At 41.0% G+C, this 144,179-nt stretch overlaps 1 protein-coding gene across 4 annotated transcripts; it reads right to left on the reverse strand.

Annotated features, from left to right (window-relative positions):
- Positions 1–9,646: 9,646 nt before the first annotated feature.
- On the reverse strand, positions 9,647–116,554 carry LOC127634070 (uncharacterized). 4 transcript variants are annotated; one of them, XM_052113496.1, is made up of 3 exons: positions 113,479–116,554; positions 77,087–77,158; positions 9,647–13,924 (listed from the first exon to the last, which is right to left on the reverse strand). In XM_052113496.1, the coding sequence occupies exons 1-3, from the start codon at positions 116,517–116,519 to the stop codon at positions 13,744–13,746; spliced, it is 3,294 nt and encodes a 1,097-aa protein (XP_051969456.1). In that variant the 5' UTR covers positions 116,520–116,554; the 3' UTR covers positions 9,647–13,743. The 4 variants fall into 4 exon arrangements, with proteins under 4 accessions (XP_051969456.1, XP_051969447.1, XP_051969462.1 ...); XM_052113487.1 differs by having other exon boundaries at positions 77,087–77,161; XM_052113502.1 differs by lacking the exon at positions 9,647–13,924 and adding an exon at positions 30,163–30,198 and having other exon boundaries at positions 77,087–77,161.
- Between the last annotated feature and the right edge of the window lie 27,625 nt (positions 116,555–144,179).

Below are 144,179 nucleotides of genomic sequence, written 5' to 3' on the forward strand. Positions count from 1 at the left end.
ACAATAAATGTAATATGAAAAATGTGATACATTTTTATTCTCATTATTTACCCTCCTGTCAAAGCTAACTCTAGGCTTTTACTTTTTGGTGGAATACAAACTGAGAATTTAAGAAGAATGCTCAAGATGCCTTTTTTCCATCCAATGTCCATACTGACCATGTGTGCGAAATTCATAGAAAAATGTAGTTAGCTACATTACAGTTAGCCATTTAAGGAAAAAAATCTGTCAGATTTTAATTCTGCAATCAGGATTTCTATAAATATAATTATATTGGTTTTAGTCCATAAAGGTGTAGTTATATGAACTATAAAATAGATTATTATATACAACAGCTAGTTCCGGTCCTTAAATCTGATTGGACGAGAGATGTTCCATGATCACTGATGACAGCATAAGCACTCCGACGCTTCACTGTGTGTCACTCCGCTTGTGTTCGTGCTGTTTTAAACTAAAGTGTAAGAGCAGTGCAGATCTGTTAAGAGCTATGGTTTGTCTTTTTTTACATGACATATGTTAGCCAGCAGGTGGTGGCAAAAGATAATTTTTGTGTGTAATATGAGCCATTTGGTGACGTGAAGTGAATCCGTTAGTCATTGTTTACATAGAACTGTGCTCCATGATAGCTCATATCACTACTACACTACTAAAGCTAGGAAATAGCTTTAAACAGCTTTAAACGAACAACTTCAGCATTAAGGCTCATCAAAGCTGAGAGACACAACAGACTGATTGATTACATAACTCAAGGTGCTTACCTATTACCGGAGATTCCACCTTGGATACATACTGATTAAAATGGCGGAGGACATTGCGGTTTATATAGTGAATGACTCTACCGTGAAACAGAGAGGAATACTCCCGCTTGGATGGCTATTTTACCACTGAGAAAGCTGATCTTCAGAAAGCTGACAGCATCTCTTCTTTGGTGTGGCAACAGGTGATCACACATGCTCAGTGTCTCTCTCTCTCTCTCTCTCTCTCTCTCTCTCTTTCACACACAGCACACACACACACACACACACACACACACACACACACACACACACACATCCATCCTTGTTTATCCAATAACAGCACAAGCCGTGATACTATTTCTGAAGTGATATTTTTGAATTACTAACGAAGGTTTGGATGCATCATTTGTTTTGAACCAGCAACGGCTGATTCTGATCGGTCGCGTAAGAAAGTAGTTCCATTTACAAATGCGTTTTTATGACCGTACGCAGTTTTTCCTAATTTTTAAAAATGTACTTGTTCATTGAACTGTTGTATATAAGCAATATCACACTCTCAATCGTGCTATATGGCCCTATATCAGCACTGCTGTAATTACCTGCGGCCAAATCACAGCAGTGCTGATGTTGGGCCATATATCACTCTTGCTCATGTGATATTGCTTCATCTTAATATCATCTTAAATATAGATAGAGATATTTATTTTATTTAATATATTTAAAAATGATTTTTATTGCCTTTTTTACTGCATAAATACTGTTCTGATTCTGAGAACATTATACATATAGTTACACTAAATACAACTAATAAAACTTAAAAACACTCGAGTCGACATAGTGATAAACAGTAGCAATTAAATGAATATTTTACTTTACACAAGTAAATACTGTTCATTGTTAATTCATGAGACCTTATGCATTAACGTTAATGAACCTTTGTGTAAACCTGTAAAAAGAAAAATGAAAATTAACTTGCCAATGGGGTAAGAAAAATAAACTTGTTTTCCCTTTGAATTAACTTTATTTTGGATTGATGTACTTAACAGCAATTAATCTAGATACCCACAAGTCTAAACGTATTTTCCAGTTTGTTTTCTGAATTATATCTGTGAAATAATCACTATTTATTACCTTTGGATGAAAAGAAATTCTAATTATAAAGTCGACATACAGTACATTCCCACTATTTAAGTAAATCATTGCACTGTAAATCATTCATTTTCATTTTGAGTGGTATACAAACCCTATAAGTCCAACATGTCTTTCTTTTCTCATTCTTTCTATTTTTATTCCCTGTGTCTGTTTGCTTTTGTGTGTGTTTAAATGTTGTAGGTAGGGCTGTAGTGGTTCAGGGGGCTTATATCTGCTGCCCGTTCACCTTGTCAGAACCTATCTGTTTGTTTCTGCTGTTATTGCTCGAGGCATGAATTAATTCAAAATGCTGCATGCTTCTTCTCTACCGTAATTTCTTCTCTCAGTGGCTTGAACACAGAATCCATTCTCTTGTAAGCTATGATAATGTTAAAAACAGAACTCTTGTGCTCTCGGTAGGTTGTGTCTACACAGGTGAGTTAAAACTATCTTTTGAGTTCCCCATATCTCCAGCAGGAGTCCTAGATGAGACATACAGCGTTTCTCTCTGATCTCACTCATCAACCAGTTAGAGACTCCTGAGCAGTGCATGAATAGTTTCAGGGTTCTTTTTGATTCAGAGAAATCTTTTTTTTTTTATACAAGTGGTTTGCAGTGGAAAGCATTACTGTTACGACTGCTTTATCGCCTAGTGGACACTCTTGTCCTTCGGATGAGACGTTAAACTGAGGTCCTGACTCTCTGTGGTCATTAAAAATCCTAGAGCACTTCTCGTAAAAGAGTAAGGGTGTAACACCGGTGTCCTGGCTAAAATCCCCCCATTGGACCTTCTCAATCATGGCCTCCTAACAATCCCCTTCCAATAATTGGCTCTATAACTCCACTCTCTCCTCTCCACCAATAGCTTCTGAAGACATTGATTTAACCACTGGAGTCTTATGGATTACTTATATTCTGACTTATGTGATTTTCAAAATTTTGGCACCCATTCACTTGCATTGTATGGACCAAATGTGTGGAGAAATTCTTCTAAAAATCTTCATTTGTGTTCAGCAGATGAAAGAAAGCCATTAACTTTTTAGGTGAATTATTCCTTTAATGTCGCTTGGCCCCAATTGAGAAGTTAGCCACTTTTGTCTCTTTGATTTGTGGAGATCCTCAAAGATTGTAAGGGCACAGAAGCTCTGTCCCAGGCGTTGGGCTTTGGCTTTGGTTCTCTGTGTGATTTTCCAGGGAAGCTCAGGGCAATGCTTCTCCTTCCAGAGCAGAAAACAGTAGTCATGGCTGAAAGCCGCCTCAGGGTGTGCCAGTTCATTCAACACATCCACTGCTATTCTGCTCCTTTCCTTTGGACATCATATCCTATTGGTGTCAGATGATCTGTCTTTCCTTTTGAACGCATATTGTAGAGCACATTTTACATGCCTGCTGAGTTTCTCTTTGTGACTCAACAAAGAGTACTACTGGCAAGATGGCTTTGAACCCATTCAAAATGTCAAGTAGTTGATTTCCCAACAAGCAAACGGAGACTTCTGAGGTTTTTATAACAACATGTCTGTTAAGTCTGACATTTGACAGTGACTGCAATTGACTGACAATGAGGGGGAAGAGAAACTGACAACCTGTTCTCTTCATCTCACTTTTAGGTTAGTCTCGAAAAGCCAGACTTTTGACCAGGGCCGTAGCTAGTGGAGTGAAAATGGGGCCAAAATGTCCAGGGGGCCCACAACAAATTAGAAACTGTATCATTTTAATAGGAAAGGGGCCCATAATAATACATTGTCTGGAGGCCCAGAATTCCCTTCTACAGCCTTGTTTTTTACTCTTGAAATTATGTATCTTGATCATTTCTACTATGCAATAGAACTTTAATGTCTCCATCAGGTATGTAATAATTAGGGCTGTCAATTGATGTTTTTCAACCATTCTATTCACATTTGAACTTTCTGCAACATGCTGCTTAAAATAGATTTAGATGAAGTCTTGACAATGCCTGAAATTTTATGTCAACTACTAAAACAATGTGAAAATCGGCGACACTAGGGGTCTTTCTTGAAGGTCTCGGTTACCTCTGAACTTGAGAAAAGGCCAATGAGAAATTGGCAGACAGAATTTGCATGTCCCTCCCCCAGACATACGGGTATAAAAGGAGGGAATTGTGCATCTGTCCATTCAGGTTTTGCACTGAGGAGCCGAGATTGAGGTTCGGACTTTACAGTGGCTCGGTACAGCGTCATGGCCGGGGGGACACATTGTCTCGTTCCCTCCATCAGGGAACGGAGGTTACAATACCCTCTCTACTCTGGGCATCACAGGAATTGTGCTTGACTGGTTTAATTCCTATCTCTCAGGTAGGCCCTTCAAGGTAGCCTGGAGAGGTGAGGTGTCCAAGCCACATCAGCTTCCTACTGGGGTACCTCAGGGCTCAGTGCTTGGGCCACTTCTCTTCTCTATATACACAAAACATCACTGGGACCCATCATTCAGGCACATGGTTTCTCTTATCACTGCTACACCTACGACACAGTACAGAATAGTCACTGGGTCTGCTCCAGCATACTTAAAATAATTCCTGCAGAGCTACATTCCCACCAGAAGCCTGCGGTTGGCTATTTTGCCTTATTGTATTTTGCCTTATTGTACTAAAAATGCATAAGGTTTTATTTTATTGGGTATTAAGGGTTAATACAATAAAAGTCTATGCTTTGTCTTTATTTAGAGAGCTAAACATTGTTCCAAACAAGGGGAAAACCTCTGAAATATCTCACACCAGCCAACAGTCCCCATGAGGAAAATGGCTTAATATAATGTCTAAATGGAAATCTAAAATAGTTGTTTGAGGGAAGGGAATGGAAAATGTAATTAACTCATTATAAAAACAAAAGTTAATGGAAAGTCCCCACAATGACAACAACAACAACAACAACAACAAATGTGTCTGTGTTTGTTTACCTCTGTATATATTGTTGAAGTTTTGTTTTAAGTATTTGCCATTTATTGGGTTTAAGCTAAAAAATATAAGTGATTCCAGAAAAGTGCAGACTAAACCCAATGTCAGCATTCTTATAATTGCAAGTTCTATGAAAAACAGCTTATTTTTATGACTTAAAAGATTTAGAGGATACTGCAGTGTTGACAAAATCTTTGTATAGTGCCACGCAGTTGTCATGTATTTTTGCATACAGTTTTCTTAAATTCTTACATTATGAAAATGTGTCAGGTGCTTACCAGTGCAGAACTCGCTGCCATGATTCTAGGGTGTTGTGGGTGGGTGCCATGGCGTTGCTATGCAGTTTAGGAGCTTGATTATATGTAAAATTGTGTGCACAAACAATGACACATTAAAAACAGCAATAGTCATTGTTTGAAAAGAAGCTAGTTACTGAAAAATATACTTAAGTTAGTAGCGTGTTTAGTTACTTCCCAACACTGCATTCAATTAAGTCTCTTAAGTCAAATACAGGACCTATAATTATACACTATTCATACATGACTCCTAAAACGTAACAAGTTTTTCATTCGTTGATGTGTAAACTGCAGGATTCTTTCAAATTCTGGGATTTTTGGTGCCAGAGATCGGATTCCATTTTAATGGAAGTCCAGCTTTTATTGCTGATTTTTTAGATGTCTACAAAAACACACAATATTGGCAAAGCCAATATAAATTAATAGACGTCTGTGATCATGCGATAATTAGTAATACACACTACTATAAAACAAGTTCCAAGTCAACATAAAATCAACATGTAAAATAAGCTCATATACCTGTACATGTTCCTGGTCTTATGTGTACAACTGAACAATGCATGTTATTCCAAATGTGTACAAATGTGCTTGACATTTTTCAACAAAACTTAATAACTTTTTATAGTTGAAAATCATATTTAAAAATATATATATTCCTGATGTATAAAAACAAGTCCCACCTTACATTTATTGTTGTTGTATATCTTGTTTAACACAGGAATATATCAGATTACATACAGTAAGTAGTGAAAATTACTTTAAGAAATATGCTCTGGTCAAGTTACTTATTATACCTTGATTACTTTTACCCAGTGGCAAGAAAAGTAACCAAATCGAAATACAGAGCTAAAGTTAGCCATTGTTCACTCAAGAACTTGCTTACCAGAGGTCATTGAGTCATCTTTTCACATCTTTGATTTCTTTCATTTTATCAAACAGCACTAAATGTATTAGAGTGTGACAAACAACCTTTTACAACAAAACCTCACACAATTTCTCAAATCCAATGCTAATACTTACTAGTGTTTGTGCTGTTTATCTTGTGTTTATCCTACTAAGTTTATGTAACTTCCTGGAAGATCAGTCATTAAGAATCTGGCTATTTTTAAAGGGATAGCTCCCCCAAAAACTAAAATGATCTCATCATTTACTGGCCCTCATGATATCCCAGGTGTGTATAATTTTCTTTAGAAAATAGAAAAATATCTCAGCTCAGTAGGTCCTTAAAATACAAGTGGATGGTGATCAGACCTTTGAAGCTCCAAAAATCACAGACAGTCAGCATAGACATAATCGATAAGACTCTATGAAATTAATATCTTCTAAAGCAACATGATCAATTTTTGTGTGAAAAAAGATCAAAGTACTTTTTTATACTTTTTTAATATTCGCTTCCGGTCAGCAGCAGTACACGCGTGCGATATAATCATTTGGCTTGTTTACACGAGAACTGACACATGTGTGACACGCTGTTTACAAGTGAGTAGGAGGAAAACTGAACACAGTTAAAAAATACTTATATATTGATCTTTTTGGCACCAAAAGCATTCATATCACTTTAAAATATATTAATTTAACCACTGGAGTTGTATGTAAGATGTTTATGCTGACTGTCTGTGATTTTTGGAGCTTGAAATGTCTGATCACCATCCACTTGCATTTTAAAGACCTACTCACGCGCCCCCATCAGACTGATTGGTGACTTGGCGTGCATTGTTCCATCCAGGTCCCACCCTCCTCCACTCTACACTCCTCCCGGCATTGCCTTAGGCTGGGGAGCCCCCGGCATGAGGGGGGTTGCCTTGTGCCCCGTCACCGGTTCTCTGATGCACTGTCGCGTGGTCCCTGATCACTCCTCCACCCTCTCAGACAGACGGCGGCCGCTCCTTCCCGGGCGGACCAGAGTCAGACCGACCCCCAGCGGACAGAACGCCCACCCGCGTTCTCGGCAACCTGTGAGGACTCTCCTCCACCCCTGGCAACGGCCCTACCGCTCCAGGCGGTCAGGGAGGCCTTGCGGACGGCGGCCCTCTCGACTCCTCCACGTTTCTGGGGGAAGGCAGGGCACTCCTCCACCCCTTGCAGCAGCTCCTTCGCAACAGGCGGTCAGGGAGTCAGTCCCCACTCGCCTTGCCAGGCTACTCAGTCCCCCGGCGGATGGCAATGGCACTCCCCTGGGTGGACGGCAGTGTCAAGGACTCCGCGACGGCCATCCCTCCTTCTTCCCGGGTTTCGGCACAAATATAACTGGGGTTAATGGAAAGGAGGAGGCGAGAACTGGCTTGACAATATAAATAATAGTTTAATGAAGATATAAACGAAAACCACACAAACATAAACACAGAACAGCTGCCTGTAATTCTCTCTCGACGTTGTGTCGAAGAGGAGGAGACATACATACGCCCCCAGACATATGGGTATAAAGGCAGGGAAATGCGTCTGTTTCATTCAGAAATTTTCTTCGGAGCCGATGGTCGTGTATGCAGCGAGCTACGAGTCACACACCTGTTCCTCTACCTCTGAGCGACACTGCTGTTGGATCTACGGCGCCCACTTGCCTCGCGGACAGCGGCCGTTCTCCACGTCCGGGTGGCTGGGCTACTCAGTCCCCGGCGGATGGCAGAGGCACTCCCTTGGGTGGACGGCAGTGTCGAGGACTCCGCAACGGCCATCCCTCCTTCTTCCCGGGTTTCGGCACCAATATAACGGCGGTTAATGGAAAGGAGGAGGCAAGAACCGGCTTGACAATATAAATAATAGTTTAATGAAGAAATAAACGAAAACCACACAAACATAAACACACAGAGCAGCTGCCTGTAATTCTGTCTCTCTTGAACCGCCATCAGGCGGATTGGGGACCGGGTGTGCGTTGTTCCAGCCCAGCCCCGCTCTCCTCCGCTCTACAGGGATTTTATTAATTTGTGATTCTTGTAGCCTCTATGTCTGTGACTGTTATTGTAAAGAAAGGCTAAGAATTTTCTTTTTTTACATTCTATTAATCGATTTTATAAATGAATCAGCTGATAAATCAGTTTTCTGCTTTTTCCACCTCCATTGTTATTGGTTTGGGCAAAATCCACTATTGTTCGACGTCTACTTAAAATTCACCCCTATGTTTACTTATGATATTGTGTTCGAAACATAACTAATATAATTTCCATTATTAATAACTGTAAGTTAAATAGTTTAGTCAATCTATTAAGACATACTGTTTATGATGGGGATAAGAAATTATACTGCTTAGAATGAATGACCAAGGCAAAATTGTTCTGTGATCAGTATTAGATCCGTAGTCAAAGACGACTGCAACTTTATCAAGCACTCTGTTATCACTGCACTCCATGTGAGATGCAGAGCTGATTTTATATAACAATGCGTTATCAGTTTACAAGGGAAATGGTGAAGAAAATGAGCAAGAGAGGCTAGAGGAGAGGACTTTGTTCAGTGTTGTAGCTTCATACATGGCAGAAGCATTTCTACTCAATCCCCGTGGAGCTCACCAGCATAAAGAGTTCAGCTGAAGAGTGTTTCTCAGCCTCAGGCCAGTATTGAACTGAATTTAGCTGGAGTTCATGAGGGGGAAGTTGGCTGCGCTCACCTGTGCTCTACCAAAGAGCTTCTCTGAAGAACACCAGAGCTTTTTGAACTTAAAGAGCTTAACATATTCAACGGACAAAACTATTTAAAGTACCATGTTCAAATGGAGCCTGAGCCCATGAAAATGACGTGGTTCCTTACATGTATCACAGCCGATCCGAGGTGAAATGTACACTGAGTGGCGCTAAAAGAAAGTTTAATGTTCTCCCAAACAGATGAGGGATACTTCACTCCCTGTCATAAAAGCAATTATGAGATACAGTTGTAAATGTATTTTCTGAAGCAATCACGCCATTTTGTGGTTCTTCTATGACACTTTCAGCTCAAGAGTTAACTCACATACTCTTCAGGACTCCAGTCCTTTACATCCCAAGTGCAATGCTCAATCAGTTGAGCTACCATGCAATTTGATTATGCTCAAACAAGCTTGTAAATGTAGTTCATTATATAATGCTGGTGATGGCGGCGTAGTGGGCAAAACCACATAACTGTTAATCAGAAGGTCGCTGGTTCGATCCCACAGCCACCACCATTGTGTCCTTGAGCAAGGCACTTAACTCCAGGTTGCACCGGGGGGGTTGTCCCTGTAATAAGGGCTCTGCTTTGGATAAGAGCGTCTGCCAAATGCATAAATGTAATGTAAAATGTAAAAATATAATAATACAAATTTCCAGACCACATAGTATGCACTTAGCTGCATAGAAAAGCTATAGGATGTCCCTTTGATCCCTATTTAGTAAATGACTTAACCTGAAGTGTGCTGTCTGTCTGCACTGGTCTCAGAACAGTTGGGGTGGGATCATCTGTTTGTAAAATCAATGGAAGACAGTCCTGTTTTTTTCTCTCCTCAATGCAATTTTAAGAGTCTATGGGACTTTTCAGTGGTAATGGAAGCAACTGCAAATGTGTATGAAACATAACATTCAACTTTAAGGCATAAATAAACAGCACATCACAAAGTACTTGTGTAGTAAAATATTTTATTAAGCTTTTTAATGGATTCTGAGATTAGGCATTCACAAAGAATGAAACCGAAGTCGTCATTATCTCTGCTCTTAAATATCGTGATGTGTATAGTTGTTAGATCATCTACATAAAAGCATTAAGCACGTGGAATCACTGATTTCTTGAAATGTTTTCATCATATAAAAGCTGGTGGTTTAACCCTCATTGCTCCAAAAATGATGAATCAGCATTCTCACCTCCTTTTACTCATGTTTCCTCTGATTTTCTTGTCTCTTTCTCTCTTTAAATATCCTCCTTTGAAGTTCATCTCTCTTTAGGTAGTAAGAATTGATTAAAAGGGACACAATAACCAACAGGAAGCCTCTTTTCAGCCTCTTAAAGGGATAGTTCACCCAAAAATGAAATAGTTATCGTTTAGTCATCACCCTCATGTCGTTCCAAACCACTAAGCATTTATTTTTTTTTGTTTCAAAAATGTACATTTTTAAGAATCTTCATGCAGTTCTATACCATAATGCATTCACCGAAATTAACTTTGAATTTTGTCAGTTTTACTCAATACTACAATGTTCATATTACTAAATAAAACTCATTTAACCAAGGGAACTTAAATTAATTAAAAGTTGATTCAACTAAAAACTTTCCTTAATAAGGGATGTGCGAGACTAGTCGACTAAATGGTTCTGATGCTGCTAGTCTACACTGGAATATTCGGTGATTTTCAATTTTCCACATTAATCTTTTCAAGATTTGTACACATTTACATTTAGCTTTATATTTTAACAAAGGCTGCTCTTAAAATACTGTCATATTAATGTTAAAAATTGTACAAATATTATTTAAAAAATAGGATTCAATTCATCTCAGGCTTCGTGTGCTTCTTCCCTCTCACTCGCAGCACGAGCAGGAAAATATCCAAACTCAGTAAAGTAGCTATAGTAATCACTTCGGTGGTGGTGCGGGTACCGGATATCTGAAACGTTGGCTTGCATGTCGCTGTGGATGAATTCACATTTGAGTCTTCTTTAAATCTGTGTGTCTTGTAAGTTATTTTCCTGCTGAGCAGGCTTTTTCAAGTGCAGGATAGCCGCCTCAGGTGAGTCACGTCCTGTCTTTCACCGGACCATATTGACGAGTTAAAGTTGCTCATCAAAAAATGTATGCTCTTGAGTAAGTAGCCTAGAAAATGACTGTTTTAGGCAATCAATGCTGATTAAGAAGGCTGTTTTCAATGAGGTGCCGAGTGCTTAACGTGTTAAACTATCTTTTATTCTGTGAGCACACCATGCTTATAATACATTAGGTTTCATTGTGGGCTACATCACAGAACAATTTTTTCGGTCCTAGAGCTACACTTTACATAGTTTTACAACTGTTATTGGTTAACGTTCTTTACAGAACAGCTGTCATAATAGATCAATGGCTAATGCATGACTGCACGTAATGCAATCCATAATGTTATTGAACCTCAGACCTTAATGTTTAACAAAGAAAAAGTTAGTTTTGCCTTTCTCAAGGGGGTATATAATTGTGCACAATTATTAGGCAACTAAATCACAAAAATAATTTATCCCAACTCAATTGTTTATTCTCAATTTTTAGAGTAAGCGCAACAAATAAGTAACACAAAATGACAATTAAATAACATTTTTGGCCTTTCAAAAATATTCAGTGGCCAATATAGCCACCCTTCTTTTCAGTAAGTGCCATGAGCCTTCCATCCATGGAGTCCGTCAGTTTCTTGATCTGTTCATGATCAACTTTCGCTGCAACCACAGCCTCCCAAATGCTTTTCAAAGAGGTGTATTGCCTTCCCTCACTGTAAATCTCAAGTTTGAGGAGGGCCCACAAGTTCTCAATAGGATTTATGTCAGTTGAGGAATGGGGCCAAGTCATTATTTGGGCATATTTGAGGCCCTTACTGGTTAGCCAAGCAGTGGAGTACTTGGATGCATTTGATGGAGCATTGTCCTGCATAAAGATCACTGCCTTCTTGAATGCTGAGGACTACTTCTTGTACCACAGTTTGACAAAAGTACTTACCAGTAACTGGCTGTAGGTTTGGGAGTTGAGTTTCTGTCCATCTTCAACTCGAAAAGATCCAACTACCTCATCCTTAATTATAGCAGGCCATACCAGTACCCCTCCTCCACCTTGCTGGCGCCTGACTCGAAGTGGTGCCCTGTGTCCATTAGTGATCCAGCCATGGGCCCATCCATCTGGTCCATCAAGAGTCACTCTCATTTCATCTGTCCATAAAACCTTTGAAATATCTGTTTTCAGGTATTTCTTTGCCCAATCTTGACGCTTCAACTTGTGAATCTTATTCAGTGGTGGTCGTGTTTCAGTCTTCTTGACCTTGGCCATATCTCTGAGCACTTGGCACCTTGTGCTTCTGGACACTCCAGGTAGGTTGCAGTTCTGGAATATGGTGGTATTGGAGGATAACGGGTTCCTGGTAACTTCACGTTTATTTATTCGCAAGTCTTTTGTAGTTAATTTGCGCCTTTTCTTCTCCATTCATTTTTTGCGCCCCAGTCGACTATTCGCAACAAAACGTTAGATTGTCGTTCGGTGGTCACGCCTTAATAGTTTAGCTATTTCAAGAGTGTTGCATCCGTCTGAAAGACATTTTAAATTGTTTTACTTTTCAGTGCCAGTTAAATCTCTTTTTTGGCCCAATTTGGTAATGAAGGTAATGAAGATGCCTAATAATTATGCACACCTTGATATAAGGTGTTAGTCACTTTCGCCACACCCTCCCTCATTACACAAATATATATCCCGTGAAAATGATTGAATCCAATAAACATTCAATTTTATATGGTTTGGAGTTGGAAAATTTGCATGGATGATCAGAATCCTCACTTGACTAATAATTGTGCACGTGTGCATCCTTAAATGTAGCACACAAGTCATATGGACTACATGTACATGAGGATAAATGAGGATTCTTCCAAATTTCTCCTTTTGTGTTCCATGGAAAAATTACAGCATATGGGTTTGGTAAACAATAACTAGGTCTGTCAATCGATTACATTTTTAATGAGAAGCCTATCAATTAATCGAATTAATCACAATTAATCTAATATACAAATATTTGCTGAGAAAGGCCCTCAAATAACAATAATTTAATATATGATTAAATAATTCTAAATAGTTATATTTAAATCATAAATATAATATAGATTATAAATATAACAATTTATATCATTAAAATGCATTACATTACTGTGGCACACGAGTAAAGCATTGATCACACCATACAAAAAGTGGCTTTATAGGTCAATATTATTATTTATTTCCATATCGTTGAACATAAGCCTTGCATTGGCCAACAGTCTAAAGTAATCCAATTTGGTAATTGAAAACATAATTCTGTCTGAAATAGATTTATTATTAGGGCTTTTCTTAGGACACGTCAATGTACACCTGCATCAGATGGATGCTTTTGGAGCTCTCACTTGGTTGAGTCTTGTCATGAACAGTGTTTTTAGGTCGCTATGTCACGTTAAACATAGTTTGAAACTCAGGAAAATGCGTATCGAGACAAAGTATGCGCTTTGTCAAGCTGTGTTTGAATGTTAGAACACGTCCTCATCTTGTGCTGTCACTAGTGTCAAACAGGCCTGAGTGGTTTGATCTCTATTCAGCTGCACATTGCCTATACAGCTGGAGTTCAGCTTACTGCCCCCTGCTGAAAACAGATGGTACTTCAAGCTTGAGTTGCTCTGATATTAGGTAGGAATATTTCTTATTGTGGTAAGATAAATGCATTATCAAACTATTAAACATATTCAACAGCCCTAATAATAACAGAATTACAATTTTTGGGTGAATCATTCCTTTAAGGGAAGTTAATTCTTGCCATGGTCCATAAATCCGTAATATCAAAGCGAACAGCCACAACATTAATCTCGGTTTAAAAAATGAGCTTTCTGTGAAAATGACAGAAGACATAATGCTGACTTAATAATAAATAAAGGCTCCAAGTCAAGAGATGGACAGTGGAAAAGGTATCTCTAAAAGAGAAGAATTGGAGGACCTGAAGGGAAGAGACTTGGTATTGGTTGACAAATGATGTCACATCCTGCTAACAGAGAGTTCAGAGGAACCAGAAGCATTTCCTGCGGCTCTTCTTGATCGTCTGCAGGGCATGCGGCGAGTCCTGTTGACGCTGAGGAGGAAAGACGAGCTGAGGAGAACTCTGCTCTGATTCCTGCTGCTCCGGAACCTTCCACACCCGCGTCACCTGACCCTCCTGAAGACGGAAGTCATGCTCCACACTGAGAGAGAAAGACAGAGAGTGAAATACTGTTTATTATTGTGGCTGCAATAATACGTCACACACTGATGTTCACTGACACTTCAAATCAAACATAACAATTTAATACACTAAGTAACTAGGAAACTTAGTCAAGACACACTTTGATAACTGAAAGTTTAAAACAGCTTACAAGACTTGAAGTTTGAAGGTTATTTAGGTGTTTTGTCTCCCCACCCTTAGGTCACACCATTGGTTGAACACATCTGTTGCTGTCATTTTGAATGCACCACAATTTGCACTTTTCAGGAAAATAATAAAGGGCTTACTTATAGTTGTCTCTGCATATTATGGATGGGTGGAGTTTCTGGTTCTAATCCGCCCTAGTATAACTTTTTATCTTAATAAACCAAGATTACATCTATATATCAATGGACACATTTGTTTGCATTTTGCTACACAATTTAACTGGACAAGTGGAGTGAGTGGGGGCGCACTCACAACCAGCACTCATTATAACATTAAAGGAATAGTTCACCCAAAAATAAAAATTCTCTCATCATTTACTCACCCACCCAGATGTGTATGACTTTATTTCTTCTGCTAAACACAAATGAAGATTTTTCAGCTCTGCAGGTCCGTATAATGGAAGTAAATCCATATGTCCTGAAGTGATATGATAGATGTGGGTGACAAACAGTTCAATATTTAAGTCCTTTTTAACTATAAATCTCCACGTTTGACCAGCCCTGACCAGTAGGTGGACATAAGCATGAAGAATGTGAATCGCCAAAAAACAAAGGAAGAAGGATGCAGAAGTGAAAGTGGAGATTTATAGTTAAAAAATAATAAAATATTGATCTGATTCTCACCCACACCTATTATTGTCACAGTCTGGCCTCACTGTGCCTCCCCTGACTATCTGTTTGTCTAGTCTGAGTGTTTTCCCTGTATTTGCCTCGTCTCTTACGCCCTCTTGTGTCTTGCAGTGCCACGTTGAGTTTGCCAGCTCCGGTTGCCTTGACAATGATCATAACTCCAATCAGCTGATCATCCGTGGCACCTGCTCTCCCAAATACCTCTCCCTATATAAGCTCTCCTCATGTTGAGTCCTTTGTCAAATAATTTGTAACGTGGTGCTGTTTGTATCCAGTCGGTTTTGTCCTGTACCTGTTATTCACTGGGGTTGACTTTTTTTATCCAGATTGTCCAAGTCCCTGTGGTCACTCCCCAGTCTGTTCAGCCCACAGTGACCGTTTCCCCGATAGTCCTGTCCTCCACGGTCATCCCTGCCCTTCCTGTCAGTGCATTCCTTTCCAAGACTGAGACTTTCCCTATCCTTATCATATCTTGACCTCGGTCTGCCCACAGTTTTTGTTCCATAACCCTTTCCTGAACCTTAGGTCATCCATTCTATCCCCTGTAGTCTTCCTTCCCTGTCTGGATCAGCTTCCTTGTCTGCCCAGCCTGTTCCCTGCTTGTTACCTGACCCTACTTCATTCCTGGTCCTTCCTCCCTGGCCACCTGACCTCACTCCTTCCCTTACACCTTTTCCCTGGCCTCCTGACACTGCTTCTTCCCTAAATCCCTAGATCCCTCTCCCTTGCCTTTAGACCCCATTTCTTGGTCGGATCTGCTACACCACCCTGGTCCGTCCTAACGATTTCACTCTGGTCTGCCTTGGATACCTGGCAGTCCACCCATCTGCTCTGTCAGTCTTGGCTCCCTGTCTCATTCCTGAGGCCTCCTCCCAGGCCGCCAGACCCCTCACCTAGAGCCACATTTACGGTCCACCCCTAACCTAGAGCCACATTCGGATGTTCAGAGCATGGTGTCTCAATCATGGCTCTACTTTCTGGTTCGGTTTCAGTTCTGTTGTCGGGTTTCGGACACATGCTCCACGTCCTGTATTTCTTCCCTCACTCCCTCCCTCCCTGGTCCATTCTTTTTGTGGTGGTCTGTCTCTTGTGGATGCCAGGAAGTGTCCATCAAGGGAGGGGTACAGTCACAGCCTGGCCTGACTGTGCCTCCCCTGACTATCTGTTTATCTAGTCTGAGTGTTTTCCCTATGTTTGTCTTGTCTCTTACGCCATCTTGTGTTTGCAGGTGCCATGTTGAGATTGCCAGCTCCAGTTGCCTTGGCAACGATCATCTCTCCAATAAGCTGATCATCCCCAGCACCTGCTCTCCCAATTACCTCTCCTTATATAAGCTCTCCTCATGTTGAGAACTTTGTCAAATTGTTTGTATCGTGGTGCTGCTTGTATCCAGTTGTTTTTTTCCGTTTCCGTTTATTCTCTCGGTCGGTATCTGGTTTTTGTGAGTTTTTCTAGTTTGTCTTTCTGTTTCTCCCCTTCGCGGGAGTTTTGGTTGGTACTTTTGTTTTTGTAAATAAAGCCCTTATCCTTGCCTCTCTGGATTTGGGTCCTGCTTTTCTCTCTCTATTATCGTGACAATTATATCACCTCTGCACTGCATTGTATGGACCTACAGAGTTGCGATAATCTTCTAAAAATCTTTGTGTTCAGCAGATGAAAGGAAGTCATACACATCTGGGATGGCATGAAGGTGAGTAAATGATGAGAAAACATTCTTTTTTTGGGTGAACTATTCCTTTAAACATAATATTCCAGAGCCAGATCACTGCTGAAGAACTTGCATTCTGCGTAAGACATTTACCTGACGAAAGCTTTTTCAAAAAGTAGTAGGGAAGAAATTGGTCAAGGCAAAAGGTAGTATGGACATGTCCCACCTGTAAATGACACCTAGGGTTTTCCTCCAAAGAAAATGTAGACTTCTGAAAATACGCTCCATAACTGCATACTTTGGAAAATGCGTTAGGAAGCTCAAATTAGTTTCATGTGGATATGCTGTAAAGTTTGTGTAACAATATGCTTTCACTCTATGGAACTATAAGAGTAGTTCTTCAAAACATCAGCTTTTTGTGTTCAAATCCTGCTACAAAAACAGCTGAACCAGTTAGGCTGGCTGGTCTTGGCTGGTTTAGAGTTCAAAAAGTGGACAAAACCCCTCTTAAAGCAGCTAACTGACCAGGCTGGGCGACCAGCCAACAAGCTTAGGCTGGTTTTAGGTGTTTTTTGTTTCCAGAAGGGAGGGAAGAAAAAGGTAATATGGATTGGAACGAAATGAGGGCGAGTAACTGATGACAGAACTTTCACTCTTTTTTGTGAACTTTCTTTACAAAGTGCAAGAACAAGCCCTCAACAAAATATTGCCTTCAGAAAAATGCAGGCATATTTAAATGCATATGAATCTATGGCGTTGACATTTTGTCAGCATCATTGAGCTGACAGCTTGGATTGTTGCTGATGATGCAGTGGCCCAGATCGCTGGCAAACGCTGATGTGGACATGAAGCAGCTTTCCAAAAGACGGGATGGAGAGATGTAAAGAGCTTCTGAACAACACGGTCATAACTCTTTATGCTAAATGTGACTAATGAGATCATTGTTTCGTGCATATTTATTTATATGCACACTCACTTTATTGGAGAGAGAGAGAGAGTTATACCTGCACTGAGTGGTTTCTTGTGTCAAGGCTCTAATACACACACTCACACAAACTTCACCTAGAGTATTCCCTAGAGAACGGCAATGTCAGACAGGCAGGGAACACTGTGTGCTTGCTGCAACAATACCATTTTTAAAGCTCTTCAAAAATCCCTCTTCTAACCAATTACCTTGCAGTCTCTCTTTCTGCATCTGCTTAGAGACCAGAGGCCCATGTAGAATCCCCACACTTTGAGGATGTTCACCCAGCTTTTTTAACTTCTTTTTACTAAAAATGATGGGATCATCACCAAAACAAAAAAAAAATCATTAATTCTGATTAAATTAATTCATAAAAAAAAAACAATACTTTGTCGCTCCTCTGGCTTTTATGATGGCCTGAATTATTTGAGGCATGGACTTCACTAATGTAAAAAAATATATATAACTTTCTCGAATCACGGATGACAGATCAACTTTGTCGGATGGAGCCTTGTCATGGACCAATTTTTTCAATTTCCACCATAAATTTGCAATCATATTGAGATCCGGATTGTTTGCAGGCCATCCTCAAGAACAGATTTCACACACTTAGCACTGTGGCAAGATGCATTATCATCCTGAAAAATGACATCATCATCAACGAACCTATTTTCTATCGATGGAATGCGAGCGTCCAATATTTCAATGTACACCTGTGCATTGACTGTTGAGGTAATGATGGTCCTTTACCTGACACGGAACCCCATATCTTCAATGACTGGGGAAAAGTGATTGTTTTCTTCAGGCAGTCATCTTTATATTTCATTAGAATGGACCAGACAAAAGATCCAGCATCATCGCCTTGGCCAATGCAGATTCCTGATTCATCACTGAATATCACTTTCATCCAATCATCCACACTCCATGATTGCTTCTCTTTAGCCCAGTGTCCTTTTATAACCTTTCCATTTCATTTATACTTCCACCAAATATTAGACACAGCTGATTGGGAACAACCAACTGCTTTGCCGAAGAAGTTTTCTAATCCTTTCCATTGTTTCAATTGACAACTCTCTTCCAGAGTTCCAGGGTCATGTTTCCTCTCAATTAGCCAAGTCCAACAGCTCGTTAAGGTCTGTAAACACTCTTTTCACTGCAGACTAATTTGCATTTTTAGACTTGTGCCGGTATTTGTTTTAGAAATGCAAATTACAGGGTGATTCCATAATTTTTTCCTCTAATTGATCTGGAACAAAATATGCCATTAATTAATGTCATTTAATTTGTTTGGTTTTGTGCCATATATCTGTGATTTGTATATTATCTACAGAGTAAAAAGCGGGGTGAACATCCTCTAAATGTGGTGATTCCATAAGATTTTCCAGGGGTTGTACATGCATAACAAGAGATTTGTCATTTTTGACAAGTTTTCTGAAAGTCATTCAAATAGTGTCATTTCTAGAACATCTCAAATTCTTCTGTGCTGGAAATGATGCTGATAGAAATTAATATATATTTTTTTTTAAATAAAATTGATGCCTCCTTTGTTTCCCGAAGGCTAATTTCATAGCTAACATTAGATACACAACTAAATTATATTTTCAACTTTTTAAAAATTTGGCAAAATTACAGCTTGATTGTAAATGACACCCATTCAAAATGTTCTGCTTACAAGTGATATTCCATTGATTTGTCTTTGTTTTCTTTAAACATCACTAGTCTCATGTTTCATCTCAAGCATTGTTACGATCCCGTGTTGTCCGTAGTCTCAGCTCCGCCTTCTGAGCCTTCTACGCCATCGCCTCCCTCGGCTCCGCCTCCCGAGCCTCCCTCGGCTCCGCCTACGCCTTCCACGGGGCAGACAACAAGGAATCGTAACAAGCATGCTCTTTACTGACACTTTAGTCGACCTCATTAACAAGTACACTTACTTTAAAAATAAAAAGGTTTGGGTGCTGGAAATGACACCACAACTCTGGGACAGTCATAATAAAAAAATAAAAAAATGTAAAGAGATTTTCACAATGAATATTATTTTTTTTTAATTATTTTACTCTTTGTTTAGATGATTGTAGTTTCAAACAGATCTTTTAACCTACTTAAACGGCATTTGAAAAGTACCAAAAATAAATAACAATGGCCTGGTAAAATGTTTCCAAGTCCATTTTAATGTGACATTCATAAAACAAAAAGTTGACATTTGTTCTGTAATAAAAATCAACATGACTGGACCTAAAATTGCCTAAAGTTAAAGAAACACCCATATAAAAGAGAGTATCTTTAGTTATACAGTAGTAGGCTATAACATACTGTCAGAGAGCGAGGTGAAGTGACCCAAAAGCGGAGGAGCCGTTCAAAGGATTTATTTACAATAAATGATAACGTTAACGGTGCTAGCGAAACTGGAGATCCCAGCACCGGCTGCAGAAGAGGGAAGGAGTCTTGTGAAGAGTGTGATCATAGACGAGTGTGTGCAATGTGGAAGTAAGGAGCATATCTGTACGTATCCTCCGTAGAAGAGTAGTGAGGTGCAGAGAATAATGCCCAACAGATTTGAAGGAAATCACATTCCTGACACACAAGCAGAGACAGGCAACCAAACAGATACACGAGACAGGACAAACGAGGCAGAGACAGTGAGGTAAGTTACTTCACATAAACAATGATCTGGCAAAGATACTAAGAATACGAAGGGTTTAAGTAGGGAGTGAATTAGAGCAGAACCAGGTGTTGCTAGCATGCTAATTAGTGGCATGATCAGCATTCCCAAGGAAACACTGATCATGCATGCCAGCTTCACCGGCAAAACATGAGGAAGATAAAGTAACAAAACACAGAACAAACCGACAAACTCAACGGAGCTGTAACATATACCAATCAGCCACAACATTAAAACCACCTGCCTTTTATTGTGTAGGTCCCCCTCATGCCTCCAAAACTGCACCAACCCACACCTCAGATTAGCATTCTGAGATTATATTCTTCTCACCACAATTGTAAAGAGTGGATATCTGAGTTACCGTAGACTTTGTCATTTTGAATCAGTCTGGCCATTCTCTGTTGACCTCTCTCATCAACAAGGCGTTTCCATCCACAGAACTGATGCTCACTGGATGTTTTTTGTTTTTGGCACCATTTGTAATACATTTTAAAGACTCCCCATTTAGAGAGAATGGGGAAAAAATGTGATCTCTGTGATTTGGACCATGGCATGATTGTTGGTGCCAGACGGGCTGCTTTGAGTGCTTTGAGTATTTCTCAAGCCCCTAGAATTTATTCAGAATAGTGAGGGGCAGTTCTGCAGATGGAAATGCCTTGTTGATGAAAGAGGTCAACAGAGAATGGTAATAAGCTGGTTCGAACTGACAAAGTCTACGGTAATCCGGATAACCACTCTGTACAATTGTGGTGAGAAGAATATAATCTCAGAATGCTATTCTGAAATGTGAGTTGGCGCTGTTTTGGTGGCACGAGGTGGACCTATATAATATTAGGCAGGTGGTTTTAATGTTGTGGCTGATTGGTGTATATACACACAATTTACTGAGTTTGCATCCCCTTTTCAGGGTCGTAACTTTTTTTTTAATTTAATACTGCCCTTCAGAGGATCCTGGGTAGCTCAGCAAGTAAAGACACAGACTACCACAACTGGAGTTGCGAGTTTGAATCAAGGGCATGTTGAGTGACTCCAGTCAGGCTTCCTAAGTAACCAATTGGCACGGTTGCTAGGGAGGGTAAAGAACCCTTGGTTTTGGTTGGCTAATATTAGTTTGGAAGTATTTGTTGAGAAATGTTAACATTTCTGTGGAAATCTTACTTTTGATTGCAGACTTTGGTATCTTTGGACATTGTTGAGATTTCTTCTGAAACCAATTTGCCTACTAAATATAGGAAACTAAACCATGACCTCCAACGCCACGTAAAGCACAATCATTGTGCATCTCAATAACGTCAACAATGCAGTAAAGCCATTGGTTCCCCTCTCAGAGGTGTCATTCTAAACCATAGTTAAATCTCTCTCAGAGTCTGACAGCTTCACTACACCCATCCCCGTCTCATGGTGTTATCCACATTCCGTCTTCACAACATCAGCCAATTCTGCGAAGCTTTCTGCCATTCACAGCCAAATAAAATCTGCACTCCATCAGGTTCCAAGAACATCCCTTATTATCTGATCATACTCTCAGGAATCTTATCCAGTCATTATTTGTAACTCCCCCATTTGCACCTCTTACTGGTGGACCATCTCATTGTCCATGTTCGGAATGTAATACTAGCAACTGCACCTCTTTTGTTGCCATATAAGCTCACGGCATTGCATGTTTTTTCAGCAAATAAAATCTAGTTATCTCAAATATAACATATATAGGGAAATGTGTAATACATAATTAAAATGTCATATATTTTGGCAGTCCACTAAAATAATGATTCAAGGAGTTAAAGGGTGCCATCATTTCACACTAATGATAACATTTTTAGCATTACACTAATGAGATTTCAGAGGCAAATGTGCTTAATTTTCATGAAAATAGCATCACAATTAAAAAAATATCTTCTTGATAGTCCTAAAAGTTTGCCATATTTTCATTCATTACTTTTTTTACTGGTTTGAAATAAGACCTGAACATATAACCTGGTTCTTCACAGGTTTTCATGGGATTCACCCAAATATGCATGGAAGTTATTAAAAACTCTTCAGTCTTATGGACATCTATTCTGTGGACCCCTGATATTGAGATGTTTCATTCTCAGAGGAATGCTGTGCTTCTCCCACGGATGCTCATAATGCTCTAAATAAGGACAAATCTTGTTAATGCCTCTTTACCAAATCCAACCCACACATATTAGCCTTATACTCCCCCCTGGGTACAACTCCAACCCACACAGAGACGCATAATTTGTTGCACAGCCTCAAAAGACACTATGTTCTTAAAACCCTTAAAATAGAGGCTCTGATTCCAGCCCCATACTTACGTTTCTCAAAAAATAAAGTGCTTTATTCATGTAATATGGTGTGAAGAAAAGACGGTGGTGATAGAAGGGGTAGAGGAAGTAATCTTGCGTTCGGACACTGCTCCATCCATTCTCAGGGGCAAAGGAGAGGTAATGAGTACAGCTGGGAGGGACAGAACACTGCTCGGTTACTCAGCAGGTCTTTTTTCTAAAATGATTTATCTGGAGAGGGAGATGCTGAAACGGCAGAGGATTTGATTCTCTGAACTCACAGCCTCATGCATGAAACTTCACTTTGTTTTAATTTAAAAAGTCTGTGCATACATAAGAGGCAGAATCCAAATATGCACTAAAAGGTTTTAGGTTTGGAACTCGATAATTGGGTAGTTCTACCTTTAGAATATACTGTATATAGACATGCTATAGCCTACTATATGGAAGTAGTATGATAGTATAGTGGATAGTATTTGACTAACTGGGGCGCAGGTCAGGAAGCAGACAAACTGGTTAATCCGAACGTCTGCTAGATGCCTTGAGACGTCACACAGGTCATATAAACTACAACACATAGAGACTGTATCACCTAGATTTTAGAACTACCAAACACAAACCACTCACTAAATAATTTTAAAAAAAAATTGATTAAGCCTCTATGGTACGCAATATGAAGTCAGTGAGGAAATTTATTTTTCAGTTGTCGGCAAAGTGTAGATTGCGCTTGATAGCCTCCCAGCGATGCAAGGCCATGGTGTTTGCAACACAGTCAATCCTTGTTGCTGACTGCCAGTACATTAGGCAGATCTTGAAGTTACGGTAGATGGAGCTTTAATTGTTGGTGACTTCAGCATTCACATGACCCATTGGGATTAGCATTTATTGATATTCTCAACTCCATTTGAGTCAGACAAAATGTGACTAGACCAACTCATCGCCATAATCATACGCTAGATTTAATTCTGATATATTAAGTTGATATTGATACTATAGATACTTCTAGTGCTTTTAGATCTTAGTGCTGCCTTCGACAGGATAGTTCACAGCATCTTGAATAGGCTGGAGAATTATGTTGGCATTACTGGACTTGAATTAGGTCCTATTTATTAGACCTCTAACACTTTGTATGAGTAAATGAAGATTGTCAAGTCAAACAAGTATGGAGTACCACAGGGATCAGTTTTAGTGCCTCTGCTTTTCTCCTTATATATGCTTCCCCTGGGATATATTATCAGAGATCATAGAATAAGTTTATATTTATTCTAAACCCAATGAAATTTCACAATTCTCCAAATGAACAGAGTGTATCAATGAAATAAAAAATTGTATGGCCAGAAATGTCCTTCTACTCAATTCCAACAAAACAGAGGTACTAATTATTGGACCAAAAACTTCTAAAAATAAGCCACTAAAATATAGTTTGACTCTCGATGGATGTACTGTTACATCATATTATACAGCGAAGAAGTTAGTTGTTATATATGATGATACCAATCTGTCCTTTGAAAATCACATTTCCAATGTTTGTAGAACAGCATTCGTTACAACTCTGTTGCTGATGCCGAAAAAAGAATTCATGCATTCATGACCTCAAGACTAGATTATTGTAATGCATTACTGGGCGGCTGTACTGCAAGTTCAATAAATAAACTTCAATTGGTTTAAAATGCAGCTTCCAGACTGTTAACTAGAACCAAGAAATATGAAAATATTAGCCCCATTCTAAAATAATGGATAAATAGATAAATAAAATAATAAGAATATCTTATTTAAAAAAAAAAAAGGTAAAATCTTTTTTGCTTTTTTTTTTTGCTGGGTATCCGGAGGTTACAGTTAGATGACCTCATAATAGCTTGTAATGTAAAACAATGAGACTTTAAAATGACAGAGCTTATGTAAAAATACACTTAAATAACAGTTACCACTTTAAATATGAGAGATATACTTCAAATGCCTGTTATTTACATTTGATACTATCACGATTTCCTTGTTGTCTGCCCCGTGTTTCTCCTGTCACCTGTCATGTACTACATTTCCCATAGTTCCCTGCCCTCACCACCTGCCAGCACTCATTGTTTAGAACGATCGACAAGGAAAAGGAAAACAAACAGGGTTTAAATACACAAGGTAATGGAACTAAACGATAAACAGGTGAAAACAATGAGTGAGTGCTGGCAGGTGGTGAGGGCAGGGAACTATGGGAAATGTAGTGCATGACAGGTGACAGGAGAAACACGGGGCAGACAACAAGGAAATCGTGACAGATACATGTACATATACTGTATGTACAAACATGTGACTTTTTTAATATCAGCAAAAACTATATATGACAATATATCAGATTTCTGTATGAGTTGGCATGAATGCATTGTTTAGCCACAGTGTCTGATTAGCGCTAATCTCTCATTCTAATCTCTAAACTGCTAAACAGAACGCTTACACAGACATTAATCTATGGATTTATGATTGTATTTACAACGTAGCCTGAATCCAGGACAAGTGCCTGGCAGACAACATTTACACTATTTTCCGCTGATACCACCACTCGGGCAAACGACAAGCCAGAGTTTGATCAGCTCAGTCAAAATTGACTGATTCCAATTACGCTAAAGTAATGCTAGCAACGCCTCCTGTTTAACCACTCAAAGGCGCCTGTGGCCTCAAGGGTTTTGAATGAGTCATGTCCGTTTTGCATTGGTGGAGGTCATGTTGGCGGGTTATCTGGCCTTTGGATTTGTAAACGTAACAATCGCGCTGGAGAGCAGTTTACCAGGACAAACTTTGCCGCTTTGAAATGGAAATCTAAATCTGTTCCTGTCACTCTTATCTGATGGAAGGTAGCTTTCATTTGCACATGAAAGGGCTTTTTGATTTCAAGGTTGTAAACAGCGTGTGTGTGTGCGTGTGTGTGTGTGTGTGTGTGCGCGTGTGTGTGTGTGTGTGTGTGTGTGTGTGTGTGTGTGTGTGTGTGTGTGTGTGTGTGTGTGTGTGGTAAAGAGAATGGACAGAGGTGTGTGTCCACCGGGTTAGAAAAGGCAAAGCTGTAGAGCATGGAAACGCCAAGTGCACCCTTGGGGGACACCCCTGCACACACTCACTAAATCGCCTTTAGAAGATCAACCATTATTTTAGAGCTATCTTTATATACCAGCACACAACTGGGGCTTGTGAAATTGGCTTCCAAAATGTATAGTACGGTGTAGTAATCGGGATTGTGATTCATCCCAGTGACTCTTTATCTCTTTTGGTTCTATGGTCACAAAAAAATCATTCAGATTCATTCAGTGACTCTTTCTGTAGGTTATATCATTACAAGGGCTGTCAATTTAATGCACTAATTCAGTGCAATTAATCACTTTAAATGTTTTAATGTTTAGAAAACATTCAATCATGTCCCCAAACTGCAATAAGAGATATTCCCACCATTGGAGCCACCTGTTTTCAGTAGGGGGCAGTAAGCGACAATTTAATATTTAGATTTTTTATTTGATATAATCTAATCCTCTAAAGAATGTGACAGCGCTGAAACTCAACAATATCATAAATGTGGGTCTTTTAATGTAAAAAAGTCGCTGTTATGACAAAGTGTGCATATTATTCAGATAATTCCTTAACTTTCAGGAAAATTATTATTGTTAACATGAAGTGAAAATAAACCCTCTACTTTTCCCTGTGCCCGGATGCTTGACCTCTGGTCTACTTTCTACTTTTTGATGTTTGAATTTTAGAATATTGAATTCTATATTGAATTAAAAAAATTTGAATTTCTTCATCAGCTGTAATTTTATAATCTGAATATTTACAGATAATTTCATTACAAAAAAATTGAGAACACAAAATCTGCTGTTTAAAAATACAAATCGATAAAATAATAAAATAAAATACATTTGGTTAAATGTCACATGTTTAGAATTTACTATAAAATACATCATGGAAAATTCTATTGTGTTAAATTTAAATTCACAAAATTCAAATCTTTTTGTCTTTTATTTAGCTTCATAAAACTGCCGCTTGCACAAGAGTTCCATTCGTCCACAGGTGGTTATGTTTAGCAACATTTCAGCAACATAACAGCAACATTTATTGAGTGCTCTCGGCGTCTGTAGGTTGATGCGCTGGACTCTTGCACAAGCGGCAGTATTGAAGCCTTTGAAGTGAAAACAGGTTGTGACCCAGTGACCCAAAAAAGCGGTTTATGATGCGACGCAAACCGAGGATGAATGTGCACATTGACACATCCTTATAATAAATCTATCTCAGATAGATTGACAAATTCAATTGCAAATTGGATTACTGTAGACTGTAGCCCAATGGTAAGATTATGTTCATTAATATGAAAATAAATAATATATTTATATACAATAACCTATAAAGACACTTTGTGTATTGTCCATTCAATATTTTATTCAAATAAACTAAATATTTTAATATTTTAACATAACTATTTTATCATTAGATATTAAATTATTACTGTTATCTGAGGGCATTTTACAACAAATATTCATATAAGATTTGATTAATTAATCAGCATATCATGTAAATAATTAGATAAATAATTTGCAGCGCTTACTGTAGGTACGAACAGTTTTCCTAAAACTGTTTAAGGACGAAAACTGAAACACCTAACTCATTCGTTTAGGGTCTTTTTGTTATTTAGCAGTTGTCAGAATTGAGAAAAATCATACAGATTTGAAAAAATGACTTTCTTTCTTCAGCAGAACACATTTCATGAAAAATAGAAATATATCTCAGCTCAGTAGGTCCTTATAATGCAAGTGGATGGTGATCAAATATTTGAAGATTCACAAATCACAGACAGTCAGCATAAACATCATCCATACAACACCAGCGGTTAAATTCTTAAAATGCCTTCTAAAGTGACACAAACAAAATATTGAAGTACTTTTCAACTGTAAACCATTGCTTCCGGCCAGTAGTATGTGCATCTATGTCACAAGAATGCTGAGTTCACACGGTCTCTCGTTTGACGAATTCACGTTGGCATGTTACTGACGTAATCTCACGTTCTTCTCTTGGTTGAGACATCCAGGATAAGCACACAAATGCACTATAGTGAGTAAAGAAACAGATATAAATACAGATCTAAACCAAAACCAACAAAGCTTCTGTCTAGAATTCCTCCTACTCACTTGTAAACAGCACTGCTCTTCCATGTGTGTCGCACATGCCTCAGCTCTAGCGTGAACATGCCGATGCGATTATGTCACATGCGCATACTGCTGCAGACCGGAAGCGATTATTTAGTGTTAAAAAGTACTTTAATATTGATCTTTTCCACACCGAAAGTGATTGTATGACTTTAGAACACATTCATTTAACAGCTGGTGTTGTATGGTGATGTTTATGCTGACTGTCAGTGATTTTTTTTGAGCTTCAAAAGTTTGATCACCATCCACTTGCATTATAAGGACCTACTGAGCTGAGATATATTTATGTTTTTCTTATAATGTGTTCTACTTAAGAAAGAAAGTCATACACACCTGGGATATCATGAGGGTGAGTAAACGATGAGAGAATTTTCATTTTTGGGTGAACAGACCCTTTAAACACTATTTCTGTTTTAAAGTCAATTTGTAGGTAAACAAAATTTAAGATGAAGTGTGTAAATTCCAACCTGACCTTATGGAGTCACGTCACTATACCTACATTTCCGCAAAAGCATTTTTACGTGATTTGTTGTATGTACAGAGGCAGTTTCCTAGTGAAATACTACACCAATGACATTTATTCACTTTCACACAAATCACTTGTCTTTCAAGTGTGCATCCATTTAATTGATGTACGCTGTTTGCTCTCAGGATCGTCCCTGCACACTAAAGAACACTTTGGTCAGCGGGCACATCTTATGAGCTGTTTGTATGATCTTGCTTATATGAGGCAGCTTTTGTGCTGACAGCGTGAAACTCAATACAGTTTAATGAGATATGTAGGAAATATGGGAGTATAGGCTTGTAGTGTTATTGTTCATACTCATGTTTTTGTAATGACTGAAGCTCGAAGCACTCGCGGTATATGAGCCCTGGAGGAAAATCAAGAGCAAAGGAAGGAAGCAAAGATTTTGTCGGAGCCCAATGTGTTTCTCTAAACTGAAAGAAAATGTCAGCACTCATGGCAGTGATTATACTGAAACACTGTACAGGTATAGGTAGAACAGACCAGGGCTAGCTGTCACGCTGTCACACAACATTATATATATATATATATATATATATTTATCATAAATAATTTATGTGCAACTGTGATATTGCTTATATACAACAGTTCAATGAACAAGTACATTTTTAAAAATGAGGAAAAACTGAGTATGTTCATAAAAACGCATTTGTGCATGGAACTACTTTATTATGCGACGGATCAGAATCTGCTGTTGCTGGTTCAAACCAAATGATGCGTCCAAACCTCTGTTAGTAATTAAAAAATATCACTTCAGAAATAGTATCATGGCTTGTGCTGTTTCAAACAAGTTATTGGATAAACAATGATGGATGTGTGTGAGAGTGTGAGAGAGTGAGAGAGAGAGAGATATATATAGAGAGAGAGAGAGAGAGAGATGGAGTGTGTACAATCACCAGTTGCCACACCCAAGCAGAGATGCTGTCAGCTTTCTCAGTGGACAAATAACATCCAAGCGGGGGTATTTCTCCCTATTTCTGTGTAGCTGGTGTGCAAGAGTCGATCACTATAGAAAACGCAATGTCCTTCGCCATTTTAAACCGCACCCATTGTGTAATTAATCAATCTGTTTTGTCTCTGAGCTCTGATGAGCCGTAATGCTGAAGTTGTTTGTTTAAAGCTGTTTAAAGCTATTTCCTAGCTTTAGTAATGTAATAGTAATGCAAGCGATCACGAAGAGCTGTTATATGTAAACAATGACTAATGCGGATTCAACTGGCTCATATTACACACAAAAATGATCTTTTGTCACCACCTACTGGCTAATATATGTAATGTAACAAAAAAGACAAACAGTAGCTCTTAACACATCTGCACTGCTCTTACACTTTAGTTTAAAACAGCACGAACACATGCGAAGTGACACACACACAGTGAAACATCCAAGTGCTGATGCTGTCAGACCATCAGTGCTCATGGAGCGTCTCTCGTCCAATCAGACTTTCATGGTGCAGTATTTGTTCATATTAAAGGCTAATGACAGTTGGGGGAGGACGGGTTAAATGTGCTTAGTTGTCATGAAAATATTCTTAAAATGCAAAAAAAAAAAACATATTAAAAAAAGAAATAATTTATTTGCGGTTGAAATGTACCAGGACATGATCTCGACAGTTTTTGTTTCATCTGTCCAACAGAGGACGATTGTGAGATACACTCTTTGAGAAATAGTTTTCCAAACAAAAACAGAGCAAAATAATTACAGAGCAGCTGTTGTGATGGACATTTGGACTATTTGGACAAAAAAAAAAAAGATTGTATTATCTAAAATGTCTTTACAATTCAGTTCTATTAAATTTTCATTTTAAAGTAATTTATTGGCATGATTGTGTTCACATACATTATTGAAAAAGCATTAATACACAAAACAGATAATGACAAGAGAAAATATATTAATAAAACAGAAACAAAAAACAATAAAAATAGAATTAAAATAAGGTGCCAGGTAATGAATAAAATAAAACTATAATAACAATATACATTATACAATATAACATAAAATAAGCATTTAATACGACATTATGAACATAAAAATTAATTCTGTGACTGAATTACATTAAGGCAGTGATTGGTTTCTGAGGGTGTGCATTTAATAAATGAATTTTGCTGCAACTGATGCATGATTGTCCTCCCCCAGTAACACCTGCATTTGATCTGTTTATGCTGAACTGGAGAAAAAAAAAAGGGTTTGTCAAAGTAGTTCTCTCTCACCTCTGAACATTTCTCAAAGTTAAAGAGAAAGTGTGTCTCTGTCTCGACCTCACCAGAGTCACAGTGAGGTCGAGACAGAGACATACTCATACAATTATGCCTTAAACAGTATCATTAGCATGTCACCTTTTTCTATCAATTAGATTTAATTTAGTATACGCTTGAACATGTGTAAAAGAGCATTCTTATTAAAATGTAAAAACACTTTTAACTGAATACTTCCACAATTCAATCAGCTCCTAAGATGACCAATTAAAACACATAAGCGCTGAGACTTCATTACGCTGAGCTCGTGGAAGAGCTCCTGTGATTTTATTGGAAAATCCATATTTAAATAAAGCCATGTAGATGACTATCAAGACAGAATACATTGACCTACTTGGCAAACATGAGAGCTGCAATTTTCCTGCAATGTCTGTGGACCAAGCACCTCATTTTTCAATTCATTCACCTGTGATATGAAAACGCCCCCTGCGTTTATTGCAAGGGCATAGATTTGACTTGAACATGGGGGGGTTGCAGCGTGAAGCATTTGCTTGTTTCCGTTAATCATGGTATAAATATTGGGGGGAGTTGTACTTACTACTTTTGATTATTGTAGGGCTACCATCCCCCTGGAATCTATGCCCCTGGTTTGCTGTAATCTTCAGGCAGGGTGTGTGAAATTGACATCTGTCTGATAGCGATTAGAGATGCTAACTTACTTTAATGTCACTTTAAATCAAATTGATTTAATGTCACTTTAAATCAAAACCATTGTGCAAGGGACCATTTAATCAGATTGTAGTTAGTCTTAATGGGATAACGCTTATGTTTTTGTCAAGGATTCAGTATCTGAGGTGAATACTGAGTAACATGAATCCACAGGTGGATGCATAATTTAATTAAAGGAATACTTCGGGTTCAATATAAATGTGGCAGGGGGCGTGGTCGAGCATCCATTGAGGTAAAGAGAGAGAGAGAGTGGTAAGGGTGCATACACCTGAGCCAAATTATGACTAACACCTGTCTCTAATTGTTGTGAGATTGGGCAGAGCGGCATAAAAGAACCATGCCAGTGCCAGATCTAGAGAGAGATACTAGGTCGAGAACTTTACTATGAAGCTGATGAGATATTGTGAAGCTGTAAACCAGAGAAGTGGTCAATAAAAAGTTCCCTACCTGTGTTTGAAGAATTTAGATCCCGATGTCCTTCCTTGTTACATGTTAAGCTCAATCAACAGCATTTGTAGCATTGTATTGATTATCATAAATATTAATTTAGACTATCCCTCCTTTTCTTTGATAAAAGCAAAACTCCGGGCTACAGTGAAGCACTTACAATGTGAGTGAATGGGGCCAAATTTGGAACATTAAAATATGCATTGTTTCAAAAGTTTAGCCACAAACATAAACAATATGCGTGTAAAAATGATTTTAGTGTGATAAAATCACTTTCTAACCACGTTATAGCCAATTTAACCACTTCCTTACCACAACAAACCCTAAAATGACAACTTAACAGCTCAAATAATATGACTTTTAACAGAAGAATTCATTGAACCTGTCTGGGTTACAGTGGTGTAACTACAGGGAGAGCAAGGTGGGGATCTGCCCTAGGACCCTGGATATTTTTCCATTGTGACATTATTTTGATAACAATTAAGGACTCCTCTTCCCTTTATCACTTCCATAATGCCACAAAATGATGCTGTGACACGGTGGAGGGCGGGGCCGGGTGGTGATTATACACACCCGGTCCCTTATCAGGCTAATTAAGCCTCCGGGTGGGGTAAAGGCCGACTGCGGTAGGTGGTGCGAGGAGAGAGAGATCGTTTACGGTCAGCTGACCGTCATGTGTGTGTTTGTGTCTTTTGTTTAAGTTTCTCATTAAAGTATTATTTATATTGCCAAGCCGGTTCTTGCCTCCTCCTTGCCCGTTTAAATCCCTTTACAGATGCAAAAATTAAATAATATCATTTAAGTTAAAATATGTGTACTGTTCATCATGGTAATACTTTTGTACTAAAGCCAATTGAAATAAAACATCTTTGTATTGCTGTAATAAATTATTGCTGAAAAAAATGTCCAGGTGCATTATTTGACATTTTTTGTCTTTCTTTTGATCACCTTGATTGTTCTATTTTATATTTTAATTCGTAATTGAGTAGCAAGGAAATGGAAATTGTTCATAATCCACCGTTATGTGCTCCAGCGCAACTGTCATGGCAACAGTTTGAAGAGAATCTTACCCACCAAGATGTTAAAACTGTCAACATGTTTATAGCAAGCAACCTGAATGATAACAGACATTTGAAGGTAACTATAGCCCCCTTGAGTACTGAAGGTTCAAACCTGCATCCCTTTGTGCACAATGTCGTGAGCACATTGTGAACCCCCTGCACCACAGCCACAACCCCATACAGCATTAGATTATGAAGTAATAACATGACCCTGTTGTGTTGATGACTTTGACCAGAGGCGAAATGAAACCCATCTGTAACATCAGAGACACGCAAAAGCACACACATATCTGTGATGTGTTCCACTCTGTACTTTATGGTCCAAAAAATCTCTCTCCTCAAACGAGTGATTCGCCCTGAAGCGTGAAGATCACGGAGACATCACGTGTTCACAGGAAATCATGAAGTTTAGAGGCGAATTCACTAAACAGTTGTGTCACTTCTGCACAGTATTCAGTTATAAAAACCTGAGTCTAATACACTGTTAGTGTTGGGTAAGTTTGTCAAAACAAAAAAGCAATCCACTACTCATATTGCAATCACATTACTTTTCAAGGTGCACTCAGTAATATTTGTGTTTATGTTGCGCTGCCACCTAGCGGTGTAGATGCAGGATCAGCAAAAAGAGGAGTTCTCTGTTACAATGTCATTATAACAATGTGCCATTCCTGTTTTATTCCACAAGAGAAAGCGAGAGATTTTGGAGAAAACTAAACTAAAAACTAAAACTAAAAAAACACAGGCAATACTCAGCGGGTCATTTGATAATGCTGCTCATGAATGTGCATCCAGCACCATATGTAGAATAAAGCAGCTTTTTCACAAAGACTGATTTACTAAATCGTATTATTTGTGATCTACAAAACAAAATCATGTTTCACCTCTAAACTTGTTTTCTTTGCTTTCGGTTAATGTTATTCTCTAAGATGTGCACTCTACTAGATTACATTAGGGTGAAAGTGAATCAATCAAGTATGTTCAACAACATGGGCAAGGGGGTTTGTCGATCCTAGCATGCTTTGCATGAGTAAACATTTTCTAATGTAGTGTTATTTTGTGCACTTTTGAGCAAGCTGAGAACAGGTGGAGACTTAAAGGGATAGTTCAACCAAAAATGAAATTTACTCATCCTCATGCCATCCTAGAAGTGGGTGTCTTTCTTTCTTCTGCTGAACACAAATTAAGATTTTTAGAAGAATATTTCAGCTCTGTTGGTCCATACAATGCAAGTGATTGGTGCAAGCACTTGGAAGCTCCACAAAGCACATAAAGGCAGCATAAAAGTAATCCATAAGATTCAGTGGTTAAATCCTATATCTTTTTTTATATATAAATCTCCACCTTTGACCAGACCCCGATCAGTAGGTGGCGACATGCATGAAGTACGCTCACCACACACCAGCTATTGGTGGAGAGACGAGAGTAGAGTGATAGAGCCAATTAATTGATGGGGATTATAAGGAAGCCATGATTGATAAGGGCCAATGGGGGAATTTGGGGGGATTTTTAATGACCACAGAGAGTCAGGACCTCAGTTTAACGTCTCATCCGAAGGACGGGGCCTTTTTATAGTATAGTGTCCCCATTGCTATACTGGGGCATTAGGACCTACACAGTCCACAGGGTGAGCACCCCTTGCTGGACTTCCTCATACCTCTTCCAGCTGCTCACTGGTTTCCAGTGGAGTTTTTTTTTTCAGCAACCAACCGACCAATCAAAACTTCTCTTCTCATTACGTTTAGTCGACTATTAGGGGGCAGCCCTAGTACAAACAATAGTACGCAAGTATAAACACTATGGGACCATGCAGCTATCGTACTGATCAGGAAGGAGACACATTCTGTCTCCTAGAGATGAACGTAGTTTGGTGCGAAAAGTGCAAGTCAATCCCAGAACAACAGCGAAGAAACTTGTGAAGATGCTGGAGGAAAAAGGTAGACAAGTATCTATATCCACAGTAAAACAAGTCCGTTATTGACTTTACCTGAAAGGCTGCTCGGCAAGGAAGAAGCCACTGCTCTAAAACCACCTTAAAAAAAGCCAGACTACAGTTTGCAAGTGCACATGGGGACAAAAATCATACTTTTTGGAGAAATGTCCTCTGGTCTGATTAAACAAATATGTAACTGTTTGGCCATAATGACCATCATTATGTTTGGAGGAAAAAGGGTGAGACTTGCAAGCCGAAGATCACCATCCCAACCGTGAAGCACAGGGGTGGCAGTATCATGTTGTGGGGGTGCTTTGCTGCAGGAGGGACTGGTGTACTTCACAAAATAGATGACATCATGAGGAAGGACAATTATGTGGATATATTGAAGCAACATCTCAAGACATCAGCCAGGAAGTTAAAGCTCAGCTGCAAATGGGTCTTCCAAATGGACAATGACCCCAAGCATACCTTCAAAGTTGTGGCAAAGTGGCTTAAGGACAACAAAGTCAATGTATTGGAGTGGCCATCACAACGCCCTTACCTCAATCCGATAGAACATGTGTGGGCAGAACTGAAAAAGCACGTGTGAGCAAGGAGGCCTACAAACCTGACTCTGTTACACCAGTTCTGTCTGGAGGAATGGGGCAAAATTCCAGCAACTTATTGTGAGAAGATTGTGGAAGGATACCCAAAACGTTTGACCCAAGTTAAACAATTTAAAGGTAATGCTACCAAATACTAACAAAGTATTTGACTTCTGACTTCTAACTGTATTAACATGCACCACACATTTCTCTATTACAATGGTTCGTTAGGGGGCGCATGCATTTAAGATGTGTACACAAACAGACGTGCATGAAAACATTATTAACTTTGTAACTTTATCAAAACCCAATGCAATTTTAATATAACTGCATGCATCTAAAATGTAACATTGAACCCAATTTTTTAAATACAAATTACAATTAGAGTAACAGAATTTTATTGTCATTTTTTCAGTAAATATTGCAATAATACTGCCTGTGAATAGCAGATGGTAAACTAAATTTTATTGCAAAGAGATGTTAGTGTACATTTTCTATTAATCATGGCAGCTGCAATTCATCAAATGATGATCGAATGTTAGCAACGTGTTATAACCGGGAATACATACAGATTAGTATTGCAACCAAGCACACTTCCACCATTTTAAAGACAACTCCACAAACCATGTCTGAGTGCATCGCCTGTACATGCGCCTGGAGTTGAATGTACTAAAGAGAATCACAAAGAAAATATTGTACACATGGGTGGAATGTGTCCATATGGGCTCCCGGTGAACACAATATACTTTCAAAGCCTAAAGCACTTGAAAATGAGCAACACGTAAAGGCATACAGAAAAACGAAACAGTTCCAGAAAGCATTTCAGATTACGGTAGTATGCTGCATCCTCAACAACCAACCTCTCAGAACTGGCTTGCAAAATGGGGAATTGCATTGTGCAAATTTCTGCTCTTTCGGGAGTTTGCAGAGTTACCAGATTTGTATAATTACTTAAGTGCATTTGGTGACTTGGGTGCACTAAACTGCACAAAATTCTCTGCTTAGTCTTATTTCTGGACGCTCTTGGTTTCTCACCCTCCGATGTTTCCACATGTGCACACACAGCAGGTGTGGAGGTCTGAGATAGTGGATGTATGCAGTGGAGTGGAAGAGTAGGGTAGATGCATTCACCAGCTGTGTGAAAGAGACACTGATAAGAGGAATTGTTTGCAAGAGAATTGCGCTCCAAAAACCGCCTTTACATTAATTGGCGTCCCTCCCCTCTCTTTGAATTGAGTATAAATGTATGTTTGTATATTTTGTTTGTATTTGTGTTTGGTGTATGTTTGACAGCTTAGCTTTTGAAGCACACGCGTGTGTGTGTGTGTGTGTGTGTGTGTGTGTGTGTCTGGTGTGTGTGCTTTGGAGCAATGTGTATCAAGCCAGTGGACTTTAGAGAGTTATTGAGTGATGCCTGCTGGAGCAGAAGGGAGCAGTTGATGAATTTCTTCTAAAAGAAACTTCCAGAAAAGGGCCTGTTGGTTGCATGCATGCTCACACAGAGACGGATGCAAACCACACACACAAATAAACAGACACAAACATGCTAGCATTGAATGTGTTTTAGTCATTTCAGTCCTGGGCGAAACTTAAAATTGTTAGAGATAGCTCACCCAAAAATATGATATGATAGTGCATAGTTGCTGGGTTCATTGTGGACAATATGTTACAGGTCAGAGCAATCTAGTTTTGCTGCTTTGCATTCATTTTAACTGAAGTGATCTAGTTTTGTTGTGTCAAATTAATGTTCATTGGATGAATTGTTTTATTGCATTGACTTTAATCGGTGTGATTCAGTTTTGTTGCATTGCATTGTTATTAATTGAAGCAATCTAGTTCTCTTACGAGAGGTATTGCGTAAGCTAGCTTACGCTACGGGAAAGATTCATCTTTTCTGAGATATTGAAGCCAAAAAATTATCCTTAATTTTGTATCCATTGTCAACGCAGTGCAGCAGCTGCATACCTTGAGCGGGCTAGCTAGCGAGCTCATTGGTTGCTCTGCGGCAACTGCTGCAGCCTATAGACGAACTTGAGTGAACTCGTGTCCAATGAGAGGCGCCCACGCCGTCACTGTATCAAAGCCCGCCAGAATGGGCGTGTCTAGAGTGCATATAAGCGTAAGTTCGTAGGCTGGAACCCTGATTTTCATCTATTCAGCGAAGTTCTTCGCATCTCTGAACTGCAGAATCATGTACGCCTTTGAGGGGCATCTAGCAAGCTTGGACAGCTTCGAAGAAGCCGGCCGTCTTCGCCACCTTCAGCCATCCTGCGAGCTAAGCCATCAGGTGACGTATCCTTTTTAGAGCAAGCTAGTTCCTCAGCGAACTTCACAAAAAGAGCAACGAGCGTCTTTTTAAAGATGCCTCGCACCACCTAAGCCTCATGCCGCGCCCCTCTCAGCGCCGGAGACCGCCACCTCATCTGCGCTCTCTGCCTGGGACTGGAACATGCAGAGCTGCGCCCTGCTGACTGGCGGATGCGACCTCTGCGAGGAGCTTCGATGTCGACCCTGCGGGCTCGACTCGAAGCACTCAAGACCGAAGCCGCCGGCGCTTCCGTTCGCCAGCGCAGAAAGAAGCGCCGCTCCCAAAGGCTCCCGGAACCGGTGTTAGAAGCGACTACCTCGCCGGAGCCTCTCCCTCGAGCCTCGCTTTCACCCTCCCGCCCCCGGGACAGCGCAGTTGCCGCCGGCGGCCGCACTGCTGCCATCTCGGATGGCGAGGCGGAGGATAAGGGCTGCTGTTCCATCATGGCTTCGGACAGCGAGGAGTGGTCAGGCTCCCAAGCCTCCTCCTCGGCCCAGGAATCCAGCAGGACCCGCGCCGGAGTCGAAGAAGAACTAACGCGCCGCCTCACACAGGCGTCGACCGCCTCGGGCTCGAGTGGTCACCGCCCTCTGAGCAGGCTCCCAACAGACTCGACGGCTGCTTTCTTCAGAGCCGTCACCGCGTGGCGCCCGCGGCCCGGGCCGCTCGCTTCCTGCCGGAACTCCACGCCGAGCTCTCTAAATCGTGGAACGCGCCTCTCTCGGCCAGGAACCAATCCCATGTCTCCACCTCTCTCGCTTCGGTGGAAGGCGCCACCAAGAGGGGCTACTCTTCCATCCCCCTGGTCGAGGATTCGGTAGCAGCACACCTTTGCCCGCCCTCCGCGAGATGGCGGTCTAAGCCAGTGCTCCCGTCTAAGGCCTGCAGAACTACTTCCTCCTGTGTTGGCCGCGCCTATGCCGCCGCCGGCCAAGCCGCATCTGCTCTGCATTCCATGGCCGTCTTACAGATCCTCCAAGCGGACCTTCTTCGAGAGTGCGATGAGAAAGGCATGCACCCAGAGGCTGTTTCAGATCTAAGGAGTGCGACGGATCTCGCCCTTCGCGCCACCAAAGCTGCAGCTCAAGCCCTAGGGAAGTGCATGGCCGCGCTGACTGTGACCGAGAGACACCTATGGCTAACGCTAGCCGACATGGGAGAAGCTGAACGCTCCACGTTCCTCAACGCGCCGCTCTCTCCATCCGGTCTCTTCGGTTCCACTGTGAGTGGCATTGTTGACCGTTTCTCGGAAGTCCAGAAAGCCACCCAAGCCATGAATCTCTTCCTGCCTCGTCACGCTAGCTCCTCTGCAGGCCGCCCACGTGACCAGCCTCCTGCACGAGCCTCTTCACAGCGCCCAGCTCAGCAAAGCCAGACTTCTCAGCGTCGACAGGGCGGCCGCCCTAGATCGCGCTCAGACAGCCGCCGCAGACCGCCGCCCCCCCCCCGCGGGCCTCGGCCTAAGATTGCGCTGAAACCTTAGCAACCGAAGTCCTCCTAGCTTTGTTGAGGAAACGACGGCTCAGTCCCGCCGCGGCTGGACCACCGTCAAAGCTTCGCCCCCTGTCAGTCCCCTTCTCTCAGGCTACTGCAGTGGTGGATTCAGCAGCCATCATCACTTAACAGATGTGACTATTTCCCCATTCACCTCAATCGGGAAGTCACTCACAGAACAGCCTGTCCCTGCTGTCTGCGAGCAGTCATGCATAAGCACAGTAAGCGCGCTCACACATTCTGTTCAGCTCGCTGTGTGCGGCAATCAGGGCGACTTGGCCATTCACCCTCTAGCGTTACGCTTCAAAGTGTGGAAAGCTATCCCAGGGATATCCAAATGGGTGTTAAGCACAATAAAACAGGGCTATTTGCTACAGTTCGATCGCCGCCCTCCCGCTTCAGAGCTGGCTCGAAACTACTGTGAACACGGAAGCAGCCTGCATGCTTCGTTCAGAATTAGCAAACCTTCTGCGCAAAATGGCCATAGAGAGAGTGCCACCTTCTCTGAGCGAGTTGGGGTTTTACAGCCGTTATTTTCTTGTCCCCAAGAAAGACGGCGGCCTCAGACCAATATTAGATCTCAGGGTTTTGAACAAGGTGCTTGCAAAAAGACCGTTCAAAATGCTTACAATCAGGAAACTCCTCGCGCATGTGCACCAGGGGGACTGGTTTATTTCTCTCGATCTGAAAGATGCCTACTTTCAGATTCAGATAAATCCCGTCACAGGCCATTCTTGAGATTCAGCCGACGGCCAGGTTTATCAATACACCATCCTTCCGTTCGGCCTGTCTTTAGCACCCCGTACTTTCATGAAGTGCATGGATGCGGCGCTCGCACCCCTGCGGAGTCAGGGCTTGCGAATTCTGAACTATTTGTACGATTGGCTGATTTTGGCACAGTCACATACAGAGCTTCTGTCTCACAGGACAGTTCTCCTCAGTCATCTGAACAGTTTGGGTCTTGCAGTCAATTGGACCAAGAGCTCACTACAGCCCAGTCAGACAATTTCCTTCCTTGGAATAGAACTAGACTCCATGGCGATGACGGCTCGCTTATCTACACAGCGCGCGTGCCGTGTTCAGCGACTAGCCGCGTCCTTTCAGATGAACAGCCTCACGCCTCTGAAAAAATTTCAGAGAATGCTAGGTTACATGGCCTCAGCCGCAGCAGTACTTCAGCTGGGTTTACTGTGCATCGCCCGCTTCAGCATTGGCTAAACACCCGCGCGTCTCGCCGGGCTTGGGCCACGGGCCGCCAGCCGATTAGAGTGACTCAGACCTGTATCTCAGCTCTGCAGCCCTGGGCAGTGGCCGAATGGTATCAGCGGGGAGTGACGATGGGAGCTGTATCTCGCCGAAAAGTCATCTCGACATACGCGTCCAACACGGGTTGGGGCTTGGTCTGCGAGGGCTCTCCGGTTTTTGGCCTATGGTCAGTTCAGGAAAAGCTCCCTCACATAAATTGTCTGGAAATGATAGCGGTCGAGTACGCGCTCGTGCGCTTCCTCCCGGTCATTCAGGGTCACCACGTCCTGGTCCGTTCGGACAACAGATCTGTGGTATCCTATCTAAACCGTCAGGGCGGTGTCAGATCCAGGAACCTCTTCCATCTGACAAAACGCATACTGAGTTGGTCCCAGTGCCACCTGCGCTCGCTGAGGGCGACGCACGTGCCAGGCCACCTGAACGACGGCCCAGACAGACTGTCCAGAGACAATATTTCCCCAGGGGAATGGTCCCTGCATGCTCAAACAGTCCAGAAGTTATGGAGCATATTCGGCAGAGCAGAGATAGACCTCTTTAGCGTCAGAAGAGAACTCTCACTGCCCAGTATTTTTCTCGAAGCGAGGACGCGCTGGCCCAGGACTGGCCCAACCGCCCGCTTACGCCTTCCCTCCCGTCTCGCTATTGCCACAGGTAATGCAGAGGATCAGGAAACGCATCACTCGGTGCTCCTCATAGCCCAGCTGGGAGAATCAGACATGGTTCCTGGAGCTTACGCAGCTGTCACTGACAGCCCCGTGGCCCATTCCAGTGAGAGCAGATCTCCTCTCTCAAGCTCGCGGCACGATCTGGCATCCCCACCCAGAGCGCTGGGCGCTGCACGCGTGGGTGATCAACGACTACCCGTCGCTTTGCCAGAAGGAGTAATAAACACTATCATACTCGCTAGAGCCCCTTCCACGAGAAGACTCTATGCGTCCAAATGGTCTGTGTTTTCAAAATGGTGCACCGACAGAGACCTGGACCCACGGACATGTGGGGTGTCATCGCTGCTCGTGTTTTTACAAGAGCTGCTGGATAAGGGCAGATCCCCATCCACGCTCAAAGTGTACGTGGCGGCCGTCGCGGCGTTCGCTGAACCCCTGCATGGGAGCTAGAAGGATGAACCCCCCGTGCCCCCCATCGGTTCCTATCTGGGATCTTTCTGTAGTTCTCGAAGCTATGAAAGCCCCCCCTTTCGAACCGCTTCAATCCGTGGATTTGAAATACCTTTCACTCAAAACCGTTTTTCTAACTGCCCTGTCATCAGTTAAACGTGTGGGAGACCTTCACGCGCTGTCTGTCAGCGCTGGGTGTCTTGAGTTTGGACCAAGTGACTCCAAGGTCATTTTAAAGCCTAGACACGGCTATGTCCCCAAGGTGATCGGTACTCCTTTCAGAGCACAAATCATTTCCCTATCGGCGCTGCCAGCATCCGATAGCGAACGCGACGCCAATCTCCTTTGCCCAGTCAGAGCACTGAGATTGTATACTGCGCGCTCCACCTCTTTCTGACGCTCTGAGCAGCTTTTCGTTTAGTTCGGAGGGCGCACCAAAGGTTTCGCCGCCTCGAAACAGACACTGTCTAGATGGATAGTGGACGCTATTGCTGCCGCGTACGCGTCAAAAGACCTACCATGCCGTTAGGCATTAGGGCTCACTCCACTAGAGGCATGGCCTCCTCGTGGGCATGGTCCAGTGGGATTTCCATTCACGACATATGTGTGGCAGCGGGCTGGGCTTCCCCCTCCACCTTTGTCAGATTTTACAATCTGGAAGTGCCCGCCCTGCAGGCAAAACTACTAGCGGTTTAATACGCTACAGCTCCCCTGGTGAGCTGCACTGACGGGACACATTCCACACAGACCGGCACCGCCGCTCTGTCTTTCCCTTCCCACTATGTGCTTATGTATTACACACACACTGGCCAGCACTCTTGCCGGCCAAATATTATTCCCCCACTCACAAGGGCTCCCCCGGGTACCCCCACCCACCCCGGGGCTCATGCAGTGGATGCTTGGCGTGCACGGCGTTGACAATGGGTTCCCGTAGCGTAAGCTAGCTTACGCAATACGAGAGAACCTCTCGTAAGAGAACGAATCGGTTACCTAACGTAACCTCGGTTCTCTCTAGATGAGGGAACGAGTATTGCGTAGCCGGCCGTGCTCGCGCCACTAGCGACTTTCGCTTCATTCAATGAAAACCAGGGTTCCAGCCTACGAACTTACGCTTATATGCACTCTAGCCACGCCCATTCTGGCAGGATTTGATACAGTGACGGCGCGGGCGCCTCTCATTGGACGCGAGTTCACTCAAGTTCGTCTATAGGCTGCAGCAGTTGCCGCAGAGCAACCAATGAGCTCGCTAGCTAGCCCGCTCAAGGTATGCAGCTGCTGCACTGCGTTGACAATGGATACAAAATTAAGGATAATTTTTTGGCTTCAATATCTCAGAAAAGATGAATCTTTCCCGTAGCGTAAGCTAGCTTACGCAATACTCGTTCCCTCATCTAGAGAGAACCGAGGTTACGTTAGGTAACCGATTCGTTTTGTTGCGTTACATTTATTTTAACTGGAGAGATCTAGTTTTGTTGTGTCACATTGATTTTATTGCCGCAATCTAGTATTGTTGAGTTGCATTGCTTTTATTGCCGCAATCTAATTTTGTTTATTTGCATTGATTTTATTGCCGCAATCTAATTTTGTTTATTTGCATTGACTTTATTGCCGCAATCTAGTTTTGTTGAGTTGCACTGATTTTATTGCTGCAATCTAGTATTGTTGAGTTGCATTGGTTTTATTGCCGCAATCTAGTTTTGTTTAGTTGCATTGATTTTATTGCCACAATCTAATTTTGTTTAGTTGCACTGATTTTATTGCCGCAATCTAGTTTTGTTTAGTTGCACTGATTTTATTGCCGCAATCTAGTATTGTTGAGTTGCATTGATTTTATTGCCGCAATCTAGTATTGTTGAGTTGCATTGATTTTATTGCCGCAATCTAATATTGTTGAGTTGCATTGATTTTATTGCCGCAATCTAGTTTTGTTTAGTTGCACTGATTTTATTGCCGCAATCTAGTATTGTTGAGTTGCATTGATTTTATTGCCGCAATCTAGTATTGTTGAGTTGCATTGATTTTATTGCCGCAATCTAGTATTGTTGAGTTGCATTGATTTTATTGCTGCAATCTAATATTGTTGAGTTGCATTGGTTTTATTGCCGCAATCTAGTTTTGTTTATTTGCATTGATTTTATTGCCGCAATCTAGTTTTGTTTATTTGCATTGATTTTATTGCCGCAATCTAATTTTGTTTATTTTCATTGATTTTATTGCTGCAATCTAGTTTTGTTGAGTTGCATTGGTTTTATTGCGGCAATCTAGTTTTGTTGTGTCACATTAATTTATATAGGAGTGATTTTGTTTTGTGTTGCATTGTTATTATTGACGTTATATAGTTTTGTTGTGTTGCATGGTTTTACTAGGAACAATCTAGGTTTTTTGCATTGCATTGATTTTAATTTATCTACAGTAGTTTTGTTGCATTAGTGAATTAGTTTAGTCATGTTGCAATGCTAACTTTCAGCATATATTAAGCAAATTATCCTGTTTTTATATCTATAAAAAAAAAATGGTTGTTTCCTGTTCGATATTCTGATTCATTTTGCATTTATGCTCTTAGCAGACGCTTCCTTACCAAAGAAGCTTATAAGAAAGTATAATAATTACCAGGATATATAGCTGGAGCATAACTGAAGTTAAGCTGAGGTTAAGCCCACCAGAGCAAAGAAAACACCTTACAGATAGTTACGATACTGCAGAGAGAGCAAGATTACTTCAGTCTAATGAGAGGCTTATTTTGGAGAGGTTGTTTTCAGCATTTAAGACTGCCCAAACATGTGTGTCCTGAGGTGATGACACGCAATATGACTTACACCATCAGGACTTTCTCTCTCTCTCTATCATATGCACACACACACACACACACACACACACACACACACACACACACACACACACACACACACACACACACACACACACACACACACACACACACACACACACACACACACAAAAGATTCAAGCTTAGTGTTAGTCAGTTGTGGTAGAGGGATTAATTGAAGCTTTGCTGCAGCGTTTATGTTTGTGTGTACTGAATGTGCTGTGTGTGTGTGTGTGTGTGTGTGTGTGTGTGAGACACACTCCATCAGATTTGTTGGGATTTGGTACTGCTGACACCTATTTCGATCAGTCAGTGTAATCAGGATCAAAGTGTGATATGCCTTAAACCCCTCCTAGGGACAAACACGCTCTCAGCATACCGGTTCAGCTTGGTCGCCATGAATTGCAAAGCTAGATCGCTCTATTTTAATCAACATAGCTACATTAAAACTTTGTTGTTTATAAAAATAGCAACTTCATTTTGTTGCATTGCTTGCAGAGTTGGGAAGCTTCTTTGAAACTACATTGCTACATTTAAAACAGTAGACAGCTACACTCCAAGCTATCAAAGAGGCTATATAAATAAAATCTATTTAAAGAATATAATATTTTTTGATATAAAACAACTGGATGATATTATTAATTAAATAATATAATTTAAATTATATCACCTGATAGTTATATATTTAATTAGGGTGACATTACCTTAGTTAAACTAACCATGGTTTTACTACAGTAACCATAGTTTCACCATGGCATTTGTAGTAAAACCAAATTAACCACTAAATTAGCCTATTAGGTTACTAATGTCAGCTCAACGCAACTCGGCTCCATTGCCATGATCACAATACAATGTGACAAATGTAGCGTATAACGATACAGTGCTACTTGTTGAAAAATGTAGCTTGTTACTGGTAAAGCTACACTTTTGTAAAAATAGCTGAGTTACTGTCAGTCACACTAATTAAACATGTTAGTAGCATTGCTTCTTTTAGTTAACTACTCCCCAACACTTGTTGCTTGTACTTAAAATAGATAAAGGTGTTACCGTTTGGTTGCCCTATTGCTATAAGAGAGCGTAGTGATGAGACAAATTTGTTTGATCCAATTTTAATCAATGAAACTGTCTATATCACAAATCTTCGACAGCATACGTACGAACTTAGAAACAAATATTCCAATAAAATCGAATAAAATGTGATGGGTAATGCAGGGATTTCTGTGAATGCCGATTATTGTTTTTCACCGTCATTTTAGCGATAGTTTTCCTTAAAACGTACATGTATGTACAATATTTTAACACTAAATTGCTTGTATTGTCTTGTTCAATATACATATATATTTTTGACCATATAAGTTAAGGTAACTTACCCGTTAACCATTTAATGTTTTTTTTTTTTAAACTAATATTTGAACATTCTTGTACTGTTCAAATTACAGACATTTTTCACAGAGTAGATTGCTCGTCTTTTACTCAAAGAAGCTACGCTGCAACTTCGTTGTTTACAGTATAATGGAAGTGATTTTGTTTTCTGCATTGAATTGTTGTAAGCGAGTGTTTGCTAGCAAAACAAAACTAGTTTGCTAGCATTTAAAATGGTGCAAAGCTGGCTATCTATTTTTCTCATCTCTCATTTCTACACATCGTCTGTGCTAAAAAAAAAAGGTGCAACGTCACAACTTCGATGTTTATACTGGAAGTGATTATGTTTTGTTGTATTGCATCATTTCAGCTCAAAGTTGACTTTACAATCTACTTTTGAGCAAGATAAATGGGTCGCAACCAAACTCGATAGCTCCCATTACAGTCACCAAACCTGTATACGCTGGAAGAATGTGACGTCAAAACTTCAGTGTTTATAATGGACGACCAGCGAATTGCAACAAGCATTGCAAAGCGACAAGCAAAAGATGCAGCAGCGAAATCACAACTTTGTTGTTCATAATGGAAGTGATTTAGTTTTGTTGTAAAGCATTGTTAATGCTCAAAGTTGATTTTACCATCTATTTTTGTAACGCACACAAGTTGAGACAGTCACAATGTAAGTCAAAAACTGCGTTTATTTGCAGGCAGGCAAAAGTACATACAAGGGGCAAATCCAATGAAGAGTAGTCGTGGGAAGCGTAGGGTCAAGAGCCGGGGAATCAAAGAGATGAACAAGGGGGCAGATCTAGTGAGGGAGGTGAACGATAGCGGGGTCGAAGTGGGGAAAACAGTTAACAACTATGGACAAGACAAGACGGGAAAAGCGGGAGCGAAAGACAGGGAAACGAGAGGAATAGGGAGTTGGCAAGCTACGAGGGTAATCAAGAGTGGGGAAGTCAAAACTAGACGCGACTAGCGAGGGTCAAAACACGGGAATCTAAATACAATAACCAACGGGATTCAAACGGAGGGATAGTGTATTTATAGGGGCGAGTGCAGGTGTAGACAATGACAGGTGACGAGACGAGTGCAGGTGTACCTAATGTGTGGGGACAAGAAGCGCGTGAGTGCAGGTGTAAACAATGTGTGAAGATAGGAAGCGCGTGAGTGCAAGTGGTCATAATGTTCAGGCTGAAGAGCCGAGTGCGCCAGAGGGGAGATCGCTTACTGGCGAGAGCTCGTAAAAGCAAAACCGGGCGTGGAAGCCCGATGGAGGAAAAAGAGCGTTCAGCTCAGGGGGCGGAGCGAGGGAGCGGAAGCGAGCACGCCGCTGAGTGCCTGTGTGCGAGACGGGAGATAGTGCGCGTGTGTGAGGAAGCTGAGATGGGGCAGAGGAAAGGGGTTCGTGACAGTACTCCCCCCTCTGAAAAGGACGGCTCCTGACGGCCACGCTGGGTTGCGTGGAGCGCGATAGAACAGAACGAGCGTGTGAGCTCGGGGGAACAGAACGAGCGTGTGAGCTCGCGGGGAACAGAACGAGCGTGTGAGCTCGTGGGGAACAGAAACACACAAAACACACAAACCATATGGGGACAGAAGGCATAAAGGAAAAATGAAACAGTCCATGGGGGTCAAATGGGCAGTTCAATGCAAGGTCAAGGGGAACATAGTGGACAGGCGGGTGGTCGGGAGATCTGGGGGCAGCCTTAGGGCAGAGACTGGGTCAGGAGGTCTGGAAGGAGACTGGAGGACAGGGACTGGGTCCGGGGTCTGGAAGGTGACCACCGGACAGGAATAGGGTCCGGAGGCCAGGGAAGAGGCCACAGGACAGGTAGAGGAACGGTAACAAGGGGAGCAGGCAAGACCCAGTGAGGAAAGGTTTCAGGGGCGGAGCCGTGAAAGGCGGAGTCGTGGAGGACTTGGGAGACTGAGCCTTGGAAGGCGGAGCCGTGAGAGACTCGGCAGGCGGGGAATTGAGAGACCAAGAGGCGGCGCCGAGGGAGGCTCAGGAGACGGGGCCGAGGAAGGCTCAGGAGACGGAGCCGAGGGAGGTGGAGTCGCAGGAGGCCCCAGGGGCGAGGCCCTGGTGGGCTCTGGAGGTGGAGCCGAAGGAGGCTTTAGGGGCGAAGGCCTGGAAGGCTCCGGAGGTGGAGCCGAAGGAGGCTTTAGGGGCGAGGGCCTGGAAGGCTCTGGAGGTGGAGCCAAGGGGGGCTTTAGGGGCGAAGGCCTGGAAGGCTCTGGAAGTGGAGCCCATGGAGGTGGCGCCGTAGGAGGCTCCAGAGGTGAAGCCCTGGAAGGCTCTGGAGGCAGAGCCGAGGGAGGTGACGCCGTGGGTGGTGGCGCCGTAGAAGGCTCCAGGAGTGAAGCCCTGGTAGGCTCTGGAGGTGGAGCCAAGGGAGGCTTTAGAGGCGGAGCCAGCAGGAGGCTCCAGAGGCTGAATCTCTAGAAGGCTCTGGAGTCTTAGGGAGCAGAGCTGTAGGAGGCTCGGGTGGTGGAGCCGTGGAAGGCTCAAGAGGCGGAGCCTTAGGAAGCTCTGGAGTCTTTGGGAGCAGAGCCATGAGAGGCTCGGGAGGTGGAGCCGTAGGAGGCTCTGGAGGGGAGCCGTAGGAGGCTCGGGAGGCAGAGCCATAGGAGCCTCTAGTGGCCGAGCCCTGGGAGGCTCGGGAGGTGGAGCCGTAGGAGGCTCTGGAGGGGGAGCCGTAGGAGGCTCGGGAGGCAGAGCCATAGGAGCCTCTAGTGGCCGAGCCCTGGGAGGCTCGGGAGGTGGAGCCGTAGGAGGCTCTGGAGGGGAGCCCTGGGAGGCTCGAGAGGCTTGAGGGGGGGAGCCTTGAAAGACTCGAGAGACGAAGCCCTGAGAGGCTTGAGAGGAGGAGGAGCCCTGAAAGACTCGAGAGGGGGAGCCCTGAGAGGCTTGAGAGGGGGAGGAGCCCTGAGAGACTCGAGGGGCGGAGCCCTGAGAGGCGGAGGAGCCCTGAGAGACTCGAGAGGGGACGCCCTGAGAGGCGGAGGAGCAATGAGAGACTCGAGAGGCAGAGCCGTGAGAGGCTTGAGGGGTGGAGCCATGAAAGACTCTAGGGATGGAGCCCGGAGAGACTCGAGAGGCGAAGCCGTGAGAGGCTTGAGGGGTGGAGCCATGAAAGACTCGAGGGATGGAGCCTTGAGAGACTCGGGAGAGGCTGAAGCCGTGAGAGGCTTGAGGGGTGGAGCCATGAAAGACTCGAGGGATGGAGCCTTGAGAGACTCGAGAGGCGAAGCCAGTGAGAGGCTTGAGGGGTGGAGCCATGAAAGACTCGAGGGATGGAGCCTTGAGAGACTCGGGAGAGGCTGAGAGCCGTGAGAGGCTTGAAGGGTGGAGCCCTGAGGGACTTGAGAGGGGTAGAGCTCTGGGGAGGCTCTGAGGTGGAGGAGCCTGGGAGGCCTCGAGGGGAGCAGAGTCTGCAGAGCCGTGGGAGACTCTGAGGGCGAGCAGAGCTCGGCAGAGCCGTGGGAGACTCTGAGGGCGGAGCAGAGGTCTGCAGAGCCGTGGGAGACTCTGAGGGCGGAGCAGAGGTCTGCAGAGCCGTGGGAGACTCTGAGGGCGGAGCAGAGGTCTGCAGAGCCGTGGGAGACTCTGGAGGGCTGAGCAGCAGAGGTCTTGAGCACCAGACGAGACTGGGGAGAAAGGGCCCTCTTCCTTCTCTTACGCCTTCGGCCAACAGGGGACGTGGCCATGAGGGCGGTCGAGGCTACAGGCCCTGGCTCGCTGACCGCGGGCAGACATGGGCGCTGGCTCGCTGGCCGTGGGCGGGCATGGGCGCTGGCTCGTTGGCCGTGGCGGGCATGGGCGCTGGCTCGCTGGTCGTGGCGGGCATGGGCGCTGGCTCGCTGGCCGTGGCCGGGCTTCGAGGCTGGGGCCGTGACAGGCCTCGTGACTGGGGCCGTGTCAGGCTTAGGGACTGGGGCCGTGTCAGGCTTAGGGACTGGGGCCGTGTCAGGCTTCGAGACGGGGCCGTGGTCAGGCTTCGAGACGGGGTCTTGGTGTGGAGCGCTGGTTCAGTGTCTGCCTCCCCACAGTGAACGAGGAACCAGAGTACAGTAGGGCGAGGTCAATAAACTGAGCCAGGTTAAGGGGACAGCGACCACCAGGCATTAATGATGAGGTTGGCTCATTCAGACCACATTGAAAAATGGTCTTCAGAGCCACCTCATTAAATTTCACCTGGTACGCCAGGACACAAAAATCCATAATATAAGCCTCCACGGTTTGGCTCCCTGACGCAAACCCACGAGTTGGGCCGCTGGGTCCATAATGTCGCTGCCTTGCATAGAAACCCCTTGGTCTGCGTCGGAAGAGCCATAAAACCTCTCCGGGGTGGAGAGTTCACGGCGCTCAGACATGCATAAACGGGCTCAGGGGCAGACACAGGTGAAACCGGGTAAAAAAATCAGAAATAGCGCATACCTGCTGCCCCTGGGCCGTGAGTGCGTGGTCATCTCTCCACACTGTAGCTCCGCGCCGAATGTGACGTGCACTTCCGCTCTAGTGAGCTGCGCGACTCCTTAGCTGGGGCATTGTGACTGTCAACGGTGAGGTTGGTTATTTTGTAACGCACACAAGTTGAGACAGTCACAATGTAAGTCAAAAACTGCGTTTATTTGCAGGCAGGCAAAAGTACATACAAGGGGCAAATCCAATGAAGAGTAGTCGTGGAAGCGTAGGGTCAAGAGCCGGGGAATCAAAGAGATGAACAAGGGGGCAGATCTAGTGAGGGAGGTGAACGATAGCGGGGTCGAAGTGGGGAAAACAGTTAACAACTATGGACAAGACAAGACGGGAAAAGCGGAGCGAAAGACAGGGAAACGAGAGGAATAGGGAGTTGGCAAGCTACGAGGGTAATCAAGAGTGGGGAAGTCAAAACTAGACGCGACTAGCGAGGGTCAAAACACGGGTATCTAAATACAATAACCAACGGATTCAAACGGAGGGATAGTGTATTTATAGGGGCGAGTGCAGGTGTAGACAATGACAGGTGACGAGACGAGTGCAGGTGTACCTAATGTGTGGGGACAAGAAGCGCGTGAGTGCAGGTGTAAACAATGTGTGAAGATAGGAAGCGCGTGAGTGCAAGTGGTCATAATGTTCAGGCTGAAGAGCCGAGTGCGCCAGAGGGGAGATCGTTACTGAGCGAGAGCTCGTAAAAGCAAAACCGGGCGTGGAAGCCCGATGGAGGAAAAGAGCGTTCAGGCTCAGGGGGCGGAGCGAGGGAGCGGGAAGCGAGCACGCTCGCGGAGTGCCTGTGTGCGAGACGGGAGATAGTGCGCGTGTGTGAGGAAGCTGAGATGGGGCAGAGGAAAGGGGTTCGTGACAATTTTTGAGCAAGAGTAATACGCCGTTACAATCCTTCCCATTATAATCAACAAAGGGATCAACACTGTAAATGCACAACGTCACAACTTTATTGTTTAGGAAAACAAGCGAATTGCAAAAAAAAAAAAACTAGATTGCTTCCATTTTAATGAACAGAGCTGACTAGATTGCAAGTATGCAAAATCAAGATTTCATTGTTTATAATGGGAGTCATCTAGATTTGAAGAGTTGCGTCACTCATGCTCGAAGTACATAGATGGAGTGGCCCGGTTGCCCTGGATTAAGACAAGCAAGCATCCGTCACAACAAAACTAGATTGGTCCAATTATAGTCAATAATGCTGTTGACGCTGAAGGTGTACAACTTTGCAAAGTCATTGTCTGTAATGGGTTGCTCATACTCAAAGAAGACATTGTGGGGCTGCCCTAAATTGCAACCTACGTGCACGTCAGGATGTAAAGTATAGAGTGGTGGTCATCAATTAGCAGACTGCGGAACATATTAAAAGCACAACGATCATCTTTAAACATTCTCCATCCTAAGTCAACTAACATGAACAACGCAGTTTGGGCACATGTATGCAGTTTTATATTATACAATCAAATATATTAAGCAAATGATTTAGCCGCAAACCAAACTTCACACATACTGAAGAGTCGCAAGAGATGTAGAGGTCAAGGCAGAGTGACAGAGGAAAATGGGAGTACAAATGTAAAAACAGGTTCTCGTTGCCCTGATGATGCCCTCCAATAAAACTGAGTATGTTTCTAAATTGAGCACTAAAGAAGAACGTTTGTGGTTATTTTATGGCTCTGCTGTATACCTCAGGAGCACTCCAATTTCTACATCCTCTCTTTGAGGTTACCCTACTCGAAAGAGGGGGGAGATGGGACAGAGAAGTGGAATTCACCGGATGAATGTGCAGCATACGACAAACATCTATATGGCTGACCATGAGGCAAATGAAAATTGGAAGTAAAAGCAATGTTTTGAAGAAAAACATGGCAATGCAATATTTGGGCCCTACTGTGTTTGATAGTTGCAATACATACATTTTAAGAGGTATTTCTGAGGATATTTTAGTCTTATTGTACACAATTCATCAGTGCACAAAAAAAAATGTATTACCCCAATCTTTCATCAATAATAACTTGCTTCGCCACGGAAAAACTTCCCTTTATGGTTGACATCACTGTAAAGCAGTTACATGGAAAGGAGGCGAGAACCGGCTTGACGACATAAATAATATTTTAATGGGAAACTTAAACAAAAGACAAACACACATGACGGACATGTCCGTAAACGATCTTTCTCTCTTGTCGCACCACCGTCTGCAATTGGCCTTTATCCCTCTCGGAGGCTTGATTAGCCTGATAAGGGACCGGGTGTGTAGAATCACGACCCAGCCCCGCCCTCCGCCCTGCCACAATCACCAAGCCCTACAGGAAATGTTCAGCTAGACACAGTGTAACGTAACAGGTGCCTCATATTTGAATGACTACTTGACATACTTGAATGTTTCATTGTTTTATTGGACTTTCTCTTTATATTTCCCTGTGTGTTTGTCCTTATGCAGTAAGGGTAAGAGCCACCGGAGAACAAAACAACAGAGGAGCAAATGTCACTCAAGCATCTGCCCCCTCAGAAAAGCTCTTTAAAATACCACTGGTGTATTAGTCACCTTAAACTCTGAGGTGGAAACAGACAATCAGTTCACTGAATTTCAGCATCGCTGGCCTTCACCTTCATGCACGCACACACACGAACACATCTCATTGCACACGTCAACTGGAACAGCGTAATTGCTGCACACCTACACACCTATTATCTCTTCCGATCATATTCCGATATCAGCGCCAGATGGGTGTCTGATGCTGATTAAATCTATTTTTGATGAGGAAAGTATTGTTTGATATTTAAATAATGATGTCACATTAGATACAACGCATGACTGTTGTATGAGTTAATGACTCAGTAAGGCTGCAGGGATGGTGTTGATAGAGGAAATGTTTTTGATACTCAATACTGCAAAGTCACACCACATACAGGTCCGTAGCCAGCATATTGAAAGGGGGGGTTCTTTTTTTCAAAAAGTGGACCTTTTTGCAGTTTATCTCCTCCTTTTGTATTTAATTATGAGGTTCAAATACTTCATTTTGGTGACCTTTTATGCACTAACTAGATGTCTGTATAGTCCTTTACATAAATATTTATTTAGGGCTGTGAAATTCTTAATAAATAAAAGTTTTTGTTTTTTAAAATAATATCTGTCCTTGAAGTAATCCAAAAGTAATCATATTGTGGTACTTGGATTACGTTACTGAATAATTTTTTTATGAAGTAATTTGTAACTGTAACGGAATACATTTTTAAAGTAACCCTCCCAAGCTTATGTATAACAACCTTACCCTGTTTGCCAGTTTTTTTGAACATATGTTCAATATTCTGCGACAATGACGCTGCTGCCTGCTTTCTCTTCCGTCTCTCCTGCTCTTTTCGCCCCATACTCACTATTTGGTTGTACAGCCTGATATAAAAACAGTCAAAACACCTTTTTTGAAGCTTTGTCAATGACTAAACACTCATTCATTAGATGTATGTACATCCAACTTCACTCAACTAGTAGCCTACATACTCGTGACCTCATACATCCTCACACTATCAGTGAATCGGTGCAAAATAAACTCATAACAGTTAATAAATAAAGGATAACATGACACGCATAAAAAACACTCAGACTAACTCACATTAAGACATAACACTCACATACTAATCACATACTAGGCATCGTAAATCAATTAAATCATTCCAGATAATTTACCTCAAGCGGTCTGCTTTGAAGTTCTCAGAGGAATAAGATGCGCACTGAAGGAGAAGCATTTCCATTGGCTCCAGTCTGCCGGTATTGGCCAATCACAAAAGTCGATATTGCACAGCCGATATCACTGAATATCCAACTATGTTTTATTATTAATTATGCTACGTTTATATGGCTATTATATTGTAGACTATTGAGTGTATAAAATATAGAAATCCTTTTAATAAAAAAAATTATATATATATATATATATATATATATATATATATATATATATATATATATATATATAACCCCCATCATTCAGAGGTGATGCTTACTGTTTGTGCCGCGGATTCCCAAAATGCTTTGCGTTCACCACTGGTAATACGTCACGATGACGTCACATTAGCAATCTCTCTCTGAACTGCACGCGCGGCACACACACACATGTCCAGCTACAATATTAAATCATATTAATTTGAAACAGCAATCCAGAATATTTGTCTCAAGCGTTGATTAAAACAATGATGACAATAATCACATGAAAAAAAAAACAAAAAACGACTTAAATTCTGGACCTTTGGCAGTGAGGGGGGGGTTCGTTCGAACCACCCGAACCCCCCCCTGCCTACGGGCTTGACATAATATTTAGATTTAGTTTTTTTTTTTTTTACAAGTATACAGTGAAACATTAGGCATTATTCCACAGTAAATGTTTCAAAAGGTTGTATGCTACATAGTTATCACATGACTTAATATTCCAGTAGAAATTTGTAAACATCCTTAAAGAAATATTTCATTTTTTTCATATGAGCGTGAAGCGATCTTCTGACTGGGGGGGAACTGTATTCAGCCTGTTTGAATTATTTAAAATGATGCGTTGCATATAGCGAAGCTAACATATTTCATATGAGGTTATATAAATTTACAGCTCAAGCTTTAACAGAAATGAATGTGTGCTTTTATAAAAATATAAGCTTCACATTTCTGCCTTTAAACCCTCCAAATATTGGCCCCATTCACTTCCATTGTAAGTGCCTCACTGTAACCTCCATTCTTGCTCAACAAGTAGAAAATGTTTTTTGTGGTAAGCGACATTATGCAACAAATGCTGTCGATTAAGCTTAACTAGAATATTCCATTCAATTTAACAACATTTAGTGAGGCTTGTGTTCAAAACAAGGCGAAACAATTAAAAAAATTCAATATAGATGGGCTGAGTTTGGAATAGCCTACCACCCATAGTACTCATACTAATACTGGCATAGACGCATATGGCAGAAGTAGTAAAAGTAGTATGGGTGGTATGCTATTCTAAACTCATCCAAACTCTTGATAGCTTTACGATTGAATTTTTATCTGCAGAGTACAAAATTGGCACTCTGTGCAGTCTACATACTATACACTGCAGTGATAAGAGTGAAAAGGTAGTATGCTATTCCGAACTTTGCAAACATCATCTGAAATAGATCATGGGTTTGCTATCTTGCCTAGTAATCCGGCTCTTTTATATGACAAAGATCCAAAGGTCATAGTAAAGCATTCAAACAAGGTTTCAGTGATATTATTCTTTCACTGAAACACTTTGAATACTATCATTTTGATAGCATTGTGTGAAAACTAACATTGCCTTCCGTTTCCACGTCTTTTCTTCCTGGAGGGTCGTAAGAATTGTGCTCAGAGAGAAAACGCAAGAAGCTCTGATTTTAATCACTCCCAGACAAAAAAGACAGCGCTCAGCAAAAGAAAATCATTAAAAATGAACAATAAAACGTCAGAGCCCCTAGAGTGATTATCGCCATTATGAATCCGCCTTCAGATGAACTGTGGGTAACCTGCTGAGAACAAAAGTGTGTAAAACTTTGAAACAAATCCCACATTCAGCAACAAGGCTAAACTAAAGCTTTCCAAGATTTCCGCATTTAAAGTGATGGAGTTTCTATTTTTCTTCCAATGTTATAATACTTAAACCAGCCTAAACTGTCTTGCTGGTCTTAGCTGATCTCCCAGTTTGTTCAGGCTGGTTCAATGGTTGGTTTTAGAAAGGTTTTGGGCACTTTTCATCCGTTAGGAATGGGAGACTAGTTTAAACCAGCTAAAATGAGCTTAAACCATTTAGACTAGCAAACTAGCTAAGGCTGGTTTAAGGTGTTTTTTTAAGAAGAGATTTCATGGCACAGAGCTGTGTGACCTCTTTGTCTGGTAACAAAACAAAGGTGACAGTGAAGTGGGCAGCTCTTCCAAGCGGTAAAGTGACAGACTTACTATTTATAGCCTCTGTTTTCCTGTCATTACAATCCGGGATGGAGCCACAACCTGTGTGTTCTCTATTCCTTGAAATTATTTTTTATAATACATAAAAAAGCTGAAATTTAAATACAACGAGTTCAAACCCATAAGCAATACAGATGAAATGGAAAATGAACATAACTAGAAACATTTACAAAACCTCTCTTGGCCATATTTAATCCACATCAATACAAAAAAAAAACAATATATATATATATATATATATATGTGTGTGTGTGGGTGTGCATGATATGTATATATTATATGGTATATAATTTTATATATATATATATATATATATATATATATATATATATATATATATATATATATATATATATATATATATATATAAAATAAAGCAATTCTGAGATATTTTTTAATTGTGACACTGAAGCACATTTAACTACCAAATTCTCATTACCATAATTTGTCCGCATGTTTTACATTTTATATTCACAGTCATTTTTATAATTTATTACAGCAAAAAAAGATGTGCTTGATCAGTTTTTTTATTATTATTAAAATCAGGTCAAATTAAAATTATATATTACCAGGAAGTAGTACTAATACTATGATGTATAAATACTTAACACTTAAAATAATAAGTCATTTTTAGAAAGTTGCAGTAATGAGAATAACATAATGACCATCTTTTCTCGCTTTGAGGTAATCAAAATTGTGGAGTAATATTTGCATAACTGTCATGAAAATATTGTCACAGTGCAAAAAATCTTAATGGCCCATAAAATAGGCTTAATTTCCCATGTGCATTCTTATATGCGTTTTATTTGTTTCTTTTGGATGAGGGTTATGATTACTGGGGCCCCAAATTACCATCCAGCCAGGGGCCCCCTTTTGGCATACAACCAGTGGAAATGATATGAAAGTGATTTAATATCATAAATGTAAATAATTTCTAACAGCCATTGTAACCAAGGATATTCAAAACGTTTAATGAAATAAAAATCTAGATTAAGAATGAATGCATGTTTTCCATAGTTTTTCCACTAAATTACCAATACAGTAATAAAAAAATAAGTATTTACCTACATATAGTTTTAGAAAACACTTTTGTTAATGAACAGGGTGTGCAAAAACTAAAATGTATTAACTTATATTTTGGAACCCAGATTAATATTATTTCTATCGGGAAGACACGCAGGCTTGAGTGAGGTTTAAGATGCCATTTATTTGATGAATGTAAAACAGAAAAGTGAAGTCTCTCTTTGAAGTAGGCCCCGTCTGGAGGTCCGAGGGAGTTGTACTCAGAACCGTCATATCCTGCTGGAGATAGGAGGCAGGGGCGAAGGGCCTACCCCCATGCAGGACGGGGCTCAACTGGTGGTGGTGGGGTGGTGGAGGTTGTCGTGTTAGCACACTGAAGCAGCAATGTGATAGATTGTGAGCAGACTTATAAAGCAACAGCTTACATGCGATTGGCTAGGAGTTACCCCGCTAATGTTGCAATGATGTACAGTTGCTAGCCTTCCCGCTAGAGCTACGCTGCGCTTCCATGTATTATTGTTCAGTAAAGCTAATATTATAATATGATACAGAGTTATTATTATTATTTTGAGGATCTGTTTTATGCAATAGTAATATATTACTGTCGTATTTACTTCACCTTCACTTGGAGCTTTTATTTTGACGAGCATTACACTGCAGTTTCAAACTGTATTTGATCATTTCTAATGATGCTCATTACAAATTTTGTGAAACCCTGTCACCTACTCAATTTCTGTGATACTATGTCTCGTTTTTAGACAAGAGGTCACACGGCTCTTCATGTTGATTACTAAAAAAATTATTTCGACTTGGTTACAAGGCACTTACAATGGATTGTGAATTGTATGCCCAATTTATACAGCAATCCAGATAAATCCAATGGGTTTACATTTTTTCTTGCAACTGCTCATTATTAAATCTCTTGTAAATACGATTATATTTATAATATGTGATAACTCTTCTGAAAAAACACTTCTAGCTTCTGTCAACTTGTTTTGTTTGTGACATTGAGTTGTCTGCGAAATATTATCTGCCAAAGTGGTGTGAGGTGATTTAGTCCAGAATGATTGTCCAATTCTCTACTTATTTCCATCTCCCTTTCTCTGAATTGAGCCATCAATCCGAGTGTGTTTACTTCACCTCAAACTAATTGTCTTTAAGTGTCCTTTTTTCCCTCTGTTGGCTCTGGCAGAAGCGATCGAACTCTAGAGCAATTGACGACCGTATCATTTGCTCTTCTTCATCCAAACACAGTCAGACTCCTCCACGGCAAACACAAAACATTTTTACAGCGTTTCACAACATTGCATTTGGGTTGCAGTTACTGTAGGTTACACCACAGGACATTTAAAAAATGTTCTAGACACCACACGTATAATTTTAAAATAATGTTACCCAAACGTGACCTGATTATCAAAAATGATCAGTGCCAAACTGCAACTAAGTCACATTTTATGTCTCAATTTGATACAACAAAAATAAAACATTGCGAAAACACATACAGTACCCGGAAGAATTACTTTAAGTAGTCTAAAAATGTCAATATAACATATTTTTACTACAAAAATCAAGCCGGACAAACAAGTCAGTTCCAAGTTTCATCTCAATCCCTCGAAGAGTTATGGAGATACAACCTCAAGTTACATTTTGCGCATTGTTCATCAAATTCGTTGAAGCGCCATTCGAAAACGGTATGGTTTATAAAAATTCTGTGAATAAATTTTTGTCGTGGCGTGTCTCTAGACGATACAGGCCAATTTTCATGCAATTCGGACAAATGGCCTAGGACGATTTCGAAAAAGTAGGATTTTCAGAAAATTATAAATGGCAAAAAAATGTTCATGACGGAAAATGCTGGTGTCTTGATCGAATCCTTGAGCCAAGGAATCAGAGAAAAAAAGAATTGTGTTTCTAGGACTCACGGTTCAAAATGTATTAACATAATCGTGTGAGCAAGTTTGGGCAGTTGGTGGCACTAGAGGGTTTGAGGTAATGATGAATTTGCTGTGGTAACATATCTGACTGTTCTCTATCTCTGTGCCAAATTTCATAACTTTCCCGCAAGCGGTTCTATGGGCGGCCATAGACTCAAGAGCGGAAGAAGCAGAATAATACAAATAATAATAGGAAAACTAACGAAAACAATAGGGGACTTTCGGCCCTTCGGGGCTTGACCCCTAATAACCACAACAATCCTATGTGTTTATTCTGTACTGTGGCTAAATTGGTTAGGAATAAAGCATCGACTGAACCAGATATTCCGTCGCAGCACAATAGTAATGACTTTGTGAATTTCTTTACTGATAAAATAGAAATCATCAGAAATCACTGCGGGATTCATATCCTGAGGTTAACAAAGATGACCAGATCCAGCACCGTTCATGCTTGGTGTCGGACTACGTGTCGCTGAGTGATCACGACAAACTATAGCCGGTGCTAGCCAGACATAACTTCAATCTTTTACGATGGACTTCAGAGGATTAACTGATGCCAATTCCAACTGTAAGACATCAGATACTTCATATGCCAACATGGACTCATGGACTTATGGATGGACCCCACCAAACCTCACCGAATTGACTTGCCGGTTGAACTGTGATGCACCTCACCGATCTCTGCCTACATCATCTTTGTCTATTGATGGGCTACACTCTTGAAATGGAATACACAGACTATCAATTAATTGGCGACAAAACCCTTCATCAGCCAATCAACTAAGGACAATGGATCTATGTGAACTTCTGCAGTTAATCCAGGATGGACTTCAAAGACATTAGTCATTAATCTTACAGTTCATACTAAACATTGGGCCCTCCAATGTTTTTTAAATTAAATATTACTGCCCTCAAAAGCCTCAGCAGAGAACAAGTTCTCAGTTCCCAACCCTAGCCATTACCCCCCAGGAAAATCATCTGAAACTTGAGAAGATTACAGCCACAGAATAAAAAGCCAATGCAGATCAGAGGTGCGTTGGACGGTCATCTCTTTCCAGTGAGGTATTACAGCCTATAAAACTCAAGCTTGATGCAAAGACACTTAAAAGAATTACAGTTCCTACCGTACAGAATGCCTACAAGAGAAAGCTTGTGAAATGTTATGTAATTTACTTTCACATTTTATTGGCTTACAAGCTGAGGGATATTTCACCTTGTCCCACATATGAAGCCATTACTCTGGAAGTCCTAAGGGTGAAATATTGCGAAACAGCAAAAATGTGCCATTTATTCTGCCTCTTTCTACCAAGCAAGGGTGTTTTTTTCCCAATCACAGGTTTATAAATGAATCACACTAGTTTAAAAGCTCAAGAACTGTACTTTCGAATGCTGGGCAGGATGGCGGTACCCATAGGAAAGAACATTTTATATACTTTAATATTTGAATTGTTTCTCCTAGACTTCAATGCGATTTCTTCAAGTAGACTTTTGCATTAACTTCCTTTTTCTCTTGAGATAAATGGTAAAATGGTAAATGGTCTTCACTTATATAGCGCCCTTTCAAAGTGCTTTACACTGCGTCTCATTCACCCATTCACACACCAATGGCGGCAGAGCTGCCATGCAAGGTGCTAGCCTGCCATTGGGAGCAACTTGGGGTTCAGTGTCTTGCCCAAGGACACTTCGGTATGTGGAGTCATGAGGGCCGGGAATCGAACCGCCAACCCTGTGATTAGTGGACAACCCGCTGTACCACCTGATCCACAGCTGCCCCAAAAAGACCCCAGAAATCTTGCACGTGTCTCCTGTAGAGTTTCACAAAAGATGTTAATGTCTCAAACTGTGCTCAGTTGTGCCAAGATACCAAAGTCTGCAATCAAAAGTCAGAGATCTCAACCATTTCTTATCAAATTCTTCCTAAACCAAATGATCAGATATATACCATTCATTACTTTATAGCTCTATCCTCTTTCTGTACGTCTCTGAGCAATAACATTGTCCTTTGTGTATATCACATCATGAGATGGTAGAAATGCTGTAGAGACCTGCCCCGTTCAAATAGAAATCAACTGATGTGCAGTTGCAGGTATACGTATACTGGCTAATTTATAAAGGCATCCAATCAGAATTGAAAGTGTCAAGGGGGTCTCTACCCCACGCTTCAGGTGCAGGGGGCATTATATAGTATATCTGGATACAGAAATAATGCTTAAGATAATGCATATTCAAATAACCACTTAAAATAAGGATGCACCATTTCCTGTTCATTTCAGTCACATTTGGCATTTCAGAACATCTCAAGTATTCTATATGCAAATGCAATTCATTTGTGATTGGATCAGTCAATGTGAGCCCACTTTGATCATTCTTCATAAAAATGGCTTTAAAAATGTAACGTGGTGCAACCATCAAGCAAAAGGTATTACAATAGTTTCCTTGCACCTTGAATATATGAGAGTGTACTTCATGATTCATTTCAAAAAAGTTTTCGAACATATGTTTCAAGGTGAATTATAATTGTTTTTTTTTTTGTTTTGTTTTTTTACAAATAAAATGAATTTTCTCATGGTTGCAGCAAATGGCCTGAACCAAATGTGCCTTTACATTAAAATGTCAAAATATTGATATTTCATGACATGACAAAATTATCATTTGTTTTTAAATCTTCATACACAGTGTTGTGTGTCTAAAGAGATATCCGATTTATGATTTTTGTCACATGACAACAACATTTCTACCTACATGTTGGTTGCACCACATGACTGATTTGGTGCACGAAATTAGAACGTTTTTCAAATATTAATCATATTTGAAAATAAAATAGTTTCACTGCATTGGGCTGTCGATTTAACGTGTTAATTCAGTGTGATTAATTTTACCAAAAATAACGCTTTAAAACAATTAACGCAATTAATCGCATGCCCCCAGACTGTAATATGGAAGATTCCTGAGAAATGCAAGCTTGTAGTACCACCTGTTTACTCCAGAGGGCAGTAAGTGAAATTTCAGCTGTATGAGCAACACACAGTTTATACAGTGAAGAAAACACTTCAGCAGCAGAACAACACAAACATGCGTTACATTCTTGCGTTCAAAACACTTGATGGAGCGCAAATGCGAACTAAGGGATCTCAAGATGTGTTTAAAGATTGAGTATTAAACTATATTTAACTTGACACAGTGACCTAAACTTAAATTTTATGTTTATGATGCAACGCACCCGAGACGCTACACAAGCATGTCTGACGCAGGTGTTCATTGACGGGTCCTTAAACAAGCCCTCATAATAAATCTCCAACTGATTGACAAATTCACTTGTGTAATGGATTGCTGTGAACTGTGTGTCAATGATTGACTTATGATCAATAATATGGTCGTAAACAATACATTGTATTCTAAAGCCACTTTTTGTATTGTCTTATTGTGCCTTGCATTTTTTAAGTATTTATTTCAGTGGAATATTGAAACCATTTATCCATTGATTTTTCAGCAAAAACAACTACAGTATATCGGGTAACAGAGCATTACCGTGATATGAAATTACTCATACCATGATATAAGATTTGGGTCATACCGCCCACCCCTAGCGCCATCTGTTCTAATGCTTCCTATATATCTTGTACAGTAACTCCACTTGGAATGCCAAGATTACAAGTGTCATATGAATGCCCTATCCATATGGTTCCATCAAGATACATATGTTAAAATTACCATTACTGAGAGCACATCCTCTCATAGGCCATTACGAGATCCACATTGACGTGAGCAAGTGATATCTGTACCTGGCACGGGACTGAAAAAGATATTGAAAGAGAGAATGAGCTTGCTGACTCAAGGCTTTGCAGGAATGATTAGCGATTCTCTCTGCTTCAGAGCGTGGAAAAAGCTTTGCCAGTCTTTTTTGATGCGATTCCCTCTCTTTATCGGCCTCTCTCCTCTCCAGACACCCAAAAGTTGCACACAAAAAACCGTTATCGACAGGCCTGCAGCTCTCCGTCTCAATACACCTCGTCTTTTGTGGGTCCAAACGCAAGCCTTTCAAAAGCCAAGAAAGGTGTTCTGATTTAAAAAGCTCCTTGCAGGACATCAAAGGGCTCTCATTACATAAATATTTACTCTAATGATAGAGGGGGTGGGGATGAAGTCGTGGCAGATGGATGTTTGTGAGGTTGTCAGATGAGTATTCTGGAAAAGATGAGATTGGAAATGAAGCCTGATCAATCTTTGCTTCAACACTGCACCTAATTGCAGTGGCAGCTCACGGCTAATTCCCCATGTCGCACCGGCAGACGATAACGCAACATGACTAGCGCAATTTGTCATTCTAAAGCTGAAGAAGATGGAATGTCACTTCGAGGGTGCTTTTGTGCATGCATGTCGCAGGGATGTGCAATGGATGTGCAGTTTTGTTTGCTTGTTTACGTCGTCATCCATATGTTCATTTGTACTACGCAAATCTATCAGCTACAAGTCGTCTACACAAATACATGTGTAAAGTAATTTAATACAAGACCTGAAAGAAACAGTTCATAAAAATGCTAATTCTGTCAATAATGACCAAATGTTTCAATGTATATGGAAGCCCAGCATTGCCAATTAAAAAAGAATGAAGAAATAAATGATAAATGTATTCATTTAAAAATACAAATGTGACTAAATAAACCGATTTATAGATGGACAAATAAATAGACATATTTAAATGTGCTTATTTATTTCATGTTTAAAAATTTAATTATATTTAAAAATAAATTGTGCATTAATACATTGTTTAATTCATGATTAAATTGCAATTAAATGTAACATTAGCACATTAATAAGTAATTTTTAAAAGCATCTTTAAATTGTGTCCAGGGCTGGACTGGTAATATGTTATACCGGGATTTTCCCCGGTGGGCCAACGCACTTTGGGGCCGATCAGGGCTGGACTGTCCAAAGGGAGAACCGAGCGGGCCGGATGGTCGGCGGCGAAACGTGCGGGGAAACGAATGGGCCGCGACAAGCAAAAATGAGCCGCGGAACGGACCACAAAATGGCAGCGCGATATGCAGAAAAGGACAGCAAACACCCCCGCTCAATAACTTTTTGATCTCTTTTTTTAATTATTTTTTAAATTAACAGATTGATAATTTATTTATTTATTCTTTTTTTATTTTATTTGCACTACTGGGCTTCCATAAATTTAGGGCTGGGCGATATGGCTACGAAAATTATAACACAATGTTTTTCAGCCTATTGACGATATTCAATATACATATATTTAGATATTTATATATTTTTTTACGATGGCATAAAAGCGATTTTTATTTTAATCTTAAATAAAAATGTATTTAAAAATGTATTTCAACCAAAGTCAATGTAGCCAAGTAGATTAAAAAACTTGTATGCATACAAATACCGATCAAATTAAAAATAATGAAGGCATGTTTTCCAAACAAATTAAAACAAGTAAAAAAAAAAATAATAATAATAATAATAATAATATATATATATATATATATATATATAAAATATCTTTAAATGCACCAATACAACGATACAGTTATAAAAAACAATATTTAACAACATACTGTAATTGTTTTATATTTTTGTAAAATTTTATTACATACTTTTTTTATTATTACTTTTTGTTACATTTTATATATATAAGTCAAAACTCTCGAGCCACTTGGATACATTTAAATCCCACAATGCACTAGCACAGAGTAAAAAATACATTTGTGCACATGCACGATGGTCATTATTGTACTTGATTAAATCATTTATTCAGGACCAGCTTGTGCTCAGTCTTTTATTGTCATGTCTAAAACAGAGGCAAGTGCTCCACATTTACATTTACATTTACATTTATGCATTTGGCAGACATTTTTATCCAAAGCGACTTACAGAGCCCTTATTACAGGGACAATCCCCCCGGAGCAACCTGGAGTTAAGTGCCTTGCTCAAGGACACAATGGTGGTGGCTGTGGGGCTCGAACCAGCAACCTTCCGATTACCAGATTACCAGTTATGTGCTTAGACCACTACACCACCACCACGCATGGACAATTTTAATGGTGTTTTCATGTTGCTTTTGTCATATCTGAAGCTTGAAGTTCTGTGAAGAGTCTTCAAATATTCTCCCATTTGCCATATTATTAATATTTCCCAATACTGGCATTTCATAGCTGATCATAGAGAGTTTGGATAGCCAATGGTAAAAAGTAACTACAAATTAAATGTCTTTGGGGGCCATTCAGACAGCATGTGTTCTTACATTTTACAAGGTGGCTGACCGAGAAAAAGTAAGTATCGTCAGATTTTGCATGACCCAAGGAATTCAAAGAGAGCCATAATTTTAGACCAAATAATTCAAAAGTTATAAGCATCCATCCATCCATCCATCTTCTTTAGCCACTTGTCCTATGCAGGGTCGCGGGTAGTTATAAGCATACATTTATTTTGTATTTCTTGACCAATAGGTGGCATTGTCTCCAAACTTGGCATGTGCCTTCAGATCCTGGTCCTAATGAAGCATACCGAGATTCATTTCAAAAGAACAAAGCGTTGCCAAGATACAGCCTGACTTCTGTTTCTCAGCAACTTCGCCAAATTAATTTGTGTAATTCGGTAATGCTTGCGTAAACCAAAAATCCATTGATAACATTTTTACAGCTCAGTCACATGAAGATTATGTGAGACAATTGTGGTCTAAACAACATAACTGGTAATCTGGTAATCAGAAGGTTGCTGGTTCGATCCCCACAGCCACCACCATTGTGTCCTTGAGCAAGGCACTTAACTCCAGGTTGCTCCGGGGGGATTGTCCCTGTAATAAGTGCACTGTAAGTCGCTTTGGATAAAAGCATCGGCCAAATGCATAAATGTAAATGTAAATATGGTGACCACTGTAATGGGTGGAGTTTTAATGTAAACTCCATAACAATTACAATGTGGAGAGTAATCAGAAGGAACAAGAATCTGTATCTAAACCAAATGGTTATTTATTTTATACCTGAGCCAGTGTCTAAAATTACAATGCATCTGCGCGAGACTCTGAAAAAAACAGCCATTTTATGTTAATTAAGGACACAAAAATGCATTTGTTGAACAGCCCCTTAGTTGATGGGACTGAAAGTCAAGTATGAGACAATTTTGCCCTGGATTTGGTACAAATTTCATCATTTTCTTGTTGAACTTCCAAACATTGACATAATCAACCATTTTGATCAGTGTCTTCAATGGATTTAAGAGACTGCATGTCTAATTCCATTTCTGGCTTTTTAAGTATTTTACCTGTGATTTTATACTCCCAGATCTTGATTTATATGATAAAATGCACATAGTTTTACTCTTTCTCTCTGTAGGAAGTTGTTTTTAAGCAATGTTGACAAAAAAGCTCAGTAGCAAAGCTTCAATCCAGACTGAGTTGTCTAGAGCGCTCGCCAAGTTTAAACTGATGCTAGATTTGGCGCGACGCCTTTTATCAATTGATTGATTGCACCCTAAAGGCATGTCGTTTGTTGCATTTCCACTCTGTCCATTCTGAAAACAGTGATTCAATAGCTAATGAAATAAAAGGCTTGAGGCAGCAATTGTTAACTCTTCAAATACACAAACACAGTGAGATACGTTTTCTAATAGTCAAACTTAACAACATCTCTGGTGAGTAATTAAAAGTGCTGAACAAATTATTTGCATCACAGATACAGTTGTAAAGGCATCCAAAGTCTGAGCAATTCAATGTTCATTTGGGTAGTTAATTCATGTGTGTGTGCCACAGCTTCCTTCATTACTTCCTGTCTACCCCTCAGTTCCTCTTTCGTCTGAGCTCCACTCAGATGTTTCTATCTTCGGGTGAAAGCTAACGTGCGGCTGACATATTTCATTACTGGATAAGCTGGACACATGGTTCAGTGACCTTTGGGTGTTTGGCTTTTGTCCCTTCCATCCACACACACATTTGTCAGTGTAGGTAGAAAGGGTCAGGCCAACCAATCCCATTTATCTGCCTTTGGTAAGAATATCAGAACGGTGAGGAGACAAGCAAAAATTCACAAGACGTTTTCTTGATGTTGGATATTATCAGTTACTTTTATGGTTCGATTATGTGGTACCCTGTAAACTCGAATCTGTTTCCAGGCGGACTAGCCCGGGGGAAATGTTATTGCTCAGAGGTCGGTCTATCATAGCTCAGCAGACCTATTTGTGTTTAATACAAGTACTGTATCAACTTTATCACGTTTCACCGAAAATTCTTTAGAGACAAGTTTTCAGGATCCAATTGATTCCAGATAAAATCAAGTCCTATCCTACACTTCTTCTCATTGAATATCGTTAATGGGAAATAGGTCAGTATATAGAAGTAAAAGGGGTTGTGAATGGCGATGCGGATGCGAGTGGATCTATAGATGACCAAGGTTATGTGCAGTGTCTACAGGACTCACTATTATTCAGATTGTGGCACACTGCCACAAATCTCACTGCAACTACTGCAGAGTTTCAGAGTTTGTCTCTCCAGGGTGGAATTTTAATTGTTCACTTTTTAAGTGCGAGACATCTGGGATCAGAGTTTGAATCTTGTCGCTAGTGCGCTTATATTGCTGGATCAGGCTTCCCTTTTTAAGAGTACTTTTAATTATTTATTTCTTCTGTTCATTCATTCTTCCTCCCTTCCATTTGTTTGTCCATACTTCCTTCCATTTGTTCATTCTTCCATCCATTCTTCCTTTTCCTTCCTTTAATTTGTTCATTCTGATTTTCTTTCCTTGCTTTCTTCCTTTTTCCTCCCTTCCTTCCTTCTGTTCATTTGTGCATCCATTCTTCCTTTCTTCCATCCATCCTTCTTTCTTTCCTGCTATTCATTCTTCCTTCCTTTGTATGTCATCCATCCATCCCTCCCTCCATTCCTTCCTTCCATCCTTCACTCCATCTATTTGTTCTTCCTTTTACCTCCCTTCCAACATTCCTTCAGTTTGTTCATTCTTCCTAACTTTCTTTATTCCTGTTTCCTTCCTTCATACCTTTTGTTCATCCTTTCTTCTTTTCTTTCTTTCCTTTCAACCTTCTGTTCATTTGTGCATCCCTTCTTCCATTCATCCTTCTTTCTTTCCTGCTCTTCGTTCTTCCTTCCTTCGGGTTGTCGTATTTTCCTTCCTTCCTTCCTTCGGTTTCTTCATCCTTCCTCCCTCCCTACCTCACTCTCTACCTCCCTCCCTCCCTTCATTTCTTCCTTCCTTCGGTTTCTTCATCCTTCCTCCCTCACAACCTCACTCTCTACCTCCCTCCCTTCATTTCTTCCTTCCTTCCTTCATTCGGTTTCTTCATCCTTCCTCCCTCCCTACCTCACTCTCTACCTCCCTCCCTTCATTTCTTCCTTCCTTCCTTCGGTTTCTTCATCCTTCCTCCCTCCCTACCGAACTCTCTATCTCCCTCCCTTCATTTCTTCATCCTTCCTCCCTCCCTACCGCACTCTCTACCTCCCTCCCTTCATTTATTCCTTCCTTCTGTTTCTTCAGCCTTCCTCCATCCCTACGTCACTATTTACCTCCCTTTCTTCCTTCCTTCCTTCACTCCCTCAATTTGTTCTTCCTTTTACCTTCCTTCCAACATTCCTTAAGTTTGTTCATCCTAACTTTCTTTATTCCCATTTCCTTCCTTCATACCTTTTGTTCATCCTTTCTTCTTTTCTTTCTTTCCTTTCAACCTTCTGTTCATTTGTGCATCCCTTCTTCCATTCATCATTCTTACTTTCCTGCTCTTCGTTCTTCCTTCCTTCGGGTTGTCCTACCTTCCTTCCTTCTTTCGGTTTATTTATCCTTCCTCCCTCCCTACCTCACTCTCTACCTCCCTCCCTCCCTTCATTCCTTCCTTCTTTCCTTCCGTCCTTCAGTTTCTTCATCCTTCCTCCATCCCTCCCTTCCTTCATTCCCTCCCTCTCTCCGTTCATTCTTCCTTTTACCTTCCTTCCAATATTCCTTCAGTTTGTTCATCCTTCCTACCTTTCTTTCTTTCTTTTTAATTTCTTCATATTTCCTTCCTTCATACCTTCTGTTCTTTCAGACATGCATCCTTCCTTCTTTCTTCTTTCCTTCCTACCTTCTGTTTGTTTATGTATACTTTCTTCTATTTCCTGTCCTTCCTTCCTTTCACCTCTCCATCCCCCTCATGCTGTCCATCATACTGAAATACAGTACTTTAAAGAGAAGGCCCTATAGAGACCTCAATCCCAGTCAATGGCATATATAAATTAAACTGGAACAAAAACCAAGCTTATAGATGAATAACAGTTTATTCAATATGTTGTACCATTTTAAGCTACCCGGTCACTTCTAATCTACTAATAGTGTGGCAAACCATCTCTGGCTGGTTTAAGCTGTTTTATCAGGAGGGTAAGGTCTCCTGCTCAAATCCCCATCACTACAATACTTGTGTCTCTCTTTCCACTTTTACGTGTAATACACACTCCACCTTACCATACATGGGCCGCAAGTCCCCCTCACAAGGTATTTCCTCCCTTCACCGTCATTATCAGTTGTTTAAAACTTTAACTAGGTTTTGAATATTTAATGCAGATTAATATTTCACCACAGAAGTGCCATCAGGAGAGAGCGGGGTAGACATTTATGATTCACCACCAATGCTTCCTCTCCTTTTTTCTCCAGCGTGGCGTGAGTGTATCTCTGCCTTGAGACAACAAACATCACATGTCGACCACTGAGTCATACACGGAGGAATGGTTAAAGAGAAAGACTGAGAGAGAAATGAAGGAATAACATGAACTCTGTAGATAGACCATAAGGGATAGTTTACCTAAAAATGAAAATACTATCATCACATCTATGTTGTTTTTAACCTGTATGACTTTCCTACTTGGATTAATCTGAATCTGAATAAATATAAACAAGGTTTGGTTGGTGTGTTTCGGTAATGAGATATATAGTTTATTTTTAAACAAATGACCAATGACAAGTAAAGATTCATAATTTTAGAGCCCCTACTAAATGTTAACATGAAAAGTTCCGATTTTCGGTCGCGGTAATGCTAATTTTTCTGGACATGCTCCAGAAAATGTTTTTAAAAATGTGGACAGGTGTTAAATATGTCTTAATTATACAGTTTAAAAATTTTATTTTCCATGTTCTAGACCGTAAACCCTAAAGTTGTCATTAATGCAAAAATCAAGTTGTCTTAATTAAGTATACTTGAAATGTCAAGTTTTTGACTGAAGTTCATTTTAATTATTTTTCTAAAAAATCCATTGACTTAAGATTTGAAGTGTTAATAACTCAAACAACTGAGTAAAACGATCCTTTGCTGCTTGAATTATGTTTCCTTGGTCAGATTGAACAGATTGGGGAATTCAAATTATTGTTATTAAGTAATTCATTGATGTTTTAGCTCTTTTGTTGTATTATTTATGCTTTGTTGCAAATAGTTTTTTGGTGTAATGTCACCATTGGTGTAATCTGTGTCTCTTTGGTCAAGTTGGACCCTGGTCACACTATCTCAGTACTCTTTGTGCATGTGCAGCTGAAGTGCATATATGCATTTCTGTAAAGAATTACTTAATAACTGACCTAGAATTAGTTCTCATCTTTATTTGAGCTGTGCTGGTGTTTGACCTAAAATAGAATCAATTCAATGAAAATGTACAACAGTAGAAACAATCATATTTAAATTCAAATCTGAGTTAAGTTTACTTGCATGCAGTTAACTCAACATAAATAGTTAAGTTCACTCTACTTGAAATTAATTGAACTTAAATACTCAAGTTTTGGGAGTCCCCATTACTCAATGGAATTGAGGGAACGAGTTTACTCAATCAAATGAGTGCAATGAATTTATTAGGGTTTTTGGTGTAAAAGGAAAAACTTAACAAAATTGTTAACACAAGTGTGATCTAAATCAAATCAATATTTTGTGAGAATTGCACCCTTAAATTCTTGCAATGTTGCTGGGGCAGGGCAGAGGGCGGGGCAGGGTCGTGATCATACACACCCGGTCCCGTATTAGGCTAATCAAGCCTCCCGAGAGGGATAAAGGTCGACTGCAGAGGATCGTGCGGGAGAGAGAGATCGTTTACGGACATGTCCGTCGTGTGTGTGTTTGTCTTTTGTTTCAGTTTATTATTAAAATATTATTTATGTTGAAAAGTCGGTTCTCGCCTCCTCCTTTCCATTGATCCCTTTCCAATTGCATTGACACCAAATGGTTTTGACGTTTTGGCCAAACATCATTGAAACCATATTTGATTCGCTACAGTGTTACATTTTCAGTGTAGATGACAGAATGTTAATTTTTTGAGTAAACCATTTCCTTTACACAAAAGATTGCGGTACCTCCTGTTGTACATTATTAATGTGCATTCTTGAGCATTCTTTCTGTGGCGGTAACAAGCCTCAATATTTAAGGAGAGTCAATTTTTTTTCCGTTAAATTGCAATGTCTGTACAATTAAACCCGACGTATTAATACTCAGGAAGTTAGCTATAAAGTCAAACTTACTTTAACTACAGAAACTTGCTCTGGAAAATTATTTAAGACTGTTACTCCACCATACTGTAGAAGATGACAGTTTATGTTACTCACCGCTATAGTGCCCCTTGTGGAGAAATTATTTTAAAGCGATTGTTCACCACAAAATGTATTGAAAATTTGTACTGTATGAAAATGGTGCAATGGAATTGAATGGTGACAGAGGCAAACATTCTGCCTAGCATCTCCTTCTGAGTTCCACAAAAGAAAGTTAGACAGATTTGAAACAATACAAGGGTGAGTAAATGCCAGATTTGTCATATATAGGTGAACTGTCCCTTTGTTGCTCTCCAGAGAAAACACATTATACACTAAATCTAGGCATGAAGTAAAAGACTAGCTTTCCTTCCAGTAACCATCTATTTAGGATGTTCCAGCCACGAGTCAATCTGTAAACAATATTTGTCTGTCTATATTAGCAACTACCCTTTTGGGGGCTACTCTAGATAAATGACACATTTTCAATTCAACACGTGAAGCTTAGTAGATGAGGGCAGAAAGAATGTCGCGTCTGGCCATGAGTGGAGCTCGGCTGAAATGAGGCAGTCTGTCAAAGTGTCTCCCAGCACCAGGTACCTATTACAAATCTCTCTCCTGGAGGCTTTGGACAATGAGTGGCAGAACAGGTTCAATTCTCCACTCTGTTCCCTCTGGATTCTGATTAGGCTGCTGTATATGACTTCAAGGGCACCGAGTGCTCATATAGACTCCTAAATGGAGGAATCTGTAGTTTTTTGCCTCCCTGTCACTCTGCAGTCACATTTGATGGAGTACTGCGATTGTCCGTCACACATTTGAACTCGTTGATTAATACGCTGCGAGACCACCATGAATGTTAAATAAATGAAGTTTGAATTCTATATCTGCAGGGTTATAGAGGGCATTTCAAATGCAAGAATTGGATGGTGTGGTGCTTTAGGAAGTGAGTGAATATGAAATAAAGAGCGACAGGAATGGAAAATTACACACTTTACACTAGGTGTGTCAAAGTTCACAAAGTTTACCAGCCGATAACCAATTCAACTTAATGATTCTTGATACCAATTTCAAAACCACAGCAAAATTGATTTTATTTTTAATACATTTTAAAGATTTAGAGGGAATTCACTAAGAATGAATTGCGCCCGGTATAAGCTTGATTTATAAAAGCTGGTTTAGAGCCTGATAAAGAAATTATACAGATCAGGCAACAGTGCGAACGTGCACACAACATCATTATTTGATGAATTACTACTGCCATGAAGGATTTAAAATGTACATCCCTTTTAACTCAAATTCAGTTCACCGCCTGTTTTCCTCGAGCAGTAATAGTGGTAATAGTGCGATGAGAAGTGTGCTGGAAAAATACAGTAGCACAGTTTTATGATTAAAGCACAAACTATGATAAACAATTAGCATCACAAATAGCAGTTGCAAAAATAATTACTTAAACCGTTTTAAACAGGTTTCCAAAATGCTCCCGTCATCTGCCATTAGTCAAACAGTTAGCCCCGCCCAAAACTAACACCATCGTGGTTGAGCCTGGCTTAGCTAATTATCCCTAATGTGATCACACCCACGGGCAGAGCGTGCTATTCATACGCTAATGTGCTGAGACGATCAATGCAAATGGTGAACGCCCCCGACTGTGCCTTAAAAACAAAGTTCATTCACTTTTCTGCATGTTTGTAAGATGGCATGATACACAGGTTAGGAAAAGTCCACATTTTCCTCAGAAGAAGAGTGGGACTACAATGAACGTTTGTATTTTAAAGAGAGACTTGATCCAGCCGAGGATACAATTTCGGACGTCATTTCATTTTTATTAGCTGACATGCTATTTTATATAAACATGTACATATTTCACTAGTGGGACTGTTTCCAGACTTGCCAGCCGGGATTCAGAGTATTGAAATTTGAAATATGTCCTAATAAGCAAGTTTTAGTTACATTTAAATGCTGTTTCTGCTAAAGCAGGTATTTAAATTGTATGCTGTATGATATAAATATGATATGTAATATGATATAAAAATAATATGAATGTTTAGATTATATTTTAACTAGTGTTTATGCTGCCTCATTATCATCAACAAAGCTTGTGCTTGCAAATATGTGTTAGGGTGTAAATGTGTCAAATATGATGTAAATTATTTCTGAAGGATCATGTGACACTGAAGACTGCAGTAATGGTGCTGAAAATTCAGTTTGATCACAAATTGCATTTTACAATATATTCAAATAGAAAACTGTTCTTTTAAATTGTAAAAAGAGTTCACAATATCACTGTTTTACTGTATTTTGGTGAGCAGAAGAGACTTCTTTTAAACGGTAGTGTAGGTCTAAAATTAAGTAAAGTCTATATGTAAAGAAAATGTATATTACTTCTTTTAACTTAAAACTTGATTTTGATCATTAAGTCTCACATTCATTCTCTTTCTGTCACATTCCTCATTGAGAGGCTCAGGGGAGGGGTCTTTTGTCTTCTCAGGTGTGAAATGCGAAATCAGTTCTCGCGTTTCAAATGCCAAAGCAATTACGTCATACGTGTGTACCACTCCTGACTGGAAGCATGATTTAGAGTTTAAAAAAGTACTTAAATATTGATATTTTTCACACCAAAAGTGATCTTATCGCTTTAGAAGACATTAATTTAAAAGCTGCATTTGCACTCCATTTTAATCTCATTGCTTTCTAGGATATTAAAGAGAATTTAAGTCTTCTGCTGCCATGGTGAGCCATTAGAGTGTTTACCTTGGTGTAGGCAAAGTATTTAATGACTTTTATACTAATATTTAGATCCCCTTTGGTGGGGATCTCTCTCTCTCTCGTTCTCTGTTAATGCATCCCATCAGCTCAATGTTTTCTTCTTCTATACCTGTGTTTCACACTCTCTCTTGGAGCACAGGTTTCCTTTCATTTCCCCTACAGATGGAGTCGCACTCAGATTTGGACATGGTCCTGTTTTTGTCTCCATCTCTATTCCTTGTATCTCAGCAGGCTGCTGGCAACTCTCTTCCTCTCTTTCTCTCTCTATAGCGTATCAGATTCTGTGCTGGTGACATTTAAAGTGAACAGACATGGATCCTTGTCTCATGGACATCTTCAATGCTTGGCTGCCAGCGCTCATCATACTGAAACCGGAACAATTCGTTCCTGTTAACAGATTGATTCCAGGTCAGATGTCCTCACAAGTCCAGACTATGTGCATCTGCTGCTGTATATATAATGAAGCATGAACTAGACATGGACAGACTATAACTGTAGGAAAGATAAATGACCATTGAGGTTTCTTTAATATCTCAATTGTTTCTCTTAAACAGCAATGAGATTAATCGGTTATCGGCCTTTTCCACCATCTTAGTTATCGGTCTGTCGACCTCTACAATAAAGTGGTCAAATTGTATATAACTTAAAACAGATATGTTAGTAAGCGATCTTATGTATTTATGTGACTTATTTATATAATTTTCATATAATGAAAATGTCAGCCAAGCACACCAAAACACGTGCTTACACACAAACAGCAGAAGCCTAAAGCAAATACTCCATATTAAAACGAGCCCAAATACGAAGTGATCCAATGTGCAGATTTTGTAGTAATCCTCATGGTGCAACTACACGTTGAGAGACTTCCCTCTTGCCGCTCAGCATGTGAAGTCGCCAACTCCTTTTCACCTTCATTCTGGTCTGGTCTAGATAAGAATATAGTGATGTGAGCTGTTGTTATTGATTTCGGTTGGCCTTGTGCTGTGAGGGGTGTTACATAAGTCCAGGAGATTACACGCTGGGCTCATAGGGAGAAGGAAACTTCCGGAATGTCCACCTGGATCTTCTGAGCAATGATTCATGTGGCCGGAGGTTTTGGCCATGACAGCATTAGCACAGACCTCGCTCTCCAGGTGTGCGTGCTAGTCCTGATGAATCGTGGCTGGCTGTGGCAGACTCTGTCGGAGTTCACCCAAATTCTTCACTCTCAACTGAATGATCTATTATGGGGATATTGTTGAAAACTAGCAAACTACTGCAGCAAAAACCCACAAGAGGCCATCTGTTACACTGAATTCACCATGGTTAAAGTGATAGTTCACTCACAAATGTGTTTATCACTACATTCATTCAATAACTCACCTCTATGTGTTCTTATAAAACCATTAAGAACAAAGAAAGCACTCCAGGTAAGAGTGGCATAATAAAATTACATCTCAAAGCGAAATTTGTGTTAATTACAGTTGAGGCCGTTGCCATATTGGTAAGACAAGACGTCACGACTGTCAAGTTGGAGCTTTCATAGAATTCTGAGTTCATTTGTAATTACCAGATTTTCAAAGACGTGAACGCTTTTTACAAGTCGGAATCTCGTAATTACGGTAATTCCGCAATTAACGCACTATTAACGCAAACACAACCGCAGGCTGCACACGTTTACCAAGTAATGTAGAAACTTTCAGCATTTTATAGTATCGTAAATGATGTTGGAATTACTGTAATTACAAGCTTCTTGGCCAAACTTGTAATTTGTTTCTTGGCCAAACTCAGACTCCTCCCACTTGTGACGTCATTCCAAAACAAACAAAATGGTAGTGATTCAACAGTTAAAGGTCGTCAGTGTAATAAAGTTGTGGAAGTAGGAGAAGGCAAACGGGAGTGTGGATCCAAATGCGGGCTTTATTAGAACAAAGAACAGAAATAACAAAACACAGGAACAAAAGAAAGTCCATGATGGGAAAAAGCTAACTAATACAAGAGGAAACGGAGGGCGGAGAACGACAGGGTAACCTTGAACGGACAGATAACGGGGTAACCATAAACGGGCTGACAGACAGGCAGGGAACACGAAGCGCGGGTCAAACTATACACAAGCGGAGACATGGAACATCAACGAACGACAACGGGAAGGGGAGAAAGCGGGGTTTAAATAAACAGACATGGTAATGACAAAATAACAGACAGGTGCGGACAATAACACAGTGATCAGGGCTGGGAGCGTGATCCGGGAATTGTGGGAAGTGCAGTTCCACACACGGACAGTGAGACTCAGGGCGGACAACAGGGAAAACGTGACATGGAACGGGATCGGTGACGGGTGAAATGGAAAACACGGAGCGGACAACAAGGAAACGTGACATAAACGGGATTAGTGAAACAGAGAACATGGGGCAGACAGACACAGGAACGTGACAGTCAGCAATTTAAACGTATATTTTCATTTGATATGTCTTTTTACTATAACCAGAGATCTTTGTTCTGTAATATTTTGCAAGAGAATATAGAGGGAAACTTATAAAGTAATAATGTATTTTGCTGTGAGCTGTCGATTGACAGGGGTCCATTTTGGCGTTACGAACAATACTTAGAAACAAATAGATGTCGAATGACGTCTGAGGTTATGAACAGGTCAGAGAAGAATCTTTAATCCTTAAAGGAGTTTTATGAAAAGATTTATTATGAAATTATATATGCAGGCCTGTATAGGCACGTGTAAAACACCACATTTTATACATACTGTATAAGAATATTAATTCAATGGAGAAATCAACAAATACTTAAGAAATATGAACTATTCCTTGAGTAAAAAGATAAGCACCCTTTGCACTTTTAACAACGACAGGTTTCCACAAACAAAACTCCTTACTGTATCTCCCCTCAAACTCTCTAATTAATAACCATAAAATTGGGTTAAACTATTTTCCATGTCAGAGCCGGGATCTAGGTCTTAGCACACATGCAACAGGTACAACGTTGTGCCGTGGTGTTAATATGGAGGATACTGGTTTAAGCCCCAAAACAAAACATGGCTTTCAATAGGCAGTATTTCCACATCAAATGTGTATTGTTTAAGCATGCAAAATAAAAGATTCTTACCTGTATATGATACAGGCACAATCTCTGCAGGTGCCACAGTTCTCAATGTCCTGTCCGGTTCGATACGAGTGTCTTCTGAAACATAAAAACAACAGCATCATCACCAGGGGTTAACTTGTCATTATGGGAGGGGATTTCTGATGAAGTAACAGTCACGACAATCATGTGATCAACTAGACAGACATCTTTAGATTTTCTTTAGATTGTAAATATAGCATTTAGGTGAGAGTTCAAGTACATCTGAATCAAACATGGTTACAGTAACTACAACAGAAACAGCTCTTGGTGCTTTTGATGAATTTCTCTGTGTCTGTCAGTTATGTAAGAATGAGTCACAACATCACTATAAAATCATTTCTGTTTCCGCTTTATTAAAAACACTGTCGTTAGTGTGTGTATATACAGTATGAATGTGAGAAAGCTGCTTCAGAGAATGGCGAGTTTGCAATAAGAATTTATGGCTTTAATATTTAGTTTCCCTAAACACTCCCCTAGTCTTGCATTTGTTGGCCCAACAGGTAGTCCCAAACCCAAACTCTCACAACAGGTTGAACCAAAAGTTCAAACATTGATATGTTTTTGAAGCACATATTTAAAAGGGACACAAGAAAGGCTCAGGTGGTAGAGCGGGTCGGCTGCGACTTGCAGGGTTGGCGGTTCGATTCCCGGCCCACAGGACTCCACATGCTGAAGTGTCCTTGGGCAAGACACTGAACCCCAAGTTGCTCCCAATGGCAGTCTACAGCCTTGCATGGCAACTCTGCCACCACTGGTGTATGTGTGTGAATGAGTGATTGGGACACAGTGTAAAGCGCTTTGGTAACCTCTTAGCTTAAAAAAAGCGCTATATAAGTGCAGAATATTTACCATCAATATACCACACTCAGTTTCTTATTTCAAAGACATTTTTATATTTTTTATGAGGCTTAGTAAACAAATAAATAAATTATATATATTTTATATATATTTCTGGAATCTTCCTCCTCTTCTCTCGCCTTCTGGAATTAAAGAGCTGATGGTAATCCTGAGCAGCGCTTAAATCTCTCCATCTATCTGTTAATTTACATGATTGTTGTATAATAGCTGCAAAAGTGACATCTATAGATCAGAATAAAATGTTTTTATCTGTCTAGCTCTCACATGCAAGAAATCTGTCACACACACAGTAATATACAATCACATTTTAAAGGCAACAGTCTCATTAAAAGTCATTTTAAGTCTCACCTTAATTCTTTTACTGGGGACAGACTAGTCATTTATCATTACACTTGCAAAGCGTGCACGCATGCATATGTGTGTGTGTGTGTGTGTGTGTGTGTGTGTGTGTGTGTGTGTGTGTGTATGTTTGTACATGATTATTCAGACACTGCGATGGTAGCCGGAACACAAAAATGAATGTGGTGAAAACATCAATACTCCTGACAATTTAATCTCCCAGCATCATGACCATTGAACTGAATATTAAATATGGCCAGTTACTCACAAATAAATAGCCAGTCAAGTGATTGTGCAATTAACTGATTTACCAATAGCAATCTATAACAATAACAAACAAAACCGCCTATCAATCAATCAATCAATGAGCATATCTTCAACTTCAGGTACTTTTGTGTCCCAGGAATATATATATACAGTATATATATATACATATATATATGTGCTTGATTTAATTGCAGCATTTGATACAGTTGATCATTCAGTTTTAACTGATAAATTGTCGAGATGGGTGGGAATATCTTGGGTGCCTTTAGACTGGTTTGTTTCCTATTTATCGAATAGGAGATTTGAAGTATCTGTTGGAGATGAGATGTTCTCCTATTCAACAATAAATTGTGGTGTTCCGCAAGGATCCATGTTAGGGACAATATCGTTTTCTCTGTATAATGTTACCTTTTGGTTCTGTGAATCGAAAATGCCACACATTTTCTTTGCTATGCAGATGATGTACCGTTATACTTGTCGTTGAATTCCAATGATCTGTCTAGTTTAATTGTTCTTCAAGATAATATAGCAGATATTAAAAACATTGATGGCATGTAATATTCTGCAGTTAAATTCTGATAAATCAGTCATGGTTAAAAAAAAGTCAGATTGAGTCAGCACTTAATCAAGTGATCCTGAATGGTGAGAAATTTGGGAGTCTATTTTGACACCTTGCCTTGCCTAGATTATTGTAATGCCCTGTTTTCAACTTTAAATCAACGCTTGTGTTTTACTGAGTGTATTTTGATTTTATGGTTTGTGAAGCAATTTGTACTTGATTTACGAAGTGTGTTTTATATTTGTGAGGCACTTTGTGCTGGATTGCTGAAAGGTGCTGTAAAAATACAGCTATTTTATTAAAAATGACACTTGTGGAAATTAAATTTTTGAGTACAAAAATCAAAAATCTCCTGACATGCATGTAAATACACTGTTGGTCATTGTTAGTAGACAAATTAAATAAACTAGTGAGTGTGAAAATATTTTTCACGAGACTACATTCTCAAAGCCTAAAGTGCCACCAGATTGAAGACTGCCACGACGCCGCGGGTTCCCCCCCATCAGTAACCATTTCCAGCAGGCGTCACAGAGCTGTTGCGCAAATGCGAATGGGCAGCCGTCCTTCCCAAAGCTCAACGAACGGAAGAGCTGCCAACTCTGCCCCTGAGGAAGATCCTTACTTCTCAGGGACGAGGAACCCTCTGGCATCTGCGCCCAGACCTCTGGAACCTTCATGTCTGGTCCTTGGATGGGATCTAAACAGTCTACCACCAGCCGTCATAGATACGATCACTCAAGCTAGAGCTCCCTCTACCAGGCAGCTTTATGCCCTAAAGTGATGCTTATTCGCAATTTGGTGTTCTTCCCGATCTGAAGACCCACAGAGCTGCACAGTCGGGTCAGTGCTCTCATTCCTGCAGGAGTGGCTGGAGGGTGGCTGTCCCCCTTCACCTTGAAGGTTTATGTAGCCGTCATAGCGGCTCACCACAATACAGTGGACCGTAAGTCGTTAGCCCCTCCAGCCCTAGCCCTCTGTCTCCGAACTCAACGGAGGAAGTTCGCAGCCAGACCCACTGCAGGCACCGTCTTGCCTGCGCTGGAATAGGTGCTCCACAGGTTCTGATTATTCCAATATTCCCTGTGATGTATTTTCCACGGTAAGGTCCGCCTGTCGGCGGACCCGTGTCTCCCTTGGGCAGAGCTCTGCCCCCTGGTCACTGTAACCAGCAGTCTGATTCACCTGCTATTTTCACACTAAATAGGGACCCCTAGTGTCACTACATCGACACAACGTTGAGTGAGTGACAGAAGGGAAACGTCTCAGTTACTGGTGTAACCTCCATTCCCTGATGGAGGAACGAGACGTTGTGTCCCTCTTGCCACAACACTGTACTAAGCCGCTGAAAGGGCCGGGAACTTACTCTTGGCTCCTCAGCTCAAACCTGTCTGAACAGATGCACGATTCCCTCCTTTTATACCCGTATGTCCGTGGGAGGGGCATGCAAATTATGTTCGCCAATTCCATTTATCTTTTCTCAAAGATAAGCGGTAACCGAGGCTCTCAAGAGAGACCTCTAGTGTCACTACATTGACACAACGTCTCGTTCCCTCTATCAGAGAACGGAGGTTACAACAGTAACCGAGAAGTTTCTTACCATTCATTAGGTCTGAGATAGGACAAATGCTTGATTAATAAAATGTGGTGACAACAGCCAAATGAGGCATGAGATTAATGACATACTTCACAAGAACATCTGAAGATTACTCTCAGTGTTCCTAGATCCGTTCTGTAAGATGACCTTTCAGTGTTAATTACTTGGAGAGAAACTCTACGGGGATCTGTGCTTGAAGTTGAATGAATTATCTGTCTCACACTGGTTAACTGAAGAAATTTATTTAAAGTTTAACATTACACAGTTAAGAGTAGAAGACGGTCAATGTGTGTCACACTACTGTACGTTACCTTCTGTTTATAACGTACTGGTCAGTAGACTCTTACAGACTTGAAGATTTAGATACTTAGAAAGATGTATACAAGATGTCTTTGGTTAATGTTACAAGTAGCGCATCTGTATTGGGTTTTAAAATTCTGTTTTCTTTTACATTCATGTCTTCCTGGTAAACAGTTTAGCATCCCTTACCAAAAATCTAGAGTTCTGATAAACTTGCTGCAAAGACACCGGGAAAAGGGTGCAAAATCACATTCTGCAAGAGCCCTGATTGTATATGCCAACTTGAGCATGTAACATGTGTATGGCAAACAGAATTGAACTAAATTTTCTCTAGCAAAACTTGCTGCCATGATGCTATAGAGTGTTGTGGGAGGTAGCCAGGGTATTGCTTTGTGGTTACCAAGCACAATTTAGTAGTTGAAAACTGCATTTACATTTTCAACAAAATGCTGACGACGAGGCTCAGATGGAAACAACAGAATTTTTTCTGCATTTTCTGAGTTGATTTTGGGGGGAAATCTGCATATTTAAATATGCTAAACTGTTTTAAAAGAAGCACTCTTTTTGGCAATTACCAAATTATTCAAAACATAAAACAATGAAGACACTCGTGGAAATCAGAGTTCATTTACAAGAAAGAGGATATCAGAATTGTTTTGACAGTATTTGGCTTTGATCATTGTTATGCGCTCATTGCGCATAATTGAGTGTTTATTTTTCCTTAATCATGCCTGAACATCACGATCATAAAATATGCATAGCATCAATGATGATAAAGTAATTTATTTCTGCTGTAAAACAAATGATAAAACAATTCTCAATATTTATGTCTATAAAAGCAGACATATTCCATCATATTTTTTGTGACGCTTTAATTTCTATAGCTTGTCTGAGCCATTTCTAAATGAGTTTAAGCTGCAGGCGTTTTCAACCAAGAACAAAACGATGAACCGTAAAGCCTGCCCCAAAACGAAGCAATTAAGCCTATGTGGAAGACACTGGGGTAGTTGACGGCTATTGCGCTGTTTGAAATGCAACAACGAATCTCTCCTGGCCAACGTAAAACAAGCTCTTCAAAGTTTTCAGGCCTGTTGTGAAGCTTTCAGACTATAAATGCATGGTGTAAGAAGGTGTGCATCAATTTAGGAGTTATGAAGAAAGATGCAGTTCATAAGATCAGGAATGAGGCAACCTTGTAAATGTGCTATGATACCTGTCTTATTTATCCACAAATCAGATCATTACTGCTTGCGGACTTCAAAAACACCCATTGTGCTTCTGAAAAGAAATGTTTAAAAATAACATGACATGAAAGTTTATTCATAACCCGGGAGGCAGCGGCGTTAAGAAACGGACACGTCAGAGAGTTTTGGCAAGAGTATTTTTCTCTTCTCAACTGAGCCCGGAGGAGAGATGCTGTCAGATTTGAAACACGAGCACTCAACAAGCCGACTGTCTAAAGTGATGGACAGCTATGCAATGCTGCCAATGTAGTGCAGAAAATCTGAAAAACCTAGTGCTATGCTTAATTTAGTTGCATGGCATATACATTTGTCTTAGGGACACAGGGAAAAGGGTGATGTAACACATGTACAGCTTCCAGTATAAAACTGGATTTTTTTCTTTCATAACTTGCGGCCATGTCACTTGTGGGGGTTAGCCAGGGTGTTGCTTTGAGTTTACCAAGAATGGCCGGGTCTGCTTTGAGGTTTCTGCTTAGCACATTTTTTCCTCATCTAAGCCAGACATTTGGGGTATTGCCCTTACAAAAAATCTAGAGTTCGGGCAAACTTGCCAGAAATTTGACGCAAATTTGCCATTCATTATTTTCACGTGCAAATGAGCTTGAAGTTCTTTATACGTACTGGGCAAACAGGTTTCTTTAATGTCACATAAAAAAATTACAACAAAATACATTGATGATTTTGTTCTGCTATGGTGTTCGTTTGGTAGTATTCCTCCTTTTTGCTCACATCCCTGAAATTGTTGGCCTAGTTAACTTGGCTAATCGAAGAACATTAACCTTGTGCGACCCGGCGTCCACACGTGTGCACGTAGTACTTTGGCTTCGCTATACGCAACTCATCATTTAAATTAATTAAAACTGACTGACCACTGTTCACAAGACTCTGCACTGTCATTTAAGGGTTAGACTTCTGGTGCACCACGTCACATGACAGAACAACATGACGTTGATTTCTAAGATGCGCTACAACGGGTGCATCGCCAGCAAAAGTAGCCTCTTGTAAGAAAGCTCTTTACGTTTTTTGATTTAACCCTCTTTGGTTGTAAAGAGTAGCGTCTCTAGTTTCATTTGATATACTGCTTTAAAAAATCCATTCATTTTTCGCACATCAGCGCGCTGATTAACCTGATGTCCACATATGTGGATAATGGGACCATTTTCCCTCAAGAGTTAAAAAAAAAACATGTTAGCTATTTTGAATAATTGTCAACTGTAACACATCTGTGGGTCATTTAGCTTGATATATTTTATTTTGTTATCACTGTACAATACGGTTCGATTAATTAACATTAGTAAATCCATTCCTATATATTTAATGAGCATTTTTATATTGAGAATAAATGTAATGGAGTGGTGGTGGCGTAGTGGACTAAAGCACATAACTGGTAATCAGAAGGTCGCTGGTTCGATCCCCACAGCCACCACCATTGTGTCCTTGAGCAAGACGCTTAATCCAGGTTGCTCTGGGGGGATTGTCCCTGTAATAAGGGCACTGTAAGTCGCTTTGGATAAAAGCGTCTGCCAAATGCATAAATGTAAATGTAAATGTATTCATGCAAAAGCTGAAAATGTTTTCTTTCAGTGGCTTCTTATGGAGTTAGGATGAACATAAGGTGCATTTCAGACAGACAGCACACTGGAGGTTAATTCACTCACTAAATAGGGAGCAAGGGTGCATCCTATAGCTATTCTATGCAGCTAAGTGCATTCACTCCAAAAATCTGACCAAAAGTTCAGTTTCAGGCTGCAGATGATGTTTGGATCACTCAAATTGTTAACATATAGAAATGCTATATATTTGTGTAATGTGATTGATTCATGTTGTGCTTAGAGAAAAAGTTAATTGAGAAATGAGTGCACACATCTCATTGTGTATAAGACAGTAGCTCATCCTTGCGCAGGAATAAACTGGCCGCATGTTTGTAGAGCACTCGCCCATGTGACAAGCATGCTAATGTAGCATCCTAATCTTGTCCTTAGTTACTCACTGATGTTGGCAACTCCTCTCCCTCCTCTTTTTCCTTCTTGTTTGTAAGTGTAATGAATGAGGAGCAGTCTGATAAAAGAGAGGCTAAATATCAGTCTCAAATCACAGCAAAATAACATGAATCATAAACCTTTGTTTTGCCAGCTGCATGCTATTTGCTTTGTATGGTAATGTATTCAGCCACAAATGTTTAGAATTAAGCAACGTTGCATTCACAATGTGTGTACACCCAAACTGCTCTGTGGAAATCAAGCGAACTAAACTTAGAGCACCTCTTAAGATGGTCTGAAATCATTTGCAGCATTCTCATGGATGAGCGAATCAGATACGTGTATCAATGGCTTTATTCTGTCATTTGTTCTACAAAATATAATTATGTGTTTCTTCAAACGCCCGCTACATTTACATTTACATTTGGCAGACGCTTTAATCCAAAAGCGACTTACAGTGCACTTATTACAAGGACAATCCCCCCCGGAGCAACCTGGAGTTAAGTACCTTGCTCAGGACACAATAGTGGTGGCTGTGGGGATCGAACCAGTGACCTTCTGATTACTAGTTATGTGCTTTAGCCCACTACGCCACCACCACTTCGTCTTTGTGTCTGACAGCATTTCTTGTCACATTTCACTCCAAGATTTATATAAGTTGCCCGCCATAGAAATAACCCACCACTTTACATAAAATATCCACATTTGGCGGGTTGGTGGGTGCCAAGGGCGTAGATTTGTCTTGAACATTGGGGGCATTTACATATTTCCATTGATCATGTTATAAATAATAGGGGGGTTGTACTGGCTTGTATTGATTGTACTAGCCCCCCCATCTACGCCCCTGCTCTGAAGAAAAGGAAAAACACGGAATTTACTAATTTCATTAACCAGTGGTTACATCACCTATTCACACACAATTAGTTGAAGGGAATCAAGCAATAATATTTACAAGAAAAAGAGAGAACCACTCGCTCTTTGGCTGGAGCTTTAGCCTCTATAAACCATCTGAAACCCAACATAAACACCAAGGAACTGAAACCTGCTTAAAATGAATAACAGTTCAATGGGACAGAAATAATGCAACAGTTATTATTACATCTAATATTTATCCTTGGACCTGTCCATGTCCCCCTCATGTGTGGCGTTCACTTATACACATGACTCTGCGAGCGTCATTCAAACATTTCCTATATATTTTTTCCAGAGATAACTCCTTGGCGGGCCGGATCCAGCCCGTGGCCCGTATGTTTGACACCCCTGACCTAGCTTCTGCATCACAGTTAATGCTGTAAAGATTTATAGTTATTCACCATTTATCAGATGCATTTTATTGGAAGCAGTGTACAGCAAACTAATTACAGGGACTGTCCCCTTGGAACTGAGCGCCTTGCTGTAGGGCACAATGGTTATTGACCGTAGAGCGTTATCTCTCTACTCAAGTGATTGTTAATGCAGTACACAACATGTTTTGGCATCCAAAAGCAGTGTAATGAAATCCTTTGGTGATGCCCTTCTCAATAACAAACTAAATTAAATATAAATGGTGGAACTTCCTTTGTGGCAGTTGTTAAGGAAACGGCACCAAACAACTGCCTTTGGGGCGCGTGTGATTAATTACGGTGTCTTTAACAACACAGCGGGCGCATCAGCGTGTGTTTGTTTGCCCTTAAACCGCCGCACTAACTGTTGGAAAAACATATGTCTCTGGAGTCATTTTGTTTGGACGTTTAGCCTTGCATTATACATTTCTGAATACACTACAAGCTGTCATTGGCTGCCGTAAACAAAAGATAAATCATGCTATTTCTACGATTTATATCAGGATAATTTCTCACAGGCATTATGATGCTCAAACACATTTGTCTGCTTTTGTTACTTTTATAGTGTTCACTTGAAAGCTCAATGACCACACTGCAATATTAATGAAGCTGTAAGCATATTTGAATACTATGCATAAAGTGTTCCTACTGTTACTTGAAAGATCTCAGGTCGATTCCTGTGCTTCAGAGAGTAGAGAAAGATGCTAGCAATGCCAAGGTCATGGGTTTGATTCCAAAGTAACAAACAGGCTTGCATACCTTAAACACATTTGGAAAAAAGTGTTTGCCAAATATAGAAATGTATATCAGGAAGCTAATTGCTTTTACATTGCTAATAATTTAGTTAATTGGTGTTGCACACCAAAAAGGAGTCACAGCTCAATGTCAGTTTGCAGAGATGCATCAGTGTATCAGCCAATGATCACTATCGACAAATAAAAGCAATTTTTCGGACATCGTTTTTTAAAATCAGGGCCGATTTTTTTCCGATCAATCAAAGGGGGTGTAAAAACTCATCGGACAATTAACCTACATCTCCAGCTGAGTGTAAGAAAATGTCTCGAATTGGGTGACAATGCCAGCAGAGTTGCACTTTGTAAGCTTTGCCCGGCAAGAATTTCAAGAGGTGGGACTACTGTTAAAAAGTTTAAACACTTTGATTACTCACCTTAAGGCTGGAGACAGCAAGGATTATGATGAGTTTGCTAAGCTAAATTGGAGGCTGCTTCAGCTAAAACGGGACAAGCTTCATCATTCAGAATTCAGTTAATGCGAGTTAATAATGTTCTTTGTATTTCAGTATTTTGTCTGAGACTAGCTACTCTAGAACATGGAAAACATGTAGAAACGTTCAAATATCAGTGATTTGAAACAAGGTAGCATTAAAAAAGCAGAACCACCAAACTATAGGTATTGGCAGACTTTGTTATGAATAACAAGATATCTGTATAGGCAGAACCGCTGCTCCCAATAAGCAGATTACGCAGTCTGTGTAGGGCACCAACACCCAAGGGGGGCACCAAAAAGTCCACCAGCTGCCCTTAATCTCACGTTATATGTTATTCAAGGATCCGAACACAGATGATCGCTTTGCGCTCATATTATGCGAACCCACCCCCACCCCACTTCCACCTGGAACTCTGCATAGGGCATCAATTTAGCCAGTGGCGGCCCTGGGTATTGGCACAATTTTTGTATTGGTTTATCCCTAGTATTTACCTTGACCATCAAAATATGGAAAATAATGTCTTTTAAAAATATATTACATATTTTTTAACCAAAGCTTCAAATAATTAAACGATTAAAAAGCTAAACGACTAACCTGACAGCATTCCATAGTGATTAGATCATAAACTACCCTAGATAAGTTATAACACATAGGGCTCTATTTTTGTGAACGTGCTAAACGGCCGTGCGCTACCGTTTATTTAATTTTCGTGACAGCGCTAATTCTAAGTGCTATGTTCTTACCAGCACAAAGTACAAGTGGGCGTGGGTGAAAGTGTTTGGATGAATGCTCGCAAACTGTGGATGTATCGTATGTTAATGAAGTAGCACGAAGAACAATTAGCTATTTTCCTGAGAAATAGTTCACTGCGCTAAGACGTTTGAGAAGCACATCTGTTTGGTTTCTGCAATTGCAGTTTGGAAATTCCACCAGCATGTGGTAGTAAAGTTGAAGTCTAAACACTGAAAATATACAGTAGAGGGACCATCAAATTAAGTCCCTGACCATTTTTTTTGTTTGTTTTTCAATAAATGTATTTAATTTTAAAAACAAAATTGACCGGTAGAAGTGACATGCGTGCAAATGTTCACAGCCTAACCTGGAAGGTTTTTAACTGTTAATTCTAGCCATGATTCATGTGTCACTTGATAAATACCAATTTTCCATGCATATAAAAGGAGTGTGTCATGCAGTTAATGCACAAAAGGACGCAAGTCCATATTTCTATTCTTCAATGGCCATTTACACTACCAGGCCAGCTTGTTATGAATGTGCATTCTTTGTTTGTATCGCTGGTGCTTGACAGGAAATAGACTATATTATAGGACACAGATGGTGCAATAACCGGAGAAGAACTTCAGAATTAAGGCCTTTTCACACCAAACACGAACCGTCACGATTAACATTTTGCACGGTAACAATGTATTCTTCACACCTGGAACGAACGTTCGAGCCGAATCACGCGCTGACAAAGCGAAGCTTTTTTTTATGATGAGTGTGTCGAATTTTATTTTCAACACCCGACGAAGAAACGTCCCCGCCAAAAAAAGTATATGAATTGCACTTGACCCAGCCTATTACATTTACAATTACATTTATGCATTTGGCAGACGCATTTATCCAAAGCGACTTACAGAGCCCTTATTACAGGGACAATCCCCCCGGAGCAACCTGGAGTTAAGTGCCTTGCTCAAGGACACAATGGTGGTGGCTGTGGGGATCGAACCAACAACCTTCTGCTTAACAGTTTAGTGCTTTAGCCCACTACGCCACCACCACTCCAACACTACAAACTAATAGCACTTCGCACATAACCCACTTGCGTCTAGACTTAAAATACCAAAACTTCATGGCCCTGCCCATTGACTTTGCCCTTATTAATCATCACATAGCGCTGTGCTTAGCACTCTTAAAATAGGACCCAAAATCACAGTAAACCACTGATAGAGTGTTATTTAGGACATTACCAATGGCGTCCAAGGGATTTAGGATTTTGACAGCGAGTTGGATTTTTCACAGCGTCAACATTAAATTACTCTGTTAAATATTGGCAAGATTTTACAAATGTTGCATTACCTACAACAGTAGCTTAAAACTAGTGTCGCCAAACAAAACTGCAAAAATAATCATACAGATCCCAAAAATCTCCCTGTCTTCTATTGTTTGTGCAAACAAATAGTCCCGCCCCAAACTCACAGATCAACAAACTTACTGATTTAGCTTGTTTATCTGTAACTGCTGCATAATAAGTGTTTCTTATATCACCCTGTCTGACTTCTTTCTGATTTAAATTAGTACATTTTCAGATAAATAAACTCTGAAAAGTGGATTCTGAAGCCTGGGGTAATTGATTTCATACTCTTCAGTTCATCTTATGTAAACTTGCAGTTACGCCACACAACAGACACAAGATAAACAACATTTAGAGAGCAAAAACAAGGCCTGGTGGCAATGAATCAAGACTGAATCTATTCATCCAATCTACGGATCAATAGAGCAAACCATTTCACCAAACCGATTAAAGGTTCAATAACAGAGGATGGAGGCTGAGCCAAGATTTAGCTGAGAAATCTGCTTCATATGATATAAATACACTCCCAGCCTATGGCTGCAATGGGGCTGACCAGTATAGCTAAAAATGATCTAATCTCGATATTCAATATAAAAATTTTCCGTATTTTCTTTGATACTTCAGCCAGACATTTTTAAGCCTTTTGATCGTACTTGATAATTATCTTACTATAATTTGCTCTGAAATGGCATAAAAGGGTTTTTCGAATCGGAGGAGCCATTGTTTCGATTAAATTGCTATTTGTGGCAGGGTGGAGGGCGGGGCCGGGTCGTGATCCTACACACCCGGTCCCGTATTAGGCTAATTAAGCCACCATGAGGGATAAAGGTCGACTGCAGGGGATCTTTATCCCTCACGGTGGCTTAATTAGCCTAATACGGGACCGGGTGTGTAGGATCACGACCCGGCCCCGCCCTCACCCTGCCACACCGTAGCCAATTACCGTCAAAATGTTCAAAACTAAAGTGTGTTTCAAAGTTAAAATACATTCTCTAAAATACTTCATATGCAGAGACAACCTGAAGTAAGCCATTTGTAGGAAGATTTTCCCCAATAACAATTCAACACTGTGATGCTAGCAAAACATTCCTCTGATTTGGTTGAGCGGCCCAACACTGCAACATTGGCTCAACCAATCGCTAAGTTTGGGGCGGGACTATCTGTTTACCTGTCCAGTGGAAGACAAGAGGAGTGTCTGAGAAACCTGTTAGAAAACAATTAATATTTTTGCAATTCCACTTGGTCATGCTATAGTGGTGCAGAAATTAAACACATCAGCTTTAATGCAAGATGTAAAGTGAAATTGGCCACTGGATGGGACATTAGGGCTGAGCTCCTAAAAACATTTGGGAAAAAAAGAACCAGATCACAGAATTTATATAAAAACATTCTCAATCCTTTAATGTGACCAGGTTTGTCATTGTATGGAACTGTATGGCTGTGCAACTCCAAACATTTACATCCGTGGACGTGTGGAATTTATAAAAGGAGAGAGAGAGAGAGAGAGTTTCCTGAAATGCAGGTGTGAGTTTTGAATGCATAAACATGACTTTGAGCTTGTGTCTTGCTGAGATGTAGAGTGCACCGAGTAATATTGAGCAGGTGGGAGGGACGGTGTCAAATTCAGGGCTGTTTATCGCTCGCAAACAAACACATGCACACTGAACAAATGGGCCAGACCAAAGATTTTATATTGGAAAACAAACTGAAATGTAGTGCTAACACTTCAAAATAATACCAAGTAAATGAATTGCCTGACTGTACCTCAGGAACATTGCACAGGCCTTGAGCATTCAATTGTTTTTCTAAGTGTACATTGCCAATTAGTCACTATACAAACAGATTTACTGTAAATCGTATTCAATGCTGAAGTTTAATTTGCTGAAGTTTAAAATATCAAAATCATTTTCTCTGGCTGCTGTTCGGTCTCTACAAGTATACCTGCTGCAGTTTGCTGAACGACCACCTCCTTCAGCCTCCGTTGCACACACGCTGGGTCTCACTTGGGCGGTTTTGCTTTTGACATTGGGTCAGATGAAAGTGAGTGAGCGTATTTGGGTGACACAAAGAGATAAGGTAGCTTGCCTGCATTTCTCAAAAGCCTGGATCACAACTTGTGGGTGAAGTCTACATACTCTGTATAGTAAATCTGCTCCCGTGTTTATTGTGCCCAGCCACAGAAATTGGGGAAAAACATTGGTGAAGTTTTGCCCATTGCACAAAAGTGCTTGGGTTGTTCCTGGCAGGCAGCAGATGCCCTAACCCCATCCCCACACTAATCTGAGCATGTAAGGTTCAGGAAGTTAAATATAATGGAAACTGTATTAATTGGGATGGCTGTGGCTCAGGTGGTAGAGCGGGTTGGCCACTAATCGCAGGGTTGGCGGCTTGATTCGCGGCCCACATGACTCCACATGCCGAAGTGTCCTTGGGCAAGACACTGAACCCCAAGTTGCTCCCAATGGCAGGCTAGCACCTTGCATGGCCACTCATTGCTCTTCTATTCATTTATTTAATACTTAACTGTTCATATCAAAGTTTAAAAGAAATAATGCCTGAATACACATTCACTTTATTTCTTACTTTTGGACCCCACTATCCATCTATAATGTTTCAGAATTGTTAATAATAACAATAATAATAATAATGATAATAATAAAATCAAAAAACATCATACTTATACAGAGCGCTGAGCACATTTCCAGATGGGCAAACTGCATTATCCAAACAACATTAGCCATTAGCCCCTCACATTTGTGCTAGATTAAATGTGACAGCAGCAGTGTCTGATTATCCAATCTGTTCTGTTGACTCTTCCAGAACTCAATGGTTGTGTAAGCTCTGAGCTTAGAGGTATCAGGAGCCTGCTCACCAAGGCCTTGTTTGTGTTCTCTGAGATCTGACGTGGCTTGAATGAGCCACACACACCCAGCTCAGATAACAGCCTCCTCACCCACCACCATCTGTGTTGATGTAACATAACCCTAGCTTGACCGATCCGGGATCAGTTTCCTTCAATAGATTGCATTAGGACTGGCGGTGAGGACACTGGTCCTGGACAAGGCATTATGGTCAACACCTACTCACATTAGCCTCTAACACCTTTTTCCTGACTTTTCCATGGGCGGAACCATTGCGGCAAGAGACTTCCTCTTGGATGCTCCACACTTCCGCTTAGTTGTTGTTATCAGCTAGACTAACGTTTCTGGTGATGGCGAGTTGCTAAGAGTCTGGATAATTATGCGCTGTGATAGGGTGTTATAACAACTACATGTGGCTTAAAGATTACTGGAAAATGAATGTCACAAAGATAAGCCTTTGCGGTTGAACTGCGCGCATTTTACAATGCGCACCCGTATTCTCTTTTTTGCATCAATCTCAAAGCACCACTTATCAAGAACAACCATAACAACAAACAATTGCATGAGGGATTCAGGTCAATCTCAAACCCTCCCTGCTCAGCAACAGCTAACAACATCAACAATCAATTAAGTCATGGCATACGCTCATGTTATTTCTTCCTGCATTGCATGTCACATGGTTACAATGGCTTCTTCTGTCAGCAGTGAGGGATTTACATGTGATAAATATAAGGAATTAGTCAGGCTGACAGAGAAGGTTAATGAGTTAGAGACACGCATCCGAACACTAGTGGAGGTCAGTGAGAAAAAGAAGCCGGTAGATACTGTTTCGGATGCGGGTAGAACAGCGAGCAACACACACACTTTTGTTCCGGCTCTAGAGCCCTTGCAGCAGAGCGTTTGGGTGACGTCTCGGCAGCATACTTGCTCAGCAAAGCGACACAACTCTCCCATTACTGTTAGGATTTCCAATCGATTCTCCCCTTCATCAGCCAATTAACATTTATGCATTTGGCAGACGCTTTTATCCAAAGTAATTAACAAGGACGATTGCATCTATGTGAACTTCTGCAGTTAATCCAGGATGGACTTCAAAGACATTAGTCATTAATCATATAGTTCATACAAAATCTTTGTTTAAACACTGTCCCTTAACTTTAAACCATGACTTGCACTATACATAAGTAATATTTACGTTATATACATGATGTTAGCCAGAGGGGAACTGGCCCCCACAGTGAGTCTGGTTTCTCCCAAGGTAAATTTTCTCCATTAACCAACATCTTATGGAGTTTTGTGTTCCTTGCCACAGCCGCTTTCGGCTTGCTCACTGGGGTTCTAAATATTATTATTGTTATTTTTATTCACAATTTACAATCATATTTAATCAAACTACACAATATGTGACTCTAAGACATTATAGATAAAGCTGCTTTGAAACGATGTGTGTTGTGAAAGGCGCTATACAAATAAAAATGACTTGACTTGGCTTGTATGACTTTCTTCCATGGAACACAAAAGGCGATGTTTCGCAAAATGCTAGGTTCAGTTATTATTTAACCTGCTCCAGGTTGCACTAAAATAAAAATAAAAGTCTAATGACAAAGTTATGTTTCCAAGATTTTATCAATCATTTAAAAAGTGGAGATTTAGAGTAAAAAGGACTTAAATATTGACCTGTTTCTCACCCACAACTATCATATCACTTCTGAAGACATGGATTAAACCACTAGAGTTGTATAGAGTTCTTTTATATTTCCTTCCTGGAGCTACAAAGGTCTGGTCACCATTCACTTGCATTGTATGAACCTACAGAGCTGAGATATTCTTCTAAAAATCTTAGTTTGTGTTCAGCAGACGAAAGAAAGTCACCCACATCGGGGATGGCATGAAGGTGAGTAAATGATCAGAGAATTGTCATTTTTCTGGTTAACTATCCCTTTAAATATTGCTGATATAATATTTTAAAAGCTTTCCTTTTTCCTTAACACTCAAAAACCGATTTATGCATTTCAATTTCACAACAAATTTCAATCAAACTAAATTGAGTCTTTTATCAAGTAAAATGAACAAATAACAGTTTAAATATTATTAATTTGGTTTTGTTAAAGATTACACAATTCAATTGGATGGAAATTTGCTATGAAATTTAAACACATACATCTTAGAAATAAGCTGAAGTATTTTTTGGAGCATAAAACTCAAAATTGGTTTCTGGGACAAAATGACTCAAAATTATGGAGCAGGTCACATTTCACGGTATGGAAAAAGGAGATGTTAGAGAGAATGTTAGGAAATTGAAGCCTCAGTCCCCGTTCACTTACAATGATTTATTCATGTTAAAAAACATTAGGGTGAGTCGATATTGAATTCGCAGATCTTTCAAATGGTATATTTTTGGTTAGATAAAGATATATGGGACGATAACAAAACTTGAAGTTAATCAGCTGTCAAAGAAAGATATGGTTGGAGTTGGCTCAGACAAAACGTTTGGTTACGTATGTAACCTCCGTTCCCCGAGGGAGGGAACGACACGTTGTGTCGGAGAAGCGACACTAGGGGTCTCTCTTGAGCGCCGATATTCACCTCTGATCTATGAAAAAAGGCCAATGAGAGTTGGCAGCCAGTATTTGCATGTCCTGCCCCCAGACATACGGGTATTTAAGCGGCGCAAATACGGGAGTTCATTCAGGATTTTTCTGAGGAGCCGAAATGGTCCGCCACAACAGTGGCTCGGTTCAGTGACATGGCGGAGGAAAGACACAACGTGTCGCTCCTCCCTCGGGAACGGAGGTTACATACGTAACCAAACGTTCCCTTCTGTCGCTCTCTCCACGCTTGTGTCGGAGAAGCTGACACTAGGGGACCCATTCCAATCTTGCCATGTGCTGAACCGTGTACGTGAACTGCCGATACAGAGGCGGCAGGGATTCATCCAGTGCCACGCATCGCCTGTACCCGGCTGCACGCATTCTTCCCCAATGCCCCATACCTAACATCGGATCCTTCTAGTTGCCCTGGGAGGGGAACAAGGCGATGTTTGCCAACATGGGAACGGGCCAGCCTGGCTGGGCCTCTTTTCTCTATGTTTCTCGCGATAGAGCAATCACGGCCGGGCCCTTACACGCATATAGGGAAGGGGTCTTACCAGACCCCGCGGAGACCAAACCTGCCCTTTTTCTTGGGGAGGAAAAGTGGTAGACACGTCACACGGCCGCTCTCAGGGCTCGTGTGGAAAGTATGGTGCGTGGTAGATCCCAGCCTCGAAGGGGGAGTTGCTACAGCACGGCGACCGGTGCAGCTGTAACTGCCTAAGGGAGACACGGGGTCCGCTCGTAAGGGACAGAACCGTGGAAATACACACAGGGGCGCCCGCACAGGAGGCCTTCTACTTTACCTGTGGAGCACCTATGCCAGTACAGGGTAGCCATCAGGGTACCCGCAGTGGCTTGGGTCGGTGAGTTCCTCCGCTGAACCGCTGGACCCGGAGGGCTGGGGAGGAATCGACCAGGGGCCCGACTCGAAGTGGGGCGCTCTGGGAGGAAGGCGCACTACTTTACCTTGACGCCAGGAAAGGGCGCTGGGCGCAAGCTGATCCACCCGGCCGGTCGGTTCACGTGTTACCGAAGTTCTACGGGCTCGACCTGAGAAAACACGAGACGTAACCGACTCAACGCCGAGGTTGTAAAACCTCGCCAAGGTGTTGGGTGTTGCCCAACCCGCTGCTCTACAGATGTCTGCTAGGGAGGTGCCCTTGGCCAGTGCCCACGAGGACGCTAACACCCCTTGTTGAGTGAACTCGGACCTGTAAGGGTAGGGGCACGGCCTGGGTGTGATAAGCCAGTGTGATGGCATCGACAACCCAGTGGGCGAGCCTCTGTTTGGAGACGGCATTCCTTTCTGCCGCCCCCAAAGCAGACAAAGAGCTGCTCAGAGCGCCTGGTGCTCTGTGTGCGGTCCAGGTAAATGCGCAGGGCGCGACTGGACACAGCAACGAAAGGGCTGGGTCTGCCTCCTCCCGGGCAGCTTTGCAGGTTCACTACCTGATCTCGAATGGTGTGGTAGGAACCTTGGGCACATAGCCCGGTCAGCGTCTTAGGATCACAGACGATCTGCCGGACCGAACTCCAGGCAAGTGTCGCTGACAGAGAACGCTTGCAGGTCCCCGACCCTCTTAATGGAGGCGAAGCGCGATCAGCAGGGCCGCTCTTAAGAGAGAGGGCCCTGAGTCCAACTGATTCAAGCTGCTCGAAGGGAGGTCTCTGGAGTCCTGCCAAGACTACCGAGAGATCCCAGGAGGGAACTAGGCCTGGCCGGGAGGGATTCAACCTCCGGCGCTCTCAGGAACCTGAGGATCAGGTCGTGCTTACCCAAAGACTTGCCGCCTACAGGATCGTGGTGGGCGGCGATAGCGCAACATACACCTTGAGGGTGGACGGGACAGCCTCCTGTCCAGCCTCTCCTGTAGGAATAGAAGCACTGACCTAATCAGCGATCTCTCGTGGTCTTCGGCTCGGAAGAACACCAATCTGCGTAACAAGCGCCACTTTAGGGCGTAAAGGTGCCTGGTAGAGGGAGCTCTGGCTTGGTTGATGGTATTCACAACGGTCGCCGGTAAGCCGGCTAGCTCTTCCGCGTCCCGTCCAGGGACCAGACGTGGAGGTTCCAGAGGTCTGGGCGTGGGTGCCAGAGCGTGCCCCGTCCCTGAGAGAGGAGGTCCTTTCTCAGGGGAATTCGCCAGGGAGGAGCTGTCGCGAGGAGCCTGAGTTCCGAGAACCAAGTCCGAGTGGGCCAGTAGGGGGCCACCAACATGACTTGCTCCTCGTCCTCCCTGACCTTGCACAGCACCGGTGCAAGAAGGCTCACTGGGGGAAATGCGTACTTGCGCAGCCCCGAGGGCCAGCTGTGTGCCAGCGCGTCTGTCCCGAGGGGAGCCTTGACTTGAGTCGCTGCTGGCTCCATAGGAGGAGACGGCGGGCGAGTTGTGACATGTGGCGGGAGCGTACGCCGCCTTGGCGATTTATGTACGCCACCACCGTGGTGCTGTCCGAGGACATGTTTGTCCCGAACTAACGGGAGGAACTTCCTGAGAGCAAGAAGGACGGTCAGCAACTCCAGGCAATTGATGTGCCAACGCAGCGGGGCCCCTTTCCAATGGCCCGCTGCTGTGTGCCCGCTGCACACGGCACCCCACCCGGACCGGGAGGCGTCGGTTGTGACCAGGACGCGTCGGGACACCTGCTGCAGGGGCACTCCTGCCCGTAAAAAGCAGAGGTCTGTCGGAGTGTTTTGAGGCAGGCGGGGGTGATCCTTACCCGATGCGTACCGCGGTGCCATGCGTGTCTCGGGACTCGAGTCTGGAGCCAGTGCTGGAGTGGTCTCATATGCATCAACCCCAGCGGCGCGACCACCGCGGAGGACGCCATATGCCCCAGGAGCCTCTGGAAAAGTTTTAGAGGGACCACTGTGCCTGGCTTGAAGGAAGCGAGGCAGTCCAGCACCGACTGAGCACGCCGCCGTGAGACGTGCTGTCATTGAGACTGAGTCTAACTCCAACCCGAGAAAAGAGATGCTCTGAACCGAGTGAGCTTGCTCTTTTCCCAGTTGACCTGAAGCCCCTAGCCGCTGAGGTGCCGGAGCACCTGGTCTCTGTGTGTGCATAGTAACTCTCGAGAGTGTGCTAGGATGAGCCAGTCGTCGAGGTAGTTGAGAATGCGGATGCCGGCTACTCAGTAGCGGGCAAGGGCCGCTTCTGCGACTTTCGTGAAGACGCCGAGGGACAGAGACAGGCCGAAGGGGAGGACTTTGTACTGAAACGCCTGGCCGTCGAACGCGAACCGTAGGAAGGGTCGGTGTCGTGGCAGAATTGAGACGTGGAAGTACGCGTCCTTCAGGTCCATCGCTGCGAACCAATCTAGATGCTGAACGCCAGCCAGAATATTTCTCTGCGTAAACATTTTGAACGGGAGTTTTAACAAGGCCCGATTGAAAACTCGCAAGTCCAGGATTGGTCGTAAGCCACCGCCTTTCTTGGGTACAATGAAGTAAGGGCTGTAGAAACCCTTCCTCATTTCGGTTGGAGGGACGGGCTCTACTGCGCCCTTGGCTAAGAGGGTCGCGATTTCTGTGCGCAGGGAACTGGCGTGCTCGCCGTGTACTGCGGAGAAGCGGACGCCCCTGAAGGGGGGCGGGAGCCGGGCAAACTGAATTGCGTGAATCGAAGTCGAATGGTCCGTGCAGCCAGCGTGATGCGTTGGGAAGCGAAAGCCACGCTTCCCAGCTCTGGCGCTTAGGGGCACCAAAGGGACGAGTATTTTGGACGTACCGGCGGGCCTCGCAGCAGGGCGGAACAGGTAATGCAGCGTCGGGCGGCTTCGTTGCGGCCTGAGGCTGAGGTGCTGAGAATAGACTCAAAGCACTTACCTTGCTCCGCTACCGGCAGGGGCGGGTTCTTGACTGAGGAGGAGGTCTGATGTTGGCGCCCTCTGAACTCGCCTGAACCGGCCAGCCGGGGACAGTCGTGGGCAGGCGGAAGGCGGATTGCCGCGCCGTGTACCGGACTGTTGTGATCTGAAAGCACATTGCCGTGAGAACGGCATTTGCGGGCCAGGTGACCCAGAGGCAAAGGAAATAGCTCTTTTATTGAGAATGTGGGTACCACAGCCCCCGCCAGGGGTGTGGCAAATGAAAAACAAAGGATTCTCCTCCCGCCCTCCACCGGGGACGGAGCGGTCTTACCACCTCCGGAGCTAACGCCTTCGGCTCTGGGTCGGCTGTCTCAGGAACGCTTGGGAGCCTTCCGGTCCTGGAGGGGGTTCGTGAGACAGGGGCGTGCGCCACCTGCGGAGTGCTCGACGCTGGGGCTGAGAGCTGGGCCCGGTTGAGGCGGAGCAGGAGCTGGTTTCTCGCAGGGGGACGCCTCGGCGGGCAGACAGGGCAGGGCCCGTGAGCGGCAGGTCTCGCGGCGGGCATGATGTGCTAAATGGCCTCCGCCTGCTTCTTCACCGCGGAGAACTGTTGGGCGAAGTCCTCGACGGTGTCACCGAAAAGGCCAATCTGGGAGACAGGTGCGCCCAAGAAGCAGTTCTTGTCAGCCTCATGCATCTCGACCAGGTTGAGTCAAAGATGGCGCTCCTGGAACACTAGGGTGGCCATCGCCTGTCCGAAGTGCCTGCGCTGTGGCCTTCGCCGCCTCAGGGCGAGGTCGGTCGCTGAGCGCAATTCCTGCAGCACATCAGGATCAGGTCCACCCCGTGCATGTTTCTGAGAGCTTTGGCCTGGTGGACTTGCAGGAGGGCCATCGCATGCAGGGCGGAGGCAGCGCGTCCAGCCAGTAGTGTAGGCCTTCGCGTTAGCGAGGATGTTGTCCTACTGGGCTTGGACGGGAGTATGGGGCTACCCCGCCAGGAGGTAGGGCTACCGGGCATAGATGGTGCGCAACTGCCCTATAAACCTGGGGAATCGCGTCGCACTCGTGGCGCTCTCCGCCGAGGGTGGAGAGAGTGGAGCGGGTGGCACCTAGACGAGCGGAGAGCGGGCTCTCCACGTAGACGCCAGCTCATCATGCACCTCCGGAAGAAAGGGACCGGGGATGCGAGGCCGCGAACGCGCGCTGCCCTCAGGAACCAATCATCCAACCGAGAAGGCTGTGGGGAGGATGGAGGGTTCCAGTCCAACCCCACGCCAAGGCGCCCGGCAAGCATGTCGGACATCTGAGCTGCCGGCCTCCGCCTGAGCCTGCTGGCCCGAGGCGGCAGTCCAGGGGAGTCCTCAGCATCAGACACCGCGACTCTCGATGCAGCGGCGAGCTCATCTGCTTTGGACTCGGAGGATAGACAGCCGGGCCGTGGAGGCGAAGCCGCTATCGCCGCTGAGCGTGGACGGAGACCAGCGAGCGTGTCGGGAACGGGAGGTTCGCGGGGGCTACCCGGCGAAACTGCACCCGCTGCCGCCTCAAATCGCCTCTAGCGCCAACCGCACCGCCCTTAATCCCGTGGGAAGAAGGAGCAATGCGGGTGCAGCTGGGGTGGCTTGCTTTCTGTTGAAAGCGAGCCGCGATCGCAACGTGGTCATGGTCATGTTCTCGCAGTGAGAACATGAACCATCCACAAACGCCGCCGGTGTGATCGCGCCCAAACACACGAGACAGCGCCTGTGGCCGTCTGAAGCAGAGAGCACTCTATCGCGATCCAGGAACGACACAGGGGCGGAAAGGCATCTTGAAAAGACGCGCCCTTAAAAGGACGCTCAACGCCGCTGTGTTTGCTCTTTTAGAGAAAATTACTCTTTTAGTAAAAACTCTTTTAATACACAGTGTGTGTGTGTATGTGTCTGCGCTGTCGGCGCTCAGGGGCAACAGTGCACGCCGTGCACTGAGAAGGAGAAAGCCGCTGTTGTGCGCCGCCAAGATCCAACAGCATGCAGATCGTCAGAGGAAACAGGAACGTTTATAGTGGTGTGTAACTCGCAGCAAACTGCAGACAGACCATCGGCTCCGAAGAAATGTTTCTGAATGAACTCCCGTATTTGCGCCGCTTAAATACCCGTATGTCCGGGGCCGGGACATGCAAATACTGGCTGCCAACTCTCATTGGCCTTTTTTCATAGATCAGAGGTGAATATCGGCGCTCAAGAGAGACCCCTAGTGTCGCTTCTCCGACACAATGTGGAGAGAGCGACAGAAGGGGAATGATGATTTAGTAACCTTTAATTAGTACGAATTACTTGGCATGTATGAAACATGGCACCGTTATATGGCAGTGTATACATATTCTATTCTATTCTATGCAGAATGGGTGGAAAACTAGGAACTGATAAACCTGGGATGAGGAGGAAAGAGTAGAAAGGGGGAATATCAAGAGATACACGGCTATTAGTTTGTAATATACAATGACAGTATAAGGACTTAAAACTGAGCTGTGTTTGATCATGGATTATGAATGACTAAAATATACTCTTGAGTGTTTTCTTTTCATTCTTCCTGATAGGTAATTCTCAATGTTATTACACTAATAGGATCCACAAACAAAGCTAACAAGCAAAACTGAATGGCAATTAAGAGCTAATTTTGCGCATTACATTTGGGCATTCTCAAAGAAACTTGAAAGTGGTAATTCTCAGGCATTCATAAACTAATGAACAACTTTGAAGCTATTACAGACCATATGAAGCAAACTGACACAAAAGATCCTTACTTAAAATAATTAGAATCTGTGAATCCTCACTGCATGGTGAGTATGCAGGCATTGAACTGTGAATGGCACATCATCGTAATTAAAGACCATGAGCTATATGTTCCAAGCACTTTCTATAGCTTACCCAAACCTGAAAAGGTTGAACTTACCAACTAAATGTCAACATTAAATCCAAATCAATGCTATTTACTTTCTTTAAAAAAAAAATACATTCTCGTCTTTTCGATATGCCCAATTCCAATGCTCTCCAAGTCCTCATGGTGGCATAGTGACTCGTCTCAATATGGGTGGCGGAGGACGAATTTCAGATGCCTCTGCGTCTGAGGCTGTCAATCCGCGCATCTTATTACGTGGCTTGTTGAGGAGACATTCCACGGGGCATCCACGCACAACTCACCATGAGCTCCGCCGAGAGCGAACCACAATATAGTGACCACAAGGAGGCTACCCCATGTGACTCTACCATCCCTAGCAACTGGGACAATTTGGTTACTTAGGAGACCTGGCTAGATTCACTCAGCACGCACTGGATTCGAACTCGCGACTCCATGGGTGATAGTCAGCATCTTTACTCGCTGAGCTACCCAGGCCCCCATTTACTCTCTTAATACACATTCCAGGTCTTACTGTGAACGATTCCTTTGTCCATGTGATTTCAAAGAAAGACAATGTTTGTCTTCAGAGTCTTTTATGAAAATGTAATAACTTGGTCCTCTCTGAAATGATTGTCTTTTTGGGCTCACATCACAGATCCTTCTTAAACTTCCTCCCTCTAACCACCTGACTTCATTCTATTGCTGCTATACACTGTAGGATTTTTACAGTCCTTTAAGATTGTTGCTTGTCAGCCTGTACGAAATGAATGCAGTGAGATTGCCATGGCAAACAATGTGACATTATGTCAGACTGTACGATACACATTGTAGCCAGCTGTGGTCCCAATTGTCCCGATCAGTGAACGTGACTCTAGTAAGTAAAACAGCGATATTTGCCCATTTTTTTTTTCTGAAAGTCAGGACATCTTCATTTCCGTAGCTCTAAAACCACTCCATCACGAGCATAGGCTATGAATAAAAACAAAGATGGATTTTCTCAAATAGGCATATAAGACAGCCTGGTTGGGGGCGGCTGTGTCTCAGGTGGTAGAGTGGGTCGGCCACTAATCACAGGGTTGTTAGTTTGATTCTCGGCCCACATGACTTCACATGCCGAAGTGTCCTTTGGCAAGACACTGAAACCCCAAGTTGCTCCCAATGGCAGGATAGCGCCTTGCATGGCAGCTCTGCTGCCATTGGTGTACGTGTGTGAATGGGTGAATGAGACGCGCTTTGAATATCGCTAAGGTTAAAAAGGTGCTATAGAAGTGCAGACCATTTATCCCTATCACAAATACAAAATAAGAATACAGATGATAAGAATGAACACGAGTGGGAGACGTAGCCTACCGTTATAATGAGCTATCACAAGCAAAGATTAATTGTGGAAATAAAAAGACATGTGGCCCGAAATATGACACATTTCTCCATTCGCATGGGGGAAAACAAAAAAGGGGGGTTGTACTATGTCTTTCTCCTCTTTTAGATTAGTAACCTATCGGCCACGCAACATAATATATCATGCTTGCAACTTCCCTATGGATAATGCACAAACATAACATAGATTTCTATAATTGTATCCAATTGTATCTGCTGATCGTCCCATAAATACTTACCAATTCAAATTTGAAATTGGAGTGGCATTTTTTAAGCTCTGTATTTTTTTAATTCAGCGACAAAAATACTTTAGCATTCCCGAAAATTGATTCAGACGACAGAATCGTACAGTGGGATTAAGTAACACTCACTTTTCACAATCCGTTCAATTCCTGTAAAATAAATAAATAAAATCGAGTTCTATCAGGAAGACTTGCAGACTTGAGAGAAATTTAAGATGACATTTATTTGATGAATATAAAACCGAAATGTAATGTCTCTCTAAGGCATAGGACCCATAGGGTGGTCTTAAGAAGTTGTACTCAGAACCGTCATATCCTGTCGGAGATAGGAGGCAGGGGCGAGGATCCTACCCCCATGCAGGACGGGACTCAACAGGTGGTAGTGGGGTGGTGGAGGTTGCCATATTAGCACATTGAAACAGCAAAGTGATAGATTATGACAGACTTATAAATGGCTCACATGTGATTGGCTGGGAGTTACCCAGCTAATGGTGCGATGATGTACAGCTGCTAGTCTTCCCGCTAGAACTACGCAGCGCTTACATTTCTGCCTTATATTTTTCAAGTTAAACATCTTTTTCACATTAAAAAATATGTCAGATTACAGAGGTAAAATTAGTTGTGAACTGCATTTTTGGTTTGTTTCAGGGGCCTGACACACTGACATTGAGTTTGGGGTGGGACTATCTGGGGGAATTGTAGAAACAATGATTATTTTTGCAATTAAGTTTGGTGATTCTAGTGGCCTTAAGTGTAGTGTGAGGAAGTGCTAATGGATTTCTAAAAGTTTAAGTGAGTAATGAATATGTTTCACTGTAAAATAAATAAATGTAAAAAAATATAATTAAGTAAATCTGTTAAGTTTACGGTAAAAAGTAGCCAGAAATTGACTGTAAGAAATAAAGTGACTGCGTTTCAGGCATTATGGATTGTCATTTTGATACCTCTATATTTGATGCTATATTTTATGATTATGATTAAAAACTTAAAAACGTTCCTTTTTTTTCATTTTAATCCTTAAATGCATGGGTCGTGTTTTTAGTAACCCGGGACCTCATTCCACCTCAAGTACCTCATCCATTTTTTGAGTTGTACCAGAAACTATTTAGCAGAGATGAGCCACTTCTATTTAAACCGATGGGAGAAACTGGAATGCTCAACCAAGGAGACAGTGCACAGTGTCACTCACACAAACACAAAACACCATTAGGTTAACACATGTGACACTAAATTAGTGCAATAAACATTAACTAAACTACAGAAAATATAACCTAAAATAACATAATGTACATAACTTATTTAAAAAAAATAATAAGAAATGTACAGCAACTATACCCATTAATTAAGTGAACTTCTGGGATTGTCTGATAAAATTTTTTCACCATAATTTTAACTATAGTTTACCGTAAAATTATCCATAATTCTCTTCTTAAATATATATATATATATATATATATATATATATATATATATATATATATATATATATATATATATATTTACTGTTAATTATACAGTAAAATAATATTCATCTATTTTTTTACAATATTTTACTGTGAAATTATGTGTATTATGTAATGTAATATGTGTATTATGTAAAATAATAATATTAAGAAGAGGTTCTGAGATTACTGGGAATACCTCTTTTAAGAGCTTAGCTGGTACTGGATCTAACATTCTGTGTGTTGTGGATTTAGATTTTTTTTGTTGTATGAACTTTGACCACGAATGATTGAAGTTGCTTGTGAGCTAAATTATGTGACACTGTTTTCTGAGGTGCTGTGACAGTTGATTGCATAGTTCCAATTTTATTTCTGATTATTTCAATTATATCAGTAAAAATGTTCATGAAGTCTTCACTATTGTGCTGCGACAGAATATCAGGTTCAATCGATGCTTTATTCAGTGTATATGTATTATGTAAAAACAATTACCAGTTAACCAATTAAAGTTTTTTTAACTGTAGCATTTTTACGTTCCGTTTCTTTTAAAAATACAGAATATTTTACAGTGGATATTTTGCACAAGTTGGTATATTTGTTTAAGCATATGTGATAGTGTGTTGATCACTTACTCTATGTTTGTGCATGTATTTTGCATGGTCGTTCAAGAAAAAACAGAGATTCCCTCTTCCATACACTGTGTTATCTCCTGAGCACTGTCCCACTTCTGTATTCTGTAAATACCCTCGTAAAAAGCAAGAAAATGCCCTAATGTAGGCCATAATGTCTTCTGGAATCCTTCTTTTAAACAAGTCCTGAATTGACTGAAGCAGAGTCTGCTGAGTAGTTTCAGCTGTACTGTTTTAGTTGCTAATTGTGAAAATAAATTGTATTTATTTAATGACCTAACTTTGCTCAAAAGTAGCTCCTTTATTTATTATGGGACTTAAAAGTTGTTCACAGTTAAGTCAAGTCAAGTCAATATGATTTGTATAGCGCCTTTCACAACACACATCGTTTCAAAGCAGCTTTACAGAAGATCAGCATTAATAGACGATAAAACTGTAATGTCTATAAAGTCGATTAATCATCATTGTGTAATTTCGATAAAATACGATTTTTAATAGTGTTTAAAAATAATTAAATGATAATTGTATTAATAACCCCAGTGAGCAAGCTGTAGGCGACAGTGGCAAGGAACACAAAACGCCATAAGATGTAGATTAATGGAGAAAAATAACCTTGGGAGAAACCAGACTCACTGTGGGGGCCAGTTCCCCTCTGGCTAACATTTTGAATGTAATGTAAATATTAATTATGTATAGTTAAAATCATGGTTTAAAATTATTAAACTAAGTGTTAAGGGTCAGTGATTAAACATCAATTGTGTTTGAACTAAGATTAATGACCAAAGTCTTTGAAGTCCATCTTGATTAATTGCAGAAGTTCACATAGATGCAATTGTCCTTGTTAATTGGCTTATGAAGGCTTTTGTTGGCAATAGTTAGTCTATGCATTGCATTTCAAGATCGTAGTCCATCTATAGACCGAGGTGATGCAGGTTGGAGTTGGCATCATTTCATCCTCTGAAGTCCGTCATAATAGATTGAAGTGATGTTTGGCTGGCACCGGCTGCATTTAGTCAACATCATCAGTTATACTTCATTCAGCTATCAACTTTGTCTCAGATGTTTCTCCTAAAATAAAAATAGTTACAAATGAGACAATTGTAGACACACTGAAAGAGCAAAGAAAGCTACAAAATTAATACTCTGATCATTTTGATTTGGATGAATTAAATAGAACATGTTTGAGTTCATATCATAATGTCTTTGATTGCAGATTTTTCTATCTTTTACCAAAGTCTGCAATCAAAAGTCATAAAATGTGATATGAACACAAACATCTGAACTCAAACTGTGCTATCCATACTAATTTTGTTCCTCTATTCTATACTATTACTCGGTCAACGATTGTGATTTTTCATTACAACGGTGTTTTGTGACATTTTGAAGGACCCTTCATATAATGACAAAAGGGAATCAAAACATTGAAAACCAATATAACCGTTTACCATCCACTTTCAAAGCTTCATGTTACTCAGCCGAGTTACTTAGCTAGAACACAAAACCCACTGAAAATTGCTGTTTTATAATCTGCTTAGATGTGGAGTCTTAGATGACTAGTCAAGGCTACATATTTAAGCAATCAAACCATGTAGACGGATGCTTAAAAGCTGCAATGAAACGACACTCAGAACCCAATTTACTTCTATAATATTGGGAATTAATTGAGAAAAATCCATCTATAATTGATTGGACTACAGTGTTATTTTCACTACTATGATGCTACTTTCTGAGCCAACATCCTTGGTTGTTTGTGGAACAATCAATTACAGCCCTCTGATTTTAAGGATAGTGGAGTTGAGGTTAGGAATATGGCTATGGTTGATGTCAATGTAAATCATGTTGTCTTATGGCCAGAAAATGAAGCTTTTTTCATTCACTCTTCAAGGAAAGCTCATAACGCTATAGAGCCAAGGTGACTTGCTTCATCAAAATATTTGGCAGTGTCAAACTGATTCCAATCAAACTAATGACTAATGTGTTGTGATCCCCGGGCTGTCAGTAAATTCGGCCTGCAATCTGACTGAGCAACTAGCGAATGTCAATGCTTCTGAAATGCACAGGGAGCATCTTAGATCACCTTTCAAATAGATAAATGAAAATGTTCTGCCTGAAAACATGTCAATTAATCTTACAGTCAGAGACACTTTTCATTTCCCTAAAAGATGCAAAATATGATTCCTCTAATCTTACATTATGTGTATAACTGTGTTAGAACAGATTTGAATATGGTAAAAATGCATCAACTTCAACATATTGGGCTATTAAAATTTATTCTATACATGTATTTTTTTTTCTCCATGAGACAATAACTAGCAATTACATTTCAGAAACGATACAAATCAAGAACATAGATGAAGCCAGTAAGTAGAAAATAGAAAACAGAGCCACTATCTGAGATCCGATGTCCATCATTGGTAAGCCACAGACATGAATATTTAAAGATTGTAGCCTATTGCTTTTTATCTTCAAAATTGATTATTTCTTTCTGTAGAAGAATGCAATTGGTGACACTTTTCTTTCAGAATCTATCCCCATCACTGAGTTTCTAACATCATTACAGACACATAATGTTAAAAATATTAATTAACCTTCAAACTTTTAATTAATTTATGAAGCGTTTTATGCCATAATGATGTACATTTGTTATTAAATTCACAAAAAAGAAGAGTATTTTGTCATAGTTCACAGCCACTGATGGTCGATAATGAATATAATGTTTTTTTATTATTATTATCATTCACTTAATAATAATTTAACAGATTCACATATGCATACTAAACACATTACCAACTATGCTCAGGATTTAAATGACAGATCAGTGGTTCTCAACTGGTGGATCGTGACTCTAAAATGGGTTGCAGGTCTGTTCTGATAAGGTCGCAAATATAAGAAATTGAATTAAATCTAGCTGCAAGCATTAATGATGGGTCCAAGCACAACTGGTCCATTTCCACCTGGTGGCTTTCTGAAAACAATGCAAGGTGGGCACATGCATTTGGGAACTGACATTATTTAAAAAAAATTGAAGCAATTTAGGTAAATATAAGAGGACTATTTTAAAGTCTGTTGTGAGTGCCACACTTCCTGCTGCCAGGCGGTGGTGCTATGACCATGACCCAAAACAATGACTCAGTGGCATACTCGCTCAGCAAAGTGACATCACTCTCCCATTCCTGTTAAGGTTTCCAATCGATCCTCCCCACTCTTTAATGCACCCACTGAGAATCATGTTGAAAGAGCCCTAATAGTTGGTGAGTCTATTGAAAGGAACGTGAAAATAGAGACTCAAGCCAACATTGTTAAATGCATTTCAGGGGATCGGGCATCTGATATCAGATCAAATTTACAAGAAATTTACTGGCTAATGGTAAATGTAGATTTTCTAAAATTATTATTCATGTCGGCACTAATGTTGTCCAGCTTCGCCAGTCGGAGATCACTAGAGATAAAGTTAAAGAGGTGTGTGAACTTGAAATAACTATGTCAGACACTGTAATATGTTCTGGGCCCCTCCCTGCTCATTGTGCTTATGAGATTTACAGTAGATTAGTTTCACTGAATGGCTGGATGTTTGAGTGGTGTCTGGAGAATAGCATAGGATTTATAGACAATTGGAAGTTTTGGGGGTAGACCTGACCTGCTAAAGAGAGACGGACTCCATTCATCCAGGTACGGTGCCGCTCTCTTCTCTAGTAATTTGGCTCATAGTCTTAATAATGATAGTACTTGACTAACTGGGGCCCAGGTCAGGAAGCAGACAAACTGGTTAATCCAAATGTCTGCTAGCTGCCTTGAGATGTCACATAGGTTGCATAAACTACAACACAGAGACTGTATCACCTAGATATCACATAGAGACGGTGTCTGTTACCTGAACGAAGGAACAAATTTTATTAAGGAAAAACATGAAAATAAACAAATTTTGAAGATAAACATCATATAAATATAGGTCTACTAAACATTAGATTTCTTTCTACCAAAGCACAAATTGTAAATTAATTTATTACATATCACAGTTTGGATGCCCTCTGTTTGACTCAAACCTGGCTTAAACCAGATTAATATATTAGTTTAAATGAATCTACTCATCTCAAGGGTTGAGGAGGAGGTGTTGCTACAATTTACAGTAAAGTTTTTGGTGTTACTCAGAGGACAGGATATAGTCTTTTGAACTAATAATGCTTAATATGATACCTTCAGATATAAATAAAAAAATCTCTGTCATCTTTTGCCCTAGCTACAGTATACAGATCACCCATGTCTTACTCTGGTTTCCTTGGTGAAGTTGCAAATTTTCCATCTGATCTAGTAGTTAATGTAGATAGAGCTTTCATTGTTGGTGACTTCAACATTCACATTGGGATTAGCAATTACCAACTCTCTTGGAGTCAGACAAAATATGACCGGACCAACTCAATGCCATAATCATATGCTATATATAATTATGTCATATGGACTTGATGTTGACACTATAGAAATTCTAACACAGAGTGATGCCATCTCAGATCATCGTCTCTTGTTTGTTGCAATCTGCTAATTTCACTCAATCTACACCATGCTATTGTTCAGGTAGAACTATTCTTTTGACCACTAAAGATAGCTTCATTAATAATCTTCCAGAATTATTACTGTAAGTAAGCTCAGTAAACCAAAAAGTCTAGAAGAACTTGATGAAAAAACTGAAAATATAAATATTGATTTGTCAGAAAGTCACTTAAGTACTGTGGAGATAGACCATTCAAAGCTTTGGATGTATTTAACAGAATTTTAAAATGAATATTAAATTTAACAGGTATCCAATGTAACAATGATAAAATTGGGCTAATATAATAATATTTCTTGGTTCTGGTCAACAGTCTGGAAGCTGCATTTTGAACCATTTGAAGTTTATTTATTGAACTTGCTGGACATCCTCCCAGAAATGCATTACAATAATCTAGTCTTGAGGTCATGCATGCATGCATTAATTTTTCGGCATCAGCAACAGAGAGCATGTGTCCTAATTTAGACATATTTCTCAGGTGGAAGAATGCTGTTCTACAAATATTGATTTTCAAAGGACAGATTGGTATCAAATATAACACCTAAGTTCTTTGCTGAAGAAGATGACGTAACCGTACCTCCATAGAGAGTCAAATGCTATTTTAGCAACTTATATTTAGAGGTTTTTGGTCCTATCACTAGTACCTCTGTTTTGTTGGAATTGAGTAGAAGGAAATTTCTGGCCATCCAATTTTTATTTCATTGATACACTATCCTAATTTGGAGAATTGTGAATTTTTGTTGGGTTTAGATGAAATATAAAGTTGGGTATCATCTGCATAACAGTGGAAATGTATTCCATGATTCCTGATAATATCTCCCAGGGGAAGAATGTATAAGGAGAAAAGAAGAGGCCCTAAAACCGATCCCTGTGGCACTCCATACTTAACTTAATACTTAACATACTTAACCATACTTTTCCTTGCTAATGCAAGTCCACTTATGCTACCATAATTCTCCAGCCTATTCAAGAGATTGTCGTGATCTATCAGGTCGAAGGCAGTACTAAGACCTAAAGGCACTAGAAGAGAAATGCAGCCATCACATGATAAGAGCAAGTCATTTGTAATTCTGAAAAGTGCAGTCTCTGTACTGTGATGGGGCCTAAATCCTGACTGAAATTGTTCAAATATTTAATTTCTCTGTAGAAATGAACATAGTTGGGAGGACACTACTTTTTGTAGTATTTTCGACATAAATGGTATATTTGAAATCGGCCTGTAATTAGTCAATTCTCTAGGATCAAGCTGTGGCTTCTTAATAAGCAGTTTGATAACCATTTTAAAGTTTCTTGGGACATTTCCTAAGGATAAGAAGGAGTTAATAATATTAAGAAGAGGTTCTGAAATTACTGGGAATACCTCTTTTAAGAGCTTAGTTGGTATTGGATCTAACTTTCTGTATGTTGTGGATTTAGATCTTTTGATAAGTTGTATGAACTTTGACCGTGAATGATTGAAGTTGCTTGTGAGCAAAATTATGTGACACTGTTTTCTGAGGTGCTGTGACAGTTGATTGCATAGTTCAAATTTTATTTCTGATTATTTCAATTATATCAGTAAAAATTTTCATGAAGTCAACACTATTGTGCTGCGACAGAATATCAGGTTCAATCGATGCTTTATTCTGAACCAATTTAGCCACAGACTGAATAAAAAAAATTTCATTAATCTTAAAGTTCATAAAAACAATCTTTTTTTTTTAAATATATTTTTTAAACATTGGACCTGAACGCTTACTTAATTTACAAATTTAAAACCATGACTTGCACTGCGCACAAATAACTCATTTTGGCATTATATATCTGTTGTTTATTCAGAGTGGAACTGGCCCCCACAGTGAGCATGGTTTCTCCCAAGGTTATTTTTCTCTATTAACCAATATCTTATGGAGTTTTGTGTTCCTTGCCACAGTCGCCTTCAGCTTGCTCACAGGGGTTCTAAATACAAATATTTTTCAATGATTTCATTAAATAATTATACAAATTTTACAATCATATTTAATCAAACAACACAATGATCACTGTAAGACATTACAGATATTACAGTTTCCTTTTTTGTTTTGGTTTATGTTAATGCATGATTTCCTGTAAAGCTGCTGAAATTATATGTGTTGTGAAAAATGCTATACAAATAAAAATTACATGACTTGGTACTCGGTTGGTTGGTTGGTTGGATGGATATTGTGATGGGGATTGTAAAGGTAAATTGAAAAAAGTCCTTGTTGTTGGGCCCTGAAAAGGCATTGGTAAAGCAATAAAAATCTCTCTGAGTAGTGTATTTCAGCAAGAGTACATGCTGAGAGGCCTCTTTCATAAAAACAATCATATCCCTCAGTGATGAACTTGATGACTGGACAGATGGAAGGGAGGTTTAAAAAGTTTCACAGCTATTAACTGCCGAAATATGTTAATGATAATCTGCACAGGATTATGGGCAAAAGCAGAGGGTTGGAAAAGTTGCCTGCTGTTTATTTGTCACTCATTTCCTCATTTAACCAGCCACAAAATGAAGAGTGTGTTCTTTTACCCATTAAACTCTTCCAGCAAAATATCCTTCGACATTCACAGTTTTTTTCATGCTCTCTCTTGGTATTACCAGTGTCATTTTATTTTGTGGAAATCTACATATTTTCTCAATTAACTATTCAGTGGGGTGTCTTAAAAATAAGGTGGTTTTAAAGGAATAGTTCACCCATACCAAATAAGGAACAGTCCTTATTTACTCAGCCTCATGTTTCAAATACCCCTTTGACTTTCTTTCTTCCAGAATGTCAGTCTCCATTGACTTTATGTGAAAAGTTTTCCATACAATGAAAGTGAACAGTGGACAATCTTTACGACCACCTATTCCTGTATAATGAGGCTAATGAGGCTGATTGGGGTACACCATATAACAATCCACCACATTTTTTAGTGAGGGTGCACACAGGACATGTTCTTATGTTTGAAAATTGAGCACAACAGAATAGAACAGAACATAAGGACCTCAAGATGAGTTTTAAAAGTTACTTTTAACTTGACATGTCTTATAGACGCATCACTCATGGTGCAAGACACTGAGACAACAAATGTGATGCAACAGCTAAAGACAAGTAACATTTAAAAAATAATGCAGACTTCCAATTCCAATAAGGTAAGAGGCAGATATTCAACAAATATACTGGCTAAATATCTATAACCCATTTGAGGCACAAAACTACAAGAGAACTAGAGTTATGCATAATAAAGGAAATATTGCACATAGCAGTCGATCTGAAGTCACACGGTAATTGACTTGACATTCATTGTTGAAGGATGAGGATCTGTTGCACATGCAGTGTTTTGGTGGCTATAGAGCTTATAGTTGTCCTAAAATCCAGCAGACAATTAGAATTTTCTATCCATGAGTGCCCCCGGGAATTTCCTATGGGTTTTAATCATGGCAGTTTTGGAGTAAAATAAAGTACTGTATGTGGTGAAAATGACTGGAAGAGACTTTCACATTTTATTCTACGACATGAATTACACACATTCATACCTCAAATATGAATTTTGAACTTGCTTTGTGTAACAGGTAAAAGATGGGCAAGGATTAGGCGGGAACCAGCTGAACAGTCAACATAAACTTTAAAGATAGAAATTAATTTAAAACAAACATAAACAAACAAAGACACACATGCAACTTGGCCGCATACATCTCTCTCTCAAACCGGTATTTCTGTCCGCCCCTTCCAGTATCTCGCTGTCCTGCTAATCAGCTGATTCAGCGCTGGCCATGCTCTATCATGGCCCGGCCATGCCCTCCTCCTTGTTACACTTTGTTAATTAAAAAGGTATGCTGCAAACCATTTGCTAAACTAGAAATACAACTACATACATGTGAGTGTACATCCCTGAAGATCAGACAACCATTGTAGTCCTTCTTTAGCTAACTGCTAGCAACATACTTAAATAAATCAGGTTTGAGGTATGAAAGTGTGTAAATTTATTATTATTTAATAGAACAAATAGTGAAGCCTGAGGAAAATTCCTGAGGGAACCCAAGGCAAATTAGCCCTCTAAGTTGGCAGAAATTGACAAATTGACATCAAGGCTCTATTGCAATAGTGCTAAGTGCTCTTTAATTCATCCTCTTTACAGCACCACCTCTACAAATATAACCCAATTGATCATTCTAAACAACTAGTCGGCTGGTGTAGCATTACTTGAAAAGTCAACCATTCATTCAATCACATTTATTAATTTACTCACCCATCTCGCTCAGCCTCCTTCTTCTCCAGATCCTGAATGACATCCAGTAAAACCTTGATGGTGTTCTGGCTGGTCTCCAGCACCCCTTCCAGGCTGTGCAACTGAGACTGCAAAGTCCCAATGTCGTACAGAGGGCCGTTTGGGCCAAAAAGTTTTTCTTTTGCCTTTGCCAGATCCAGCTTACATTTAGCTCCCGACATGAGCCCTCCCAGCAACTCCTGCACCTGCCGCAGTGTGTCTGCCTGGCCCTCTGCTGGTCCAAGAGGAGCCTGGGGGTTCATTCCTGCACCTGGGGGCAGGTTGTTTGCATTGGACTGGGATTCAGGGCCGAGGATTGCACGTCGACTGCTTAAACAGGTGGGCCTAACCATGGCTCTCGCCTTAGTTTTGGGAGGGATAGGAGGTGGAGTTTCACATCTCTTATGCTGAGTACGTGCTTCAGCATTTGGCTTTGCGACCCCAGTTTTCCCTCTCTCTTTTTCCATGTTGTTGTTCTCAACTTTGGGGACAGGAGGCTTACGGATTTGTCCAGGAGTCGAGGAGCCCTCTTTGCGGGGCGTGTATGGAGGAGGTGGAGGAGGCGGTGGAGGATGCATAAACTCTCTCCAGTCTCGTCGTTCCTGAGTGCTGCAAATGGCCTGAGGAGGAGAGGGGCTCGCCTCAGTGTTAGAGTAACGCAGAGCAGTCTGTGAAGGGCAAACATATGGAGGTAAGGAATGCCTGAAATTTGTAGAGGGAAGCACAGTTTCCTGGGGATTACTAGCGTATAACACAGCCTCGTGTGGACCAAGAATGGGTGACATATTTTGTGGAAATGATTTGGAGTGTGGAACTGTTTGTATTGAAGTCTTTAAGTTTTGCACAATTTGAGAGGGGCTGTTGTAAGACACTGCATTTTGCACACTGGAGTTGCAGTGTGGCAATGTTTGCACAGCGGTGAGTTTACTTGGCATAGGTTCTGTGGAAGGGCTGTAAATAAGAACGGGCACATTTTGAGAATCCAAAATGCACATTGCAGTTTGTGCAGCAGCTGGAACGGGGCCCTTAAATTGTGATGCAATTTGTGGAGCAACAGCACAGGGTGGCCCGGGAGAAAATGATGTCATGCGAGGGAGTGTTTGTGTTGAAAAATTATGAGATGATGCATGTTGTGTAGGAGAGCCAAAGGTTGTGTTGGCACCTGGTTTGTCTTGGGCACAGTATGGTATAGACTGTATGGGAATTTTACAAGATGTGGTAGGATGAATAGGTGTTGAGATGTGTGTTGATAACTTGATAGTAGTTTGCACAGGGCTAGCAGACCTACCAAATGGCATATTCTGATTTGGGATCTTACAGTTTGGCACAGATTTAATAGGTTTTACAGCTTGTGTTGGAGATATTACAGAGTATACAGGTTGATTAGGGGTGTTATTGCACATCATGGGTTGTGTTGGAGGTTTTTGGCTGATCACCGAGGCAACAGCTGATACTCCTTCACAACAGGATGTTGCATTTTGGCTAGCTGTGTTGGAGCATGGAGTGGCTTCTTCCAATGTCTGGCAACAAGGCCTGGATTGAGCAGGTGGTTTCAGTTCTATATGGGAATCAGAAATGCAGTTTGACTCAGGAATTGGGGGAGTCTTACAATTTGTCATGGTTTGAGTAGCAGGCGTGCAAAACCGCCTAGTTGGTTTAGAAGGAGACATGCATGATTGGACGTGTGTTGATGATGTGGTGACAGTGGACGTGACTTGTGCTGTAGTAGTGCACAAAGGCTCTGATTGAGCTGGGGCTAAACTGGCATGCTCCGTTTGTAACAAAGAGGAGCAGGGAACTACAGTCAGTGGTAGGCAACATTGTGATTGTACATTTGTAGTTTCTTTGGGACAGGTGGAAGAAGTTTGAGAGGTTGGCAAATGAGATGGTGCCATTTGATGTGGGCAAGAGGCAGGGTCTATCTCTGGAGGTGTAGAAGTACTGTTGGAAAGACATGTTTGGAAAGGGGCCTTGGTGGGGTTTTGGACAGATTGTTTTTTAGAAACACAATTTGGTTCAGTCTGTGTGGAGGAGACACTACATGGCACATTATGGACAAAGTTGGGGGTCTGAGAACACTGTGGAGGTACCAGATCTGATGATGAAGTTCTAGGAGCCATGGATTTGGAAGGGGCTTTCTTGGATTGGTTAGACTTATGGTGGTTTTTGTTAGTGGGTACAGTTTTTTGGGGGGAAGTACAAGGAGGCTCGGGTTTCCCAGGATCACTTGCTGCTCTGCTTAAGTACTTCCTCTGTCCCCTTCTTCGAGACTGTTTTTGTGGTGCAGAGGAACATGGCTGGAGTTGTGGTGTTACTCTACTCAAAAGGGCAGTTTGATTGTCCTCAGTTGTTTGGCACCTTGATTGCTCAGTCGGGGTACACAGTTGGACTTGGCTCTTCTGTGATCTACAGTGTGGATAGTTGACATATGCAATCAGCTCATCAGAGGAATCATCATCATCCCAGTGTCCCCCCAGGCTGTGACTGCGAGTCTGTGTGGAGCAGAGCAAGGGAGGTTTCTGCAAGCTGGGTGAGGTTTGGATGGCCGTACTCCTGCATGGCTGACTTGGTAACGGCAGTGTGAGTGAACATGGATGTGTTGGGACCCAGCAGCGTCTGGTGGGACCAGGGGTAAGTGGGTGTGGTGGCGCTCTCTTCAAAAATGCAGTCACTGCCCCTATTGTATTTTCCATGTCACCACGGACTGATCCCACCAGAGAGGGCCCATTAGTCAACTCCTTTTTCCAGTTTGGGACCTCCATTGGGCTGTTACTCCTCACTTTCTCATTTTTATCCTTGGACTCACCATCATCCACAAAATCTTTAAAGCGCACCTGCTGTGTGCGGCTTCGTCTGCGCTTAAGTCTGCTTTCAATGTCTGGAGAGTTCCGGTTAAGCAGTACTGAGCGCACAGTCATGGTGGTGGGTGTTTTATCTGAGTTGCCATTGCTGTGGCTGTGAGCAGTTGGCAAATGATTGGGCTCTTTGCTCACCATGTTATCCAAGAATAGTTCATGAACCATAGATGTAAATAAAATTTTGCCTTTTTTTTTTTTTTTTTTTTGCCTCAAATGCAAATGAACAGTTAATTAGAATAAAAATTCAGTTACAGCACCCAGAATATTTGACATTTGGCACAGTCTCATGTTAAATGCACATGATAAATTCTGCAGTAACAAAAAACACACAAAAAAAACAAAAATAGACCAGCCGATGGCAGCAGAGCATGTGACTGGTCCTTTCCTCTGGTCACATGACTGAGAATTTTTGTGGTAATCCTGTCAGAGTAGGTTCTGGTTTTGGCCCAAAGAGTCTTTATAAACAAGTGTCTTTATATGCAAGAGAGGGGACAGGTGATTCCTGAAGATCAGCCCCATCAGTCTACAGGGACATGTAGACTCTCAATGAGCAACCTTGGTGACTTTATACAGTTTAAGATGGCAGAGACACAGTTTGTAGAGAGTTGGCACACACTCGTTGTCCAAGTCCCAAAGAGCATCAAACTTTGGCAAGTAAAGTATGTAGTAGAAGTCTGCATCATGGTTTCATGATCAAGAGAGAACAAGATAATTTATTTGTCCTAAAAATAGCCAGACAAATAAAATGTTAATGGGATGCAATTTTCAGGCAGACCCGAAAGAAGATGTCCCGACATCTTTAATGCCCTACTTTCTAACTCAGACCATGAGAGCACAGTCCTCTCTGGTGGAGCATATCTTCACTGGGCAACACACCTCTTCAAGTTACATTTGTCACATTTGTCCTTGAGTTTCTTTGCTTGTGTCCCTCAATTCATCTTTTTCTGTGACATGAACAGAACTGGAACATCTGAGCAAGGTGGAAATAAAGAGAAAAAAGACAGTAGGCTCAGTAATATCCCAAGACCAAGGTTTGTATTTTTAGGTAAATATGAACATATTAAATCATGTTTTATTTGGTAAGCTATTTAAAAAAAAAAATACAAATATATTGGTTTACTCAAATATGTGAAAAGTACAGAGAAATAATATTTTAAGGCACAGTTCACCAAAAATGTCCACACATTTTCATCATTCAATCAACCTATAAATATATGTATTTCTTCTTTTGTGGAAAACAAAGGTTTCGCCCAGGGTGCAATACTAGCTAGAACCGCTACTGCCATACAGTGAAAGTGAATGGTGACTGAAGTTAACATGCTGCAAGGAAGAAAGTCATACGCAGTCTAAGAGATATTTAGGGGTAGAGACTGACAATGCTAATTAACTTGGCTTGTCTTTAAGCAATCCCACTTGCAACTGACACACAAGCATGACGGCTGATCGCCTGTGGGATTTCTCCGCTCACACTGTCACTGCTACCAGGCACTGCATGCACCATTGTCCGATGAGTTACAAGAGAATGTTAAATGTCTTGAGGTACACAGATTTGCTCAGTGTAACTTTGCTATCAGTTGGGGAATAATAAGTCTAATTGCCTGCTGAAAAAAAAAAGCTTAAACCAGCTAAGACTCCCAGCCTGGTGAGTTGACAACTGCCCAAAAACCCTCTAAAACCATCAATCTAGACCAGCACACTCTGGTGGGCAGAGCATTTGAAATGAGCACTCTGAAGGGAGCAGGGCATTACTATCTCATATGTTTGCTCTAGGTACAATGAAGCTATACGTCACTTATTTTGAATCTGTTTATTACATAAATGATGCAGCAGCAACATTCAAGTTTATAGGTGATAAGGCTGTTGATGCTAATACAACATGATCACACAGGAGGTCGATCGGGTACCATAAGACCTGTCACATTATGCCGACTCACCGACAAGTGGAATCTCCTATCAGACATATTCGGTAGCGCATTGCATCAGCAGCATGGGAGACCTGGGTTCAGATCCTGCATTGAAAGTAGGAAGCAATCGCACTCGCAAACTCAGTGAAGAGCACGATTCAGAGGTTGCATTTTTCCCTCTAACATTACGGTTTTACTCCACTGATGATTAGGTTTAGTTTTGGGTTTGGGTTGGTGGGTACAGTTTAAAAAATATGCATTCCTCTTCACTGTATTACAGCCTATACAGCTGAAAACTACACGCTAACTAACTCCCTCGAGCTCACACGTGCCCATATGCCCAACAACAGTTACCGTTTTGACCACTGGGGGCAGTGTTTCACATTTTGTTAGCACACACCAATTTCACCTAAAGAGAAAAAGTCTGTGCAAATAGTATATTTGCATCAAATCATGCCATTAATTCAAACTTGTAATTTTAACAAACTCTCTGCTTGTCTGCACTTATAAAGCACCATTTTAACCTTTACACTGCATCTCATTCACCCATTCACACAAACATTCACATATCAATGACGGCAGAGCTGCCATGCAAGGCACTAGCCTGCCATTGGGAGCAACTTGGGGTTCAGTGTCTTGCCCAAGGACACTTCGTCATGTGGAGTCATGTGGGCCACGAATCGAACCGCCAACCCTGCGATTGGTGGACAACCCGCTCTACCACCTGAGCCACAGCCATCATTCACTAACCATATGAACTCATATATTTGTGTGAAACCTGCGGGGTAATAATTCATCAATAAGATTGCACTTAAATGTATTCTTTAATATAAATGTATTCTAAGACCAATGAAACATATATTATATAACAAAATTTTCAAGTGAAAACGGAAAGTAGTGCTGGAATTCCTTCGGAGACTATGTGCGATTACAGGAACTTAAATTCTGGGCATAATAAAGCAATGAAATGAAGAGCAGATTAGATTGCTGTCCCCGTGCTCTCCTGAAGCTGCCCTCAATTATCCTGCATGTCTAGAAAGTTGTTCCCCTCCAGAGAAGTCAATTATTGAATGAAGCTCTAAATTGGATGAATCATTTGCATAACTGGAACATTTAATTAGGGAACACTTGGTTGTTTCAGACTGTTTTGGGGAGAACTGTGGAATTCAGAATTAAAATTCCAAGGGCAGGTGAAATCTTAGGATGGGGTCATCTGGGATTTTCGTTCATTCACTAAGGACAAAAAAAAGGAACAATTCGAATAACAGCCATGGATGTACTATTTTAATGGATTTCCTTTTATATTGTTTACAAATTATGTCTAATTGTTAAATCCCTTGGAATGTCTTACAAAATACATTTGAAATGTTTCAATCTCAAAACTCGTATTTCTTTTTGCTAATCAGAACCTAAGAGGAAGTAAAAATTACATTTTTAAGCTTGTAAGTGGGGAAAAATATTCTTTTACTTTTAATTACCTTTGTAATATTTATGTGGAACTACTTCATTCATCATTGGTCCGTGACCTTCAGCTCTCACTGGATCACTTGGCAGTCGAGTGTGAAGCAGCTGGAATTAGGATTAGCACCTCTAAATCTGAGGTCATGGTTCTCAGCAGGAAAATGACGGAGTGCGTACTCCGGGTAGGGAAGGAGGTATTGCCCCAAGTGAAGGAGTTCAAGTACCTCGGGGTCTTGTTCACGAGTGAGGGGACAATGGAGCGGGAGGTTGGCCGGAGAATCGGGGCAGCGGGGGCGGTATTGCACTCACTCTATCTCACCGTTGCCACGAAAAGAGAGTTGATCCGGAAGTCAAAGCTCTCGATCTACCGGTCAATTTTTGTTCCTACCCTCACCTATGGTCATGAAGGCTGGGTCATGAGCGAAAGAACTAGGTCACGAGTACAAGCGGCCGAAATGGGTTTCCTCAGAAGGGTGGCGGGCTTCTCCCTTAGAGATAGGGTGAGGAGCTCAGTCATCCGTGACGAGCTCGGAGTAGAGCCGCTGCTCCTTTGCGTCGAAAGGAGCCATTTGTGGTGGTTTGGGCATGTGGTAAGGATGCCCCCTGGGCACCTCCCTAGGGAGGTGTTTCAGGCACGTCCAGCTGGGAGGGGGACTCGGGGAAGACCCAGGACTAGGTGGAGAGATTACATCTCCACACTGGCCTGGGAACGCCTCGGGGTCCCCCAGTCAGAGCTGGTTAATGTGGCTCGGGATAGGGAGGTTTGGGGGCCCCTGCTGGAGCTGCGAATGGCAAACTTATCCCTACAGGGTAAAATATGACCAGTTACATAATCTAAAAACATTTTCCTTTTACAAATATATAACAAACCCTACAATCCTGATAGAAAAGAAATAGGGTCCATGCCCATTTGTTTAGGTATTTCAAGAGAAATTGCAAAATGTCGGGAGCAAGTAACTGGGAGTTAAGTTAGCATATGTTGCCGTCTTGCTGTGTGAAGCTGAACATTCTGGGACAGCTTTAAGGAAAAAAAACAAGACAGACAATCAGTCCTGATGTGTTTGTCTCAGCAGAGGAACATTTGGTTGGAGGATCTTGCAATATCTTGGGGAAATAGTAAGCTACATAGGAGACTTAATTTGGAAAAGGACACCTGGGGTGTCTGTCTTCTTGATTTAGGTATTTCATCATTATTATATATTTATTTACCTGCTCTGTTAATTGCAGGAAACGTCCCTGTTGGTCACGGCAACAGCTTGATTAGTAGAATTACTGATGATTACGGTGATGCTCGACAGAGTTTTGGGAGCAGAACTTCAGCCTTTGGGGACATGTGTTCCACACCCACTTCCTCATCTTCATCCTGTAGCATATCACATCACTGATCTGGATGTGATATGAATCAACAGAGCACCCACAACAAAATGGCAGATGCCATTCGGAATGTCCCTGCATATGGTATTAACAAAGCAGGGGCATTTTCCACACCCAGAATGTCACTGAAAACATGGAAACATGCTAAATAACACCAGGAACACTTAAGCAACTGCATAGCATCACTCTGACAACAATCCAGAACTCCCCAGCAACCACATAGCAATACACTGGTAACCACCCAGAATATTATAACAACAACAAAGCAAAATGCTAAAAAAACTTAGAACACCCAAGCAAACACATAGCAACGCCCTGGTAACCACCCAGAAAATTCTAGCAACAACAAAGCAACATGCTAAAAACAATCAAAACACCAAAACAAGTGCACAGCATCACCCTGGCAACAACCCCGAACTCCTAAACAACTGCTTAGCAACACCCTGGTAACCACCCATAACACCCCAGTAACCAAATAGCAACACGCTATAAATACTCAGAACACCTAAGCAACCACATAGCAATGCCCTAGTGACCACCCACAGTATTCTAGCAACCAGCTATAAATAGTCAGAACACCCAAGCAAACATATACCAACGCCCTGGTAACCACCCAGAAACTTCTAGCAACACCAAAACAAGTGCACAACATCACCCTGGCAACAACCATGAACTCCCTAGCAACCACATAGAAACAGGATAAAAACACTGAAAATACCTAAACAACTGCTTAGCAACACCCTGGTAACCACCCATAACACCCCAGTAACCAAATAGCAGCATTCTATAAATACTCAGATCACTCAAGCAACCACATAGCAACGCCCTGGAAACCACCCACAATATTCTAGCAACAACAAAGCAACATGCTAAAAACACTCAGAACACCTAAGCAAGCACATAGCATCACCCTGGCAACAACCCAGAACTCCAGAGCAACCACATAGCTACATCCTTTAATAGTCAGAACACCCAAATAACCACATAGCAACACCCTGGAAACCAACCAGATTATTCTAGCAACGACATAGCAACATGCTAAAAACACTCAGAACACCCAAGCAAAAGCATAGCATTTCCTAACCCTGGATATAACATAAAAACCCTAGCAACCACATAGCAACATGCTTGAAGAGCCCATATTATGCTCATTTACAGGTTCATAATTTTATTTTGGGGGTCTACAAGAATAGGTTTACATGCTTTAATGTTCAAAAAACACATTATTGTTCTCATACTGTACATTGCTGCAGCACCTCTTCTCACCCTCTGTCTGAAACGCTCTGTTGTAGCTCCTGACTGTTTAAAGCCCATTTAAATTTCTTTGGTATCATGACACTTCGTTAGCACTGGTACCCTACTTGATTTTAATAAATAGTATGTTTATATAAACATCACAAAATATTGTAAACTAAGTGCTATCCCATATGCATTAATGCCAGAAATCGTGTAAACATGGAACATTTGGAAAAGCAGACAGTGAACTTTGCCTCCTTATTTCTGAAGCCCACCACATGCCTATGCAACAAAGCCATGTTGTTTTTTATTGAACAATGTTGTTAAATCATCGAGCCCGCCTACACGGTGTGGGCAAACTGTAAACTCTCTAAAGTAATAATGAAAAAATAAATTTATCATCAGAGTTTATAATATGTTATACATCTGTGTGTCTTGTTCCCTCTTTAGTGTCATAAGCAGCGAGTGTTCTAGCTCCCTTATGTACTTATTCTGCTGTGCTGATTATTTCCCATTATTAGGTGAGGGAAATCGCAACCCACTCGACTGGTTGTTTTGAGGAGCGGATCATATCATTACCTGCAGAGGGAAGTATTTGATCCCAGTACAGAGAGCTGCTGTTTCAGCCTAATTCTGCTACCCAGAGCCAAGTATACATGAGGCACTGCAAAGATATGAGTGTTTGCTATTTTAGCTTTGGACTGTTCCATCCTATCCATTCTCTTATGTGTTGAAAGATTCAAAAGTAATTTAGTGTTCTTCATTGGCAGGACAAAAAAAAAAATGCTTGTGGCAATACAACAAAGTTGTGTGCAATGATAAATGGTGCATAATAATTCAATTGAGTAAACTAAGTAAGCAGCAATCAATTAATTTAACAAAGAATAAATTAAAGGTACTAACAGGATAGTTCACCCAAATATGAAAATGTTCTCTTCATTTACTCACCCTCATGCCACCCCACATATGGATGACTTTCCTTCTTTTGCAGAACACAAAGATTTTTAGAAAAATATCTCAGCTCTGTAGGTCCATACAATGCAAGTGAATGGTGACCAGAAATTTAAAACTCCAAAAGCACATAAAGGTGGCATAAAAGTAATCCATCCAACTTCAGTGGTTAAACCCATGTCTTGCTATATGATAGCAAGTGGAAGTCATTTTTTTTTTTACTATAAATCTCCACTTTCACATTCATCATTGTTTTGGGTGATTCGCATTCTTAGTGCATATCGCAACCTACTGGGCAGGGAGGAAAATTTACAGTGAAAATATTGATCTGTTTCTCATTGCTTCCGAATATATAGATTTAACCACTGGAGACGTATGGATTACTTTTATGCTGCCTTTATGTGCTTTTTGGAGCTTCAAAATTCTGGCCACGATATGGCCAACTATTCTTCTAAAAATCAACATTATTTACAAATATTTAATTCCTAAAACATTATTAAGCTTACTTAGCCGAATTCCGCAGGTTGGAATTATAATTATATATATATTTTTAAATCACATTCAAGATGCTAAAGTGTTGTTTGTGGTTTCCAGCGCATTGCTATGTGGAAGCTCAGATGTTCTAAATGGTTTTAGCATGTTGCAATATGGTTACTAAAGTGTTATGGGTGGTTGCCGGGTGGTTGCTTACTGGTCAATGTCAAAAGAGGTCCCAAGATATATATCCCTCCTTCAATCCACCAGGCGAATACTGTATGATAGCTGAGAAATGTATCAGCATACCTCTCCTCAACAAGCTGCATGACTTGAGGAATCATTCATGTCTGTAGTACAAATGTGCAGGGCAAGTTAAGTGTCAAAATTCAATACTGTCTGCACTGATTTAGCTTTTGATTCACAAAAGGAATCATACAAATCTGGCAACAGCACAAACGTGCCAACAAAATTTGTGCTGAGTACAATTTGCACAGTGCAATTCCTGAACTTGTGAGTTGGTTCTGAGCACTACAATAGGTTGAAGAGGGTGCAACAGAAAATGTAAACAAACATCTCTTTTCAATTTCCTCAGGCGGATATACTGCAATGTTTTTTGCAAATTGAAGGAAGCAATTTACATAGTAAGTATTTGTATTTGAGATATAAAAATGACAATAACTTTATTTAAATACTCAATACGCAGGGCTATTTTGCATGAGGTTTACCAGGATTGTGGCTTGAAATACAGCAGGTAAAAGTGATGCAACTCTTTAGTGAATTCGTCCTTCTCTGTCTCCTATTCTTTGTTGGTTTTACATAATATATGCTTTGCTCTCCGTCACAGATACCATCGTTTTAGTACCAGCTCTCTTTCCTTTTGCTAATGCTGTCTCTTCTACTTACATATTCTTACCATCTCTCTCTCTCTCCCGGTGTAGACTGAGATTTACAGTGACAGTTTAATGAATCCAGCATTTCTTAATGGTTAGTGTGTCCTAGTGGCAGGATCACTAACCCCAACCCCCCCCTCTCTCCTTTCCCACGTGCTGCCTTGCAAATTGCACTTCACGGGCAGTTGGGCCAATGGGCTGGGTAACATCTAAATGAATCAAAACTCAAACTCCTTGAGACAAGGATGCTTAAAAATTATGTAACTTCTCACTTTAAGCCAAAGCTAAATAGCTGTCCTTATCAAAAATAAATAAAAAATCCCACCCCGCCATATATTGACTGAGCTATATTTAGTGATGTAGGCTTTGTGTAAATGTGCATATAAGGAGTTGGCAGTATTACCAAAATCTGATATCACTGTATGTGTAATATATATCACAATATACGTAGGTGAAAACATTTGGCAATGGTTATTTTTTGGATAATCCACTGAAATATGTACAGTACAAATAAAAGGTATTTCACCATTTTAAACCAAAAGTGAACCTATATATATACAAACCAATGTAAAATATCCGGTGTCCCTCACGTTTGCATATTTGTGTACATTGGGCAGTGGTGGCTCAGTGGTCGAAGCTCTGGGTTACTGACCAGAAGGTCGGGGGTTTAAGCCGTAGCACCGCCAAGATGCCACTGTTGGGACCTTGAGCAAGGCTGTTGACTCTATGTGATCCATGGGTGCCGTATCATGGCTGAACTTGCACTTTGACCCCAGCTTAGCTGGGATATGTGAAAACAAATACATTTCACTGTATATATGCAAAAATGTTTGTATAATGTGTGACCAAAAATAAAGGCTTCTATTCTACATTGGGAGAATCCAGGGGTTTGACGTAAGAGGGAAACCCCACTATTGCAGCGTAATTCTGCTGCAGGTTGCAATAGACAATTCAGGAAACAAACGCAGCAACAACTCTGGAATATCTGGAAATAAATCAAAGCAACAGAGAATAAAATAGGGAAGTCTTAATCAGATGTCATGTTTATTATTTACACGAGCGTTGCAGGAAATTCGAAAGCTGCTTACTGACGGAGCTGCATGTATACCGGAAAAAAGACTAAGGCACTTATAGAGTGCATGTAAAGAGGAATGACGCTTTCTCGCAACATACAGCTTTTTGCTGTCCATGTAAACTTAGTAAGTGTGTCTCCATGCATAAATTTAATTTTACGCATTTTCAGTGGTTGAAAACCAAAATACATGGTAGCATATCAGAATATCTACCTATTGACAAATTTCTACCGTCACATGGTATTTATCGTCATAGCAACCCAACCTAATTTATACTGTACACCTGTAGGATGTGCTGAAATAGATAAATATGAAGTTAAACCCCATTCAAAGAGGAAAACGTAGGAGTCGTCATTAATGACGGGATCGATGCATCCATTCTGTATTTCAGCCACAATAATGCTATTCACCAGACACATATAATATTCAGTGTTAAAATACACAGCTGTAAAACAGCTCAAGGATGGGGCAAGGAGGAGGCGAGAACCGGCTTTTCAACATAAATAATATTTTAATGAAAAACTTAACAGTACACATAAACAAACACACATGGCGGACATGTCCGCTAACGATCTCTCTCTCCCGCACAGCCCTCCGCTGTCGGCCTTTAAACCTCAGGGACAGATAATTAGCCTAATACGGGACCGGGCGCGCAGGATCACGACCCGGCCCCGCCCTCCACCCTGCCACAACAGCTAATCCTACATTAGACACTCATTCATGGAGAAAGCTTTGAATTGTGCATGGCTAACATCATTGGACAAGACTGTGCAAGCAGAGAAATGAAGAGAAAGGTAGACACGGCGAGATATATTTAGAGAGACATGGAGTAAAGAGAGACAGGTGAAAGTTAGAGAGAGGAAGACAGGCAGACAGCGGGGAGAAAGAACAAGAAACGTCCACACCACAGTACAGACGCATGCATGCTTACCTTAAGTGTTTAGTGAAGTGCTAAATCATATGCATTAGTATGATACTGCTTTTGTGCTAGCTGTAGAGAGGGATCGCTTGTAATTAACCAGGTTTAACAGGTTCTTTGCTTATAGTATGCTTATAGTTTCTTTAACGTCAGGTAAATGTCCAAGGGGTTGATTTTTATTAAAACGAAAAGATTTCAACTTTTTTTTTCTTTTTGTCTCATGTCGCATTCCGATGATCTGCGTAGGGCCCTGGCTGAAACCCTATCATTTATATATATATTTCAGGTAATGGGATAACCCTACAAGACATCGCTTGCTCTTACGTCCACAAGAAGGTGCAACAAATCAATAGAAGCAAATCAGCATGTTATAGCGATTGTTTATTGCAAAGAACATCTCTGGCTGTTAACAAATGTGCAAAAAATTATAAAAGATATAGCCAGCTCATATTCTCAAATATTAAGTAAAACAGTACAACAAGAAAAGAAACGCTTCAATAGACAGTTGTATGTTAAATTAGTAATCCCGGTGCCATAGTACTACCACAGACTTAAGCTTCATAATACTAGCAGTGCAACAGTGTTTTTCATTAAATACAGTTGTATGTACCTAATGCTTATGCAGCAAGACGCAGATAAGATAGCAAGGCATAGTCAAGACACAACCTCGAAAGACCTCCACCTCTGAGGGCCGTCTTTTTATATGTTAGCATATGCTAGACAAGTTTTCCTCAACTGGTGGGTGGTGACCCAGGTCTGTTTGGGTCGTGGACAGCAGTGAAAGAACAATGTCATGGCTCTATCTCCACTGAAAGATTTTCGGCGGCTCCCCAAGCGAACATTCGGGCAGCCGAGTCAAATACGAAGCAAAATGATAATTACCAGTTCAGCGCTTTATACGCATTAAATATGCTTCTCATCTGCAATGTGATGTTTTTGCAATGCTATTGAAGCCTGGCTTTTTCGCAAACCATCATGGCGCCAAAGATCTACTACTGTATTTCTGGAGCACGTACACGTCAACTGGTCTACCCTTGATATCGCCCCGCAGACCCATTTGAATTCTAGTGAGAATTTTCTAGTTTAAAGCACTATGGAGGAAGTCAAACCTCGCAAACAGCTCGACAGCCCAACATTATAAACAGCACTGTCCAATAAATGACCAACACTGTGCTAATCGCCAAAATAAAGGTTTTTAAAATGATACACCATCACCCTACTAAAATGTGTGAAGATTTTATAGAGGACTTGACTTCAAAACATGAACAAAACTAAAAAGGTGAAGCAAAATACGACCAAGACTATATTAAACACAGGTTTACCCTACAATTTTAGTTGTGTGTGGTGGGTCACCACTTGATATCCAATATAAATTCTTGGTGCTGAAACAAACAATTTGAGATTCTCTGCTTTAGAGAATTGTACGATTGTATCGAACAACTCATTTGCATTTCAAATGTAACATGGATTCCCACTGTTCATTTCTCGTGCCCGTGCACTGAAGTATGAGGTTAAAGTCAGTGTCAGCCAAGGTCATGTCTATTTTCATAGGTTTATTGGTGGTATACCAGACGTATTATATGTGTTTGTGACAAGAAAGAATGAGCGAGAGAGAAAAAGAGCTGGATGAAAATTCATTTCAGCTACCTATTTGCAGAAAAAACCCTAAACAAAGCAACTATAGCACTATAGCGAGAAAGCAACCTATTCAAGAACTTATAGGCACACAAAGAGAGAGAAAAAAAAGGTGTTTAAAGCTGAAAGCGTCCAAAGTGACAAGTGATAATGCTCATTGAAATTGAGCTTGAATTGAAAAGGGGGGAAAAGCAAGCAAGAAAGATGAGAGAGACACCACACGTCAAATGCTGATAGAAGCGGATCACAGAATGCGTTCTTGCATTGCGAACAGTTAGAGGGAGCACAACAACACTTATTGGTGTGCTAACTCCAATACTTTGTTACTAATATGAACACTCAACATTCAATTGAGCTGCTTACTAAATACATGTAATTGGTCCATGTTTTAAAGACCTCATGTAATCTAAATTGGAGTTCTGCAACATTAGGCTGCATTTTAAGACTGCTACGTCTTTAGCACAGTGCTATACGATACGTCATCCGCGCAAAGTCAGTGAGTATGGCCATGATGTGGGTTGGCAAAAATAGAGATGCAGCATTTCAGCACCACAAGAAATGAACAGCGACCGATCAAAAAAAGCATAGACATATCTATTGGACTACAGAAAAACTGTCCGACTGTCTCGCTGCAATCAGGAACAAAGTAACTACGTCCTTCTTGAATGTCAGGTATACATCTATGACACGCTCTTTATACGCATGGAAAAGATGGCGCTCATTGGGACACACTTTTTCAGTTGCGCATTGCCTAGGCATGAAAATTGCACTTAGATTTAGCGCTCTTATGATAATTGTATAGGATAAGATATAGTGCACTGTCATAAGACATAGCGCTGCGCATAACGCGTGAATGTGAATGGGTGCCAACTTTTTGAAGCTCCAAAAAGCAAAGAAAGAAAGAATAAACAAAATCTGTTTGACTCCAGTGGATTAATTAATGTCTCCTGAAGTGAAACGGTAGGTGTGCATAAGAAATGGATCAATATTTAAAACTTTTTTACCTAAAAATACACAAGGGTCGAGGTCAAGCGCATTGGCAAGTTCACGCGAGAACTGACACATGAAATACAAACAAAAAATGGAAGCACAGTGTTGTTTACAACAGAGGATCATAGAGAATCGTACATAGATGCCTCATTTGGCTGGTTTGAATACATCAACTGTGGCGCCATCTTGGAACTGTGAACAAGGAGCAAGTGAGTGAGTAGAGGAGATGCCTTAGACTGAGCTCCTTGCTCAGACTGCTGCATAAACTTATTTTGTATCGAATAAGTACCACGTCCATAGAAACAGCTGCTAATAAGGGATCAACAGTATGTATGAATATCTATGAAGAAGAGGCTTACGTGCCTACATCATTCAAGAGGCGGTTTGAACTCCACTCTCGTTAACGTACAAACCTCAAGCTGGGTGAAACCGAACATTTTAATGAAAAATATTTTTCAAAATATTGATCTATTTCTTACACACACCTAGCGTTTCACTTCAGAAGACATTGATTAGACCACTGGAATCCTATGGATTATTTTTATGATGGCTTTTTGTACTTTTTGGAACTTCAAACATTTGGCACCCATTCACAGAGCTGAAATATTTGTCTAAAAACATTTGATTTTGTGTTCTGCTGATGAAAGACAGTCATACACACCTGGAATTCCATGAGGATGGGTAAATTATGGGAACATTTAAATTTTAGGGTGAACTATCCCATTAAACTGAATAAACTTTGGATTTAGTACAATGCCAGTTATTCGATTTTGCAAACAACATGATAAAATGGTTAGGCCTACTATTTTTGTCATTGTAAAAGTCTTTTATGCATGAAAATACACACTGGGGCTAAAAGTACAGATTTTGCTCTTATGGAAAGAAATTGGTAATTTAATTCACCAAAGTGGCATTCAACTGATCACAAGTATAGTCAGGACATTACTGATGTAAAAAAACAGCACCATCACTATTTGAAAAAGTCATTTTTGATCAAATCTAGACAGTCCCCACTTCCAGCAGTCATCACTCCAACACCTTTTCCTGGAATAATCATGCTAAATTGCTAATTTGGTGCTAGAAAATCACTTGCCATTATATAAAACACAACTGAAAGCTATTTGGTTCATTAAATGAAGCTTAACATTGTCTTTGTGTTTGAGTTGCCACAGTATGCAATAGAATGGCATGTCTTAAGGTCAATAATAAGTCAAAAATGGGAAAAAAAAAGAAACTCTAGATCAGTCAATAATTGTTTTGAGGAATGAAGGCTATAAAATGCTTGAAATTGCCAAAAAACTGAATATTTCCTACAAAGGTGTAACTACAGTCTTCAAAGACAAAGGACAACTGTCTCTAACAAGGACAGAAAGAGATGTGGAAGACCAGATGTGCAACTAAACAAGAGGATCAGTACATCAGAGTCTCTAGTTTGAGAAATAGACGCCTCACATGTCCTCCGCTGACAGCTTCATTGAATTCTACCCGCCAAACACCAGTTTCATGTACAACAGTAAAGAGAAGACTCAGGAGGCCTTATGGGAAGAATTGCAAAGAAAAAGACACTTTTGAAACAGAAAAACAAAAAGAAAAGGTTTGAGTGGGCAAAGAAACACAGACATCGGACAACAGATAATTGGAAAAGAGTGTTATGGATCTTAACCCCATTGAGCTTTTGTGGTATCAGCAAGACTGTAAGGTGCATGAGAAGTGCCCAACAAAACAGTCACATCTATGACAAGTGTTACAGGAAGTGTGGGGTGAAAGGTCACCTGAGTATCTGGACAAACTGACAGCTAGAATGACAAGGATCTGCAAAGCTGTCATTGCTGCACATGGAGGATATTTGAGGAGAACCTTTTGATGTAGTTTAAAAATTATATATATATATATATATGTATTTTTTCTAATTTAATGGTAATTTTTCATGTTATTAATGTCCTGACTATACATTGTGATTAGTTGAATGCCACTTTTGTGAATAAAAGTACCAATTACTTTCCATAAGAGTAAAATCGTTACATTATTCCAAACTTTTGGCCGCCAGTGTATATCCATATTTATATTTTAGAAAGAGGGTCCCACGTAAGGTGATCATCATATTTAGGGGTCAGTAAGTTTGTAAACCCCTGTGGTATTCCCCTAAAAGTTGACAAAATTCAATTTCTGCAAACAGACCAATGACATTGATGACATCATCTTGGGATCGAACCAGCGACCTTATGATTACCAGTTTACCAGTTATGTGCTTTAGACCACTACACCACCACCACTCCATTTTTAGAATGAGAACGTCCCTCTACCTACTTCTGACTAGCAATTGCATGTAGCAAACGACGGTTTGCAACAAATTATGTAAACTAAAAGCTTTTGACTTTTAACAAAATGAATGAGCCCTTTGATATCTCACCCAAACGTCCTATTTCTATAAAAAATATGTCAGCACGTCAATTGATTTCATGGGATCTTTAAAACTGATGTAGATCCGGTGCCCTGCGAATCAAAAGTTGAAACATTTTAAACTAGACACGGCACCTTAAAGTCATGAGACACTGAAAATGCAGTGAGACGCAGCCAAATACGGACTGGCTAATGTGTCCAAAGTGCCACAATTAAAACAGAGTGCAAGAACACATTGTGCATGAACGGCCCCTTACTCGTCCACCAACACATATATGATTTGCAGTCACAAGGGACTTGTCAGAAAGCTGAGCTCCTGCACAACAACATGATTGATAAACAAATAAATCCCAGCATAATGGCATTACTGTAGTCAAATTCCCTAAATGTCCATTTAAGGCAATAACGTTTATGAGAAAATAATACAAGATCAGTTTCTTCTGCAGTAACCTCAGTGCAATTTGTCTGTTGACTCTTAATGTGCTTTGTCAGTGTATGTTAGCAAATGCAGACAGTTACGTAATCCATAAAAACTGCCTGGTTGAATCAGTATTTGTCCCATGTTTTCATGCTGTTAAACAACTGAAGCATGATAATGTTGCTGGCTGTTCTTTGTTTGTGATCAAGGGTTTATTTACAAGAAATGGAAAATCTATTGATACTTAATTGAAGATCACTTTAAGAAAACGTTACTCAGAGGAAGCAGTAAAGTCCATGCTAAAGCTGTTTTCATACTGGATGATGGGCCTTGACAAAGTTCCCAGAAGAAAAGTCAGTTCTGTCCATGGCCATCTTGGTAATGCCCCTGGGCAGCTATTACTTATGTACGCAAATGTCATTAAAGCACAGCTCATATATGCTTAAATGGAGAAAACAGAAATCTCCTAAACTGTTTGTCAACAATATATATTTTAATAACATTTCATCAAATATTTTAATTGAATATTTCATTTCAATCAGCAATGTAATGTCACAGATCCACCAGATTCCCTCTTTCAAGCCACACTCTGCTCTCTCTCCGTCACTCCGTCAGTCACCTGCTCTCACTCGCCTGAGTGTTAATCATGCCCACCTGCAGCTCAACATCACCCTGTTTGGACTTGCACTTAAACTCACACTCACACTCAGTCAGTGTCTGGCTTAGTTGTATGTTCCTAGGACTCGAATAAACGAGCTTATTTGTCAACCAAGAGCATGGAGCCGACAGGGGCATTCAAAGAACTGTTTAGGCAGGATCTTCCACTTCCTGGAATACTCATCTAAGTTTTACCAACTCTCTGCTAAAACCACTATATCGGACTCATACCTCACAGCCATCTTTGGAATGGGACTAAACTTTCACAGACCTACAGCTCTTCTGGAGGCGGAGAATCTTTCCTTTTCGGATTATGCCCGAGCCACGCTGGACTTCGAAGACCACAGAGTTTACCCCGTTATTCTTTGCACTCACTTCTAAAGTGAATGATCCCCCACTGATGCCGGTACGTAAAGCCATGAATTCCTCACAGATTATCAGTGCCCATGCCTGCCATGGTTAATTAGCTAGTGCCAATGCCAGTAGCCTCGACTGTCCCAGAGCCAATGACAGCAGCTTTGAACGTCCCAGAGCCAATGACAGTAGCCTCAACCGTCCCTGTGATAACAGTCCCAGCTGTCTGGAAGAAGAGGAGGAGGAGAAGAAGGGCTCCTACTCCCCAGTCTCTGCTCATGCTCACAACCACGGAGGTCAATCCCCAGTCTCTACCTGTGCTCTCAACCACAGATGTCAGTTCCCACTCACTAACGGCTCCTAGCCCCGAGCCTCCCACAGCTCCGCCTGCCTTCATTGAGCCTCTGTCGGCTCTGCCCTCAGAGTCTTTCAAGGCTCTGCCACTCGAGCCGCCCAAGGCTCAACCTTCCTTGGATCCACCCCTTGAGCCTCTTCTGGCTCCGCCTGCCTTCGTCGAGACTCCCTCGGGTCCAACCTCTTAGTTTTCCTCTGCTCCGTCCTCTGAATCTTCCATGGCTCCATCCTCACCCCCTAAAGCTCCACCTTCTGGCTCTCAAACTCCTGCTTTTCCTGCAGCTCCCCCTGCTTTTCATTCTGAAACTCCTCCTCCGAATGCTCTGCCTCTGGATTCGCCTTTGGCTCTGCCCTCTAAGTTTCCACATCCTGCGGCCAAACCAATGGAGTTTGTGTAGTAAAGCTGAAAAGAAAACCTTTTGTGTGCTGCTGAAAAACGGCCTTATTGTGAGCTACTGAAAATGTTTGTCAAGCCGGCCCCAGGATCTTCCTTTCCAAGAACTTCCATACACTGGTGCCGAAACCCAGGATTTGAAGGAAGATCACGCTGTCCTGGAGTCATCACTCCTGTCTCAAGAACGCGGTGCTAAAGATACACGATCTGGTGAGACACAACGGGTTCATCAGCAGGCTACCGAAAGGGATGGCTGAGGGAGACCAATGCCATCACCTGGAATCGTGGACTGAGGGGGACCAGCCGGCTGACGAACGTGTGGGTGGCGTGTCCAGGAGCCAACAAGTTTTTTCTGCTGTCTCTCTCTCCCACTCTCTCGCTCCTCCCTCTCCTTTCCCTAGAGCTTTTCCGGATTCAAGAAGGCGGGGAAAATCATCTGGCGCAGGGTTGGCTGAAAGGGCAGCGGCTCATCTCCAGAAATAGGAGGGGGGGGGGAGTAAGGCTCAGGCCAGAGAGGTCCCCGGCCTGAGTTGGGCGATGGGGGCGATGGTGTGTAGAGTGGGGTGGGGCAGGCCAAGCGGCGACTGAGCGGAGCGAGGTCGGGTTGGACACCTGCAGTGGAATATCTCGCCCAGCTGTGGCTGATTACAGTGTTAACGGGCGAGAGATAACGCCGCGGTGAGAGCTGTAGTCAGGGAGAGACACAGGGAGAGAGAGAGAGACTCAACAAAGCTGTTTATATGTAGCGCTGAGCTGAAAAGCCAACAGAGTTTATGTGTAGTGAAGCTGAAAAGCAAACCTTTTGTGTACTGCTAAAAAGCGGCCTTATTGTGTATGACTGAAAAGTGAAACAATAAATGTCTACGTGTTTGTCAAGCCAGTCCCAGCATCTTCCTTTCCAAGAACTTCCTTACAAACTTCTAAAATGTAATCACAATAATCATAATTGGAATTTGTAAAAACATGATACAGATCGAAAAATCATGAGTCAAAATGTTCTCAACTAAAATGCACGTTGTGTTTGTTCTTGTTTAAATCGCGAACCTGTGCTGTAAGTAGCATTATGCTATTTTTCATATACATTTTATGTTTCTATGAAGCACTGAAATCAGACAAGAATGGTGTTTAAAATGTTGCTCAAATCAAGGAAAAAACTACTTTATTTTCAAGCTGGTCCAGCCAGTGCCAGCCCTACATAATAAGCAACAAACAGCTGCATAGAGCCCTGCGTCCGCAGGGGACCCCCTACCAAGTGTTCAGTATAGACAAATATTGTTTTGCACCAGGGGCACACAGACCAGCTATATGCATGCCAATAGTATGATGGAACCTGTTAGAACTACAAAACACTATTACATAGTCCTTGAAGAAATGGCATAGAGGCATAAGTATGAAAACTTGATGAGCACATCTAAGAACTGGCATGGGGCAATTGCTATGGTGGTTTAAGTGCCGGTGATCCGAGTTCACGTCCACCTTTTGCCAATTTCCCTTTTCTCCCCATATTGATCCCACAGAAGGGAATACAGACAGTGACTGTGCGCCATCGGAGTGAAAGTTGTTTATTTTCAATAACAATGAACACAAATGGTGTAAAGAAAATGTCTAAGGAGAGTGTGATATAACTAACACAATGTCCTTGCGGTGATCGAGTTGAGCAGAACAGAAAAGCGCTTGGTTCAGGTAGGGAAAGGGGCTTTTCATTTTGCAAGTGTTATAACAATGTGTAGTTACAAATATGTAATAATCCAGATGAAAACAAACATTAAAATGTCTCCTTGATGTGCATGTGCTATTAGGGGAAGTTGTGTCACTCTGCTGGATTGGAGCAGCATTAAAGATTAAGGATAAAAATCTAATATATAAATAATTACAAATGCACTGGCTAAATGATCAGGCCTTAATGATCCATAATAAAGTGTTGAGAAAAGCTCCAGATGGACATTTCACTGTAAGTAAGCATCAAATAAATACTGCCTCATCTACAAATTAGAGCCATTGAATTTAAGTGCAAGAAATGTGTTCAAACTTAATCTTCCCCTGCCGGAGCGTAACTATGCCAAGAATAACGACAAATTGTGACGAAAAAGGGAACTCTGGGGTGGAGAAGAGACACTGGAAGTTGTAAGTTCAATGGATGCATATCCTTATTGTTTTAATTGGTGGGATTAGCTGAACATGCCCCTCCAAAAAGTTTCATTTGGCACCTAGTTTAATGAGTTGTTTCTACCCACTGGGCCACTTTTACTCAGACAGAAATGACCTTCGTCCAGCACGCTCTGAACCAAGCTGCCTAATTGCTGGGAATCTCGTTTAGACTTCACATCTCATTCATACTAGTGAAAATCATAGGGTAGAGAAAATTCACTGTTTTGGGTAAAGCCCAGGACACCGAGATATTTTTATGTACATTACAATTGTTGTTTATCAAACTGGATGATGTGACCTCAGTGAATTCTTGCATAAAAGCCAAGGTAGACTGTGCAACTTGACTATCTTTCATGTCAAACTTAACAATAAACATATTAGCCAAGACTTTGGTCATTTTTGGCAGCGTTGACCAGTCATCGTTTGATATAACTGATCCTAATTGACGAGTTGAAAAAACAGTGCACAACCCAAGCAAGCCTTTGCACTAATGCTGAAAATGTTTTTCCTGGAAAAAATTATTTAGAAAAACAACTCTGTTTCGATTCAATTTAAGCTGGGCAAAAGAGGTCATGCTTCAGATTTTGATAGTTTGATTATTATGTTAATGGTATGCAAAACAACAAGAAAAAACAACATTTTTAAAGGGGACCTATTATGCAAAATTCACTTTTCATATTTGTACATAAATGTGAGTCGGCAGTGTGTGTACACAACCAACCTTCAATGTTAAAAGTCCACCCACTCCTCTTTCTTAGATTTCTATTAATCAAAAACAGTGTGTCAAAATGAACGGTTTTCGTTTCTGCTCTAAAGTGACGTTGCGTTAGAGCTGGCCTCGCCCACGACTGGTGACGGACTCCACCCTATTATCATAGATCCTCCCCTGAGTGATCTACATCAGAGTATGTGCGTGGAGTGGAGCGGCAACAATTTCCCCTCCACGCTCAAAGCATTCTTTAATCTCTCCGCTCCAGCTCCGCTCCAGGTTGTCCATTTCCCGCTCCTCACTCACTCCACACTCCTGGATTAGAGACACCGCACTCCATGTTTGCTCCATGGCAAAAACAGTGCCTCACTACTTCTCCACTGTAAAGTTATATCAGTATGCTTTTTAATATCACAACCTTCCATGCAGAAGGTGTATTAAATACAAAATTAAATACACAATACTAGAAGAAAGGCTACAATGTGCTTTATTAGAACACTAACATTAGCCCAAAGCTAAATAAAAAAAATTGTTATAGCTTAATTTTGAAACATATCGGCAGCATTCTCTGGGTTTGATCAATTAAATAAATTGCTAGATGCAAAATTAAAATAAAAAATAAAAACATAAATTAAAATGATAAATTACCGAACTAAAACATTATATAAATTACCAGAACATAAACAAAACTTTAAATTAAATTAAATTAATAAATTATAAAACAATAACAAACAAAAAAATTAAATATTACAATAAAAATATAAATTACCAAACAAAAAAATTATATAAATTACCAAAAAACATTTTTTTTTAATTAAATCAAATTAATAAATTAACAAAACAAAAAACATTCAATTAAAAATATAAATTACCAAACAAAAAAATTATATAAATTACCAGAACAAAAACAAAACCTTAAATTAAATTGAATTAATAAATTACCAAAACAAAAAACCTTAAATTTAAATATAAATTACCAAACAAAAAATATTATATAAATTACAAGAATAAAAACAAAACACTAAATTAAATTAGTAAATTACAAAAAACAACAACAACAACAAAAAACATTCGATTAAAAATATAAATTACCAAAAAAACAAAACCTTAAATTAAATCAAATTAATAAATTACCAAAACAAAAAACTTAAATTATAATATAAATTACCAAACGAAAAAATTATATGCAGAACAAAAACAAAACCTTAAATCAATTTAATAAATGACCCCAAAAGCATTCAATTAAAAATATAAATTACCAAATGAAAAATATTATATAAATTACCAAAAAAATTTAATAAACATTATTAGGCCTATGTATTATTGCCTAATTATTGCCTATTATTTTATATTATTGCAGTTCTTTTAATTAACATTGCCCAATAATACAATGACAATAAAATACATTCTAATATATAGATATAGATACATAACAATTATGTACTCCCAGCATCAGAGCCACTGAAGATGCAGTGGACAAGTTTTGATTTTGAAGGAAATGTGCCCCAAAACATACGAAAATTAGTGTATGTTTGTGCAAATAATTTTACTGCTTTGTGAATGAGTGTCAATATAAAACAGGTACCAAATGTTCGTGTTCCAGCTTTATATCCTGAAGATGTTTATTGATGAATTTATGAAATATTTTAAATCTACCTCTCTCTGTTCGCATTTGCTGAGCTTCTTCATCTGCAAATGTATAATGCATAAATTAGCCTACGGCACTAAAATAAATGTAGATGGCAATTGATCCAAGTCAAACTATGCAATATTAACATATTGATTAGTTCAGTTGGTGCTTTAGGTCGTTAAATGTTCAATTATATTTAATGCGGGACATAATAGCCTACAGTTAAGACTGTGATGCATTAGATTAGCATGACTGTATGATTATTTAAAATATTTAATAGGGGAGAGAGATAAAGGCTTATATATTTATTACTGACCTTTACATTTTCTCTCCACATGTGAACCGATTATCATTGTGTTTTCTGGACACATCTTTTAGGATTTCACAACGAACCTTTGATTGTGGCAATCACCTCCCACTCGTGTTCTCCTTCGCCGTCCCGTCATTCATTTTCAATATATGCCAGCTGATGTAGGAATGAAGAGATGAGACACGAGCATGTAGTTAACTCAAGCTTTACCCCAAGCTTACCTCAATATTAGGGAGCGTGAACAGAATACAGAGAGTGAAAGCAAAAGTAACCTTCGTGTGGGAGGTCAAATATTACCAAGTGTCGCTAGATTTATAACATGCATTTTTTTTTTTATCACATTCTTTATGGTTATATCAGAAATGTAATTTTTCCTTCATGCCAATAGTGTTTAACACTGCTTAACATGTGGTGAATTGTTGCATTAAGGGCCATTAACAGGTGTTGTGCTTGTGATGGAGCATTAGTGGAGCGCACTTGAAGCGAGAGAAAACAATGGCGCTTCAATTTATTTAAAAACCTGCTTCTCGCGGGGGCCTGGGTAGCTCAGTGAGTAAACCTGCTGACTACCACACCTGGAGTCGAAGGGTCGAATCCAGGGCATGCTGAGTGACTCCAGTCAGGCTTCCTAAGCAATCAATTGGCCCGGTTGCTAGGGTGGGTAAGTCATGTTGGGTTAACTTCCTAGTGGTCGCTATAATGTGGTTCTCACTCTCGGTGGGGCACGTGGTGAGATGTGCATGGATGCCACAGAGGATAGCAAGAAGCCTCCACATGCACTAGGTCTCCGCGGTAATGCGCTCAACAAGCCATATGATAAGATGCATGGATTAACTGTCTCAGACACACGCGGAGGCAACTAAGATTTGTCCTCCGCCACCCGGATTGAGGCGAGTCACTACGCCACCACGAGGACCTAGAGCAAATTGGGAATTGTGCATGCCAAATTGGGGAGAAACCTGCTCCACTCCTCGCTCCGCTTCCACTCCGCTCCACTCACATACTTTGGTACCAGACAATGTTTTAAAGGTGAATGTTAGAGGTTTTAATAAGTGAAAGGTGCCTTCCAAACCTAAAAATCAAACTTGAACCTAACCAGTAGTTATAACAATTAAAATGAGAGGTGAACAAAACAGACATCCTTACTCTTAACCAACACCTAAACCTAACCGATCGTGTCCTCAAAGCAAATGTGAAATGAAAGGCACATTTTCTGAAGCAAATACATGATTTTGTGTTGTTTCTGTGACACATGGGGCGGCTGTGGTTCAGTTGGTAGAGCGGGTCGGCAGGATTGGTGGTTCGAATCCCGGCACACACGACTCCACCTGCTGTAGTGTCCTTGGGCAAGACACTGAACCCCAAGTTGCTCCCAATGGCAGGCTAGCACCTTGCATGGCAGCTCTGCCACCATTGGTGTATGAATGTGTGTATGAATGTGCGTATGAATGGGTGAATGTGTCACAGTGTGAAGCGCTTTGAATACTGTTAAGGTTAAAAAGGTGCTATATAAGTGCAGACCATTTACCATTTACACTTCTGTCTCACCTGTCAGCTTTAGTGCTTGACTGGTCTTGATTGTCCATAGTTCCCAGCTCAACACTCTCTCAGGTGAGATACAGCGGAAGCTAATCACATTGGAATTAGTGCGTAAACATAGGTGGGTCTGTAATGCAAGTGTTTCGCATGTTTAGTTTATTGTCGCATTGACCAATAGGAAGTTGCTTGGTTTGGTAGTGACCTCTGTGGGGTGATGCTTGTACACAGCTACAATGAATATTCACAATGGACAAGGACATCATTTTAACACCAAGTTTCTTTTTAACTTCACCCTCCCAGAGTATATAGTGCAACTTTAAAAAGAAGCTGCTTGGCATTTATTTTTTTGCTCATTGTACACGCGCTCAAGATCCGCCATAGCCTTCTTTGCCCACATAATTTCGCCATGCTTAGGGTAAATATGAGAGAGTCTTAAAAGATCCAAGGCTGCCACTTTTGCCCTACAACAAAGAAATCGATAACAATTCCCAAAATTGGTTTCAAACGGCTAAATCATGGATAAAATAGTAGTGTGCACCATACAATTTCATAAACAATGTATTTTATTGTAGGCCGTCTGGAAACAGGTCACATTAAAAGACCCAAGACCACCCATTTTGTCACTATAACATTTCCAGGACCATCGAAGTTTGTCTCTGACGGCAAAATCGTTGACACATTCGTACAGTGTGCACACTATGATTTATCAAACTACAGTATTTATTTTGTTTTAGGGCGTCTGGGAACATATCACTCTTGAAATGTAACTATATCCATTATAGATCCAAGACCATCGATTTTGCTCTACAACACGAGGAATTGTTTACGATTCCCAAAATATGTCTCAGGCGGCGAATTGGTGGATAAAATCGTACAGTGCACACCTTGCTAGAAGCGGGTAGTAGTGTGGGGATGACGAGAAACAGTGAAGGAGAAAGAAGAAGAGATAATTGGGCTGGAAAATTTGGGTGTGATCAGGAAGGTTAAGAGTCTCATCGAAAGCCAAAAGTGCATACAGGGTGCCAATGTGATGCGAACTCTACGAAAGAGAGGATGTTTACGGTGATGTGAGAATGAATAGGGAGCCAAAGTGGCACTGAGAATTGGAAGTGAGAGAGTGAGTCCCATGAAGTATCTTTTTAGAAGTACAAAGTGAGGAATTTTGTGAATTGTGTATTGTGAAAAGTGCTATACAAGAAAGATAATTATTTGACTTTCTTTCTTATTTTGGTGAACAAATGAACAATTGTCACATGGCTTTGTGCCATGTGAAAATCGATAGAAACTACGGACTGTCAAGATCCAAAAATGACTATGTATAGTCGATACAATTTATACATTATATTCCAAGCCATTTAAAGACACATGATCACTTAATGTGATTATCAACAGACCAAATTTAAGTCGCTGTTCACTCCCAAATCAAATAATTGACTAATGGAAGCACCCAAATCAAATACGGAGACTATGTCACAGTCTGGACATAAATAACGGCAAACTTCATTGGTTCTTGCATGTTCACGAGCCAAAATTCATGATGTCAAACCTGCGATTGTTTAGTAGGTGCAACATAATGCGTGGATTTGTTTTTACTTTTTCAAAATGCCATTTAAAACAAATTTCCTTAAGCGTTTCAACAACATGATCAGACGGCAACTCTGTCACGTTGCTACCAAATGTTGTTTTTTTCCTTTTTTTATGGCGCGACTGACAGCCTCACACACACGGCTCTGGTCCAATGGAAATCAGAATGTAATCGCGTTCACATAATCAATGACAAGCATGATTCTGAGGTTTCATTTTCCCAGGAAATGATATTTTTACTCCTGATGTTTAGGTTTAGGGTTGGGGTTTGGTTAGGGAGAATAGTTAAAGGGGTCATGACATGGGTTTTTTTATTGTATTATTATGTTCCCTTAGGTGCAATTATAGTATTAATATATTTTTTTTTTAAGAAAAACTTTTAAAATCTAGTGATTTATGACCTTTTCCCACCCTGTTTCTCATCCTCTGATTCAAACAGTCTGTTTTGGGGGCGTTTTCCATTTAAGACTTCAGTGTTAACGCCCACTGTTATGATTGGCTAATGTCAGTGCCTATGTATCAATTATTGACGCCCCCAGCCAGAACAATATGCAAGTAAACTAAGTAAAAACACTGTGATTATTCATAATGAATGAAATTGCGCTTTAAAAAGTAGTTTAAAGTTTAAAATAGATTACTTACAGTTTGCGTCGTCGTTGTTCCCAGAATAGTCGGCACGGACTTATCTTTGAGCAACAGTTTTCTGGCAAAGCCAGCATCATATTGAGATTTGTTCTCAAAACAGTCATCCTTAAAATGTACAGAACAAACGCTTAAGTTAACACTGCCGTGACTGGGACGTCCGCAAAAAATAAACTGCATCCATTTTTCCCTGACGTCTGGATCTTTCGGCAGCTTATTCAGAGGTTTTGTTTGACCACAGCCAGGAACAGCACATCTGTGTGGCATCGTAATTTTCCTGTGCACAAGTAGTCTCTGTCAGAGCTCGCTGTCCATCGACTGAACACTTGTGAGGCGCACGGCGATACTGAAATGAGCGTAGTTGTCTTGCGCTTAAAGCGTAGTTATCTTGTGCTGGAGGCGGTCATATGCAAACGCTGGTACGTCACTTCTAACCGTCACGTCACTTCTAACCATGAATCCAGAACGAGCTGTATTTTCAGCTTGATTAAATAAATGATTCGTTTAGAATGGGGAGGACGTCTTAAAATATTAAACTTGCAGGACGTTTTAATGATACAAAGACCTCTTATATACCAAAAGATCAAGGCAAATTTGGTTTCTCATGTCATGACCCCTTTAATAAAATTTGTATTCCTGTTGACTGTATTACATAATTTACAATGAAAGCACAACTTGCTTTTGGCGCCACTCTGTGGACATTTTACCCAGAAACTAGAGCTCACGCATCCCCATTTGTTCAACAACACTTCCAGCTTCAGCCACAGGGGGCAGTGATTCAAATTTCAGTGAGCACAGAGTGATTTCAGCAGCTGAACTTTCAACCTACTGTTGCCGAATTCACAGTGAGACTAGCTATGATCCTGCAGGTAATAATGACCTATGTTGTTTGCCACAAATAAACAGTACATTAATTCATTTGGGGACATAACTGCACAAAATACTTTGAAAGAAAGTCTTTCATGACATGACATGAGTTTATGGCCATTCAGGTTCATCAATTCCCCTGCCATTGATGGCATAACATTAACATGAGATCTGGTCCACACTGCTCTTCTGATAGGTTTGCTGTTTAACCTTTAACATGACAGTCAACACGACTGTTTCTCTAAACAAACAACCAATCAAGTCGCACACATTCTACCAGCCCCATACAATGCTGCCATACAGTTCCCTCGGAATCTGCAATGACCTCTACAGTTTGCACTTTTGGAGCACATGTCTTTCTGTTATTCAGATAGCACACACACAAAATGACTCAAACGCTCTGTTCTTTGAAATTATGGGGAAGTGCGTTTGTACCTGGTATATGTAGTAAAATTGGACGTGCACAGATTTTGAACAAAGCAAATCTTTCATCTCTGTCTCGCCCTATTGATCCAACCCAATTATTTTAAAGAATGCGTGCAGGTTCGTTTGCTTTTATGTTTATTATACTGTGTGTGGGTGTGCATGTACGTGAGTGTGAGTGTGTGTGTGTGTGTGTGTGTGTGTGTGTGTGTGTGTGTGTGTGTGTGTGTGTGTGTGTGTGTGTGTGTGTGCGTGTGCATGGATGCAATGAAGCACAAATATGTTTCAGCTCGTGTGTGTATTAAGGCAAGATCTGACTTGGCTGTTTTGTCTTTTTGTTTGTGCGCTCTCATCATTTTAGCCTTGCAGAGCTGCCCAGATCCAGGCTGATCGTCGCTGAACACTCACGTTTTTACTCTGACTTTTGCGGTTGTCCATCAGAACATATAAGTAGACCACACCAACACCAAAGGGTTGCAGAAAAAG

The sequence above is a fragment of the Xyrauchen texanus genome, chromosome 4 (genome assembly GCF_025860055.1).
Source record: "Xyrauchen texanus isolate HMW12.3.18 chromosome 4, RBS_HiC_50CHRs, whole genome shotgun sequence".
NCBI lineage: Eukaryota > Metazoa > Chordata > Actinopteri > Cypriniformes > Catostomidae > Xyrauchen > Xyrauchen texanus.

Excerpts from the sequence above, each read along its gene's own strand:
- LOC127634070 (XM_052113487.1), bottom strand. The coding sequence starts at position 116,519 with ATGGTTCATGAACTATTCTTGGATAACATGGTGAGCAAAGAGCCCAAT. Across the intron at positions 77,162-113,478 it reads AAGGAGGCTGAGCGAGATGG|AAGACACTCGTATCGAACCG; the intron begins GTGAGTAAATTA and ends TTTATGTTTCAG. Across the intron at positions 13,925-77,086 it reads TGTGCCTGTATCATATACAG|TGTGGAGCATGACTTCCGTC; the intron begins GTAAGAATCTTT and ends TTTCTCTCTCAG.